Source organism: Coffea arabica, chromosome 2c (assembly GCF_036785885.1).
Source record: "Coffea arabica cultivar ET-39 chromosome 2c, Coffea Arabica ET-39 HiFi, whole genome shotgun sequence".
In the NCBI taxonomy this organism is placed as follows: domain Eukaryota; kingdom Viridiplantae; phylum Streptophyta; class Magnoliopsida; order Gentianales; family Rubiaceae; genus Coffea; species Coffea arabica.
In genome coordinates, this window is record NC_092312.1 from 65,631,000 (window position 1) to 65,775,178 (window position 144,179).

At 36.6% G+C, this 144,179-nt stretch overlaps 3 protein-coding genes, 4 long non-coding RNA genes and 1 pseudogene across 10 annotated transcripts; 4 read left to right on the forward strand and 4 right to left on the reverse strand.

Moving 5' to 3' along the window:
• Window positions 1–13,380: 13,380 nt before the first annotated feature.
• Window positions 13,381–19,535, reverse strand: LOC113727474 (FLUCTUATING-LIGHT-ACCLIMATION protein 1, chloroplastic). Of its 2 annotated transcripts, XM_027251670.2 has the most exons (7): window positions 18,490–19,535; window positions 17,599–17,659; window positions 16,628–16,730; window positions 15,724–15,779; window positions 14,024–14,188; window positions 13,817–13,930; window positions 13,381–13,737 (listed from the first exon to the last, which is right to left on the reverse strand). In XM_027251670.2, the coding sequence occupies exons 1-7, from the start codon at window positions 19,194–19,196 to the stop codon at window positions 13,645–13,647; spliced, it is 1,299 nt and encodes a 432-aa protein (XP_027107471.1). In that variant the 5' UTR covers window positions 19,197–19,535; the 3' UTR covers window positions 13,381–13,644. The 2 variants fall into 2 exon arrangements, with proteins under 2 accessions (XP_027107471.1, XP_027107472.1); XM_027251671.2 differs by lacking the exon at window positions 17,599–17,659 and having other exon boundaries at window positions 18,495–19,534.
• A 3,725-nt stretch (window positions 19,536–23,260) lies between these two features.
• On the forward strand, window positions 23,261–28,516 carry LOC140035379 (uncharacterized). Its single transcript, XR_011839538.1, has 2 exons — window positions 23,261–23,540; window positions 25,444–28,516. It is a non-coding gene; the product is annotated as an uncharacterized lncRNA (long non-coding RNA).
• A 23,949-nt stretch (window positions 28,517–52,465) lies between these two features.
• On the reverse strand, window positions 52,466–54,853 carry LOC113727475 (polyubiquitin). Its single transcript, XM_027251672.2, has 2 exons — window positions 54,698–54,853; window positions 52,466–54,065 (listed from the first exon to the last, which is right to left on the reverse strand). The coding sequence occupies exon 2, from the start codon at window positions 54,063–54,065 to the stop codon at window positions 52,692–52,694; it is 1,374 nt and encodes a 457-aa protein (XP_027107473.2). The 5' UTR covers window positions 54,698–54,853; the 3' UTR covers window positions 52,466–52,691.
• A 3,183-nt stretch (window positions 54,854–58,036) lies between these two features.
• Window positions 58,037–60,658, forward strand: LOC140035380 (uncharacterized). The gene is made up of 2 exons (XR_011839539.1): window positions 58,037–58,175; window positions 60,313–60,658. It is a non-coding gene; the product is annotated as an uncharacterized lncRNA (long non-coding RNA).
• Window positions 60,659–64,493: 3,835 nt separating this feature from the next.
• Window positions 64,494–66,260, forward strand: LOC140035381 (uncharacterized). The gene is made up of 2 exons (XR_011839540.1): window positions 64,494–65,167; window positions 65,901–66,260. It is a non-coding gene; the product is annotated as an uncharacterized lncRNA (long non-coding RNA).
• Window positions 66,261–71,033: 4,773 nt separating this feature from the next.
• LOC113727480 (polyubiquitin) lies at window positions 71,034–72,969 on the reverse strand. The gene is made up of 2 exons (XM_027251675.2): window positions 72,809–72,969; window positions 71,034–72,174 (listed from the first exon to the last, which is right to left on the reverse strand). Exon 2 carries the CDS (start codon window positions 72,172–72,174, stop codon window positions 71,257–71,259), a length of 918 nt encoding a protein of 305 aa, XP_027107476.1. The 5' UTR covers window positions 72,809–72,969; the 3' UTR covers window positions 71,034–71,256.
• A 9,949-nt stretch (window positions 72,970–82,918) lies between these two features.
• Window positions 82,919–87,112, forward strand: LOC113727481 (uncharacterized). 3 transcript variants are annotated; one of them, XR_003457823.2, is made up of 4 exons: window positions 82,922–83,872; window positions 85,769–85,822; window positions 85,892–86,431; window positions 86,536–87,112. It is a non-coding gene; the product is annotated as an uncharacterized lncRNA (long non-coding RNA). The 3 variants fall into 3 exon arrangements; XR_003457824.2 differs by having other exon boundaries at window positions 85,907–86,431; XR_003457822.2 differs by having other exon boundaries at window positions 82,919–83,872; window positions 85,769–86,431.
• A 22,060-nt stretch (window positions 87,113–109,172) lies between these two features.
• On the reverse strand, window positions 109,173–112,434 carry LOC113727478 (polyubiquitin-like; annotated as a pseudogene).
• Between the last annotated feature and the right edge of the window lie 31,745 nt (window positions 112,435–144,179).

Here is a 144,179-nt window from a genome sequence, read left to right on the forward strand (position 1 = left end):
TTGAGTAATGCTCGATATGTTCCTGATATTTACCTTAATCTCATTTCTATAAGAAAACTTGACGATGAGGGCTACCATAACTCACAAGGTAGAGGCAAATGAAAATTCAGCAAAGAAAATCTCATTATTGTCAGAAAAAAGAAACAGAGTACCCTTTACTTGATGCAAGTCAAGTTAGGGAAGGGAGAAACGAATGCAGTTCGTGATTCATCAATTGACCTTTGGCATAGGTGACTTGGGCACATGGGTGAAAAATAAATTCAGACATTTATTCGCAAGCAGCTCCTACTTGAAGTTAGAGGTAATACACTTAAACTTTGTATTGACTGTATTTATGGAAAACAACATAGAGTCGTATTTCAGAATTTTTCTCCATTAGAGTTGGTGCATACTAATGTTTGCTATATGAAAGATAAGTTTCTTGGTGGTGCTGTTTATTTTGTAACTTTTATTGATGATTTTGCTAGAAAGGTTTGCTGTTTTGTTTTGAAATTCAAAGATCAAGTTTTGGATATGTTTAAAAATTTTTATAGCAAAGTGAAAAGAAAAATTGGCAAGTAGTTAAAGTGTGTTCGTGCTGATAATGGTGGTAAATACAGAGGATCATTTGAAATTTATTGCAAGTCCCGTGGGAACAGATTAGAGAAAATTATGCCAAAAACTCCTCAAGAGAATGGAGTAGCAGAGAGAATGAATAGATCCATCACTGAGCGGGTCATATGTATGCTCTCTAATGCTCAGTTGTCAAAATCCTTTTGGAGTGAGACAATGAGGACTGCAGTCGATTTGATTAATCTTTCTCCATCAGTTCCTCTACATGGTGACATTCCAGAGAGTATGGACAGGAAAAGATGTATCTTTTAAGTATTTGAGAGTTTTTGATTGTCGAGCATTTGTTCATATTCTCAAAGATAAAAGGTCAAAACTTGATGTAAAATTAAAACAATGTATTTTCTTAGGTTATGAACATGAAGATTTTGGCTATAGGCTGTATATCCTATTGATAAAAAAGTGATCAGGAGTAGAGATGTTATCTTCTTTGAAGATCAAACCATTGAAGACAATGATAAAGGTGACAATCCAAAATTCTAAGATAACATTCCTTCTAGTTCAAATCTAGATCTAGATCCAGTTTCATTACCTGTTGATTTTAATTAAAGGGGAGTTGAGACAGAACAGAGAGAGGATGTTGATGATGGTGATAATCCTGCTGCTGATGAACCTGAGCATGAGACGCCACTTACTCCACTACCGGCACCACAAGATGAACTTAAGAGATTTACCAAAGAGAGGAGACCTTCTAGCAGATATAATCCCCATGAATATGTGTTGTTGACAGATGGAGGAAAGCCAAAGTCCTATTGTGAGGCTCTAGAGTATGAAAACAAAGAAGATTGGTTGCGAACCATGCAAGAGGAAATGGTATCCCTGCATGAGAATCACACTTATGATTTAGTAAAATTATCTAAGGGTAAGAGAGTTCTGAAGAACAAATGGATCTACAGGTTAAAAACTCAATAGTACAGCTCATAACCAAAATACAAAACAAAATTGGTTGTGAAGGGATTTAGTCAAAAGAAGGATGAAACTTTGAAGAAATTTTCTCTTCTGTTATAAAGATGTCAACAATTCGAGTTGTTCTGGGTATTGCAACTAGCTTAAATTTGGAGATCGAACAACTTAATGTAAAGATAACCTTCTTGTATGGTAACTCAGAAGAAGAGATCTACATGGAGCAACAGGAGGGGTTCAAAGAAAGTGGCAAAGAAAATCTTATATGTCATCTCAAGAAGAGTTTGTATGGGTTAAAACAAGCACCTAGACAATGTTACAAGAAATTTGACTCTTTCATGATAGACCACGAGTACCACAAGACTACATCTGATCACTGTGTTTATGTAAAAAAATTTTCAGATGATGATTTTATTATTCTCTTACTGTATGTTGATGACATGTTGATTGTTAGCCGTGATACTATAAAAATTGATAAGTTGAAAAATGAGTTAAATAAATCATTTGCAATGAAGGCTTTGGATTCGACTAGACAAATTCTTGGGATGAAAATATCTCGGAACAGGCAAAATGAAAAGTTTTGGTTGTCTCAGGAAAAATACATTGAGAAAGTGTTTAACAGATTTAACATGAGTAAAATTAAGGAAGTTTCTACTCCACTTGCAAGTCACTTCAAATTAAGTATTAAACAGTGTCCTACAAGTGAGAAAGATAAGAAAGATATGAAGAAGGTTTCTTATGCCTCAACTGTTGATAGTTTGATAAATGCTATGGTTTGCACACCAGGCCAGATATTGCTCATGCAATTGGAGTAATCAGTCGATATCTCTCTAATCCTGGTAAGGAGCATTAGAATGCTGCTAAATGAATTCTCATGTGTCTCAAGGGAACTCCCAAATTGTATTTGTGTTTCGGTAATGGTAAAACTATACTAGATGGGTACATTGATGCAGATATGGCAGGTGATCTTGATAATAGAAAATTCACATTTGGGTACTTGATGATTTTTTCAGGAGGAGCGGTGTCATGACAAAATAAGTTACAAAAGTGTATGACCCTATCCAGTACAGAGGCAGAGTATATCGCAACCACTGAAACGTGCAAGGAGACTCTTTAGTTGTAGAAATCTCTTTAGGAGTTGGGTATGAAGCAAGAAAAGTATAGTCTTTATTGTGACAATCAGAGTGCCATTTATTTGTATAAAAATTCTATATTTCACTCTCGGTCCAAACACATTGATGTGAGGTATCATTGGATTCGGAAAGTATTGGATTTCAAGTTATTAACGCTTGAGAAAATTCACACTAAAGACAATGGTGCTGATATGCTAACCAAGACATTGCCTAACAAGAAACTCTTGTTTTGCGGATAGGAAGTAGGTTTGACTATACCCCCCAAATGAGTTAGAAGGGGAGATTGTTGGATTTGTGGGTCAGCTCATTTGTGGACCAAGCCATAAAACAAAGTCATAGGTTTTCATTCTTAGGAAGTAGAAAAAGAGTTAGCCATCACTTTTGCTTGTTAAGAGAAAAAAACCGAAGAGAGAGAAAGAGTAAAGAGAGCTAGAGAGAGAAAGTTCTTTGCAACTTTGAAACGTCAATCGGAAGGTGATTTGAAGTTCGATTGAGACGAAATTTTACACACGTGATTCTCTCATCAAACTTTACTTATCTACTGATTTAGATTTTAAATTTTCTTTTCATTTGGTAATATCTTTTCAAACCCACTTGTTTTACAGTTATAGTTTTTTAGGGTGATTTTGTAGCGATTTGATTTGGTTGATATTGGTGATATTATTGTCATCCGAATATTTCAGGTAGGCCTGTGTATTCCCATTATTGTGATAGTGCAGATTTTGCCTGGACTACGTCTCATGATTTTTTCCAAATTGGGCATAAAAATATAGGTGTCCTGTGCCATTTATTTTTCCTGAATTTTATTATTACTGTTGGCATTGCTACTTAGTGATTTGGTTTATTCCTATTTTAACTGGTATCTGGGGAAAGAAAAATTTGTTTTGAACTAACTCTGATATTGTGTGCTTGCACTAGTACCCTTTTTCCCAACAATTTGTCAATACAAAAGCACTATTCTATCAAGGAAAAACTCAAAAATTATTTCTTTAAAGGTAACACTTTTTTTTGGAGATTAAATGTTCTTCCCTTAAGTCAAGAAGAAAATACAAATTGATGCATATTTTGTTTTGGTTAACGACTAAAAAAAAGTGAATTTGGCTGATGCTGGTAAGTGGTATGTATCTAATAAGAGTGTTTCATCAATTATTGAATTTTCAATGCTTACTAGTTGCCAAAATATAAAGTTTATGTATGTGTCTATGTTGCCACAAATTCTGTAGTTTCTTATGGTAATTGCTATTGGCCTAACATTTGGTGTCATTTGCACTTTTTCTCTAATTTTTTTTTCACTTTTTCCCTTTTGTTAAGCCACATCAGTTTTACTGTTAAAAAAACATCAAAAGTTTCAAATTTGCCTTGATCTCCATTTTTCTCTATTCTTTTTTTCGCTACCTAAGCTTCTCATGTCACCCATTTCTATCATTGCTTTTTTTTTTTTTGTTTCTTTGGAAAATCAAGCAGTAAGTTTTCAAAATATTCTCATTCTATTTAAAAAATCTAACTATATTAAGCAAATACGAAATTTTCAATATTTAAAATTAAGGCAAATTATTTGTTTGGCCCTTTAACTTTTAGTTTAGGTAAAACTTAACCCTCCAACTATTGATAGTCAACTTTTAGCCCACTTGTAAAATAGGGAACCCGTGGCCCTTTTGTTTAGTTTATCCGATTTTGCAATCGAAAAAACAAATCACGTGAATGGTAGTATGCTTTATGGAAGGGCCTTTTTGTCCACAGAGAAACAAGCAAAAATCGAACGAAGTACATCATCTTCCCAATCAAATGAAAACCCTAATTCTTCTCAACACACAAATTGCAGAGGGAAGGGAGAGAACTGTTCGTTGAGAGCAAGCAAGAATGCGCAAATATCGTAGCCCTCCCTTTCCTATTTGTCCCGGCGGTAAAGTCACAAAGATGATTATTTCATGGACTGATAGAAACCTGGGAAGAAGTTACACCGTTTGCTAAAAGAAGTTGGTGACTATAGGTATTGGGATTGGATCGATGAGGAGATGTTACGTCATTCTGTTAAGTTGATACCCAGTCTTCTAAGGAGGATCAATGTAACAGAAAAGTAAAGAGAGGAATTTGAAGCCGCAGCATCAAGATCCAAGGCAAAAGCTGCTAAGTTGAAGGCAAAAGTAAGAGAAATAAAGGAGCAGCTATGATAGTAGAAATGGTTGAATAAGTTTCTTTTAGGAGTACTTGTGGTGAGTTGGTTGCTTGCTATAATAATGATGCTTATAAAGAAAAAAAGAAGTGGAGTCTCTATTGGGATGCTACAAATTGGGGGTAAATATAATGGGATAATGCAATTTGGAGATGATATGTGAAGGGTAGTGTGTAACTGTGATTTGCCGCCATCAGTACTACTAGTTTTGAGGAAGATGAATGTGTGGTGTATGATGTAGAGGGTTAGAAAGAAATGTGTTGTATGTATCCTTTTATTATAGTCTTTGTAGCAGGTTGGATTGGTCTAAAAATGTGGAGGAACCCAATCAATGATAACTTATATTTTTCTCCAAGTAATGTGATGAGAATTATTTATCACAATTCCAATTTCATTTGCTTTGTTGGATGTATTTGATTTGAGTAATCAACAAAAACTACTATACCAAATCATACAAATATAAGATAGCAACTGCACAACATTAGAATATAATCAGCAAAAGGAAATAACAATGCACGTTGTCTAAATACATAGAAGAATCATTCATAGGAAACTGACAAAAGCCCAAAAAGTACTACCATTGTTTGTATTCTTACATACCAAGCACACTGAGATGCTTTCATAACCCCACAAAAGATGAACCAAAAAAGTTTGGAATCTAACAAAGTTTCTAGTTACATCCATCAAATGTTTATAGCCAACAAAATCATCACAAAAATAGTAGTAAATGACCACCCCAAGCCTAGTGACTAAGATGATGACATCTATCCAGAACTTGTTTCAAATCCAACAGGTCTTCGCTTTTCCCTTCCTCTTCCCCTTTCCCTTCCTCTTCCTCTTCCTCCGCTTCTTTCCTGCCAATTTCCAACGTTAAAGGGTGGATCTTTATCCACGTAAGCATAGTTGAGATTAATAAAGCCTTTGTTTGCATCAATCAATGGCCTTTTGATGTACTTTTCTTCGGCCTATGAACCGGTGGCCCTGTAATGGATTGTTGGGATTAAGGTTAATGTGTTGGCTGCTGCAAAATAGGCTGCTACTTGAAGGTAGGCTGCTGCTGAGTTTTTTGCTGCTTTTTTTGTCCTTGGTTGTTGTTTGCCTACAGATTAAAGAAAAGATTTCAAATCACAGAAAATTTTCAAAAAATAGGGAAGTTAGAATGAAATGCAAACTTACATGGCATGAAATGCGAACTTACATGTTGTCTTTTTGTTGGAGCTCTCTACTACCAATTAGATGGTTGTTCTGTAGCTGTTGATTGTTGAGGAGCTTGTTATGCACCAGCTGACTTAGAAGGATTTTCACATGTCGTAGCATTATGTCCTACCCTCCCTACTTTCTATAATGGATAACAATCCTCCTTTGCAATCTTTTCCCATGATATTTTTCTTCTGTAACATCTCTCCTCCTAGCTTTCTTTGGTCTGCCAGGTTGAGTGACACTTACCGGTGGGTCCAACTCAAGCATATCTTATTGCGGCCATTGAATGTCATCATAGATGGTAAAGAAAAGATCCCTGCGATAGCAGTTAGCCAACATCTTGTGTAGGTCCTTATTAGCTCTGTGTAGAGCAGCAATAGCATGGAAACATGGAATCCCACTCAATGTCCATAAATTGTATGTGCACTCATTCTTCTCAAGATCAACAGTAAATTGGGCTCCCCGTTGCCCTTTTACCTGATAACCAGTTTTTGCATTCCATGTTATATCCCATTGTGCTGCACGTTTAATCCTTTCTTCCACAATATCCCTGATGAGTGGTCCACCATCTAACTTGTATTTTTTCATTACTGCCTTCCTTTTTTAAAACCTTTCTATCAAGTATTCTCTAATGGCCCCAATTATAGAAATAATGTACTGGTCTCTAGTTTCTAAAATATGGCCATTAAATGATTCGCACAAGTTATTAACCAACATATCACACTGTGTATGTTTGGAAAAGAAGGCATTACACTAATAACTGTGGTGTGGTGCCTTCTTTAGCCATGCATGTGTGCTTCTTTGTCATATTCTTCAAGTTCATCCATGGCTTTGTTGACATGTTCAACTATTTTGCATCTTGCTACATTCCATAATCTGTCCTTCAAGCCTAATCCTGGATGTTTTTTCTTGAAATTTCTACACATGTGTTGAACACAGTATGTATGCTTAGAATTTGGTAGAAGTTGAATAAGCAAGATATATCATAACATTTAGTTGTTTTGTACTTTTACCTTCTATTGGTCAGACATGTAGATGTAATGTCCCTGATTTTCTATCTCCAAGTCACCACTCAAGAAGGTTAAGAACCATCTCCATGGCTCAATAGCCTTCTTCTCAATAGGTGCCCATGTAACTGGACAATAGTCATTGTTGGGGTCTATTGCAATAGCAATTAGTATATGACACCCATCTAAACACAAAATAGGTTTGCATTCATGTTTAAAGACTTTCGTCAATAGGCCAAGAGGGCAGTACATCCTCATGAACCTTGGATTACATCCAGGTTCTACCTAAATGGAGTGAACATAACTTCCATTATAGTGTCAGGATGAGTCATCTTAATCTCTTCACAATACTGCAATATTTTCTTGTATTGTGATTCAATTGACCCTTTAATCTTCTCGATGGCTAGTGTCTTCACTTTAGTTGCAACATTCTTAGAGATTTTTGTCTTGTAATCTTCGTGGACTATTTGCCTTAGTTCTCTGGTTGGCATATTGTTGTTTGATTTTATTCTCTCTACATACCTGTTGGACAGCCACTTGGCAGTAATATTCTTATTTTTCCATGCATGGTTGCACGTTTCGTGGACATCACGCATGGTTTTTACTACCAAATCCTTTGTGCCGAGAGCCTTTTCTATTGCAGCAAATACAAACCATTTACATGGTTCCCTACACTTGGCCTTCACCCTGGTGGGTTCATGTTTACCGGTCCAAATAGGTTTACTCATCCTTATCCCATACTTAGTAACAATAGATTTGAATTGTGCTCTGGAGTCAAACATCATCCCAATCTCGAACTTGGATCTTTGAGGAATTTCTCAAGAACAAGGCCTTTATATCTTCCTATGAATTCATCGTTTTCTTCATCTGATAAGCTATTGTCACTACTTAGGTGATTAGGGATGTAATCTTGCTAGAGTGAATCTGTATGCTCTAGTTCCTAGCCAGATTGGTTTGCTGTTGTGATTTCAGGTCAGTTTCTGTTGGCATGTCTAAAATCTTTGCCTATTGTGAAGACTGGGTCTGGTTTGCTGTGGTGCCATCTTCCTGGTGCTCCTGTGAGGTTTTACCACTGCCATCAACATTAGAAATAAGCATGTCTAGTATTTCCTCATCAACACCATAGTCATTAGCACCACTAAATCTATCATTTTCTTCATCTGATTCTGATTCAACTTCATCTTCAATGTTTTCTATACGTATTGATTCATTAGCCCTAAAATTAGTTACTGCATGACTACGATCTACTCTTTTTGACCCCCTGCTACCCCAAGATTAGTAGCTGCATGACTACATTCTGCACCTTTTTGACCCCTTACAACCCTAGCAATGGAGTTCCTTCTAGTGCTTCTCAAATTAGGGCAAGACTCTCTAGTTATGCATTCTTGCTCAACCCATTCTTCTATGATAACTCCAGATTTATTTTTTCCCTCATTTGGTGACTCCATTGTTAGATTATTATTCAGTTCTTCAATTTTCATTACTGTTAGATGATGACAATACACTTCCATCACCTTGAAACTATATGCCCAATCACAGAAGGCCCTGACACGAGTATCAGTGGACAATTCTCTCAATCTAGTCCTCATATCTACAATTGGTTCAAGGTAATAGTACAAAATGTCTACATTAGGATAACCAACTTTCTCAACCATTTTATTCAACTCATGGATTGACTTACGCTCAGTATCACATGTATCTACGTAGTCCACTTCTCTATTCTTATAACTTACACATTTTCTCCAATTTATTCTTCCCTCGTGGTGTAACCTTGTGCTAAATATTTCAGATTCTGGAGTTGCATACCAATATGTGGGTTTTTTGTTTCAATATAAGTTCAGCTTACAAGAATTGCAGATAAATATGCTATTCAACGTTAAACTATAATTAATTATTTTTCAATTTCTGCTTCACATGTTTTTTAAAACAAATAACCCTAATCTAATACCGAATTCCAAGTTAAACACTAAATAAGTTCCAAATTTTAATCAAATGATGAAAGATTATTTATAAAACCCCAAACTTTTTGAACAACCAAATGAGAAAATTAAGTCCCCACCCCCACCCCCACCAAACCTCACATCTAGGACCACCACCACCTCATCTTGAGTACCCTCACCACCAAAATATCAAACCGTACAACAACTTGCCCGTATATATCACTTGTGGCTAATTCCTTCGATTATTACCCAAAAAAAATCGAAAGAATATTGTTTTGACATCGGTACGGTATGAAACTATGCCTGCTAGGACTAAACCCAGCAAGAAAGAAATTTTTTTTTTTTTAAATGCTAGGCTGCCGGGCTGAGAATTTTTTTTTTTTTTAATGCTGCCTGGTAGCCAAGCTGGAAATTTTTTTAAAAAGTATGATGGCCTTAATGAAACAAAAGCCATATCAACCTCTAAGAATTAGCAAAACAAAAGCTCTCTAACTGAAATATACGTATCAAATTTAGTTAAAAGAAGGACAAACATTCTGGTAAAGAAAACATGCGGAACCTTAACAGAAACTAGAACTTCCCACTTCATATGTACGCATGAGCAATTTCCAAAGCTATCTTAGATTTCTCTACCCCTTCTAGTAGAACTCCTGATGTAGACCAATATTTTGAAAATCGGACCGGACCGTCCGGTTTAGCCGGTTGAACTGCGAATCGGCCATGCCTCCGGTCCGGTTCAATTAAAACCCAAAAAATTAATTGAACCGGTCAAAATCGATCAAGAACCGGTTGAGCTGGTAAAAACTAAGAGGTTTAACCGTTTTTTATTAAGTATTTATTTTCTAAAATAAATATTTTAGTTTTATTCAAAATTTTTAATACTAAAATGAATAAAAAATTATTAAACCTTTGAACAGGGGTCAAATCGATTGAACCGGTCGAACCGTGAATCGGAAGGTTTTTCGATTCACTCTCCGGTCCGGATTTAAAAACATTGATGTGGACATGATATGGCTTCGACAAATTCACTAGCAGCAAATGGGAAAGACATCATTATTTATTAAGCTCGCTTTAACGCTACTGCCAATATAACCATGATAGCCAAGCCCATTAATGAAGGCCCAAGAGCCTTATCCACAAAGCCACTGAACACATTTCTATTAGTATCTGCTACTCCTTTATCGTCAGAATAGCCCCAAACAGTGCCTGAAAGAAATCAGACAAACTGTTCATCATATCAACGATTGTAAGCTTAAACTCTTGCCAGAACTCCATAAAGCCTCCTGTGGAGTTGGATTCTCCGTACTCAGACTCTGCTCGACTGGATGATACGCTCCTTGGAGATCTTGGGGAAAGTGATATCTCCTTGGAGATCTTGGGGAAAGAATATCACTATCAGTAGTAGAACCCTTTTCATATTGATCCATAGTTGAGAAAAGAGCACCTGCCAACAAGAATGAAGTTAAGAATTTTTCCTCAAACTACCAAATAACAGAGTAGAAGCAAAAGAGCCACATACTAATCTTACCAATCTTCTGTGACTAGAGATAATCCTGAAGTGTCAGATTTAGCAGTACAGCATTCCTAACATTCTGATCTGATGCAATTGGTAATTTACTCTAAAAATAGTCAAAGGCCATCATATTTAAAAAAAAAAAAGATTTCCAGCTTGGCTGTTGGGCGGCAGCCCAGCATTAAAAAAAAAAATTCAGCCCGGCAGCCTATCATTTTTGTAAAAAAAAATTTTTTTCTTGCCGGGTTTAGTAGTTTCATACCATGCTCATGTCAAAACAATATTCTTCCGATTTTTTATTTTTTGGGCAATAATCGAAGGAATTAGCCCAGATATTTCTACCTATCCCACTACTGAGTAAGATAGCTCTTTCATAGTTAAAGTTTCCAAAGCTATATACCATAAGCGAGAACCGGATTGAAGGATTTATTTTGTGGCCTGATTTGCCACTCCATTGCTGCTTCAATGTCAATGATACCCAACTATTCTGAAGCCCGAGAGTACTGATCGTCTCTTGTTCTTCTTCCTCAATAAAGATCCTCAAGGGAAGATGAAGAGCGGTGAGAAAGAGGGGTTAGTTTAGCTAGGTTACGGAAGGGAAAGATGATGTACTTCGTTCGATTTTTGCTTGTTTTTGTACGAACAAAAAAGTCTTTCTACAAAAAAAATCCTTTTACAAAGCATATTACCGTTCACATGATTTGTTTTTTCCAATTGCAAAACCGGATAAACTAGTTAAAAGGCCCATGGGTTCCCTATTTTACAAGTTGAAGGGCTAAAAGTTAACTATTAATAGTTGAAGGGTTAAATTTTACTTAAACTAAAAGTTCAAGAGCCAATCGGATAATTTGCTCTTAAAATTATTCCTTCTCAAATTATGAACATCAATAAATGGAGCTAAGTTTCGAATGTGGTAAGATATCTCTCATATGCATATCATGAGAATTTGAATATTTCAACAGCAAAATTTGTTGTTAAAATTACATGGTATTCTTTTTTTCTCATTCTAATTATTTTATGATTTTATTGTAGACGTGATTTTATTTTAAATTCTAGAATAGATTTCAAGGACATGTAATTTTCCTAAATCCTTTAATTCTATTTTTAAGGACATTCCCCCGCAACAAAAAATCGGACCTTCTTTTCAAGTACTGTTGTTACTAATTGTTATTTTGAGGTCATTAATGTCCTTTTTGCCAACGTCAAATCACTAGCTAAAGAGGGGAAGTGCAGTAAAAATAAAATGTTAAGAGGGAAGGTGCACATACTACCAAACCTTAGGGAGCTTAGTGCTTTTAATCCTATATCTTTAGAGGTTAGGATTTACATGCATATTTTAATACTTGATTAAAAAAATCCAAGATCGGTCAACTGATGGTTTGACCGTCCACCGAAATAAAATCCTAGAGAATCATTAGGGCATTTCTCTTTTGTTACCTCCACCAATCCACATCCGATTTTTTTGACTTTCTGCCTATACACCAACCAAAAAAAAAAGGCTGTTGACTTATTTTTCAAAAGCATTTCAATAGTATCAGAGACACTGTAACGCCGAAAGTTGTAAGACATATATAAATTCTTTTAATTGTTATTTATATCATTTGAAATTTTAAATATTCGTAAAAGCGTCTAAAAGTTAAGGGTTAACACAAGAATAAGAAAATAGACTAGTAATAAATTAAAAAAAAAACTAATGGTTAAGAGTAGTTTGTAACTTTCAAAATCATAGCGTCTATAATATTTCTATTCTTTTATTTTTTTTAAAGATTCACATGAAGACTTCAAAATTGAGAACTTAAAAAGTAATAAAAAATTTCACTATCACTTACGCAATATCCGTACTTGGATTTTGGCAACTATTACATTCTTTCTTCCTTCCTCGAAAATCAAAATCCGGACCCATCCAAAGGAGCAGAGCCCAGAACACTAGCTTCAGGTTGGTCCAGTCGAGTTACTTTTCAAGTTCTGGTCCTATCCCACCTAGTTCCTATTTAAGTTCCCAGTGAGGTCCAATTATCAGCCGCATATAACGAATTGAGTTATCCAAAAGTCTAAAAACCTTCTTTTTTTTTTTTTTGGTTTCGAAAAACAATTGATTTTTATTCCTTGAGTAAACAGCAATTCAGGTTTCCTATTTGCAATTTTATACTTTTATAGTCTTTCCAACACACATATATAATGGATTAATATATCATTCCTAAACAGATGAATCATTTTTCACAAGACTTGTGTCTTTTTTTTTTTTTTTATAAGTGAAATGTTTTGAATTCAAAATTTCCTACTCATCCAACCCTCCGCCTCGTAAACTAGGCTACTTTATCTTTTTGCTACATCGATAGCACAAAAATTTACTCAAATCTAACTTAATGGGGCATGTTACTTGAAGTATCTGATCCCTTAATCGATTTTTTTTTTTTTTAAATTAGGACATTGATACACGCTCACAAAGTTATATTACAGACCTAACAGAAATTAGTCTGAACTCTTCAACAGGAAAAAGTCTCCACCAGTTACTTTACGCTGGCACCCAAGAACTTGCTTTGCATGCCATTAGTTAATTCCTCACTATAAGAAAAAGAGGCACAACAACACTCCATAGTGAAAATCCCAGCCATTCCCTGGGTAAGTATTTTGGAAAAAATAAAAAAATAAAAGAAAATCACAAACTGTAGTCAAATTTTTTTTTTTTTTAAAAAAAAAAGACCAAAAAGGTCCAACTTAGTATGATTGATGTTTCAATTACCACTGGATAAGGTCATATTAGAATAGTCCCCTTGGCGTATGCTGCACAGAATGTGGCTAATTTCTGCCATAGCTGTTGTTTTTTGGGTAGTATATACACAACGTAATAATTCAAAGGAAATGAAACTCATGTCAATCAGGAGGAGAGATATAACTCGGATTGATGTGAAACTATCTCAAAATTTAGAAGAGAATTGTTTGTTATTGCACGTGTGATATTATGTACAGCCTTGCTTTGAGATGTACTCTATTTGGGGTGCAGTTCAACAAAACTAGTTTCAGTGAAGGAACCCTTTGCACAACTGCGACTTGCAGTACTGGATACATCACTGAGCTTCTGATTCTGTGATCAACTATACTCTGAATACAAAGAGAGGCCTGTTTGAAGCCTCTGTAGAACTTGAAGGCATGGCAGTCTTTTATTTCAGAGAGGCCGCAACAAGGGGTAATCTTGAAGCAACTCTCGCTCTGATAATGCGTCATCTTCATTTTGGGGAGTCCATAAGACCTCAACGGCCTGCATGGAGAGCATTATCAAAAGGACATCGCATGCAAGAAAATCCAGGGCCTAAATTTGAAAACTTAAATGTTCTTACCAAAGTTTTACTTGAAGGAATTGAGGCAAGCTTTTGTAATGCTTCCTTCAAGTCTGAACTACTATTGATGGTAGGCAGCTTATGCACGCCATCAGCAGCCACCAATATTGTTACCTAAATAGTAGGAATCAAATCCAATCATCTAATCTTCCAATTGCCTAGGGCATTTCAAATAAACAATTCAAAGAAACTGCAAGTCACCCTTACCACAATGTACTCATTACTAAAGCCGCTTGCTCTCTGGCCTGTTGAACTTCGCTTTTTTATGTTGTTTACATTGACAAGGGTCTCCTCGTCGAACTTTCCACGTTCTTCAATGGAAAGCTTATTGAATCGTTTTTCCCCTTCATCCATGCTCCTCTTAACGTCAGCCTGCATTACGTGCACCAGGTACAAAGGTAAGAGCCCAACAACTTCAGATTCATTAAATTATATAATATATATCAGGTGTTTGATCAGATAAGAAAATCATCAGTAATTGAAGACAGTTTGCATGAGACAAATTTTTGGACAAAAACAAAGATAAGGTCTGAGCGTGAAATGTTAAGTGCTCAACAATCAGAAAAAATACAGTTATAAAAAATAAAAAATAAACTGAGCCCAGCATTAAGGATCTGCTCATGGAGGCATGTTAAGATATGGGAAATTGTCATGCCCATGCCCACTTAGCCCACAGTTGTGTCATGGTAATTATAAGCAGAGACACAATTTAAATAGGTATTTGACATTCTTGTTGCAATGAGCATCCCAAATTGAGTACGCATTGCAACTACAACTCGTATTACAACACTATTTCAACTTATCCTTTTATCTCATATGGAACAGCTTAAATCTCACAATCTTTACATACTTGATACCCTTCAGCAGCCTATCATAGACCCAACTGTGACTCATGAAACTGATCAGGTACCATTGTATCACACCTTAAACAATAACCAAGTTGATGAAGAATATATGGATCTCAAGCTAATGAAAGCATAGCCTCTCACTTATAACCAAAACCAAGCAATCCAATAATATTAATTATCCCCTGTTAAAGACTCAATATCCTCACAGTAGCGCATAAGAGGCTGTGGCAATACCACATGGGCCAGCTCGCATCGTACATAGTTGGAAGAAAGGGTGTTCTCATGTAACTCTCACATAAATTTTCAGTTGAAGTACTCTTTCTGCATGTCAGGAGTAATTCTGCAATCTTTAGCAGAATTTAAAAATTCATTTGCCAAAGAGACAGGAAGGAAGTTAAATCTAGTGGAGAATCACCCTTAAGTCGCTTCAAACCACCAAGATAAGTACCTGAGCACTAGAGATTAGGAGGAAGATATCCATAGGTCACAGGACTTGGCTGTAATAGTCAAATTGGTCCATAATGACCTAGAAAGCCTCACAAGTTTGATTTTTAGAATGTCGCCTTACTTGCAATGGTAAGGCTGCAGAAATTTGCCATCTCTAATCCCACATCACAGCAACATCATGCAGTTTGAGAGGGAGAGATCCTTTCCAAAAGTCAGATATTAATCTTCATTTGAGGTGATTCATAGGTATTGATAGGCTATAGAAACAAGTGAAAGAAAACAAAATAAACCTAAAGGTCAAGTTCCAAAGCCAACAGAGTGGAATGCAGCAAAATTATCCATGACAAGTAGCTCAATGCTCTGGGCTTCCGCTTCTTTGTCTTTTACCAATAATAAGTACTTCAGTGTGCATTCATGGCCATCTAGTGAAAGTTACAAATATTAATATTAACACAACCATGATGCATGACTCCCCTAGATCATCAAAATGCAATCCAGCCAAAGGCTGTATTGAGGTCAAAGGTCCAAATTCAGAGTGCATTAAATGGAAATCTGATGTGGATATCCAAATCACAAGGTAGCCAACAGGAAGCAATGATGTAATCAACTTACAGATGAATAAGCCGAGATACAATAATCAGGATGCCGCAGCAAAGCTAGTGTAGTCTCTGCAACAAAAGCAGTAACTAATAAGTGCTTATTTAAGGCATAAAATAACTTAAAAGATATAAATAACAGAGAGAGAGAGAGTTAAATTAAGCACCTGCACTACACATATTAATGAAGAGTTTGACTGGTACACACTAGTCCAACTGATTTCACATGATAGCCTTCAATTTTACCAGTTAAAGTAACATTTCTTTGCATGAAGACTTCTCTAATCCACCTACTATTGTTTTCACTTGGAAAATAAGTCAAACACAGAAACGCAAATCTAAACATCTGTTATTTCTCTTCCTCTCACCCAAAATTCTTGGTATTTTTAATATCAAAGACCAAACTTCATAAATTTCACCCAACAAGATGACATTTCCATTATAAGACTTCAGAAAAACAGTTTTACAAGTATGGATCTCCAAAAAAAAAAGACACAATTTTAACAAGCAAAACCACTATCTACAGGATAGAGCAGAGATAACGTAAACATTAGAAGTTTAAAAACTTAGAAGGCATTTACGGCTTTTAGTTTATGCAAGAGTATTTTACGAGTGAAGCTTCATACGGTCCGCAGGTCAGTAAACAAGGGTACTCACAACCAACATAGATAATCACTTCTCACCATCTAAAGGATACATCAGATGCAACAAGAATCTTACTTGGAAAATGATTTACTTGTACTTCATTCTGTATTTACCTTAAATGTTTTTGCCAATTTTTTAAAGGTACCTTAGTTATACTATCATCCAAAACTTGAAGACCTATTCGCCACAAAGGCTCACAAATGTAATCTGTATTCAGTGCATTTTCTTGCTCTGCTGGAAAAACCATAAAAAGATAACATGGTTGGGAGCCTTACCAGTCAACACATAGCTTAAACCCTCTGGGCTGGATGTATCTGCAGTTTCAGCAATTCGGTCAAGATCTCTTTGGAGAGTTCTCCCCAAACCCAACAAGCCAACCTAAGGAAAATAAAATAAGAGACTATATAATGAGCTGCAAGAAATCACAACAAAGATAAGGAAAATGAATTTGTGAAAAGCCAAATAGCAGTAAAGCTTGCAGCCTAGCAACAGTATCATGAAATTGCAGTCGTTATAATGCCATAATAGTTCAAAAAGTTGCACCTCCTCTCTTTCGTGTTTTGAACATAGTTGCATAACAAGATGATCAAGATTCAAAAAAGCCTAGTAAATGTTGCACCTAAAAAGAACTTTAGTCTATCTCAAAACTTAACAAGAAAGCCTTGTTAAAAGTTATCATCTTCTGATTGCAGCTGCAACAAATGAAAGTTAGAAGCATCCACTTAAGCAACTTCTACGACTATCAATTCTCGTCCACGATTGGTCTTCTTAGCTCAGCATGTCCTCTTAATCTCTTCTTTTCCTCTTGGCTAGGAGATTATTTGGGATAATTTTTTTAAAAAATACTGTAGCACTTTTTTGATGTGATGTAGATGAGATAAAAAGGTGATTGGAAAATATGTTAATGGTGCAAGCAAGTCAGTGTGTAAATAAGGTGCAATCCAAACACACTTAGTTGCCTGTGTCCCTTTAGCTAATTCTTTTTTTATTACATTTTTTTAGCTAAGAAAGGGGTCTACAGAGCGACATCCTGCAAAACTGCAACTTGGCACATGGAAAACTAGTCACGCTTTCTTTTGTGTTCGAGAGAGAGAAAGATAGAGAGGTGGGGGCTGGCATGACCTTTTGAGATGATTTATCAAAACCAGCTGCAAAATATTAGAGATATACCGTGGAGAACCGTTGATAAGAAGATAGAAGTTTAATAGAAGCATGAGTAGCAATATAATGGAAGGAAACATCAGACCGAAGTGGAGGTAAACCCCACGGGCTTATCATTATGTCCTTTCGTTGCACCATAAGACATCCTGATTACAGTTGATAACGAGCAAAACAAGATTAGTAGAAGCAGATGATCAATCTGGCATGGGTAAAGATTGACAAACAAAGTGTCTAAATCTTCTAAAAGTTAAAAATACACTTTAAGTTCCTAATTAAGACATTTTAAAGCTCAAAATTTCAAAGTTCAGCATCTCAAGTCCAATCTAGTCAAGTGAAAAACCAATTGATAACTTTTTAAAGAACAAGGAGTGAATTTCTTTAATTAAGTCCTACATGATGGCAAGCATGGCAGTGACTCAAACACATACCTCTGTGTAAGCACTTAAGTAAACAATATTTTAGGCATAGTTGAACGTGATGAGATTTATAGACTTTAGTGACCTCAAGGCAACTATGTTTCATGCAATCAGAATGGCAAGATTTGCTCCAATTTAATTAAATGCTGTGAACTAAGTAGTCCAAGGCCACAACATTGACATCAGTGCTAACCCCTGTTAGTTACATGCTTCAACCATCATTTAAAATGTCAAACCTAGAGGTAGCCCTGCATTTTACCTTTTAGATTTCCTTTCAGCTATTTGAGGCATCTAATGTTAAAGCATATACTTACTCAGTTGCAAACTTCCAAATAGTATCTAAGATATACTTTTCCAAACCGGAATTTGCTTTCCACCTTCAACATTCCCCCAAACCTCTTCTTCATTCCCACCCCTCCAACTCATAAAATTTTCACCATAACCCATCTAAACCAATTCAAGTAAAGAATTGTCTGCCAGTCACTACTACCAACTATAACCTATACCTAAGTGTATCCAAACTAACAGAAGAAATAACGAATTACAGCCAAGTAAATTACCATACTTGCAGCTTGAGAACACTAGTCTTCCCAGTAGCAGTAAGCACACCACCTTCCGACCTGTCCGACAAGAACCCTGAGACCAATACAAACGCTGCAAATCCCACCATAATCAAGAAAAAACTCGAACCAAAACCAACTGCAGGTCCTACATAGACACCACCACCACCAAATCCAAATGGTGAGGGAGCATAATACGGCGCAGAATATGAAAAACTCGAGCCACCGGACATCCTAGGCACAGAATAACTCCTTGATGATGACGATGAAAACGACCTGGACGAAGAAAATGATTTGCCCCCCACTCTCCCACCTGAGGCAGCCAATGCTGAATTGGGGTCATACATTAACAACAATCCTACAAGAACTGCAGCCACTGCCGGCTTTTGCAGAGCTTTAAAGGCTTTTAAGATAAATTTAGCAAATTTATCAACAGGGTTCTCTTGTATTTCCACTGATGACTCTGTTTTCTTGAAGAAACCAAAATTGCCAGCATCGCCATCAACATTGGATGCAGAATTATTGGAGTAGACACATTTGGGACTGCAAATTCTAGAGCGTTTATGGCTATTAAGCTTGAATGCTGGCGAAATTTTGGGGGAATTAAACAACGGTTTAAAGGGATTTTGAGAGGGCAACAAAGGGTTCCATTTGAGGTTGGATTCAAGCAAGAAAGGGGTTGGTTTTGGTGCGGTAATTGTGGCCATAAAAGATGAACTCAAGAAGTTTTATTCAGAATAATTGAGTTGAACTGGAATTTAATCGAATAAGGGTTTAGGAGAAAATCAAAGATATGTTTTTGGAAAGAGAGAGATGAGAGGGAAGGGAGGCAGAAGAGCTTGAATGGAAACCAGCAGCAGGAAATCTGCGAGTGGGCCCAATGTTGGGGGCGTCCACGAACGAACTGTGGCCGATCATCGAACGTGTGGGGACTTTGAGCAAAAACCTAATCTTAAAATCCGCAGGGGTCGCCTGCTTTTTTTGAGGTTAATCTGGGATTTGGTTTAAATCATTCAACAAAAAGTCATTATTGGAGTTGAAAAAATCCTCAGGGTCAGGGCTACTGTTATTATATATATATATATATATATATATATATATATATATATATTGATCTAAAATTACTTTGCCCCTTAAAGTTTATTTTTGAACATTTTACCTTCCTTCCGTCAGTTCAAAGTTATTTTTGATCGTTACAAATTATTAATATTTCAAAATTATCCGTATTTTTACCTGTCAGAACTTTTAAACAAAATTATTCTTGTCATAATAATTTTCAAAATTACTCGTATTTCTATCGGTTAGAATTTTTAAACAAAATTATTCTTGTCATAATAATTCTCTTGTTCGGAGAAATAAAGACTCTACTTTCTCTTCTTTAACCCAAAAAAAAAAAAAATCCAACTCCTATATGTAGGTTGTTATGTCTTTTGTCTTTTTGACAAATTAGTGGCTAAATACTAGAAAAAAAAAGTCCCACATTTTGGTTTAGCTAAAAATTTGGTACTTTTTATCTAGATCATGGTTACTTTGTTAAATTTTGCCCATTTGAGAAAACAAAACTATTTAATTTAATTTTATTTTTGTCGTCGTTTTGGAAGTGAAAGTGATCTAGTTTTGTTGGTTGTGCTAGGTTCAAGGCACCAAGGACAAGAATTAGGTTTTGGTTGGCTATTTTAAAAAAAAAAAAAAAAAACTTTGAACTTTGAATCAAAAGGAGCCGTTTTTATTAAAGGCACATTTGTCTGTTTCAACACCTGTAATGTGTATTTATTTTGCTTGTTGGTAAAGATGATTTCATGTTGGGTAATAATTTTAGAAAAATATTAAACTGGCAAATAATTTTTGAGAAAGTGTTATTTTGGAAATTAACTCTGACGTGAGGTTTCTTATGCAAAGAGTAAAGACTTGACTAAATTAGAGTAGAATAGAAACACTTAAGAGGATTTAAAGTTAGTTTCATTCAAGCGTTCTTTTTTTTTATTTTTTTTCCATCCCACCCCTTTCTGTATTCCTTCTATTGGAAATAGCCAACTGTTAGGCTCTGAATTGGAATCCTGAACCTGATAACAGGGAGGACACCAAAAACTTTTTCATGGCCACTTTGTATAAGAGTTGTTAAATGTGAAATTGTTTCACTTGGTAATTAATGTCGCTCACACAAGCAACAAAATGAAAGTTACTTTAAAGTTTCTTTTAGAGAGCGTGATTTGACAGTTTATATATATATATATATACACACACACACACACATATTATAATATTGTTGGGAGGGTTTGTTTGGATTGTGAATTATTTGAGATATTTTTACTGTAGCACTTTTTATGATGTGATGCATGTGAGATAAAAAGGTAATTGGGAAGATAAAAAGGTGCGTTGGAAATTGTAATGATGATGTAAGCAGATATAATTTGGCAAATAATTCACAATCCAAACAAAGTCAAGTTGAAGGATAGTACATGAATAATTTCTGATCTTCAAACTAACCACCTTGGTATTGACAGTTACTAAAAAGTTCGGTAGGGCTGAGGCGTATAAAATGCTCTCTTTAAGACGATACGGGCCCTTATGGTACTTTTCAAACTGATGCAGAAGGTCTAGCGTGCCGCCTCCAAGATACAACAGTCCAACTTTATAGTTGTTGCTTCCCTTTGATCTGCACAACCAAGAGAAGTAGAAGCTTTCCAATATCTTTTTTTGCCCAAAGAAAACAGTATGAGGGAGAAAAAAATGAGTGTGAGGAGAATAGTATTTTGAAATGATCTTTTGTTGAGAGAAGTGTGTGTAAATTCTCCAAAGAACTTCACTATTTATAGGCTACAAAACCTTAAGAAAAAGGGTTGAAAGTCCAATGTATAACGGTTTTTTCATATTAAATTGTAGTTAATTGGTAGAATTTGTAACCTAACAATTAATTCACATTTGAATGGGTCATAAAAACTCAATTTGACCAAATAATTCTTTTGTAACTCTTATTCAAATAATCATGCAATAACTCCATTCAAAATGCAATGTAACTCCCACAATTATAATTCCCATAACTCCCAAATAAATTATATTGTAACTCCTTGTAAAGATTTGGCCAAACTAATTAAGATTTTATTAAAATACACCAACATATATATATATATATATATATATATATATATATATATATATATATATATATATATATATATATATATATAGTAATTTTACAGACAGCATATGTAGTTTTGACTGCTCTATCGCAGACACTTCAGTTTTCTGCCCTTCCCATAACCCTCAAAAAAGGAACATAAACTGCTAACAATATCCCTGCATGATGCACTTGGTTATTGTCGTTTTACTGTTTTATGATGTACATGTTAATTCCGTGTGCAGGGAAGAAAGATAGTTGACACATTAGTCATTCTTCGTCTTTAGTCAGCCGGTGACTTGAGACTTGGGCAGTCACTACTACGGACAAGATAGCAGGTGTTAGTGCACTATTGTTGCGAATGTACAAAATCTTGTATGAACTGTGAGAAAATTCTATGCCAAGTTACTGAGGTTATTGAAAATGTACGAACTTGGTTGAAATGTACAAATAGTGAAGGAAAATCCGGATCCTTGATGACCATGAAAGGCTAAGGTATCTAGATTCTATCTGTTGAATTTTTGGCGGACTTCATTTTGCCAAGTTGCAAGACGCCAGCTAGCTGATTTACCCCATCACCTAAGTTCCTGTATTTCAAAATTGAAAGCCAGGACACTGTGTCACTGATCATAAAGGTCTCAAAAAGAGGTACTTTTCAAGCAATTCCTGATCTGATAACACATCATCTTCTTTCTGGGGATTGCATGACACCTCAAACTGCCAGCATGGAGAGCATTTATGAAATGACACGGAGAAGGGTCAGGTAATGATAGAGGCTAGCTTAGGAAAACTCCTCCATTTTCTTCCCAGAGTTTTACTTGAAGGAATAGAGCCAAGCTTGTTCAAGGCTTTTTGCAAGTCGGATTTAGTGATTTACCATTGATGGTGCGCAGTTGATGTTCACCATCAGCAGCCACCAATATTGTAACCTATACATATAGGTAATCGAAAGATGATCATTCACTCCCAAACATGGTTCACCGTCACAGGTCACGGTCGCATTGCGGTCATGATTGTTCTACATTTGTCGCGTCGTATCGATTAGATATTGGGTGATATGCACGTTATAGTATATAAAAATTTTCAAAATATCTGAAAATATTACTAAAAATATAAAATATCATAAAAGACACAATTATCAAATTAAAGTTACTAAACACCTACATTATCATATATGGTTACTAATTATTTAAATAAAATAATGCTGCCATTATCATAAACCTATAGCATTAGCAATAAATGATTTTAGTATCATGTGTGCCTTCTAATCGTATTTTATATGAGATCAAAAATTAAATATAAGACTCTACTGATATTATACAAATATATTAAATATACAATTATCAATTTAATCAAATTAATCATATACCTAATAATATATAAAAATGCCAAAATGCATTACATAAATTTACAAATATCTAAATATCACATTTGAATACTAAACCCAAAAAAATTAAAACTAAGAAACTAATTTGAAAGAAAATGCGAACCTTTTGGCCTCATGTTTGAGCTTAAAATTAGGAGTGCAATCTCCTAATTACTTGGGTCAAACTTGGACTTTAGAAGCTTTTAATTTTTCCTTCTTTTTTTCCTGTCTTGGGCTCTACTAGAAAAGCCTAACTAGTCTAATTTTAGCTTCGTTCTTATCACTCCAAATTTAGTCGTTCATTTCATTCTCTTTCCTCCCTTTCGTTCTTTCTTCTCATTTCTGCTCTTGAAGATGTTCATAGAAGGCAAAAACAATTCTTACTCCAATTTCAGACTACCTCCTACTCAATCACTTCCAACTCCAGCTATAATTTCAGCAATAACTTCTCTATTCTTTCCTATTTTCGATGTAGCAAACTCACTTGGAGAATCATGGGTTTAATCAAGACAACCCGGTGCGCTGCTTGATGCTTTGATTGATGACAAATCAGTGATGAAATTGTCGGTACATTTCTCTGCTACTTGATTCTCTACTATACTCTACTTTCTACACCTTATCTTACCCTACCCCTTCCCCTTTCCCCTGTCTTTGTGGCTGAAAAATAAAATAATAAAGCATGAGGGGAAGGACGTTTGATAACTTTGAGCCTTTTGTTAGTGCTAGGGTTGTAAACGAGTTAAGTCAATTCGAGCTTTGGTTCAATCGAATCAAGTCCCGACTTAGTTTTATCAAACTCAAACTCGAGTTTGAACTCGATGAGCTCTTAATGTAACAGCTGGAGCTCGAGCTCGAGCTTAAAAAAATAAAAAATAATTATTTTATTTTTTAAAATAAAAATAAAATAATTATTTTTCTTAACAAATAATAAAATATTAGGAATATATATGTAATTTTACTATTAAAATAAAAATAATCTATATATACATATATATATATACACACACACACATATATATAATCGAGTTAGCTTGCGAGCTAACGAGCTAAGTATCTTTGAGATTGAGTTCGACTTGGTCAGCTCGAGTTTGACTCGAAATCAATATTGACTGAGCTCAAGTCGAGCTTTGACTTGATCTGCTCGTAAGCGGTTCGATTCGTTTACAACCCTAATTGGTGCTAATTATGAAGGTTTTGAATTCATATGGCAATAATTGAGTTGGATGCAAAAACTTTTTTGTTGTTTTCATTCACTTTTTGGATCACTTTCACTAATCTTTTTGTTCATGTTTTGTTTGGTTTCAATTATTAGGTGTTCAATTTTTTGGTAAAAGTTAAAAAAAGGAGGTGAAACAATAGAGATGTGATAGAAAGCAATTGTCGTTGTAAAGCGTTAAGTAGCTCCAATTTGTTGCATGTACAATGGTGGGCTAATAACTTTCTGTTTCTGCAAATTTTTTGTCTGTCTTTGTTTGATTTTTGAGTCGACTCCGAGTTGACTCGAAAATTTGGGCCGATTTCAAGCATCACAGATTTGACTCGACCAATGTCGATCGAGTCATTACAGATATGAATTTATCCATGATTAGGGGATCGGTATCGTACTGATCCCTTTGTTACAACTCAGCCGAGATGGCTAACCATGCTCCCAAAATGCTGCAAGGAAAGTTTCTATGATATCAAGACAAACCATGAATTTAGTCACAGCTAACACCAAATGAGTTTCTAATAAGAAATCTAAGCACCTCAATTTCCTTAAGATTAAGACTTAAACGCCGCCCTGCATAAGTACATAGCTAAAAAAGTTTAACCATTTGAATTATGTCCAGTAGGATTCATAACTGAGATTTGAGCACCATCTCCAAAGATGACAACTAAAGTTAATGTGTAAATGTCATAAAAATTATAGAAAGAACATATTTTCTATAAGAAATCCTTCATTTCTTCCAATGTAGCAGTCCAACATCAATGTGGAAATAGTGGCTCCGAAGTGACTATCATATTGTTTTAATGCCTAATCAACGATAACCTAGGAAGACCATAGTGTTTGATGTCAGGAAAAAGTCAATTTTGACAATCTCTGGACTATCACGATCAAGTATCCAACGCTCATTAAATAATTAGCAAGAAAATACAACATTCTGAGATTATCAATAAAATAGGTGAAGATAAAGCAAATGAGAAAATTAACTAGCAGAAAATAGTTACAAGAAGATAGGACACAATCAGAAAGTTAATATATTAAGTGCAGAAAACATACATAAGAAATAAGTGTGGAAAAAAAAATTTTCTATATGGAGATTTTAAGTTATTAAACAACTGAAACTATAGGTAATCTTACCACCATGTACTCATTACTAAACCCACTTGATCCCTTAATTTGTAAACCTCTATTCATCAAGTTATTTACATTGACAATTGTCTCCTCATCAAGTTTACCATGTTCATCCAATGCTCCTCTTGATGTCAGCTTGCATCACATGTTGCAGTAGATCAGGAAATGATGGGAAACTACTACTCTTTTTCGCAAAAGGTAGACATTGTATTTCTTTAAGTAAATAATCTATCCGCACAACGTGGATTTACCATTACATAATAGTTCCACGGGCAAAAATCTCGGCGCCCCTAAACTATTAGTCGGGTCAAGTTTTGGCCATCAAATAATTTTTCATTACAAGCTGGCTACTAAACTAATTAATCAGTACATGTATGACCATTGTATTGATTAATGTTCTTAATCTATGAAATAAGCATAACAAGTGGCATAGTTTTGCTCTTAATCGCGCAAATGGTGGACAAAACTACCCCTGCACTTTGCCACATGTTCTACTTATTTCATAGATTAAGAGTATGAATTGATACAATGGTCACAGGTGCACTGATTAGTCAGTTTAGTGGCCAATTTATGACAAAAAATCGTTTAATGGTCAAAACTTGATCCGACCAATAGTTTAGTGGCCGCTCAAGTTTTTTGCCCTAGTTCTACCATTTCTTTAGATGTGCATAAAGCATTACGAAAATGAATACATTAGATGACATCTATTGACTTGTAAACTACCACATAAAACGAATTGTACAAGTAGTGGATCCTGTTTTACACAAACTAGAGTATGTTAAATTTGAAAGTTATACAGACATTGAAAGAAATCTCCAACATGCAAAATATTTGTGACCTCTCCCCTTATTGCAAATTGAAAATCATGAGTAAATACACGCGTCTTCATGATCCACATGGAATAATGTATTTAAGCATATGAGAGGAACGATTTCCATCGAGAAAAATAAGAATGAAAAGGTTGGCTAAAGAAGACTAAGCTGCAAAAACTCAGTGGCTGATAGAATGCTACTAATTTACTTGGAAGAAGAATGCCACTTCCCCATGCACATATTATTCTTGATAGGATGATGTACATTCTGCACAGCAAGACTAAGTCTGCACTGCTAAAGAACCTATTAAACTAACTAGCAGATAAATAGAGCAGGGTTTGTACATTCTGCAAAAACTTTCCCTTAGGTTGCTTCAAACCACCAAAGAGAGGTGAAAAAAAGGTGCCTCAGATGGTGAAAGTGAGATATTTGCGGTCAATCAGCCTTGAGGCAATGGTAAAATTGGTCCGCTGTGACCAGAAAGCTGCAGGTTTGATTTATGACAGTATCCTTGTGTAGTACTAATCGCCATTAGAGGCTTATCAGGGCTTATATCTGTTGTAAAATATAAGTGTATTTCAAAAGTTTTTTCCCACATCAAAAATTGAGAAGGATTGCTTTCTCTATCCCACATCGGGAAGTGAGAAGGATTGCAGTCTTTGTCCCACATCGGAAGTGAGAAGGGTTGCACCTCATTCTAAAATCTATAAATAGGTACTATTTTCCCTTGGAAAAATGCATCACTTCTTCTCCCCCTGACAATTGATACCTTCCTGTCAGCTTTCTTCCCAATTCTCCCACTGACAGTAGATACCTTCCTGTCAGCCCCCTTCTATTTCTTCCTCCTCTTACTTTGTTGGATTTATATTTTATTTGCTAGTTCTGGTTCTTCTAATTTGCAACAAGAAGAAAGCTTGTCTTTCTTGTTCGCAACAAGAAGAAGGCTTGTTTAGTCCTGAGGAGACATTTCAATTTCATGAAATAGTTTCTTAGGACAGTGCTACGCACGACTCAACCAATAGTGTTAGCATTGTTGTGGCTGTTTCGACAACAATCTAAGAAACTATGGCCTCCGACAGTGTTAACACCACACAACCTACATCTGCAGCAGCAGCAGTCGCACTACTATTTGTTAAGCCTTTTCTGGAAGTCTCCAAAATTGAAGTTTTTGCCAATAAAAACTTCAGAAGGTGGGAAGAACGTGTACACTCCCTACTCGACATTCATGGAGCGGCTTATGCACTGACAGAATCCCAACCTGCTGCGACCGTGGATATTAAGATACAAGAATCATGACAATATGCCAATAAGGTATGTCGCCATACTATTTTGCAAACACTCTCAAATGAATTATTTGACGTATATTATAGCTGCAAGCAAGCCAAGACAATTTGGGAAGCTTTGGTAATAAAGTTTACCGCCGAAGATGCAACCAAATAAAAATTCATCGTAGAAAAGTACAATCAGTGGCAGATGACTGACGACAAAGAGATGAAAACCCAAATCACGGAATACCAAATGCTATTCGAGGAATTGAAAAATGAAGACATCAAGCTGCCTGAGAAATTTGCTGCAGGCATGCTAATTGAAAAACTGCCTGAGTCATTGGGCGAGTACAAAAATAACTTGAAGCACAAGGAGAAAAATTATATCATTTATGAGCTCGTGAAACACATCCTGATGGAAGATTCAAACAGGAAGAAGTTAAGAGCTACCAAAGCAAAGGAAATGAGCTTCGGAGCTAATCTAGTTCAAAACAACAACAAAAAGTACACCAATAAGTCCCAGTATGATAGATCAAAAAATTTCAACTACAAGCCCAATATTCCCAACTTTAAGATAAAGAAAGGCAATTGCTACTATTGTGGAAAACCAGGACATTATGTTGCCCATTGTAGATACAATAAATGTGACAAAGCAAATGCTAATCCTCTTAAGGTTAATTTAATCGAAGGAGATGAAATAATTGCTGCAGTCATCTCTCAAGTGAACATTGCAACCAATGTGAAAGAATGGGTGGTAGACTCTGGGACTGCTCGGCACATATGTGCAAATCGAGAAGCGTTTTCCTCCTATACTCCAATAAGGGATGATGAAGAAATAGTCTACCTTGGAGACTCATGAACTACTAAAGTTCTGGGTAAGGAAAAAGTGCTCTTGAAACTCACTTCAGGAAAAACTTTGGCTCTTATTGATGTGCTGCATGTGCCAAACATTCGGGCAAATCTGGTTTCTGTAGCATTGCTAGGAAAAGTTGGGGTAAAAGTGTCATTCGAATCTGATAAGATAGTAATGACAAAAAATAATGTATTTGTGGTGAAAAGCTATTGTAACCAGGGACTCTTTGTACTTAACATTTCAAATGTGCTTAATGAGAATGCTTCTTCTTCTGGTTATATTGTTGATTCAATTTCTTTATGGCATGCTAGATTAGGACATGTTAATGCAAGTTATATAAAGAAAATGCAATCTAGTAGCCTAATTTCTGGTATTAATGATAAAATGGACAAATGTGAAATATGTGCAGAAACTAAAATAACAAAGAAAAGTTAAGTGTCCAAGGAGAAACTGAACTACTAAATCAAATTCACACAGATTTAGGTGATTTAAAACAAACTATGACTAGAGGAGGTAAAAGATATTATGTTACTTTTATAGATGATTACTCTAGATACACTAAACTTTATTAACTTAGAAATAAAGATGATACTCATGATGTCTTTTTATCCTATAAGTCTGAAGTAGAAAATCAATTTAATAAAAGGATAAAAAGAATTAGATCAGATAGAGGAGGTGAATATTTAGCTTTGGATAGCTTTTGTGAACATGAAAGTATAATATATGAAGTAACACCACCTTATTCACCACAATCTAATGGTGTAGCCAAAAGGAAAAATAGAACACTAAAAGAAATCATGAACTTCGTGTTAATTAGTTCTCATACTCCTGATAATTTGTGGGGGGGGAAGCTATTTTATCTGCTTGTCATTTACAAAATAGAACTCCACATAAAAGAACTGGCAAAACACCTTAAGAGTTATGGAAAAATTATAAACCTAATTTGAAATATCTAAAAGTGTGGGGGTGTTTAGTTAAAGTATTATTGCCTGAATCTAAGAAAAGAAAATTAGGTTCTAAAACTTTTGATTGTATATTTATTGGATATGTTGAACATAGTGCTGCACATAGATTTCTTGTTTTAAGAAGTGATGTACTTGATTGTAATACAATCATTGAGACAAAGAATGCTGAATTTTTTGAAACATATTTTTCCACTGTCTAATAAAATTTCTCATGCTCCTGTTGAAATAAATAAAGAAACAACCTCTAATAAGGAGTTGAGACGGAGTAAAAAGCCAAGAAAAGAATTTTCTATGGGAATGATTTTCAAACCTTTCTTGTTGATAATGATCCTTTAACTTATTTTGATGGTATTTCTTCTTCTGATAGCAAATTTTGGAAAGAAGCAATTAAAACTGAAATTGACTCTATTATGAAAAATAAAACTTGGATTTTGGTAGATTTATCACCCAGTGCAAAACCTATTGGTTGCAAATGGATTTTCAAAAGAAAATATAATCCTGATGGCTCTATTGATAAATACAAAACTCGTTTAGTAGCTAAGGGATTTTCTCAAAAACAAAATATTGATTAGTTTGACACATTTGCACCAGTAACAAGAATCGCCTCTATTCATGTTTTATTTGCTCTTGCTTCTATTCATCAAATGGATGTTAAAACAGCTTTTTTAAATGGTGATTTAGAAGAAGAAATTTACATGATCCAACCTGAGGGATGTATCATTTTTGGACGAAAAAAAATAAGATTTGTAAATTAACTAAATCTCTTTATGGTCTAAAACAAGTTCCTAAACAGTGGCATGAGAAATTTGATCAAGTATTGATCAAAGACGGATTTTCGTCTGTAGAAGTGGATAAATGTGTATATGTTAAAATTAAAAATGATCAATATGTGATAATTAATTTGTGTGTGGATGATATGCTTATATTTGGTACTAGTCTAAATATTATCAATAGTACTAAAGAATTTTTGTCTTCCAATTTTGATATGAAAGATATGGCTGAAGTTAAAATGATATTGGGTGTTAAAATCATAAGGAGAGATGATGGTATAATGTTGTCACAAGAACATTATACAGAGAGACTTCTTAAGAAATTTAAAAATTATGATGTGACATCTGTAAGCACTCCCTATGATGCTAACACTCAACTAAAGAAAAATAATGGTGACCCAATTGCTCAGTCGAAATATGCTAAAATTATTGGGAGTCTAATGAATTTAATGAATTTTACAAGACCAGATATAGCCTATGCTGTATGTAAACTGAGTAGATATACTCATAATCCCAATCGTGATTGGTTTGCATTGGTTAGACTAATAAAATATTTGAGAGGTACCATAAATTATGGTATTTTATATAGTGGATTTCTCACTGTACTAGAAGGATACAGTGATGCTAATTGGATCTCTGATTCAAATGATGCAAAATTCACTAGTGGTTATATGTTCACCTTTGGTGGTGATGCAGTAGCATGAAAGTCAGTCAGGCAGACAGTCATTGCTAGGTCAACTATGAAGTCAGAGTTTATAGCTCTGGAGTTGAGTAGTTCTGAGGCTGATTGGTTAAGGAACTTCTTAGCCAATATTCCTTCAAATAAGGATCTGTTGCCTCCCGTGCTTATACATAGTGATTGTCAAGCGGCTATTGCTATCGTTAAAAATAAATCGTATAATTGTAAAAGTCGAACATGAGATTGAGACATGATGTCGTAAAACAGCTACTTAGAGATGGAATTATTTTTATTGGTTATGTGAAGTCAGAGTTGAATTTGGCCGATCCTCTGACTAAATCCGTAGGAAGAAAATTGAATCTTCAAACTTTAAAAGAAATGAGACTTCGACCAACAAGTTGTCAATAGAGATGGTAACCCAACCTATGTAATTGGTGATCCCATGAAATAGGTTCATATGGATAATAACAAGTCAATATTAACCGTAAAGCACTTCAAATTTAAGTCCCTCCGGAGATAAGTGCTTTGAATAATTATGAGGATAAGTAAAAACTCTTAATGAATTCATATCCCATTAGGGAGGTATATTTAAATCAATACACACTTGATGAATTCACTTATATGAGAGTGGAGTGGGGCCGCTCCTATAAGATTCATTGGTCAAATCTTTAGAACTCTCATGAATAACCAGGCAGACGTACGGCCTAAAAGCGCAAAATCACGTTAATAGCATGACGTGCGCAGGGTATACATATCAATTTAACCTCATTCTAATCAAGTTTTACATTTATAAATTCCTAAACACCCCACACGCGATTTATCGCAAGTATACGAATCGTGAGCGAGTATATGGTATTAAGGGTCGATCCCACAAGGAAGATTGCAATTACCGGTACTACTAAAGCTTCTCTATTATTTAGACTATCAATGAATTATAACAAATTTTATCTACTCAAATTATACAAAATAACAAATAAAAGCTCCTTAGGTTGTGGTATCCCTAACTACTCATGCAAGTGCTATATTTGGATCATTGAGTACTACATCTAGGCTAGTTATAGTGTAATTTCCTTAAACATGTGAAACCTACTTTCGTAGTGAATCAACTATACTCATAACTAATCCATACATATTTTCATGGTTATGAAATTAGCTACAAGTTCATTTCTTCAATGAAATTACATGAAATGAATCACTAAAAATCACATAAGTGCACCTCTACTTCCGTGAGTGTACTCCCTATGTTTAGCACTTCTTGAACTAGTGTTAAATCTCAATTTTCATTGCAGAAACAACACCTTAGATAATCACAATTAATGGTACCAGATTAATCATGATTTAAAGAACCCAAGTGCTAAATAACTTGCTCAAATCTTAGCAAACAAATAACCAAATAATAAACACTAACAATCATAGAAAGTTCAACCAAACCCAAGGTATAAACTTTAAAAACACATATTACACACAAAATCTAGAACTTGTATATTAACTAAACTTGGAATCAAGTACAAAAGATAAAGAGTTTGGAAGGAATGTAACCCTTGTCACATGAGTTCATCTCATTGCCTTCTTCATCCTCCATCTTCATCTTTGCCTAGCTAATAAACAAGAATGGATGAACTATCCTACTCTATACTAAGCTAAACTAACACTTAGGAAGATGAAAGAGCTACATTTCTGCAGATTCCAAGCTTCTCCCGTATGTCTCTCTATCTCTTACTCTATCATCTCTTTTTTTCATTTTGTAATGAATTTGGCTATTTAATGATGAAAGGTTGGTCAAGAAATGATGTTTTCAACTCCCTTTTACAGCTGGGAATGTTTCTCACATGTCTAGCATCACATGTGAGTTGGTGGAGGTGAAATTGAGTTTTACGCGTATAAAGCAGCCTTTTCTGACCAGTGATCCGAGCTTCTACAGTGCCTCGGATCCGTATGGATCCGAGCTCGGATCCACTAACCCAGAAACAGCCGAGGGTTCGGATGAATAGTGGATTCGAGTGTGGATCACTTGCTCTGTTTTTTTGCCCAACTTCAACCGATCTTTTCTTGATGTTAGAGGCTGAACCAGCTCATGCCTAAAACACGAAAGTTGTAGCCTTTTAATTTATCTTTCCAATGCATCAAGAATCACCTCATTTGGATCTGTGTAAGCTGAGATATGACTGAAATACCCTTGCCTGCTCCATGCCTTGTTCCAGTTTCAACCAATAGCAATTGACTCTGTACTTCGGCTTTTTTGACCTGGAAAACCTTCAAACTGGATTCGGATGTCTTCACCAAAGTTGTAGATCTATCTCTTATGTTCAAATGGGTTCAAGAATCATCCCAATCCGATCATTGTAGCTCAAGTTATAGCCGAAATACGAAAATGTGTCAAAACTGTCAAAATACACAAAATCCAATTAAAAAGTGATAAAAATCTCATTTAATTGAACAAAAGCATTTTATACCAATTATAGCCAAAATGAATCATTTTCTTCCAATAATATACCCAAAGTGACTAAAAATAATATAAAATATCATACAATTATTACGTAAATTAGTCACTTATCAAACTCCCCCACACTTGAATCATTGCTTGTCCTCAAGCAATCCACACATAATCAAATGCAATGATTCAAGAGGTGAAACAATATATGCACTTTGTCCAATTTAATTCCTCAAGACTTGGGAAAATAATCATTATACAATTATTCAATTTACACTAAATACTCATAATATCAAGTAAAGGAAAGATAATTATTCCCTAAATTCAACAAGTTAAACTTAATCTCTTACCCTAACTTAATTTTACAAATAAGCAAATCACATAGTCAATTTATAACTTTCCTCCTCCTATAATCATCTTTTTCTCAAAATTCTATAACTAAGAGAGATTTATTCACACAAATTTTACTTAAATAGTGAGAATGCCTTTTTACGCGAAAATCGACACTTTTAGGTGAAGATCCCCGGTTACTCAACATTTCACTTATTCAAGTTGCCATGTATACTCTTAATTCAAGTACTTTTTTACGCGAATGTCGACATTTGTTGATGCCAACCCCCGGTTACTCGGTACATGAATCATTGGAGTAGAACAATTTTTATTTACTTTCTTTTTTTTTCTTTTTTTTTCTTTTTTCTTTTTCAGAAATAAAGGACAATAAATAGATATTCCCTCTTAGAAAATATATAAGAATAATCAAAGGAGGAGTATAACCTTTTATCAACTATATCAATCACTTACTTATAAAATTAATTAAAGAGAAGAAATCTCATTCAACATGTAAAATTATATGCATAATTTTCCTCATTTTACCAAATATACTTTCTAAAATGTAAAAATTCTAATTGCGTAATAACCATTTCCAAGTTAAATGAGGACTAAACCTTCCAAAATACACATAAAGTTCAACAATTGGAAGAATTAAACACTTAAGGTTGGAACAAATTGGGCCTTTTTGAATGAAAATGCAAAAATTTGAAGAACTTTTGGGCCATAGTGAAATATTGGAAAAGATTTTAGAAAATTTTTTACAGAGTTTCTCCTTATAAATGGAAGAAAACTCCCTGCCAACAAACCCAATTTCAATCAAATTATCCACATGGCAAATAATTCAAACACAATTCAAACATTTCTAAGCATTTAAATTCACAAAATATCATCACATAACAAGTAAATGCAAGTTCAAATATTTTCCTCCCCCACACTTAAACTTCACATTGTCCTCAATGTGAGAAAGGAAAAATAACGAAAATAAGAGAAAGTAATACTGAACTTGCGCGATCCGAATCCATGGCAACGTGATGAATTTCCAACTTTACTTGAAAGAATGGAGACTTCAATTAATGCACCTTGGGAAAAAAACAAAAATACAATTTTTAAGAATAAAAACTTGCAATCAACAAGAAGAAAAGTGGAGTTGAAAGAGGAAAAAGAGGGAAAAATGAGGAAAAGTGGTCTGAGGCTTCGTTTTGGAAAGGATTCGAGGTCGTTTTTGAAAGGATCCGAGGTCGGATCATGATAAGTGAGCTCGGATCAAGAAGCTCGAATTTTTTCTGATTGCAGAAGTGGATCCGAGGCCTTGGATCCATATGGATCCGAGCTCGGATCAAGAAGCTCGAAGTTTTTCTCTGATTGCAGAAATGGATCCGAGGCCTTGGATCCATATGGATCCGAGCTCGGATCCATTGAATCTGCACTTATTGCAGAATTTTTGCAATTTTCAGTTTGACCTCAATTCTTCAAAATACACCCTAGATCATTTCTATGTCAAAATAAACCATTCACGCACATGTAAAATAATCTAAACATGCATTCTAAACCTCTTTAATGCATCAAAAATCATAATTACTGAATTTGAGGTATTGAGATCTTTGATCAAATTTCGCCCTTTTCACCTCATTTGGTCACTTTTGCATCTTTTTCCAAAACCTACAAATGAAAAATAACAAAATAACTCAAACTCATACTTTAAACATAAAATCACTCAAAATAATATGAATTTAAACAAACATTGGGTTGCCTCCCAATAATCGCTTCTTTAAAGTCAATAGCTTGACTATATCACCTCATTTTTCAAGGAGGCTTAGTTAACGAATAATCCACCATTCTAGGCCTTGGTGGATCATTGTAAGGTGACTTAATAGAAAAAATCACATGATCTAATGATCTGAGAGATGAAAGTGACTTACATATTCCAAGTGTTTCATAAATATTACCTTGAATATACACCACTTGAGAATTTACCAAAGGGAATGCCATGAGAGTATCTTGAGCAGGAATACCTTTAGAACCTATACTTTCAATGCACTCCTCAAGAGGGGTGAAAAATGAGTCATTAAAACTCACCTCTTGAGGTTCAAAGTTAGTTCCAAAGATATTATCATGTGAAATGGACATTTGCTCATTGAAACACAATTGAGATTCATCATTTTCATCAAAATGCAACCCATTTTCACATACAACATTCCCACCATTCATGCTAGGATCATTTTGCACATTATTAGAGGAAATAACTTCACACAATGCACTCAATTGCTCATGTATTCGACCAAAGTGAGAAGCTAATTCATCTATTCTTTCCTCAATCCTATCAAAACGGTCGGAAGTTACATTTGTTAGCTTTTCTAATGCTAAATCAAATTGATTAGAAAAATTTTCTACAGCTAGCTCCCAAGATGCATTAGAATCATTAGTTAATGGTTCACTTTCTAACTCCCAAGGCAGAGGTGCATTAGCTAACTTCTCTATTGCCAACTCCCAAGATGGTTTTGATTCATATTGGACACTTCCAGGTTGGTAATCATAAAAACATGAATAATCACTATAAGTACATTGATCATCCCAATCATAAGCAGGAGAATTGCTCCAATTAGCACTATATTGATCAAAACAAGGATTGTAATGCTCTAATTCATCATAATAATCCACATTTTGTGCTTGCATACATGTATTAGTAGCATGATAACCTCCACACAAGTCACAAATCACATGATAAGAATTAAAAGCATTAACATTCCTCCCTTGCCCAATTTCATGCATAATTGCGTCCATTTGAACTTGTAATATCATAACATCAAATTTATCCTTTAAGCACCTTAAACCATCTTCAAAAGACATACATTCAGTAAATTCTTGGTTACCTCTGTTGAAGGAGTTTTGCACTTGGTAACCATCCATTGCCAATCTTCCACTTCTCAAGCATTGTCCTCCAAATTGACCTACCCTTCTCATTACCTAAAATTGCTTTTAAACAACCTCAAAAGCAAAATTAGTAAGAAAAATAGGTAATGAAACACATACACATAAAATACAAAAATAACAGAAAATAACATTCACATTATAACTAATATTATGTTTAAACTAATAAAGTTGCTCTTCACACCGATATTGCCAAATCTTCCCCGGCAACGGCGCCAAAAACTTGACGTGCGCAGGGTATAAATATCAATTTAACCTCATTCTAATCAAGTTTTACATTTATAAATTCCTAAACACCCCACATGCGATTTATCGCAAGTATACGAATCGTGAGCGAGTATAGGGTATTAAGGGTCGATCCCACAAGGAAGATTGCAATTACCGGTACTACTAAAGTTTCTCTATTATTTAGACTATCAATGAATTATAACAAATTTTACCTACTCAAATTATACAAAATAACAAATAAAAGCTCCTTAGGTTGTGGTATCCCTAACTACTCATGCAAGTGCTATATTTGGATCATTGAGTACTACATCTAGGCTAGTTATAGTGTAATTTCCTTAAACATGTGAAACCTACTTTCGTAGTGAATCAACTATACTCATAACTAATCCATACCTATTTTCATGGTTATGAAATTAGCTACAAGTTCATTTCTTCAATGAAATTACATGAAATGAATCACTAAAAACCACATAAGTGCACCTCTACTTCCGTGAGTGTACTCCCTATGTTTAGCACTTCTTGAACTAGTGTTAAATCTCAATTTTCATTGCAGAAACAACACCTTAGATAATCATAATTAATGGTACCAGATTAATCATAATTTAAAGAGCCCAAGTGCTAAATAACTTGCTCAAATCTTAGCAAACAAATAACCAAATAATAAACACTAACAATCATAGAAAGTTCAATCAAACCCAAGGTATAAACTTTAAAAACACATATTACACACAAAATCCAGAACTTGTATATTAACTAAACTTGGAATCAAGTACAAAAGATAAAGAGTTTGGAAGGAATGTAACCCTTGTCACATGAGTTCATCTCCTTGCCTTCTTCATCCTCCATCTTCATCTTTGCCTAGCTAATAAACAAGAATGGATGAACTATCCTACTCTATACTAAGCTAAACTAACACTTAGGAAGATGAAAGAGCTACATTTCTGCAGACTCCAAGCTTCTCCCGTATGTCTCTCTATCTCTTACTCTATCATCCCCTTTTTTCATTTTGCAATGAATTTGGCTATTTAATGATGAAAGGTTGGTCAAGAAATGATGTTTTCAACTCCCTTTTACAGCTGGGAATGTTTCTCACATGTCTAGCATCACATGTGAGTTGGTGGAGGTGAAATTGAGTTTTACGCGTATAAAGCAGCCTTTTCTGACCAGTGATCCGAGCTTCTACAGTGCCTCGGATCCGTATGGATCCGAGCTCGGATCCACTAACCCAGAAACAGCCGAGGGTTCGGATGAATAGTGGATCCGAGTGTGGATCACTTGCTCTGTTTTTTTTCCCAATTTCAACCGATCTTTTCTTGATGTTAGAGGCTGAACCAGCTCATGCCTAAAACACGAAAGTTGTAGCCTTTTGATTTATCTTTCCAATGCATCAAAAATCACCTCATTTGGATCTGTGTAGGCTGAGATATGACTGAAATACCCTTGCCTGCTCCATGCCTTGCTCCAGTTTCGACCAATAGCAATTGACTCTGTATTTCGGCTTTTTTGACCTGGAAAACCTTCAAACTGGATTCGGATGTCTTCACCAAAGTTGTAGATCTATCTCTTATCTTCAAATGGGTTCAAGAATCATCCCAATTCGATCATTGTAGCTCAAGTTATAGCCGAAATACGAAAATGTGTCAAAACTGTCAAAATACACAAAATCCAATTAAAAAGTGATAAAAACCTCATTTAATTGAACAAAAGCATTTTATACCAATTATAGCCAAAATGAATCATTTTCTTCCAATAATATACCCAAAGTGACTAAAAATAATATAAAATATCATACAATTATTACGTAAATTAGTCACTTATCATAGCAAATTATGGATTGCAATGTGATTGATAAAATTTCTGTCATACATCAAGAGTTATTAGTTCATAAAAATTTATATTTCACCAATAATTCTATAGGTCATGTTTTATCAATCTAAGTTTGGCTCATAGTCTAAAAGACACCAAACGAATTACATTTCACCCAAATAAATTCAGCAGATTATTTTCTTATTTTTTGTCCAAAACCTTTTGAAATAGGAAGGAGATTGTTGTAAAATATAAGTGTATGTCAAAAGTTTTGTCCCAAATCGAAAAATGAGAAGGATTGCTTTCTCTGTCCCACATCGGGAAGTGAGAAGGATTGCAGTCTTTGTCCCACATCGGAAGTGAGAAGGGTTGCACCTCATCCTAAAATCTATAAATACGTGCTATTTTTCCTTGAAAAAATGCACCACTTCTTCTCCCCCGGACAGTTGATACCTTCCTGTTAGCTTTCTTTCCAATTCTCCCACTGAAAGTAGATACCTTCCTGTCAGTCGCCTTCTACTTTTTCCTCTTCTTACTCTGCTGGATTTATATTTTATTTGCTAGTTCTGGTCCTTCTAGTTTGCAACAAGAAGAAAACTTGTCTTTCTTGTTTGCAACAAGAAGAAGGCTTGTTTAATCTTGGGGAGACATTTCAATTTCAGGAAATAGTTTCTTAAGACAGTGCTACGCACGACTCAAGCAATAGTGTTAACATTATTGTGACCGTTTCGACAACAATATCAATTAAAATGTTAATGCAGGCTTTAGAAACCCCTGAAACCAAACTAAAGACTTGGTTCATCGATTGATTTGAAGTGGCAAAAGAAATGTAAAGACCAATCTAAAATCCAACAAATCAAGCAGAGAAGTTATTAGGGGGCGTTTGGTAAAAGGGTATCGGAATGAAGTAATGGAATAAACTCCATAATTAGTGTTTGATTCAATGGTATGGGAATTGAAATTTTGGAATGATTTCTAAAAATTTGGCATCTCTCCATTCCTTAGTAAAAGGGTGGGTTTTGTCCAAAACCCAAGTATGATTCCAAAATCTTATAATTACATAATATTTAGTACAATTAATATTTGTATATATTATATATTTATATTTATATTATAATATATACATATATATAATATATTATAGTTATAATATTTTATTATAATATTAGTATATTATATAAATATATATTATAATTAAATATAATTATATTTATATAATATATATTATAAATTTATTAATATTATACAATAATATATTTATAATATAAATGTATATTATATGTGCATATAATTAAAATATATACACGTATATAATATTAATAAATTATATAATTATAATTATATTTATTATTTTAAATATAATTATATATAATAATAACTATATCTAATATTAAAATGCATTATATTTATATAAAATATTAGTACAATTAATATTTATATATTATATAATTATAATTATATATTTATATTATAACATTTATATAATTATAATTAATTATATATATAATATTTAATTTAATTAGTTACAAACTTATAATAATGATATTATTATATTATATAATTATTTAGTTAAATATAATTATACTTATATAATATATATTATAAATTTATTAATATTATATAATTATATATATATATGTATATTTATAAATGTATAACATTTGTATTTTTATATTTAATTATATATATAATATTTAATTTAATTAGTTACAAACTTATAATAATAATATTATTAGTTATAGGTATTATATAATGTATATTAATTTATGTAATATAATTAATATTATCAATTATATTAATAATTATACATGTTTACTAATATAAATTATTAATTAGTTAGACTAAATTTACTAATACATTTATACTAATATATTTAATTAGTGAAAATTTCTTATATCCCATTTACAAAGAGCCAATAACTATCATTTACGATATGGTTTATAATATATTTATTATATTCTATTTCGAAAGAGTCGATGAACCAAACATCAACTATAGTAGTGATATACATTTCAGGTACTTGAACCTAACAAATATATTGGAATGAATGACCTCATTCCAAACCCAGGATATCCGATTCCGAATTCGAATCCGATTCCGATATGCGAACCAAACACGACCTTAATTTTATTCCCAATAGTCAAGCCCTTGGCCCCATCAGTAGTTGAATATGCGCTTCGGTAGGCATTTAAATTGATCAGAAGAAAGTTACGGGTGTCAAAAATTTAAACAAGATGAATAGCTTCCCTTACCATCTAACGGATTCTAGTCAAAATCAGAATCAAGCAAATTCTTCTACCATAAAATTGAGCATCTAAACAAAGGATTAATATACTTTGCTATCAAGACCAGTTGAAGTTCCGGTTGATCAGAAACATAGATGTACGTCACTTACAGATGAATAGGCAGAGATGCAATAGTCAGGATGATGAAGCAAATCTCCTATGGTCTCTGCAACCAAAATGGAGAGTATTACGTACATTCATTTGACTTAAAACAATACTGTTTGAGAGAAGTGTGCAAAACATGTAGACTAAGCACTTGTGCACAGATTCAGCAGTAAAAATGACTCTTTACTTCATCTCTGACTTTGAAGTAAATTAAATGAGCCACTTATGCTTCTGATGAAAGTCAAATCCTACGCGGAAGGATGTTCCTTCATTTCATCAATCTGTGTTCAGATTCTGTCAATATGGGGAAATTCAAATGCAACAAAACTCAGGTAAAAGAAAAGTGATGTAAACCATATGAACCAAGAGCTTGAAAGAATTTCTTTTTGCAACAAAAAAAAAAGAAAAAGTTTAAGAAAGTATGAGAAACTGTAGAGCTTTCCTACTAACCAGACATACATAAATGACAAATTAACTAAACTACTGGTGTGTTTGGATAGCAATATTGTTAGGAAGAAACACCTCGAGAGAGTCCACTAAAGAGGCCAATATGTAAGTCAGAAACTCAACTCTGACCTAAAAGCTTAAACTGTTAGGTTTTGGCCCCTTACTTACATATTAACCGCTCTGTCTCCATCTCTCGGACTAATGTGGGACACAACCCTTTACTCATGAACCTAACAAATCTTTCCCTTCATGAGTAACCCCCACATTAAACTCAAATTTACAAGCCCTTTTTTCGAGCCCACTTTAATACTCAATGGAATCCCACCTTTATCACCAAGGTCACCTCTTCTCCCAAACATGGACCCACTCTTCTACAACATCCAAATTACATTTTGGACCCTTGCCAACCCTTGACTCCTTAGTCTAACATCAACCGGACCCCCTGCCAAACCCATGGCACACCTGGTCCAACTCCAACCAAATTTCTTAGCACTTCGGTCCACTATCAAGAAGAGAATTTTCACCGATCCAACTCCGAGAAGAGTCCACTTGCCCATGAGTAACCAGTCTCACAACCTGAAGCTTTGATACCAGTTTGTTAGAAAGAAACACCTCGAGAGAGTCCACTAAAGAGCCCAATATGTAAGTCAGAAACCCAATATGTTAGGATCCAAACGCGGAATAAATAATTATTGAGATATCAAATGCACAACAATTTAATGAGGAACAAGCCATAAGCATGAAAGATAAACGACGCACAATATTTAACGTGGTTCGGCTCCACCATTGAGCCTACATCCACGGAGACAAATCTGTTCTTTATTATGAGAGGAAAACCCTACACAAGAATATAACTTGAACCCAAGTCTAACCCTTGTATACCATCTCTCATCTCCCAAGAACCCTCTCTCACACCCCATGTATAAGGCTACATGATGCCCCTTGTGTCTCCTTGTGTGTCCTTTATGTAGTATGCCAACCCACCTATTTATAGATAATATTACTGCCAAAAAAATCAAATAACAATTGGAAACCAATACTATTTCCTAAACTCAAATAGAATAGGAAATAGCATCTAACTAAATAGGGCTTTACTTGACTAATAATCAAGTAACTAAAACCAATTAGGAAACTAGTTACTTCCGCACAAAATAAGAATTCTACCTAAAAGAAATTAAGCCAATTTCCTAACATATTTTCTTAAGTACAATTTTACTTGGTTTGTAAACATGTTTTTTAATCAACATTTTATCTTTCCAACCACTTTTTTTTTTCTCTAATCACCTTTTTGTCTCACATATATTACATCATAAAAAGTGTTTTTGTAATTATTCCAAATAGCATTTCAAATAATCTTCTATCTAAACACATTTCATGGTGAGAAACTAATTAGAAAAGTTGTAATAATATTTGTTTAAAGCCAAAAAGTGTTAGGGTGGATGTATGTAGTTTTACTAGAACTCGGGGATGGGAGTACAATTAGGGTGGATGATATCACATACCCCTAATATTTGTAGAACCCAAAAAATTCACCAAAACATTATATACTATATATATTTCATAAAGTCATTGTATATGGGGAGGCAATTTACACACATAAAAATATGTGTAGAAGAAGAGAAATAATACCAACAATAATCTGTTAATCACAATAGAAGCACAAATCTCTCAATCATTTACTCTTTTCAACTAGACACAATAATATGACTCTCTATTTATCGACTAGATGACTTGATAAACAAGTTTTACAATCATAAAAAATTTTCTAATAAGATATTAATTTCTAAACAATAAAACTACTATAATTTGACTAAAACACTAGTAAATAATAATATGAAAATTTCTAATTTTGAACCTTGATTTAATATGACAATAATAACTGCACCCAGCCATCGTGCAATATCTTGAGATATTTGTGTGGGAAAAGAGTTGTTTAGGTAATGGGAGGAATTGGTCCCGGGCAGAAGATACTTTGGCTGGGAGAAGGATGGGGCTGGGGCGTAGTTGTGACTATCACGATACACGGATTGTAGAATCGTACACTATGCACGCATTCATAGAACATCTATGGAGACGGGGCAGGACGGTCATCAGAAGGATCGTTCCTGAACAGTTCACGGTCAGGATTTGGTTCAAAAAAATTGAACTATTCAAATCACTTCTTGTACCTCAATTTTTTACAATGTGTACAGGGTTCACAAAAATTTGTTATAAAGTTACACGTTATACAAATAAAATTACGCCATGTGTAAACAAAGTTTTGCGGTATGCAAAATGCACAAAACCACTAGGAACGATTACACCTGCAACCGTTCCTGCCCGTGGTCCAGCATCTATCTATTACAACTTGAAACTTTTCGGCTGTGCGTTAATGCCCAATGTGTTGGGCTAAATGTGTGGGAGAAGTCTTTGGTTTTCATGTGTAGATATATGGAGAAGCATATCGTAAAATTTTAACTTAAATGAAAAGTAAACTACTCATTAGGAACCTTCAAAAATACTGATTCGATTAGATGATGATTCGTTTGAGTTGAATAGAACATCTAATGGTGAAATTGTTGTTTGTAGAATATAGTTGACAGGAAGGAAAATATAAACCATCCTTGTTCGTAATTGGAATTTGTACCTGCTCACCTTAAATTGTAGATTTAACTATCGTCGGACCATTTTACTCATTGCAGTGCTTGCACCATTTTATATGTGCTAGCATTTCTGGCTGCAGCTACCAACTTCTATTTTTGCATAAGCACAATAAAAACTTGATTCGTACAATAAATCATTCACTCAACGCATAACCCATTAACATGTTTGAACTGATTCTACCTTCCCAATTTCCAGCAAAAACTAAAATATCTGTCCCCTGGAAATCATTTCACTCTAGCAAGTGAAGGACCTCAGGAGTATCAACAGCAACTTATGATTTCAACCACTCAAAGCATGGGATGAGGACTCAATTCTCATGGTCACCTCAGCATAGTAGTATTCTGAATCATGTTATCTTCAGTTTAAATATGTTGCTTGTGTGAGAAACATGTCTTCGAACCTTGTTGATTCAAAGTTTTTTCTTTCTATCGTTTGTAGATTGCATAGGATGAGGACTTATTATTGTCTGTTCAACTCGAAAAGTAAGTGTGGAGCTGCTACAGTTGCTGATGATGTTTTATGATCAGAGTAAAAAAGTAGCAAGTATTAACATGAATGCAGGTTTTTTTAGAATTGACTGCAGAAAGGGCTCCGGTACCTGATACTGCAAGGGTTATATGTGAGAGACATATCATCTCTGTTGTCCTAGTCACTCGTGTGACTATGGCCCATCATAATCGCTCTTTCAGTTTCTATTATTTGCTTCCTGTTGTAAAGATCTGCAATGGTGAGCAAACAAACCCATTCCTTTATGTTTTAATCTAATTGTGGAAATATGATGAAAGTACAAATAACAATTGATCAATAGCTGGTCTTCATACAAAGTATAATCTAACTTCAATTAAAAAAAAAAAAAAAAAAAGCAAACATCCAATCACATTAGGCAATTGAAGGCAGTGAAATAGTATAGGATGATTTGTATCTCTGGGCTATGTAAAAAGAAAGAGAAAAATCTGCCACAGTGTCTGCAAAGCAAGTGGTCAAAGTTTATAAACTTCGGCAAAATTCACCACAAACTTGTCTAACTGCTCATAAATGAATATCCAAGAGGTAAAAAGTGACAATAACGGAAAATTAATTTAGAAAGCAAAAGAAAAATAAAAAGTGTTCTGTTTCTTTTGTACATTTTTTCCCAACACTAAAATAAAACTTTGGCCGGTACACATTTTGTTGGGCATATGATAATTGTTTATATTTATTTTCTAAATAAATAAAGGTCCATTTACACTCAGACTTTAATGGTTTTTTCTTTTGTTGTAATACTATGAAGTAAATTATCTTTTATGCCTTTTTGGTGCACTCCATCGCAAAAATATATATTTTTGGGTATTTTTCCCCTTAAATAAATAACATTTTATTGACTCCAAAAGTGACTATGCTTTATCCTTAATTTCAATTTAATACTACACGCAAATTCTAAAAAAACCTGCATTCATGTTTTACTCTGATCATAAAAGCATAAAATAAATTTTGACTTATGTGCCTTTTCCTTGCATCGCATAAATATAAAAGTTTCGCTATTTCTTTAACGCTATGTTTATAGTCACCTTAATGTAGAATGTCTCGTGTGATTAAAAGATATGATTTCTCGGTGGTTTTTCTTTCTATAAATGCCAAACGGCAGGAAAATCTAAAAAATAAAATAAAATAAAAATTGATGCTTTTTCCTTCGGTTCTAGTGCAATGAAACAGTCTATGCTTCATGTGTTATCCTTAATTTTAGTTTAATACCATACATAAATTATAGGATGAATTTTATTTTATGCTCCTTTTTCTCCTACCACAAAAATATAAAAATTTTAGCTATTTTTTTAATGCTAAATTGATAGTCACAATTATTAGCCTTTTTCTTGAATTCAATTATATAATACTCAGTGAAAAACTATGGTTCCATGGCACAATCGTTCCACGGTTCAATCATATTCCTTAGAATAGTTGGATTCCTTGGATGGTCTTTACGGTCGCTTTCAAAGTACACTTTCTGGCCTTTTGTCCTCAAAAATCTGCCATATGATATAGTCCATAGGACTTCCTGTTACGTTCTTGTCCTATATCTCATGAAGTCCTATATATATCAATTGGCTTCATCCTCTATCGCAACAAGCATTGATGGGGGACGCCGTTAACGATAATGATCTCGCCGGAAACCCGGCCACGCAGGTTAGTTGGTCGCTCATTTACATATTCTATCGATCCTTCATTTTGTACTTACAGGGCTTCGAATGCTTTTCAATCTTTTGCTTGTCTTGGCTTCTGCACCGTTATATATTTATGTCAAGTACCAGTACAACTAGATAGGTTTAGTCAGTTAGTCGTATATTATGAGAGAGAGAGTTTTATATACATAATGATGGGGCATGAATCTTGGCTACTTAAGAGACTTTGTGCGTTTGAGATTCAGCACACATTTTGCTCAGAGTGTTTGTATATTATATGCTAGTTTCTTTGAATTCGTGTTTGGATGACCTCCTTTTGGCAAGCAAACATATGATATTTTGCGATCTGATAGTTGGAACTTCAGGTGCAATGCATGAGTCTGTTTTTCAAGTACAGCAATTGGTATATATGTCGTGCACCCAAACTTATAGTTTTTGAGGAGGTTGTGAACCCAAATTGATATTTGGGGACGGTGCGAATCCAAAAATAAATTCGGGGGCTGCAGGGCCATACCAAAAATAAATTGATGTCCTTCGGGAATGTGCCAAACTGACGGAGGAACTATGTCTTCCTTGACTCACGTAACCTTGCGGCAAAGTCAAGAGGTTAGCTTTGTTACCGTTAAGTCGTTTGAAACTTGTCTCCCACCCAATTGTTAACGAAGTTGTATAGCTTTGGAATCAGACATTATTCAGTGAAAAGGCCCTTCTTTTCTATATATAAGAACTGGTTCCATCCTGCTATCACAACAAGTATTGATGGGCAGCGCTGTTGTGATCCAACTTGATCCTGTTAACGATAATACCCAATGAAAAAATTAGGGGTGAAAAACTAAAGTAGGAGTTCTCACAATGATACACTCATATTTCTTTTTAAATAGACAGCCTTCCATTTACATTTAGAGCCATTAAGCTCTCTATTTGGCCACTGGCCATTTGGTCCGGGGTGATGCCGGTGGTCAGGGGTTCAACCCCTGCCTCCCTCAAATTTATCACATTATGTGGCTGGTTTTATTTGACCATCTCCCCTTATCCCTTCCTCCTAAATTATACTAGATTAGATTATAGAATATCTACCGTTACTGACAAAAAAAAAAAAAAAACTCTCTATTTAATTTTACATGCACAAACCGGCTCACAAATCGATAGTAAAAATAAGTAAATTAGCCTACAATAAGCAATTCCATTTTCCTTCGTAGCATCCAATTGGGTTGCCTTTTCTCTCGTGATAATTCAGATGGCACAATCGTTCCAGGGTCCACCGTCAAAGCCTTCCAACCCAATCAAATTCCTTCCTTAGAATTGGAGAACCAAATTGTAATGATCTCGCCGGAAACCCGGCCACGCAGGTCAGTTGGTCACTCATTTACATATTCTAACGATCCTTTTTGTACTTACAGAGCTTCGAATGCTTTTCAGTCTTTTGCTTGTCTTGGCTTCTGCACCATTATATATTGATGTCAAGTACTAGTACAACTAGATAGATTTGGTCAGTCAGTCGTATATCATGAGATAGTTTTACATACATAATAATGATGGGGCATGAATCTTGGCTATTTAAGAGACTTTGTGCATTTGAGATTCAGCACACTTTTTGCTCGGAGTGTGATTTGTATATTCTGTAGTTTCTTTGAATTCGTGTTTGGATGACCTCCTTTGGCAAGCAAACATGATATTTTGCAATCTGATAATTGGAACTTCATGGGGAAGTGCATGTCTGTTTTTCAAGTACAAAGTCAAGAGGTTAGCTCTGTTCATATTAGCTCTGTTCTGTACAAAGTCTCGAGGCAATTGGTGCGCTGAGGTTGAACGCACTTTTGCCTGGGGAGACGGCAATGGTGTTTTGTTAACAATGGCAATACTTGTTGGTTTGCCTATGTTAATCTGGTTAAGCTTGAATATTATCAACCTTCGTTATTGGTTTAATTTTGATTAATTTTCTAGAACTCGTTAAGAACATTTTGACCTGTGTTTGAGTTGAGAGTTTCGTTTTCATAAGATTCGGACTTGTGTTTGTGTCAAGAACACTATAATGTGTATCATATGTGCACACATGCTTCTCATTAGGCTTCAAGTTTTGTTTTTGGTGTTTTCAAAAATAACAATAATAATAATTTTCAATGTGAATGAATTCAATTGAGACAACCTGGTTTGCCAGGGCTTCAAGGACGTTATTCAAAGTTAGTATCTGACAAGGAAAGTCAAATGGCATATTTTGTTTTGAGATTTTGAGTTATATGCTAGCAATCATGTCTTTGCTTTTGGAAATGTACTTCTAGGTTTGACTCTGGAGGACACATTAAGAATTCTTAAAGTGTAAATTTTAAGATTCCTAAGGTGTAAATGAGGATCAGGTTGGGTCGTCACACCATCCACTCCGTAGTCCATAGTACTAAACATTAGATTCTATTTTTGAATTCTAGCAAAATAACTAAAATTAAGAACAAAATCCTTTTTCCCTTTTTCTAGCACAAAACCTTGATGCAATTAAGAACTGTCAAAAATAACAAAAATTAAGAACTATCTTCACTATCTTACAGGGATGAAGTGATTGAGGATCAACTGAACTCGACACCTCCCTGTCACAAACTCTTAAACTATTTGATTCTCTCTTTATCTGGGGTTGTTGCAATGAAGTATCAGGCCAAGTCTGAGGACCCATTTGAAACACATCCTCCGCAAACCTGGAGTTTCGTTGCTGCTATACTTTCCTACCCCCTATTATTTCTGGCTATCAAGCAACTGCAGAATCGCTGCTATAAATATGCGGATATGTTGAATGGTGCTGCTTTCGCTAGCGGAGTCCTCTCCAGTTTCTCATTACTATCCTTGCTCCTCCCGTACCACCCTGGGCTAGTGCTCCTTAAGGCTTCTTGGGCACTATCTGCTGCTATAGCGGCATGGCCGCTGCTTCAGTGCACCTGCTATTGGCTTTTCAGCGGCATCCAAATGCTGCTCAATGGGCTTACATCCCATGCAAGAAGTCTGTTGACAGCATGGAACTTGCGTCAGCAAGCACCACCACGTATGCCCGTCTGAATTTCTCTGCTTCGAATGTTGGCAAAATAAACCAAACCTTGAAGTTTCTATTCATATATTTACTAGTTTTATTGGGATCCGGTTTTTAATAACTCTCTGAGAGTTATTTAGAAGTACGTGTTTTATTTGGTAATTATTCATGTAAGTGGTTTTTTAACCTACAAGATCACGTGCTAGTATAGGATTGCGAATGAAATCTAGAAGTAAAAGATGGATCTTTTGGTTAATTTGTCGGAGTAGCGTAACTGTACTCTACCTTGGTAAAATAATTTAATAAAAACTTTAATATTTATAACTTTTATTAAAATAGAGTTGTTTGAAACTTTAAAAGGGTGACTTTACACATCTAAACAAGCAAATGAACCATCTAATTTCTAAATTCTTATATGAAATGCAAATATAAATGAAATTGCTCAAACACATACAGGATAGGGGCATATTACAGGAAAAAACAACATCCAAATGAGAAAAAAAGAGTCTAAAAATATAAAAAATATGTACAAAAATGGAATGAATAACATACAATACGTGGATATAATGTGCAAAAAATCTAAGATTCTAACATTGAATTAGCCTATTTTTACAAATCTTCACTAGAATTGGTTTAGCAAATAAACAGGGAAGGTGCCACAACTAGCACAAGTGTGATGGCGCTGAGCAGGCATTGTACACCAGAGCATGATATAAAAGGAGTAAACATGGAAAGCACACTCAGCACGTAACCAATAAGCATGATATCTAGATGTCAAATCCTTATGAAAGCATGCAAATACGTAACTACAATCTGACAGGGAAATAATGAAAAATAAACCTATCTGATCTATGTGAGGTCCTAACTGCAATCTAACAAAGGGAGAACGAAAAACATGAACCCAACTATTTTATTTAATTAAATGAAAACAACCAGAAAAAATTAGAGTAAAATGAACAAGCATTTTAAAAATCAAATTGCAACTAAGAAGGTAATATAATAGCAAACTAAGAAATTAAAACAACTTAGAGCATATAAACACATAATAGAACATAATTGGATGTAAAACCAAGAAGGGTACCTCCCTTCAAAGTGTTGGATCAAGGTTTTCCTATTTAGGACTCACAACATGAACAAAAGGAGCAAAGATACCACTATCAGGTCATAGTAATGAAAGACCAAAGCTAATTAAAGTCATTTAGTTGTAATAGTCATACAAAAACACATAAAAATGCATAATTGAGGAATAAAATAGTAATTAAAGAAATCAAACTGCTCTAATTGATAAGTTATCATTCTAGTGGGACCTAATTGTAAAATTAGAGAGTTTTAAAGGTCAAAGTCATATTATTAAAAAGATTAGGGATCAAAATTAAATATAGATAAAGTCCATGGACCAAAATGCATTAAAAAATGGACCTAGACGCAATAGAATCAAAGTTGTGGGCCTATAGTGAGGTTCAAGAAATTCATGGACCAAATTACGAGCGGCTTAGTTTAGAGAGAGAGAGTGTGTTAATTGTGTTGGTGAGCGTCACACGACAGAGAGAGCCCAGAGGGAGTTTTGTTTCCTGTTCATGGAAACTGAGGGATCAGAAAAAGTTAAATGGAGAGTCAGCCAGTGCGGTTGGCGGGGCATTGTGTAATTGACTAATTGTATGCGATTGACGGATAAGGTGTTACCTTTTGAGAATGTTAGGAATAATAAAAAAGAGCAAGGGAGGTTTCTGATAATTTCAACAGCTCTCCTGAGGTTTAAAAAATTATACTTATTTTTCTTAATTTGATAGTTTTAATAATAAAATTTTAAAATAATATTGATTTGATCAAATTTTTAAATAAATATTCAAAAATGCCTTCTGTAATGAATTTTAATTTATTTTTTTATATAATTATAAGATTATCTAGTATAATTATAAGGAAAATGTGCCAAATTTTTCATGTTCATATCTACTATTTGATAACCAACTATAATAATAATTTTATCACTATAATAGGATATTTTAATGGTATTTTATTATGAATTTTAATTTATAAGACAGAAAACAAAATGTTGAAATAATTCATTTAGAGTTTATTAATTTTTTGAGTACTGGGCTAATCATAATTTAGCTGTGATTTTGGACCATTTCTTTTAATTTATTGTCAATTTTAATACCAAAAAAATTTAAAACAGAGATCAGCAAAAACATTGGATTACAAATAAAATTAACTCGTAAAAAAAATCACTAGCTCAACATTTGGTTACAATAGAAATTAGAGGCAATAGTGGTAGTTCTATAGTTTTATTGATGAGAATTTAAAAAAAAAAGGAAAAAATGAAAAAATAATTTTAGAATTTATTCTAAGTATAATCATACCAAATAAGGATATTTTATTAAAATATTTAAAGATAAAATTGTCATTTTAAATTGTTATTTTTATACAGTAGTTGAATTTTTTTTTTTTTTGGCTTTGATTTTCTATTCAACAAATACATAGTTATATTAGTTGCTATTTTAAAGTTATAGCATTTCAAAAATCTAAGAGTTAGTCTGTTATAAGAAATTTGTTTGAAATATAGTACCAATTACCCTGTATAATCTTTGATTTTCTATATAACAAATACATTGTTATATTAGTTGCTGTTTTAGTAATTGTTGTTCAAAAATAGTACTAATCGTAAGGTAGTGTAGATACTAATGGTATATTTTTATTTATAAAAAAAAAACTAATTGCTAGTTTGATATAAGATACTTTATCTAAAGAAATTAATCAAAATAACAAAAACAACTATTGATAATTATATTTAAGGGGTCAGAGTTTTTAGTTGACAGGGAGAATTTTAAAACTTTTTGGGGTGGCTGCCACTGTCCGCCCCTTCCGTGTTTGCCCCTATTTATACAATCACTGGGGTTGTGCTCTACTTCAAAAAAAAAAAAAAAATTACAAATGATGACAAAATAAAATTTGTAGATTACTATTGACTAGGTACGTGTGTGTCTCTGTATATCGATCCGTCTCACTGGCGTTCATAAGACACTCATTAAAATATATTTTACATGTAATATGTTTAAAAATATAAAATTAATTAGAAAAATTAAATAAACATAAAAGAGAGTAGACAAGATTAAATAAGAAGATAATAATTTGTTAATATATGTGTGTGTGTAATATTTTAGATAAATACTAAGTGCGTTAACGATAAGCTAAAACGGGAAAAGTATATGATTGGAAAATTTTAGGACAAAAAAACCTCAATGTGCTTCGTCCCGACATTGACCACAAAGAAAGCCATATTGACATTGTAGTTCCAGACACATCTGTTGAAACATGATAATAATGCTTTTAGCACCCATAAGAACCAAGAAACGGCCCAATTTACCACTGAGCGAGCTACGCATGCTCTCAAGCCCAGCAAAAACTGAAAACAAGAAGAAATCAAGTAAACATAATAACGCAAACTTTAACAAAAGCTTTTAGAAGTCCTCGATTTTATTTCGCAACAGATAACACCACCATAAAATCCCATCACAACAAACAATATAACACCACCATCCAATCCCACAAAACGAAAATTACAAAGGCTTTAAAATGCCAGTTCACCATGACTTGGGCAGCAAAGAGACACAAGCAAAGCAAATTATTAACAGGATTATGTAACTTCCAATAGCAAGACAGCCTTCAACATTCAGAAGCCACCACGAAGACGCAGGACAAGGTGGAGTGTGGACTCTTTCTGGATGTTATAATCAGCCAAAGTCCTTCCATCCTCCAATTGCTTACCAGCAAAGATCAACCTCTGCTGGTCAGGTGGGATACCTTCCTTATCCTGTATTTTAGCTTTCACATTGTCAATGGTATCTGAGCTCTCCACCTCCAAAGTGATGGTCTTTCCAGTCAAAGTCTTTACAAATATCTGCATTCCACCTCTCAACCTAAGCACCAGGTGAAGAGTTGACTCCTTCTGAATGTTGTAATCCGCAAGAGTACGGCCATCTTCAAGCTGCTTACCAGCAAAAATCAACCTCTGCTGATCCGGTGGTATTCCCTCCTTATCCTGTATTTTAGCTTTCACATTGTCAATGGTGTCTGAGCTCTCCACCTCCAAAGTGATGGTCTTTCCTGTCAATGTCTTTACAAATATCTGCATTCCTCCTCTCAACCTCAGTACCAAGTGAAGGGTGGATTCCTTCTGGATGTTATAATCCGCAAGAGTCCGGCCATCCTCGAGCTGCTTACCAGCAAAAATCAACCTCTGCTGATCCGGTGGGATTCCTTCCTTGTCTTGAATTTTGGCCTTCACATTGTCAATTGTATCAGAACTCTCCACCTCCAGGGTGATGGTCTTTCCAGTAAGAGTCTTAACGAAAATTTGCATTCCCCCACGAAGCCTGAGCACCAGATGAAGGGTGGATTCCTTTTGAATGTTGTAGTCAGCCAAGGTACGACCATCCTCGAGTTGTTTTCCGGCAAAGATCAGCCTTTGCTGGTCCGGAGGGATGCCCTCCTTGTCTTGAATCTTGGCCTTGACATTGTCAATGGTGTCAGAGCTTTCAACCTCAAGGGTAATTGTCTTCCCAGTGAGAGTCTTAACAAAAATTTGCATCCCTCCCCTCAAACGCAGAACCAAATGAAGGGTGGATTCCTTCTGAATGTTGTAGTCAGCCAAGGTACGACCGTCCTCGAGTTGTTTTCCGGCAAAGATCAGCCTTTGCTGGTCCGGAGGGATGCCCTCCTTGTCTTGGATCTTGGCCTTGACATTGTCAATAGTATCAGAGCTTTCAACTTCAAGGGTTATGGTCTTCCCAGTGAGAGTCTTAACAAAAATTTGCATCCCTCCCCTCAAACGCAGAACCAAATGAAGGGTGGATTCCTTCTGAATGTTGTAGTCGGCCAGGGTACGACCATCCTCGAGTTGTTTTCCAGCAAAGATCAGCCTTTGCTGGTCCGGAGGGATGCCCTCCTTGTCTTGGATCTTGGCCTTGACATTGTCAATAGTATCAGAGCTTTCAACTTCAAGGGTTATGGTCTTTCCAGTGAGGGTTTTCACGAAGATCTGCATCTGTTGAGAAAGAAAAATCCAAAACACCAAATCAGATCCAATTAATAGAAATTCCTCAACCCAAAATTGAAATTGCTAGCAGAAAATACACCCTAGCAAGAGAAAACTCACTGCCAAGGAAGGACCTGAATAACAGAATAATAGGAGCACCAAATTTCTTAATGTAGGGGTTCAACCCAAGAATTATACAAAAAAACCTAGATCAAAATCGGACCACCATAATTAAAAGCATTAAAAAAGGCAAAAATCTTCTCGTTCAACCAAATTAATCCACATAGGTTCATCGGTTATCAAATGGCTAAGAAGCTACAGTGTCGATTAAGGCATCAACGAACAAAAAACCTAAATTGATAGATCATACACAAGACACGAATAGCAGGAAAAGGGGCAACCAATTTCCAAAATTAGGGTACTATTGCAGAAATTATAGAAAACCTAGCATCAAAATCGGACTAATTGAAAATAATAAAAACGCAACCAATATAATCACTATCAGATCCGTCTATGATCGGGAGATCAAGAAACCAGAACCATATCAGAATCAATTAAAGCAGCAAACAAACAACGAATCTTTATGATTCTGAAAACAAACAGAAAAGGATAAATCGTCAGAGAAAGAAGGAATTGATTACCTTTGTGAGCGGAGAAACAGAATAGCAGAGAAGGCTTCTGATTGAAGAATTTTAGAGAGGACTTGAAGAAGGATCGATAAATGAGCGAGAGAGGAGATGAAGATGAGAGGGTATTATATAATATTCCCTCCCTTTTTTTATAATTGACGTTTAAGGTTTTGCACACCAATTAAGAAAAAAATTTCATTGGATTTGTTTGGATTGTTTCATATTTTCTCAATTTTATTTGCTTACATCATCTTTATAATTTTCAATACACCTTTTTATCTTCCCAATATCTTTTTATCTCACATACATCACATCACAAAAAATGCTACAGTAAAAATATCTCAAATAATCCCAAATAACTTACAATCCAAACAGACCCATTGCTTAAATCTGTACACTACTTTCTTTTTGTATCCTCATTAATTGTCCAATTTACCCATATTTTCTCTCACTAGAGTATTAAATGGTATTATTTTACTAGGTCAAAAGCAATAATTACTAGGAGTAGATAATTAAGAACCTTGTATTGGAAAAGAGAGATAAAAGGATAAAATTATGAAAAAATAATTAATACTGTATGGGGATAATAAAACGACAGATAAAAGCACACTAGAGTAAATTTCTTAAACGTCAGTAATAAAAAAAGGGAGGGAGTACTAGTTTTGAGGAGTCTGGAGCTGGTCAGCATTGACGTCTGTGAAAACTCAAATCGTAACCGACACGCAATTGCACGTCGGTCGATTCACTTTGGATCCGGGGCACCTAAGATTGGCCATTGACGGGTCGGATTACGTCAGTTCGACTCGATTTGGACCGTTAATTGAACGGAGCGACTCATATGCTAATTGCACGGATACTTTGGATTAATATCACTTTGTCCCTCCAAACTTTGGACGATTACCCACTTCAATCCCTAAATTTCAAAATAGGACACTTAAGTCTCTTAACTTATAAATAGTTCCCACTTAAGGAAAATTATTAACAAATTCTGAATGTCGTTGATGGTCGAAATGTCCCATTTTATAAGGATTTAAGGATTTAAGTGTCTCATTTTATAAGTTTAGAGACTTAAGTTGGAGGTATTTATAAGTTCAGAAATTTAAGTACCTCATTTTAAAGTTTAGGGGTTGAAGTGAATAATCGTCTAAAGTTTGGAGGGACAAAGTAGAATTAACTCGGATGACTCAATTTTGTGGTTTCCCAATTTCCCCCTTCATGGTGAGGAAAATTTTCAGGTCTTCCATTACACGATAAAGTGTAACCTGTAACGTCCATAATATGTCGACACCTATCTTTTTTGAATTATTATGATTATACTTCTAATTAAGTTGAATTCTTAAGAAAGATAAATTTTAATACGTGAGGGTGTTGGACATTAATATATATGAAAGAAGACCCGTAGCCAAATTTTTTTTTTTTTTTTTTTTTTTGGTAAACAATACGTACGTGTCAAATTATCTAGGGTAGAGCTATAAACATGCATACTAGTGAGAAAAGCTACACAAACTGCACGTGCATGTGCGAAACTAGTGAGAAAAGCAAAATATATATATGTATACATACACGTGTTTGTGCAAATTAAGTAAACAAATTGGTAAGAGAAAATGTAATGGTTAATGGTAGCTATTAATTTGAAAAAAATGGTGCGTGATGCCCGCACAGTCTGTGATCCCGTACATAACTTCTAAATACTTTTAATAAACATGCTATAATGGGCAAAATACATATTGCTTTAGGGATAAGAACTCAGTCTAGTTGTGTCTTATGTGGTTCTGTCCAGTTATTATACATGTTCAAATTTTTTATGTATAAATATACATTATAATATTGTACAGAATATATATTAAATATTTTATTTATATACGTCATTTTTACTATAATTACAATAATATAATGTATTTATAAATATAAAAATATAGAACATGACCAAACCACACGAACTCCACCCAAACTGACTCCTTTCCCTAGCTTTGGTATGCAAAAAAAAAGTCTTTTATATGAATTTTCAAAATGATTCCACTCGTGGCACGGTATCTTCTACCTACACTTTCCATGATAAGAACAAAGTTGTACTTGTAAAAACAAAACATCCAGCAAGGAACTTTAATTGGAATGAATCATATAATTTCTATTGTATGATCGATAGGTATAAACATAAAAAAAATCTCTATACTAGATCAGTTGCTCCTCAACCTCAACTTCTGTTTGAGCCTTTTTATACTGTAGAAGTTAACGTACTTGAAAATTCTTAAAGCATTAAAAGGGCATATTTGAAAATAAAAATGAATTGTGTCTTGAAAAGTAAATATTTAGCTAGCATTCATTAACCTCAGAAAGGGTGTGGAAAGAGTTAACAGTGCACCATTGACTCCCATAACCTACTTGTGTTACGTTGTGGCGTAAAATAGTACATTTTCTTTTAGGGATAATTTCAGAAACCTTCCCTGAGATTTCTAATAATTTCATTGAGTTCTCTCAAGATTTAAAAAATTATACATATCTCCCTTATTATTTAAAATGATAATTTTATCCTTAAATATTTTAATAAAATTTCCTTATACTTAGAATAGTTTTTAAAATTATTTTTTCCATTTTTACATTTTTTCCTTTTTTTAAAAAAAAAATTTCATCAATAAAACTATAGAACTACCACTATTACCTCTAATTTCTATTGTAACCAAATGTTGAACTAGTGATTTTTTTACTAGTTAATTTTATTTGTAATCCAATATTTTTGCTGATCTCTGTTTTATATTTTTTGGTATTAAAATTGACAATAAATTAAAAAGAAATGGTCCAAAATCACTGCTAAATTATGATTAGCCCATTACTCAAAAAATTGGTAAACTCTAAATGAATTATTTCAACATTTTCTTTTCTATCTTATAAATTTAACTTCATAATAAAATACTATCAAAATATCATATCATAGTGATAAAATTATTATTATAGTTGTTTATCAAATAGTAGATATGAACATGAAAAATTTGGCACATTTTCCTTATAATTATACTAGATAATCTTATAATTGTATAAAAAAATAAATTAAAACTCATTACACAAGGACATTTTTGGATATTTATTTAAAAATTTGATCAAATCAATATTATTTTAAAATTTTATTATTAAAACTATCAAATTAAGAAAAATAAGTGTAATTTTTTAAACCTCAAGGGACCTCAGTGAAATTATCAAAACCTCCCTTGCTCTTTTTTATTATTTCTAACATTCTCGAGGCCAATTGATCAAAATGTTGTTAGATGATAAAAAAGTTAATCAAATACAGTGGCTTGGCTGCTTGCTTTTAAAAAAGGCACGACGGGCAATTTCTTTGGAAAAAAAAAAGTCAGGATGAAAAGACGCGCACACACACACCTGTAAACACTTGAAATAAAAAAAAGTCAGGATGAAGACGTTGGGTTCCTCCAAAGTTTCTAGAGTTTGAGAGCGGCACTGCCATTATCATAGCAAAGCTAAAGCCGTTGCCAAGGTCCCTTCATTTTATCTTTAAGTTCTAGTTCATGAGATGGGTTTCGTAAAATTTCAAATTGTTATTTTTGACGTTGTATGGCTGATTCTGTGGGCTTATTTATGTTATACGTCTCATGAGGAGCATATTTATGTTATACGCTTGGTGAAGTATGTGCTAGTTTTGAATGAGTTTATGAAATAGAGATCGGACTGTAAATAGTCATTTTTGCTACTTTTTCACTCAATTTCTCTAAAAACTGAGGGCGAAAATGGAATCTATGCGAAAGACTTAGTGAAAGGTGACACTTTGGGGTAAATCCATCACCGAAAGGCTCTATGACTGGTGGTGGTTGGTGGCGGCAAAGGCCGGCAGCACTACCGTCGCCACTGCTCATTTCTGCCATGACTAGGTTGAGGAAGAAGAAGAGGGAAAAGGAAAAACAAAAAAAAAAAGGAAAATTAAGTTTTAGTAAAACTACATAGCATTGGCCCACATCTAAACTAAGCCGCTCGTAATTTGGTCCATGAATTTCTTGAACCTCACTATAGGCCCACAACTTTGATTCTATTGCATCTAGGTCCATTTTTTAATGCATTTTGGTCCATGGACTTTATCTATATTTAATTTTGATCCCTAATCTTTTTAATAATATGACTTTGACCTTTAAAACTCTCTAATTTTACAATTAGGTCCCACTAGAATGATAACTTTTCAATTAGAGCAGTTTGATTTCTTTAATTACTATTTTATTCCTCAATTATGCATTTTTATGTGTTTTTGTATGACTATTACAACTAAATGACTTTAATTAGCTTTGGTCTTTCATTACTATGACCTGATAGTGGTATCTTTGCTCCTTTTGTTCATGTTGTGAGTCCTAAATAGGAAAACCTTGATCCAACACTTTAAACGGAGCGCAACGGATCTTCTGTCCTATACCCTGTGCCACTCTCTGTCCCACTTTTTATTATATTGCTATTTCTCCTAAAAAATCTCATTTTTTATGCATTTTGATTTTTTGAGTTTGTTAAATTTTGTGTATAACTTAATTAATAGTTATTGAATCTTAAGGAAACAAAAAAAAAAAAACTAAAACATGATGTTTATGTAGGAGAAATAGCAATATAATAAAAAGTGGGACAAGGAGTGACACAGGGTGTGGGACAGAAGATCCGTTGCGTTAAAGGGAGGTACCCTTCTTGGTTTTACATCCAATTATGTTCTATTATGTGTTTATATGCTCTAAGTTGTTTTAATTTCTTAGTTTGCTATTATATTACCTTCTTAGTTGCAATTTGCTTTTTAAAATGCTTGTTCATTTTACTCTAATTTTTTCAAGTTGTTTTCATTTAATTAAATAAAATAGTTGGGTTCATGTTTTTCGTTCTCCCTTTGTTAGATTGCAATTAGGACCTCACATATATCAGATAGGTTTATTTTTCATTGTTTCCGTGTCAGATTGTAGCCGTGTTCTCTAACGTAATAGATAAGGCTTCTATGTGTTATGTGCTCTTATGTGCTTACGTATTTGCATGCTTTCATAAGGATTGGCATCTAGATATCATGCTTATTGGTTACGTGCTGAGTGTGCTTTCCATGTTTACTCCTTTTATATCATGCTCTGGTGTACAATGCCTGCTCAGCGCCATCACACTTGTGCTAGTTGTGGCACCTTCCATGTTTATTTGCTAAACCAATACTAGTGAAGATTTGTAAAAATAGGTTAATTCAATGCTAGAATCTTAGATTTTTTGCACATTAAATCCACGTATTGTATGTTATTCATTTCATTTTTGTACATATTTTTTTATATTTTTAGACATTTTTTTTCTCATTTGTATGTTGTTTTTTCCTGTAATATGCCCCTATCCTGTATGTGTTTGAGCAATTTCATTTATATTTGCATTTCGTATAAGAATTTAGAAATTAGATAGTTCATTTGCTTGTTTAGATGTGTAAAGTCACCCTTTTAAGTATGAAAATGGGCAATTATTGCAATTGTGAAATGGTTAAGAGGAAGTAACACTCCTAATCTTAAACTCTTCAATGGACTATCTACGCACAAGTGCTTAGTCTGCATGTTTTGCATACTTCCCTCAAACAATGTTGTTTTAAGTTAAATGAATATGTGTAATACTCTCCATTTTGGTTGCAGAGACTATTAGCTTTGCTTCGTCATCCTGACTATTGCATCTCTGCCTATTCATCTGTAAGTTACATACATTTATGTTCACTTTTTTGGGATTTCAAACTGGTCTTGACAGCAAAGTATATTAGTCGTCCCTTGATAAGATGCTCACTTTTATGGAAGAAGAATTTGCTTGATTCAGACTTTGATTAGAATCCATTAGATCGTAAGGTAAGTTATTCATCTTGTTTAGATTTTAGACATCTGTAGCTTTATTGTGATCATTTTAAATGCCTACTGAAGCGTGTAATCAACTTCTGATAGGACTAGGCGCTTGAATATTGGGAATAAAGTTAACAACTTCTCTGCTTGATTTGCTGGCTTTTAGATTGGATTTTACATTTGTTTTGCCACTTCTAATCATTGAATGAACTGAGTCTTTAGTTTGCTATCCATGGTTTCTACAGCCTGCATTAACATTTTAATTGACGTAAGCCCTGATAAGCCTCCAATGGAGATGTGTACTACACAAGAGCACTGTCCCCATAAATCAAACCTGCAGCTTTTCTGGTCATGCTGGACCAAATTTAACATTGCCCTAAGGCTGATTCACCTGTAAATGGCTCACTTTCATCACCATCTAAGACACTTTTTTTCACCTATCTTTGGTGGTTTGAAGCAACCTAACGGTAAGTTTCTGCAGAATGTACACCTAATTATCTGCTAGCTAGTTTAATATGTCCTTCAGCAGTGCAAACTTAGTTTTGCTGTGCAGAATGTACGTTCTGTCAAGAATTATAGTACATGCACGACGAAGTGGCATTCTTCTTCCAATTAAAAGACTGTAGCTAATTAGTAACATGCTCCTGGCCACTGAGTTTTTGCGGCTTAATCTTCTTTAGCCAACTCTTCATTCTTATTTTTCTCGATGGATTCGTTTCTCTTGTATCCTCAAAATACAATGCTCCATAGGATAATGAAAACGCATGTATGTAATTACGATTTTCAATTTGCAAAAAGAGGAGAATAAATGCTTTGTATGTTGGAGTTTTCTTTCAGTGTCTGTATAGCTTTTCAATGTCTGAATCTCGGTTTAAAGAAAAATTTTCTATATTAACTTGAGTTCAGCTCATTTAAAACTCTTCAATGAGTTAGGTTTTAATCGATTTAACTCTAATTTAGTCAAAACTCAGCCTATTATATAATTGTACTTCAAATAGACTCAAAAACTTGATCAAAATCTATTTTTAAGGGCCAAGATGGGCTGTTTGAGTGAATGCAAATTTTTATTTATCAAAACCCTTGATTTACTTTATAATTTTAAAATTTCAAACAACTCTATTTTAATAAAAGTTATAAATATTAAAGTTTTTATTAAATTATTTTACCAAGGTAGAGTACAGTTACGCTACTCCGACAAATTAACCAAAAGATCCATCTTTTACTTCTAGATTTCATTCGCAATACTAGACTAGCATAGTCTTAAACAACAAGGATGAAATAAAATAAAATTTATAAGCATGGACCAAATCAAGAATTGAGATACTCTAGATTTTCAATTTCCAAATTTTCAAATCAAGTCTTTTAGTGTATTTGAATTCAACCTTAGACACGTCACTCTCTAAATTTGCAAACAAATTTTTTTTTTTTTTTTAACTTTCTCAGCTTTTCATTTCTCTAGTGATATCTTCATCATCATGCTCACTATAATCTTCATAGATTTTACTTTTCATTAGCGAAATTTTATTTTATATTAGGATGTGGATAAACTTCTTAAAAGGAAATCCATACAAAATCAAGTGACTTGGTTATTATATTGAAAAATACATCTTTAACCAAGTTGATAACAAATTGATTTTGCAACCTTTTAGAAGACTGATAGTCCTAGAAGACAAATGTAATGCATAAGGAATACAATAGTTTTTTACTTTATAATAATTTATAGGAAAATTTTGTGGTCCGTTTATAGAAACGTTCCCTCAATGTATATCCCACTATAATAGGGATTTATATTTTAAATATTTAGTACCGTTACAATCCAAAGTTAGGGTACTCTGTTCTTATAATGGAGGAAAGTTATAAAGAGCTAGTCTTTTATGGGAAAGTGATACTTTACAGAAAGTGACCGCGATTTGGTTTATGAAATTACCCCAAACCAAAATTTAGAATGAATTTGTTTGTTTTGAAACCTCAAGGGAGTGTCAGTGCAAGTGTATTCCTTTGTTTTATAAGAATTGTTATAAAAATCTCGGATAAATTTGAAATTTAATTGCATTTAATTCCGAAACACTCATCAAACCAAGCATCAGGAATAGGAATGATGCTAATTCCAATGTGTGAACTAAGCTAGATATTGGAATGAAAAGTTTAATTCCAAAATCCAGAGTCTATGATTCCATTTCCATTTCCGGTTCCAATATGTGAAACAAGCACCCCTAAGTTATATTGTATTCAAATTTGACCCACTTAGACTTAGTGCATGTCTTGGCTCCGCTTCTACGTGATATTAATTGTAGAATCCAAATTTTAGGGTTCTAATAATAATTAGTATATACAGGATTACAGTATTAAAGAAATAAAATAATCAGCCATATGTGAGTGAGAGAAAAGAAAATAAATAATTCAGATTATTATTGACATCTCAGAAGAAAGCCACACCACAATTTATTGAAATCTCAAATTTCAAAGCAATAGAAGAAAGCCATATCACAATAAAACTTAATAAACTCTTTAAGACTTTTTTTGAGAAAACACTCATGTTTTTAACCTACAAGGCTTGTTGGGTGAAATAGAAACTTACCAATAAAACACATAGAGTTATTAAAAACCGGATCCCAATAAAACTAGTAAATATATGAATAGAAACTTCAGACGGGGATACGTGGTGCTTGCTGACGCAAGTTCCATGCTGTCAACAGACTTCTTGCATGGGATCTAAGCCCATTGAGCAGCATTTGGATGCCGCTGAAAAGCCAATAGCAGGTGCACTGAAGCAGCGGCCATGCCGCTATAGCAGCAGATAGTGCCCAAGAAGCCTTAAGCAGCACTAGCCCAGGGTGGTACGGGAGGAGCAAGGATAGTAATGAGAAACTGGAGAGGACTCCGCTAGCGAAAGCAGCACCATTCAACATATCCGCATATTTATAGCAGCGATTCTGCAGTTGCTTGATAGCCAGAAATAATAGGGGGTAGGAAAGTATAGCAGCAACGAAACTCCAGGTTTGCGGAGGATGTGTTTCAAATGGGTCCTCAGACTTGGCCTGATACTTCATTGCAACAACCCCAGATAAAGAGAGAATCAAATAGTTTAAGAGTTTGTGACAGGGAGGTGTCGAGTTCAGTTGATCCTCAATCACTTCATCCCTGTAAGATAGTGAAGATAGTTCTTAATTTTTGTTATTTTTGACAGTTCTTAATTGCATCAAGGTTTTGTGCTAGAAAAAGGGAAAAAGGATTTTGTTCTTAATTTTAGTTATTTTGCTAGAATTCAAAAATAGAATCTAATGTTTAGTACTATGGACTACGGAGTGGATGGTGTGACGACCCAACCTGATCCTCATTTACACCTTAGGAATCTTAAAATTTACACTTTAAGAATTCTTAATGTGTCCTCCAGAGTCAAACCTAGAAGTACATTTCCAAAAGCAAAGACATGATTGCTAGCATATAACTCAAAATCTCAAAACAAAATATGCCATTTGACTTTCCTTGTCAGATACTAACTTTGAATAACGTCCTTGAAGCCCTGGCAAACCAGGTTGTCTCAATTGAATTCATTCACATTGAAAATTATTATTATTATTATTATTTTTGAAAACACCAAAAACAAAACTTGTAACCTAACAAGCCTAATGAGAAGCATGTGTGCACGAATGATCATGGTTCGCGGTCGTGGGTCGCGTTCGCGTCGGCGTCGCGGTTCCGGTTGTTCCACATCCGTCACGGCATATCGATTAAATATCGGGTGATACGCAAGTTAAAGTATATAAAACTTTCAAAAATTCTAAAAAAATTATTAAAAATAAAAAATAATATAAGCAATACAACTATCAAATTAAATTTGATAAAAAAAACCTAAGTTAACATAGACACCATGTAAGTCTTAAAAAAAAAATGATGCAGTTCTAATTAATAAACAAAAGATGTTGAAAAAAATCCAGTTCATTTGTTGTTAACTAATCCAATTTAATATTTGTTGGACTATTCTAATATTGTTCCTTTGGTGTCAGGGGGGTTGAAATGTTGAATGAATGGAAACGCGAATTCATTCAAAAAACAGAGGAATAAAGTTTTAGGTATCCCCCTTTGATCAAGAAATGTTTGCTCGGGTTACAGAGAAAGTTGGCAGGAAGTGAGATAGAATCCGGTGGCCATTGACCTGTGATTTAGCTGTAATTTTTTCTTTTTCTTTTTTTTTGTTGTTGGGTGTTTCTCTCTCTCTCTCTCCTCACTCCATTCTATCCCCTCACATTCCCACATACACAACCCACACTGCCTCCCATAATCCCTAGAAAACGTCCTTCCATTCCACCGCCTTCCCCCCTTATTTCTCTCTGTCTCTCTCTTCTCAAGCTCCACCACCATTACCAGTTTACCACCACCCACAAGAATCTCCAAAACCCCTCATCCCACAAAATTTTTACAGATTCATCTTACTACCAAATTTGCTCCAATTCTTCTTGTTCGTACTCCCAATATGAAGATTGGGATCAATCCCAACGAAATTACGAGTCTTACAATCACAACCCTCAAGAAACCTCAACTAATCATGATGGGTTGCACTAGCAGAAGTGATGGAATGAGGATGGCAACCGGTGGGAGAAAGAGAAAATCATGTGGGTGATTTTGTTGTCTGACTCGCGAGTTGACTCAGCCAAACTCGGTAAGTTTTACTGATTTCTTATTGATTTGAGTTGACTCGGTAAATATCAACCGAGTCAATTCGGATTCCGGTGAAACGGCAATTCGAGTGTCGGCCGCGTACTGGTGAGTTCAGTTCCGGTTATGACTCGGCCGAGTCAACTCGGACTCGGCCGATTTGGCGAACCATGCATTTGATGCACATTATTCTTGACACACACACAAGTCCGAATCTTATGAAAACGAAACTCTCAACTCAAACACAGGTCAAAATGTTCTTAACGAGTTCTAGAAAATTAATCAAAATTAAACCTATAACGAAGGTTGATAATATTCAAGCTTAACCAGATAAACATAGGCAAACCAACAAGTATTGCCATTGTTAACAAAACACCATCGCCGACTCCCCAGGCAAAAGTGCGTTCAACCTCAGCGCACCAATTGCCTCAAGACTTTGTACAGAACAGAGCTAACCTCTTGACTTTGTACTTGAAAAACGGACATGAACTTGCCCATGAAGTTCCAACTATCAGATTGCAAAATATCATGTTTGCTTGCCAAAAGGAGGTCATCCAAACACGAATTCAAAGAAACTACAGAATATGCCAAGATTGCACAAAGTCTCTTAAATAGCCAAGATTCATGCCCCATCATTATTATGTATATAAAACTCTCTCATGATATACGACTGACTGTCCAAATCTATCTAGTTGTACACTTGTACTAGTACTTGACATCAATATATAATGGTGCAGAAGCCAAGACATGCTAAAGATTGAACAGCATTCGAAGCTCTGTAAGTACAAAAAGGATCATTAGAATATGTAAATGAGTGACCAGCTGACCTGCGTGGGTTTCCGGCGAGATCATTATCGTTAGCAGGATCAAGTTGGATCACAACAGCGTCCCCCATCAGTACTTGTTGCGATGGAAGGATGGAACCAGTCGATATTATATAGGACTTCATGTATGGAACTCGTCCCCCCTCAACACTTGTTCCGTAATTACGTTTTACGGATGATGACGTGTGTGTCGTCGAATGACGTGTATTTTGTCACCTAACCACCTTGACGTTTCATGCAATATCACCTAACTACCTTGAGGTTTTCAAAATATCACTTAGCACCCCTCGAATTGACATTTTAGTAACATTGTCACTCTTCTAACCAAAAGTAATGTTAAAAAATTCATGTTGGAGGAGAGAGATTATTTTAGCTCCTTTAATACCCTTAACCTATAGAAAAATGAATATTTTACAAACCAAGGAAAAAAAGTACTAAATTGGAACCATCTTAAAAGTGAGGAAATGAAAAGTGATAAGATTTTATATTACAGCCAATAGTTATTTCTATAGTAGAGAGAGACAGTAAAAGCAAATATTTTTAAAACCATTTCTATAAATAAAACCCTCCGTAGCATTGAAGGCAATTAGCATATAAAAATCATACATTTGAGCCAAAAACACTCAGCAATAGATGAAATTCAACTTCAATATTATACAGAGAATTTACTCAAAATAGACGGACTTTTTTATGGGTGTGAAATATGAAAATTTTATTATAAAAAACTCAAATTTTGAAAAACTACAGTTCGGAATTTTAGTTACTTTATTTCTCTTGCATTCTGCATGAATAGGAACAAATAACTAAATAAATAAATAAAGCTGTGAAACACAAAAAAAAAAAAAGAGCCTGCAGCTATTTTTTTGCAAATGCACTGAATATTTCATTGATTAAATCCTATATTTCATTGACATTTAGAAAAAGAAAAACAAGTTTAGAAAATTTAAATATGAGGGTATTATTGAAAATTCATCACCTTTGATATTAGCATATGGCTCTACTATCACTTCAAGGGTGCTAAGTGATATTTTGAAAAATTTAGGGGAGCTAGGTGATATTTCATGAAACCTCAGCGGAGGTTTCTGAAATTATCCCTTGTGGTGGACTTCATTTTGCACAAGCGGCAAGTGGGTAAAGTGTAATTTGCACCTAAGGACGTCTTAGGACTGAAGGAGTTGCCTAAACGCGTTCTACATGGCAGCTTTGAGAGCTCTAGTTTGCATTCTTTTGCTGACCTGACCTTGGTTCTCCAATTCTAAGGAAGGAATTTGATTGGGTTGGAAGGCTTTGACGGTGGACCCTGGAACGATTGTGCCATCTGAATTATCACGACAGAAAAGGCAACCCAATTGGATGCTACGAAGGAAAATGGAATTGCTTATTGTAGGCTAATTTACTTATTTTTACTATCGATTTGTGAGCCGGTTTGTGCATGTAAAAATTAAATAGAGAGCTCCTTTTTTCTTTTTTTTTTTTTGTGTTAACAACGTTAGATGCCATATAATCTAATCTAGTCTAATTTAGCAGGAAGGGGTAAGGGGAGATGGTCAAGTAAGACCAGCCACATAATGTGGCAAATTTGAGGAAGGCAGGATTGAACCCCTGACCTCCAACATCACCCTGGACCAAATGGCCAGTGGCCAAATAGAGAGCTTAATAGCTCTAAATGTAAATGGAAGGCTGTCTATTTAAAAAGAAATATGAGTGTATCATTGTGAGAACTCCTACTTTAGTTTTTCACCCCTAATTTTTTCATTGGGTATTGTCGTTAACAGGATCAAGTTGGATCACTACAGCGTAGGGCTGCAAACGAGCCGAGCCGAGTCGAGTTTTAATCTAATCGAGCCGAGTCTCGACTAAATTTTACCAAGCTCGAACTCGAGCTCGAGCTCGACGAGCTGGCAATTTTCGAGCTCGAAAAAAATAAAAAAATTTATTTTATTTTTTAAAAAAATAAATAAAATAATATTTTTTTCTGAATAAATAATAAAATATTAAGGATATATACGTAATTTCACTATGAAAATAAAAAATAAAAAAAAATATATATAATATACGTAATTTTATTATTAAATAAAAATAAAAATAAAAAAAATATATATATATACTCAAACTCGCGAGTCGGCTCGCGAGCTAACGAGCTTAATATTCTGAGCTCGACTTCGAGTTTGACTCGAGCTTGACTCGAGCTGCTCGCGAGCGGCTCGATTCGTTTGCAACCCTATTACAGCGTCGCCCATCAATACTTGTTGTGATAGCAGGATGGAACCAATTCTTATATATAGAAAGAAATGGCCTTTTCACTGAATAATGTCTGATTCCAAAGCTATACATACAACTTCGTTAACCTGGACTAATATTAGCCACCCACCAGTCATTGAGGATTTCAATTACCATGCCTTCTTTTATTTTTCCAACTTATTCCTAAAAAAAGCATTATTCTTCGTATGCGTTGGCTGGCCACTTTATCTTTAATAAGTGCGTGTGATAATTTAGATAATGTAAAGACCAATCTAAAATCCAGCAAATCAAGCAGAGAAGTTACGTGTTTACTAATAGAAATTATTAATTAGTTAGACTAAATTTACTAATACATTTATATTAATATATTTAATTAGTAAAAATTTCTTATATCCCATTTACAAAGAGCCAATAACTATCATTTACGATGTGGTTTATAATATATTTATTATGTTCTATTCCGAAAGAGTCGACGAACCAAACATCAACTATAGTAATGATACGCATTTCAGGTACTTGAACCAAACAAATGTATTGGAACCAAAAAATTTAAACAAGATGAATAGCTTCCCTTACCATCTAACGGATTCTAGTCAAAATCAGAATCAAGCAAATTCTTCTACCATAAAATTGAGCATCTAAACAAGGGATTAATATACTTTGCTATCAAGACCAGTTGAAGTTCCGGTGAGCAGAAACATAGGTGTACGTCACATACAGATGAATAGGCAGAGATGCAATAGTCAGGATGATGAAGCAAATCTCCTATGCTCTCAGCAACCAAAATGGAGGGTATTGCATGTATTCATTTGACTTAAAACATGTAGACTACGCACTTGTGCACAGATTCAGCAGTAAAAATGACTCTTTACTTCATCTCTGACTTTGAAGTAAATTAAATGAGCCGCTTATGCTTCTGATGAAAGACAAATCCTACGCGGCAGGATGAAAAATTTTATCTTGGTCCGAACTCATTACTATTTAGTAAGCTTAACGGTTGAACTTGAAAAAATAAATAATATCATCAGGGCGTGGAAAAAAGCAAGAATTGGAATGCAGAATCTACGCACGTAGAGAAATGGCTGCCTGCGCGCCGTACTTTCCCGTCAAGAAAATTTTTTTTTACGTTCTTTGTATATATACCTTTCAATTATCTTTTTATTTTATATATATTAAATTATTACCATATATATATTTTTTTTAAAAAAAATAGCAATCCAAAGGGCAGCAGTTTGGTAAGGGCAGCCGACAGGCCCTTTATTGGTACGTTCGGCATGTGGTAAATCAAAATCGTGTCACTTATGCACTTACCACCATTAGTGTAAGATATTGGGATGAAATTATTCTTATTATATAAAATAAGGGAAAAATTAGAATTCTTATATATTGTACCTAAGGACAAATTCGTTCAGCGGCTTTATATTCTATTATTTATTTGAAAACTTAACTTGTGGTGGATCTTCTGCACATGCAAATTGTGCTTTTATACACAGTGACGAATTCATGATTTTAGTTTGGGGGATAAAAATTCTATATCAAATAAAGCACACTAAATGTAAACACAAAAGTTCAATAGACTATAATCAGGAATAAGAAATTTTTAAAAACAAAAGATAAAGTATAAAGAAAAAAATGTGAAAATTATATTATATATCGTTTCTATTCACTATCACCAAGAAGTGTTTAAAATCGTGGTTGAAGATTCTCCAATTTGTACAATAGTTGATTTTTTTTTTTTTTTTTTGCTTTGATTTTCTATACAACAAATACAGTGTTATATTAGTTGCTATTTTAAAGTTATAGCGTTTCAAAAATCTAAGAGTTAGTCTGTTATAAGAAATTTGTTTGAAAAATAGTACTAATTACCCTATATAATCTTGGATTTTCTATATAACAAATACAATGTTATATTAGTTGCTGTTCTAGTAATTGTTGTTCAAAAATAGTACTAATCGTAAGGTAATGTAGATACTAATGGTATATTTTTATATATATAAAAAAAACTAATTCTAGTTTGATATAAGATACTTTATCTAAAGAAATTAATCAAAATAACAAAAACAGCTATTGATAATTATATTTAAGGGGTCAGAGTTTTTAGTTGACAACTAAAATTACAGGGAGAATCTTAAAATTTTAAAAACTTTTTGGGGGTTGCTGCCACTGTCCGTCCCTTCCGTGTTTGCCCCTATTTATACAAGCACTGGGGTTGTGCTCTACTTCAAAAAAAAATTACAAATGATGACAAAATAAAATTTGTAGATTACTATTTACTAGGTATGTGTGACTGTGTATATCAATCTGAAGACATTCATTAAAATATACTTTACGTGTTATATGTTTAAAAATATAAAATTAATTAGAGAAACTAAATAAACATAAAGAAGAGTAGGCAAGATTAAATAAGTCAAATAATAATTTGTTGCTATATGTGTGTGTGTGTGTGTGTAATATTATAGTAGATAAATACTAGGTGTGTTAACGATAAACTTAAAAGGGAAAGGTATATGATTGGAAAATTTTAGGACAAAAAAACCTCAATGTGCTTCGTACGGACATTGACCACAAAAAAACCCTAATGTGTAATTTCAGACTAAAATCTGTTGAAACAAGAAACAGCCCAATTTACCAAGAAACAGCCCAATTTACCACTCCCACCAAGAAGGCGAGCACAAGCACATAGAACATGCGGAAAATGATTATCAGGGAAGAACTGGACAACTGAACGAGCTACGCATGCTCTCAAGCCCAGCAAATATACAAACTGAAAACAAGAAGAAATCAAGTAAACATAATAACGCAAACTTTAACAAAAGCTTTTAGAAGTCCTCGATTTTATTTGGCAACAGATAACACCACTATAAAATCCCATCACAGCAAACAATATAACACCACCATCCAATCCCACAACGAAAATTACAAAGGCTTTAAAAAGCCAGTCACCATGACTTGGGCAGCAAAGAGACACAAGCAAAGCAAATTATTAACAGGATTATGTAACTTCCAATAGCAAGACAGCCTTCAACATTCAGAAGCCACCACGAAGACGCAGGACAAGGTGGAGTGTGGACTCTTTCTGGATGTTATAATCAGCCAAAGTCCTTCCATCCTCCAATTGCTTACCAGCAAAGATCAACCTCTGCTGGTCAGGTGGGATACCTTCCTTATCCTGTATTTTAGCTTTCACATTGTCAATGGTATCTGAGCTCTCCACCTCCAAAGTGATGGTCTTTCCAGTCAAAGTCTTTACAAATATCTGCATTCCACCTCTCAACCTCAGCACCAGGTGAAGAGTTGACTCCTTCTGAATGTTGTAATCCGCAAGAGTACGGCCATCTTCAAGCTGCTTACCAGCAAAAATCAACCTCTGCTGATCCGGTGGGATTCCTTCCTTGTCTTGAATTTTGGCCTTCACATTGTCAATTGTATCAGAACTCTCCACCTCCAAAGTGATGGTCTTTCCTGTCAATGTCTTTACAAATATCTGCATTCCCCCACGAAGCCTGAGCACCAGATGAAGGGTGGATTCCTTCTGAATGTTGTAGTCAGCCAAGGTACGACCATCCTCGAGTTGTTTTCCGGCAAAGATCAGCCTTTGCTGGTCCGGAGGGATGCCCTCCTTGTCTTGGATCTTGGCCTTGACATTGTCAATGGTGTCAGAGCTTTCGACCTCAAGGGTAATTGTCTTCCCAGTGAGAGTCTTAACGAAAATTTGCATCCCTCCCCTCAAACGCAGAACCAAATGAAGGGTGGATTCCTTCTGAATGTTGTAGTCAGCCAAGGTACGACCATCCTCGAGTTGTTTTCCGGCAAAGATCAGCCTTTGCTGGTCCGGAGGGATGCCCTCCTTGTCTTGGATCTTGGCCTTGACATTGTCAATAGTATCAGAGCTTTCAACTTCAAGGGTTATGGTCTTTCCAGTTAGGGTTTTCACGAAGATCTGCATCTGTTGAGAAAGAAAAAACCAAAACACCAAATCAGATCCAATTAATATAAATTCCTCACCCCAAAATTGAAATTGCTAGCAGAAAATATACCCTAGCAAAAGAAAACTCACTCCCAAGGAAAGACCTGAATAACAGAAGAATAGGAGCACCAAATTTCTTAATTTAGGGGTTCAACCCAAAAATTATATAAAAAAAAACCCAGATCAAAATCGGACCACCACAATTAAAAGCATTAAAATGGCAAAAATCTTCTCGTTCAACCAAATTAATCCACATGGGTTCATCGGTTATCAAAAGGCTAAGAAGCTACAGCGTCGATTAAGGCATCAAGGAACAAAAAGCCTAAATTGATAGATCATACACAAGACCCGAATATCAGGAAAAGGGGCAACCAATTTCCAAAATTAGGATTGTATTGCAGAAATTATAGAAAACCTAGCATCAAAATCCGACTAATTAAAAATAATAAAAACGCAACCAATATAATCACTATCAGATCCGTCTATGATTGGGAGATTAAGAAACTAGAACCATATCAGAATCAATTAAAGCAGCAAACAAACAACAAATCTTTATGTATTCTGAAAACAAACAGAAAAGGATAAATCGTCGGAGAAGGAAGGAATTGATTACCTTGTGAGAGAAGAAACAGAATAGCAGTGAAGGCTTTTGATTGACGAATTTGAGAGAGGATTTGAACAAGGATCGATGAATGAGTGGGAGAAGGGAGGAAGATGAGGGTATTATATACAAGTTTTGAGGAGTCCAGAGCTGGTCAGCATTGACGTCTGGGAAAACCCAAAACCGTAAGCGACACGCAATTGCAAGTCGGTAGATTCGCTTTGGATCCGGGGCACCTAAGATTGGCTATTGACGGATCGGACTACGTTTGCTCGAGTCGTTGGAGAATTGACCCTACGTCTCAAAATCAACCACTGCATTGAGCCGAGGCCAAGTGGCTCGATTTGGACCATTAATTGAATGGAGTTGACTACTTGACTCACGTGCTCTAATTGCACGGATCCTTTTTCCGATTCAGTTTTGTGGTTTCCTAATTTCCCCCTTTATGGTGAGGAAAATTTTCAGGTCTTCTGTTACACAATAAAGTGTGGCGCGTAACATTCATATTACACATTTTTTAACATCGACACCTATTTTTTTTTTTAATCATTATGATTATACTTCTAATTAAGTTGAATTATTAAGATAAACACATGTTAATACATGAGGATACAAAACCGTCTGTCGAACTTATAAACACAAAGCAACTACTCCCTCCGTCCCGTTTTGTTAGTCTTGATTTTTTTTTCACACAGATTAAGAAAGTGTAATTAATTTGGTTGGAAACATAAATTTAGATTAATAATTTCCTAAAATACCCTTATGCTAATCACGAAGAGTACCAATTAATATCAATCATGGGTTAGTATTGAAAAAGCTCAATGTATTCAATGTAGTGGGTTAGTATTTAATAACAATGTATTAATAACAAGATATTTAATAAGGGTATTTTAGACAATTTAAAAGATTACTACATTTCTTAATGGGAAAGTGGACTACAATTTGGGACAGACAAAAAAGGAAAACAAGACTATCAAAGTGGGACGGAGGGAGTATCACATAAACCTTCAAATGAATTTACAAAAGTTTCAAACATAGAAAATCGCTCATATAATGCTTCATGCTAAACTCTTGACATATATACATTACTAGGGTACAAAAACCAGATAGGCTACAATTTTGCAAAATTCAACTCTAGAAACATAGCCTGATCAAAATTAATCTTCCAACCATTCTAGACCTGCTTCTCATCTGCAAAAGGAAATTAATTAGGGTGAGCATCCTCTTGCTTAGTAAGTAGCCTAGTCACATCACCATTGGATCGAGCATATTAATATTACATAGAACGTTTTGTAAAATCATTTCACAAAATTCAATCACAATTAGAAAATTACATGCATATTACATATACGATGCATAACTATGCATGAATTCATGTTTTATTAATTTTTAATTACAATATGTGGATCTTTTTCTCTTTTCACTTTGCATTCAGTTAACGAGTATTCCACGGTTATTATTATATCTCGTGACAAGACTCTTATATATTATTATTCTTTCCCGTGATAAGGCCATTTATAAGTTAAAAACGTAGTTCCGAATAATTACTACGATCACTACTTTTTCGTGTGATAGGGCCATTTGTCTACTATTATAACTCGTGGAAGGGCTGTACCGGCATTTAAATGTAGCAATTCTAGATTCTTTTCCTGTCCCTTATTTATTCAAGCAAGTCTAATGATATTCGAAATATTGCATAACAATCGCATTTGAAACATATAGTACAATTATTCATAAGCACATAGTCATCGAACAATTACATATGCTCAATCCAATTTAATATAACAAAATATATTCTTGCATAACAAGTAGCAAGTAAAGCCTTTTATGAATACATTTAAAAACCATAGAGATATGAAAGAACCACTTACTCCATAGTCAAGATAAATTGGAATTTGTCTATAGTGTCACCCAAAATTCTTCTTTATCCTTCCCCTAAAATAGTAAAATAAAAATATTAATTATCTGTTTGAAACTCCTAGTAGTAATCTAGAACGTAAATCATCTCAACTGTTATGCCAATATACTTGAGTCGACTATAGAGTTGCACTGCTATCTATCATTTTCAGCATGGACAAAGTTCCATTAAACATGCATAACATGGTTTGTATACTTCGGAAAATTCAAAATTTCAAGCCGTTAAAAACTAGAATCAAGGCTCTAACTATTTTTAGAAGGAACCACCGAGAGATTCAGATCATAAACTTATCTAAATTCAGTCACAATTCGGTACACTTTCAAGTTCCTATGTTATGCAAGTGGAAATTTCAACAAATGCAGTCATTAGTTAAACACATATAACTCAGGTTATATATGTCAAATTACTGTAAAATTGGTGGCCTTAGAACCGACACTAGAAATGCTAAACAAATCCAGAAGGAATCATTTAGTGAATCAATCAATAGAGGGCCCTAAGTTGGACCACAAGTCAGCGCAAATTCCAGTCTCTAGCTGCGCGGGTCTTGATTTTCAGCAAATTTTGCAAATTTTCTGGTATTAATAGACAACGAATCAGAGCTTGGATTTTATATTGTTGAACTATCTCTGAATCTAGTTTCTAACAGAATTGTACTTCATCCAATTTCAATATTTTCATATCAAGTTATGGCCAACTTACTAAAGCTGCGCAAAGGTGACTGTTAACCTTGAGGTTAGTTAGAACCCAAGGTTTCTTGGCCATTAACATTTAAATTCTCTTCAGTTTCATGCATATACCCACATCAAATGCTTGGTTACAAGTTAATAACAACATATGCAAAAAATCATAGCCATAAAATTGGTTTATAGCTGTCCAGCTTCAATTTTCCCAACTAGTAGTTACCAACTCAACTTTGGTTCATAAAGATCACCAAATCCTATTAAGTTCCACTAATAAAATTCAATTCTACACATTAGTTACCTCAAATCAAGTGAACTCTGGTGGATTTGGACCCCTAGTTGCTCCCCCAGAGTTGTTATGTTCTTCCCTCCATTTCTTTCTACAAAATGAGAGCACAAAGTCGATACATAGGAGCTCCAAGTGGTAGAGAAGATATATATCAAGGCAATTTGTACTTTGGTTCTCAAACTCTTGATACAATTGTAAAAAATACCTCCCCCACTTATACTAATTCCAGCAGCACAAAGTTATTATGTTTTTTTTTTTTTTTATTTTTTCAAGGCAAGAAGGGGGATTTTGTTTATGCTGTTAGAGCTCAGCAGATAAAAGTTAATACTATTTTTTCTATGAAAAATGTTTTCATCTCTCGAATGTTAGGTCTCGTGCCCTTATTTGCATATTAAGTATTATTTTTTCATCTCTCGAATAACTGTGAGACATAATCCTCTACTCATGAATCTAACAAGAAATTTTCAGCTTTTTTTATGCACGGGATGATGTTGAAATTGATCTTCTGTAGCATTCTATGTGAAAATTGATCTTCTGTATAATTCTATTCTATTATGTTTGTTAAATTAGAGATCAAAACTAAGTATCTTCTAAGATTACTGTTAACATAAACTAAGGAGAAACATTAATTTCAACATAAAATTTTCATTAACCAATAAGCTGTAGCAGGTCAGAGTTTGGATAAAGAGAGAGAACTTGATTTGCATAATAGTAAAGTATAACTGTATAAAGGCTTGCTAGATCAGTGCAATAATTGCAAACATTTATACTGTAGCAGGTCAATATATGTTTTAATTGGATTAATTTCACTTTATACTCTCGAATTATATGCGGTATCCCATTTTGATCCTTAAATTTCAAAATCGGATACTTTATTCCCTAAACTTTCAAAATCATACCACCCAAGCAAAAATATTGATGGAATCCAAAAAACTAATGGTGGATCGAGATGTGGGCCACATGTGCCCTTGTGCAAGGGCATTATAGGAAATTCAAGGAAAATGTCTCAAAAAGAAAATGAAAATGGGAAGGAAATTAGGGGTATCATCAAGGAGGGAAACTTTCCCTCTACTTAACCTATACATGTGGGACATTGATTTAAGAGTTACCCGATCAAAGTCATAAACCCGATCCAAGACATAAGAAATCTAGGATCGTCTTCCTCAAACAGAACATTTTTCACTCTTGCATTGTTGCAGCAGAAGAATGAAGAGGAAAAAGGCCTATGAACTTCGTTCAGCAAAAACCCCAAGGGATGGGAAAAAAGGAATTGCAATTGTGAAAAAAAAGCACTACTGATAACATCATGGACAAGCATAAACCCTGCCAGAAGATTTTATCGATGTGCTAATTAAGTAGGCGTTACGGTCAATTAGGGTTAACCTTGTACTATCCTTTGAGTTTTTTTTAATAGGTTTGGTGTTTCAAATATTTTCTAGTGTTTGATTAGGAAATTGGAGGCTGTTGATATTAGGATTGGGTTGATCCTGAAATGAGTCAAAGGGTAAAGCAGATAATACCTAGCCTATTGAGATCGATGAAGAAGATGGAAGCTAAGATAGCCGGCTTGAAAGAGAACTCAAGGTGGCCGCAAGGAAAAGCTAGGGAGGCTGAAGATGTACATCATCTTCCAGTGGGTATACATTGAAGTGTGGTTTCTACTGGCAAAACTTGAGGTAAAAAATGACCAGAGACATTGAGAAGAAGAAGCATTATGATATATGAAGTAGTTTGTTTAGGATAAATCTAAGGTTAGTTGCAACTTTTCTGTAGGTAATGTAGTAGACTATGTATTAACATATTTTAAAAGAATGAAATCAGGTAGTGTTGCTGTAGAAAGCTGTTTACTCGGATGAAATGTAATTTTGCTAGCACATATAAGATTATGAGGTTAGTTTCTAAGTGGGCTGTTTTCTAAGTGGGCTTTGATTGACTGGAATCTTGTGTGAAATAGCCAAAAAATGTGATAGTAGTAATGATGAGCAACTGATATTTGAACTGGATTAAGCCAACTGTGATTACATATCATTCTGAGAAGAAAAAGACATGTTCAACCTTCGCCCAAGCTATAACAGCAAACAAAACAAATACTAGTAGGCTAGCTCATCCAAAAACAAAAATAGCAGATAGAACCTTTTTTTGACCACAAAACTAATTCAACACCAGACATTTAGTGGTCCTAAATGAACAAAAAGACCCACCACATGACTATTTGGCACCAGAACTTCGATTTCACAACTTAGCAAATGCATTCCCTTCTCCATGGAGCTGCACATTCCCAATTCCACCTAAATGCATGTTATGGCCCGCAGCAGCTTGGAGAGTAGATACGTTAAAACAGATATTGCCATTCGACATGAAAGGTGCTGGTTGAATTACTGGTTCCACTTTATGAGCTCTTTCTTTATCAGCCTTTTTTTTTTTTTTGGTCCCAACTCTACATCTTTGTCTTTTCCACTTCAGCAGAACTTCTGTTATCAAAATTTTCTGGTTCCATTGCATGATCATTTTTGCTGTCAGTTTCGTCTGCCTTGTTTAATACCAAATCTGGTGGAAATTCCCCTAATACCTCAATGTCACTTGTGGTATCAGCCGAAACATCTATTTGTTCAGCCTCTTCCTTAGCCTGATTTTCATGAAAGTTATCTCCTTGCTGATTGGCTCCATCATTAGGACCTCGGGAATGGAAATTCATCACATTTCCTGCCCCTCCAACCCTTAAATACATTTCTGCAACCCTATTTGGAGGTAATTTATTCACTATTACCTCACAATCTCTGTCACACATGCAAAATAATAGTCCTGTGTCCAATGGCATGACTGGAAGTTTACAGTACTACCCAAAACCTGCATTTTTAGGGTACCCCAGTCTCTTTGTGCACTTATCTAGCACTTGTAATGAACATTTGTACTTTGCTGCCAAAAGTTACTTTTTCCTCATTTTATCCCTTAAACCGTCAGTTGACTCTAATGTTGTGTAATGGTAATGTCAAAAAGACATTTATATCCTTAATAGTTAAATGCAGTAATTCCCCAAACTTGTTTTGCACTTTATCCTCTAACATAATTTTTTTTTTCCAATTTGTTTGTTTGTCACTAAAATCATTGGTCAACTTCAATATTTTATAACACTTAGGATAAATAATATCTAAAAAATCAATATTCCTAATACGATAATAAAAAATAATATATTTATAGATATGGCCCTAATTGAATTTCATCCCATAATTATACTTTTTTAAGATTGAGGGAAATATCTTGTTGATTTCATGTAATAATGGAAAAAATAATAAACATTGTTATTGAAAAATGTATATGCAAAATTATTATTAAAAGACTAAAAATGCTCGAATATTGCCCGTTTCTCTTTATAAATCTGCATATTGTTGTGCTTTTCTTTTAATAGCTAGATATTTTCTTTATATTGGAGAATACATTTTTTTTTTCATTTATAATACTTAGAAAAGAGAGAAACACAGTTGATTTGGGGTTCAAAATTTTTGGGTTCATTTCTTTTAGTACATCATGATTAGATGCTATTAAAAATTGTTTGGATTGCTAAATTTTTCTAAGAATCTTTTTTGTTGCATCATAGACACGTTTCTCATTCATCTATTTATTTTTTAACCACTTTTTTAGTTTACAAATATCAAATCACAAAAAAGTATTACAATATTATTTCTAAAAAAATTTCCAAATAATCTTCAATACAAACAAATCTATAGAACTTTAATAATATTTTTATTGTTTATTTTTCACTAAATAATTTTGTTTTTTCTCCATATCAAATAAAATGAGCAGGATATTTTCCTCTATCCAAAAATCTGAAACTATGGAGATAAAATTTAACAAGAGTTGGCTTCTCACATAGGTAGAATTCAAAACCAATTGTGTAATTTGTGTGAAGTTATTTCTTCTAATCATATGCAAATCGATCCTATTATGAATGGTGAGAATGTTGTATGTGAAAGTGGATTACATTTTGATCAAAATGATGGATCTAATTTATGTTTCAACGAGAAAATACCTATATCACATGATAATGCCTTTAGAATAAAGTTTGAATCTCAAGAGATAAGCATGAATGATGTATATGTAATCCCTCTTCAAGCGTGTGTTGCAAATGAAGATTCCAAAGTCATAATCGCTCAAAAAGGCTACGCAGACGTTTCTTTGGACAAATTTTAAGTGGTGTGCCCGCAAAGTAATAACCCATGCAACACTTGAAATATTCTTTTTTCTTTGGACAATTCTCAAGTGCGTTGAAGCATATATTCTTCTTTCTTATTTCTAACATTCTCGAAAGGAATTATGATGTTAAAATTTTCTTGAGTGACAGCATGGTTGTATCTTATCCGTCAATCGCATACGATAACACAAGGACCCCCCAACCGCACTGGCTCTCCATTTAACTCTCCCTCCTTCTCCATTTAACTCTCTCTGATCCCTCAGTTTTCATGAACATGGTACATTTTGGCATCTCTTGCAACAGGAAACAAAACTCCCTCTCGGCTCTCTCTATCATGAGACGCTCACCAACACAATTAACACTCTTCACTCCCTCTCTCTCTTTTCCTCTCTCCAACTCTCTCTCTGTCTCTCGGCCACTCTTCCCCTAACAGCATACACTACACACAGAAACACACAATTGCACACACACACAAGTAAACACTTGAAATAAAAAGTCAGGATGAAGACGTTGGGTTCCTCCAAAGTTTCTAGAGATTGAGAGCAGCACTGCCATTATCATAGCAAAGCTAAAGCCGTTGCCAAGGTCCCTTTTAATAATCTTTAAGTTCTAGTTCAAGAAATGGGTTTTTGTAAAGTTTCAAATTATTATTTTTAGTTTGTTATTTTTGACGCTGTATGACTGTATCTGTGGGCTTATTTATGTTACACGTCTAATGAGGAGCAATTTGGAACAAGTTTGGTAAAGTATGTGCTTGTTTTGAATGAGTTTATGAAATTGAGATCTGGTTGTAAATAGTCATTTTTGCTACTTTTCACTTCTTTTTTTTTTTTTTTTAAATACCGAGGACGGAAATGGAATCTATGCAAAAGACTCAGTGGAAGATGATAGTTTGGGGTAAATCTATCACTGGAAGGCTATGACTGGCGGTGGTTGGTGGCGGCAAAGGCCCGCAGCACTACCGTTGCTGGTGCTCATTTCTGCGGTGGCTAGGGTTGAGGAAGAAGAAGAGGGAAAAGGAAAACATAGCGAAAAAAAAAAGGGGGAAAATCAAGTTTAGTAAAACTACATAGCATTGCCCAAGATCTAAACTACACTGCTCCACTAAAAGGTTGAAAATGGGTTTCAAAATCAGAAACTAGATTTGCAATTTGGTCCATCAATTTCTTGAAACCTCACTATAGGCCTACAACTTTGATTCTATTGCATCTAGGTCCATTTTAATGCATTTAGGTCCATGAACTTTAATGTTGATCTCTAATCTTTTTAATAATATGATTTTGACCAGTAAAACTCTCTAATGCTACGATTAGGTCCCACTAGAATGATAATTTTTCAATTAAAGTAGTTTGATTTCTTTAATTACTATTTTATTCCTCAATTGTGCATTTTTATGTGTTTTTGTATGACTATTACAACTAAATGACTTAGCTTTGGTCTTTTATTACTATGATATGATAGTGGTATCTTTATTCTTTTTGTTCGTGTTGTGAGTTCTAAATAGGGAAACCTTAAACCAACACTTTAAAGGGGGTACCCTTATTGGTTTTACATTCAATTATGTGCTATTATGTGTTTATATGTTCTAAGTTGTTTTAATTCTTAGTTTGCCATTACGATACCTTATTAGTTGTAATTTTATTCTTAAAATGCTTGTTTATTTTACTCTAATTTTATCATGTTCTATTCATTTAAATAAACAAAATAGTTCGTTTATTTTTTTCATTTTCCCTTTGTTAGATTGCAGTTAAGACCTTACATATAATAGATAGGTTTATTTTTCATCATTTCCCTTTCAGATTGTAATTATGTTCTCTAATGTAATAGTTAAGGCTTGTGTGTGTTACGTGCACTTATGTGCTTACATATTTGCATGCTTTCATAAGGATTGACACATCTAGATATCATGCTTATTTGTTATGTGCTGAGTGTACTTTCTATGTTTACTCCTTTTATATCATGCTATAGTATACAATGCCTGCTTAGCTCCAGCACACTAGTACAATCCTAACTGTGACACCTTCCCCCCTTTATTTGCTAATCCAATGCTAGTGAAGATTTGTAAAAATAGTATAGTTCAATGCTAAAATCTTAGACTTTTTGCACATTAAATCCATGTATTGTATGTTATTCATTCTATTTTCGCACATATTTTTTTATTTTTGTAGACTCTTTTTTTTCTCATTTGTATGTTGTTTTTTCCTGCCATATGCCCCTATCCCATATGTGTTTGAGCAATTTCATTTATATTTGCATTTCGTATAGGAATTTAGAAATTAGATAGTTCATTTACTTGTTTAGATTAGTAAAGTCACCCTTTAAGTATGAAATGGGCAATTATTGCAATTGTGAAATGGTTAAGAGGTAGTAACACTCCCAATCTTAAACTCTTCAATGGTTAAGAGGTAATTTATTCACTATTACCTCACAATCTCTGTCACACATGCAAAATAATAGTCCTGTGTCCAATGGCACGACTAGAAGTTTACAGTATCTAATACGATAATAAAAAATAATATATTTATAGATATGGCCCTAATTGAATTTCATCCCATAATTATACTTTTTTAAGATTGAGAGAAATATCTTGTTGATTTCATGTAATAATGGAAAAAATAATAAACATTGTTATTGAAAAATGTATATGCAAAATTATTATTAAAGACTAAAAATGCTCGAATATTATCAATTTCTCTTTATAAATCTGCATATGGTTGCGCTTTTCTTTTAATAGCTAGATATTTTCTTTATATGGGAGAATACATATTTTTTTTTCATTCATAATAGTTAGAAAAGAGAGAAACATAGTTGATTTGGGGTTCAAAATTTTTGGGTTCATTTCTTTTAGTACAGCATGATTAGATGCTACTAAAAATTGTTTGTATTGCTAAATTTTTCTAAGAATCTTTTTTGTTGCATCATAGGCACGTTTCTCAATCATATTTTTATTTTTTTTTAACCATTTTTTAGTTTACAAACATCAAATCAGAAAAAGTATTACAATATTATTTCTAAAAAAATTTCCAAATAATCTTCAATACAAACAAATCTATAGAACTTTAATAATATTTTTATTGTTTATTTTTCACTAAATAATTTTGTTTTTTCTCCTTATCAAATAAAATGAGCAGGATATTTTCCTCTATCCAAAAATCTGAAACTATGGAGATAAAATTTAACAAGAGTTAGCTTCTCACTTAGGTAGAATTCAAAACCAATTGTGTAATTTGTGTGAAGTTATTTCTTCTAATCATATGCAAATCGATCCTATTATGAATGGTGAGAATGTTGTATGTGAAAGTGGATTACATTTTGATCAAAATGATGGATCTAATTTATGTTTCAACGAGTTGCAAATGAAGATTCCAAAGTCATAATCGCTCAAAAAGGCTACGCAGACGTTTCTTTGGACAATTTTTATGTGGTGTGCCCACAAAGTGATAACCCATGCAACACTTGAAATATTCTTTTTTCTTTGGACAATTCTCAAGTGCGTTGAAGCATATATTCTTCTTTCTTATTTCTAACATTCTCGAAAGGAATTATGATGTTAATCGTGAGTGACAGCATGGTTATATCTTATCCGTCAATCGCATACAATAACACAAGGACCGCCCAAGCGCACTGGGTCTCCATTTAACTCTCCCTCCTTCTCCATTTAACTCTCTCTGATCCCTCAGTTTTCATGAACATGGTACATTTTGGCATCTCTTGCAACAGGAAACAAAACTCCCTCTCGGCTCTCTCTATCATGTGACACTTACCAACACAATTAACGCTCTCCACTCCCTCTCTCTCTTTTCCTCTCTCCAACTCTCTCTCTGTCTCTCTCGGCCACTCCTTCCCTAACAGCACACACTACACACAGAAACACACAATTGCACACACAAGTAAACACTTGAAATAAAAAGTCAGGATGAAGACGTTGGGTTCCTCCAAAGTTTCTAGAGTTTGAGAGCAGCACTGCCATTATCATAGCAAAGCTAAAGCCGTTGCCAAGGTATCTTTTAATAATCTTTAAGTTGTAGTTCAAGGAATGGGTTTTTTGTAAAGTTTCAAATTATTATTTTTAGTTTATTATTTTTGACGCTGTATCTGTGGGCTTATTTATGTTTTACATCTAACGAGGAGCATTTTGGAACAAGTTTGGTAAAGTATGTGCTTATTTTGAATGGGATAATGAAATAGAGATCTAGTTGTAAATAGTCATTTTTGCTACTTTTCACTTCTTTTTTTTTTTTTTTTTAAATATCGAGGACGGAAGTGGAAGATGATAGTTTGGGGTAAATCTATCACTGGAAGGCTATGACTGGCGGTGGTTGGTGGCGGCAAAGGCCGGCAGCACTACTGTTGCTACTGCTCATTTCTGCCGTGACTAGGGTTGAGGAAGAAGAAGAGAGAAAAGGAAAAAACAGAAAAAAAAAGGAAAATTGTTTTAGTAAAACTACATAGCATTGCCCTGCATCTAAACCACACTGCTCCACTAAAAGGTTGAAAATGAGTTTTAAAATCAGAAACTAGATTTGCAATTTGGTCCATCAAATTCTTGAAACCTCACTATTGGCCTACAACTTTGATTCTATTGCATCTAGGTCCATTTTTTGCAGTTTGGTCCATGAACTTTATCTACATTTAATTTTGATCCCTTAATTATCTTTTTAATAATATGATTTTGACCTTTAAAACTCTCTAATTTTACAATTAGGTCCCACTAGAATGATAATTTTTCAATTAGAGCAGTTTGATTTCTTTAATTACTATTTTATTCCTCAATTATGCATTTTTTTGTGTTTTTGTATGAGTATTACAACTAAATGACTTTAATTAGCTTTGGTCTTTTATTACTATGATATGATAGTGGTATCTTTATTCCTTTTGTTCGTGTTGTGAGTTCTAAATAGGGAAACCTTAAAACAACACTTTAAAGGGGGGTACCCTTCTTGGTTTTACATTCAATTATGTGCTATTTTGTGCTTATATGTTCTAAGTTGTTTTAATTTCTTAGTTTGCCATTACGGTACCTTATTAGTCGTAATGTTATTCTTAAAATGCTTGTTTATTTTACTCTAATTTTATCATGTTCTATTCATTTAAATAAATAAAATAGTTCGTTTATTTTTTCACTTTCCCTTTGTTAGATTGCAGTTAAGACCTCACATATAACAGATGAGTTTATTTTTCATCATTTCCCTATCAGATTGTAGTTATGTTCTCTAATGTAATAGATAAGGCTCGTGTGTGTTACGTGCTCTTATGTGCTTACATATTTGCATACTTTCATAAGGATTGACATCTATATATCATGCTTATTTGTTACGTGCTGAATGTGCTTTCTATGTTTACTCCTTTTATATCATGCTCTAGTATACAATGCCTGCTTAGCTCCAGCACACTATTACAATCCTAGTTGTGACACCTTCCCTCGTTTATTTGCTAATCCAATGCTAGTGAAGATTTGTAAAAATGGGCTAGTTCAATACTAAAATCTTAGACTTTTTGCACATTAAATCCATGTATTGTATGTTATTCATTCCATTTTCGTACATATTTTTTATATTTTTAGCCTCATTTTTTCTCATTTGTACGTTTTTTTTCCTGCAATATGCCCCTATCCCGTATGTGTTTGAGCAATTTCATTTATATTTGCATTTCGTATAAGAATTTAGAAATTAGATAGTTCATTTACTTGTTTAGATTAGTAAAGTCACCCTTTAAGTATGAAATGGGCAATTATTGCAATTGTGAAATGGTTAAGAGGTAGTAACACTCCCAATCTTAAACTCTTCAATGGACTATCTACGCACAAGTGCTTAGTCTGCATGTTTTGCATACTTCCCTCAAACGGTGTTGTTTTAAGTTAAATGAATATATGTAATACTCTCCATTTTGGTTGCAGAGACTATCAGCTTTGCTTCGTCATCCTAACTATTGCATCTCTGCCTATTCATGTGTAAGTTACATACATCTATGTTCACTTTTATGGAATTTCAAACTGGTCCTGCTTAGCAAAATATATTAGTCATCCCTTGATTAGATGCTCACTTTTATGGAAGAAGAATTTGCTTGATTCAGACTTTGACTGGAATCCGTTAGATGGTAAGGTAAGTTATTCATCTTGTTTAGATTTTAGACATCTGTAGCTTTCTTGTGATCATTTTAAATGCCTATTGAAGCGTGTAGTCAACTTCTGATAGGACTAAGTGCTTGAATATTGGGAATAAAGTTAACAACTTCTCTGCATGATTTGTTGGCTTTCAGATTGGATTTTACAGTTGTTTTGCCGCTTCTAATCATTGAATGAACTAAGTCTTTAGTTTGCTATCCATTGTTTCTACAGCCTGCATTAACATTTTAATTGATGTAAGCCCTGATAAGCCTCCAATGGAGATGTGTACTACACAAGAGTACTGTCCCTATGTATCAAACCTGCGGCTTTTCTGGTCACGCTGGACCAAATTTACCATTGCCTTAAGGCTGATTGACCTGTAAATGGCTCACTTTCATCACCATCTAAGACTCTTTTTTACACCTATCTTTGGTGGTTTGAAGCAACCTAACGGTAAGTTTCTGCAGAGTTATTAAAAACCGGATCCTAATAAAACTAGTAAAAATATAAAAATAGAAACTTCAAGGTTTGATTTATTTTGCCAACATTCTTTGCAGTGAAATTCAGACGGGCGAACGTGATTCTTGCTGATGCAAGTTCCATGCTGTCAGCATACTTCTTGCAAGGCATACAAGTCCATTAAGCAGCATTTGGATGCCGCTGAAGAGCCAATGGTAGGTGCACTGAAGCAGCGGCCATGCCGCTATAGCAGCAGATGGTGCCCAAGAAGCCTTAAGGAGCACTAGTCCAGGGTGGGATGGGAGGAGCAGGGATAGTAGTGAGAAACTGGAGAGGACTCCACTAGCGAAAGCAACACCATTCAATATATCCACATATTTATGGCAGCGATTCTGCGATTGCTTCATAGCCAAAAATAATAGGGTGTAGGAAAGTATAGCAGCAACGAAACTCCAGGTTTGCAGAGGATGTGTTTCAAATGGGTCCTCAGATTTGGCCTGATACTTCACCGAAACAACCCCAGATAAAGAGGGAATCGAATATTTTAAGACTGTATGACAAGTAGGTGTCGAGTTCAATTGATCCTCATTCACTTCATCCCTGTAAAACAAGATGTTTTACCAAACACGAATTCAAAGAAACTAGTATATAATATACAAACACTCTAAGCAAAAAGTGTGCTGAATCTCAAGCGCACTAATATACAAACACTCTGAGCAAAAAGTGTGCTGAATCTCAAATGCACAAAGTCTCTTAAATAGCCAAGATTCATGCCCCGTCATTATGTATATAAAACTCTCTCATAATATACGACTAACTGACAAAATCTATCTAGTTGTGCTGGTACTTGACATAAATATATAACGGTGCAGAAGCCAAGACAAGCAAAAGATTGAAAAGCATTTGAAGCCCTGTAAGTACAAAAGGGATCGATAGAATATGTAAATGAGTGACCAACTGACCTGCGTGGGTTTCCGGCGAGATCATTATCGTTAACAGGATCGAGTTGGATCAGGACAGCGTCCCCCATCAATACTTGTTGCGATAGAGGATGGAACCAGCTCATATATATAGCGTACGTACCTAAGGTCTGAGAGTAGTGCGCGATGCGTACCTAACGTCTGATGGTAAGTATAGGCGTACGTTGTTTCTCGGAAGTATCCTCCGACTCCTAGCCCTCGACCGCAACCGTCAACACGGTGGATATTTTCCAGAAGCAAATTATCCCTATCTTCTACTTTCTCAAGGGGTGTCATTTGCCCTATTTTAAATTTGCTACAGACATTCAACGTTCTCAAGCACACAAGCGACTTGAAAGCAAATGTCCATACTAGTGTCGGTTGTATAAAATCATATCCTCAGTCCTTTTCGTATCCGAGTCATTTCACGAGAAAAAAAAAATTCCGTTAAAGATAGGTTTGAGGATACAAAAAGAAATGGAAGAGTAAACATCGCATGAATAGTACAAAATATAAGAACAGTGCTTATACAATAAGAAAGGTATAAAATATATGAACATTGCTTATATCAAACTTTGCATGAATATTTAATTATTCTACTTTATATATTTCCAGTTTAACTTTTCAATTTTTTTATGAATTTTAATCGAATAATGTGAGGTGCGCTGTTGAATTTGGATTATTTACATTTTTTCTAAGTGTTATTGAGGTTAATAAAGAATGTAAATGATTTGTACTGCTCAATTATATTAGATTGGTTATATAGTTGTCAATCAAAATTCAATTGATAGAAATAGTTGGATTTTTTTATTTTTTCTTTGTATTTCTTCATATTGATAAAAGCACATAATTATGCATCTATCTTGTGATTTTCATATAAAGTTCTCCAAATGAATATGAACTCTTTTCTCTTATTATATATTTCTCTTTTGTTCTAAGAACATCTATTTTTTATACTAATATTTTTTACAATCTTAAAATTGTGGCTAGTGCAATTGGTCACACTATTTCGAGTAAGAAATTGTTTCGGATAAAAAACTTTTATGCATATAAGAATTGGAGATTGAGTGCAAGGGTTGCTAAATAATTTTAATAGGGATCTTTTGAGATTTAATCATTTACAATGTTTCATATTTTTTATTACCACTATAATTGAAATGCAATAACTCTAATGGAAAGACAGGAAGGTAATATAAGCAAAATAAAAACTAAGATCAAAAAATTCTTACTCTCTACAATGTCAAGACTTATCATATTTTTAATATTATAATTATAAATATATAATATATCTTACATCTAATCGAACTATATAAAAGTGGGTGTTGCTTGAATGAACACTAAGGAGTATGTCGGTTGGTTATTTGGGCATTGGTGGATTTGTTTGCCCTATTTTGGTCCATTTGCTCGGTGTCATAGATTTGGAGGTATTACTTTAGCCTTAGTTGTTTTTCTGTTTTCCATTCATTTTTGCCTTGATCCAAGATCTATGTTGCCAGTTGTTTGGCTGCTTTGTAATTTACTTCTTCTTTGGCCCTATTTTTGATTGACCCATTGTTCTCTTTTGTTGACCACATACCTCATTTTTTGTTTCTAAGCTTTTTTTCAATTGAAAGATGAAAGACTGCTTCATTCGTTGGAAGTTCACTATTTGACTCTGACTTCCTTTTACACTAGGATATTGGAGCTATGCCCGGGTTTATACGAGAAATATGGTCAAACACAACATTATTATCCTTTTCTTTTATGTTCTCTTTCTTCGTGTCATTTTTTTTACCTCTCAAACTCCTCTTTCCTTAATATTCCCTCTACTCCTCTTTTCACTTTCTAAATCTAACTTTTTCGCATTGCTGTAAATTTTTCTCGTTCCTTCAAATCCTACTCAATTTTCTTGTATCCCTACAACCCTTTCTCATTTCATCAAATCCTACTTTCTCTTTACTCTATGTCGCTCCCACTCAATTATCCTACCTCTTATCCAATTTTATAACCCACTTGTTTCTTATCCTACTATTATTTTCATCTATTTATAAATGTAAATGATAATCTATTTACTTGGCTCACCTATTAACAAATGAGTTTGCGTGTGTAATTTAATTGAATTCAAATGGATGACCAAATTAACCCATTAATTAGTGGGTATGAAATTGACAGATCTGAATCACTTATTTTGACTTAATTAAATTAGATTAATCATTAGTGGGTAAATCTAAATTACTCTGATAATTATATTCTAATTTTTTCAAAGATATATTCATCGTGTTTCCTCTTCTTTAATTTCTATTATTTTATTTTTTAAAATTTATCCGACTTCCTCCATTCCTTTCATAAAAGTTTAATAAATTTCATGAATGCTAATTGATTGTTTGCATTAATACCTAAATTATTTTTAGATTGCCATAAAGTGACAAAATTTGAAACTCACTGTGATGACCATTTTAGGCTCCTCTAAGCAATTTTTTATGTTTTTTTCTCTTTCTTTAGGTAAAAATTGATTTATTAACTTGATATGTTGATATGATTTACTATTTTGTTGCTAAACAAAATATGGATGAAAAAGTAAATAAAATTTAGTAGCGGGCTGTGAATGGGTGATTGGATAATCCAAACCCATATAAAACTGTATTTATTAAAATATAATTGCAATTCTAATAATTATATAAGTAGGAATATATAAGTTAACCTAATTATAACTTTTCCAGACTCATATGAATCATCTAATTTGATAACTGTCCTCTAATCTTTAACTTCCCTAACACTATAGTCCTATTTTTCTAATCCTTTCACTATTTAGAATTCATTATCTCACTTTTTAAGTTTTTTGGACATATAAAAAAGTTAGTATTATTTTTCCAAGTTGCTGCTTCATTTTTAAGTGTTTTTAATCAAATAAAAAGCTAGAATTGCAATCATCGAGAAAAAGTAAACTTTCGGATGTAAATTTGGTGAAATACAACCTTTTTATCAAACTTTCCCTAAAATACCACCAAAAGCAATCTTCTAAATACACCTTTATTAATTTAAAATTCATACATAAAATTTTCTTTACCTGCACTTTTTGGTGTACATGTGCTAAATGAAAAGTCATTTAGATGCTTGCACGATACTAATATTGAGTTTATTCTAAGTGCAAATAAAATGTCATAGTTGTTATTTACATACTCCAATGTAATGTTAGAGTATAATTTCAGCATTCAAATTTTAAAACTTAAAAAAAAACCTACTAAATAAAATCCAGCATAAAAATTATAAAAATTATAAAAAGCAAACCTATTAAAGTGCCCTAAGCTTGTTGAATACAAAAAAAAAAAGAGGGTAAGTTTAAGACCACAAGAAAATTGATTTAGTAATTGTAACATAAATTATTAAAAAAATAAGAGTAATAGAGTATGTCATTAGAAGATTTTGACAAATAATTATTGTACCCAGAAGGAAAGCAATAAAGAAATAATTGGGTGAATAAATAAAAAAATTAATCACATTATCTCGAGGATTTGGCTAGATAAATTAATCCTCTTTAATGAAGGAATAAAAGGGGCTAAGGTGATAAAAATATAATAGCGTGAATAATTTTAAAATGAGACTAATCAATTATCCCTGAGAATTTTGGCTTGACCAATGTATTTTATTTAATTAAGAAGTAAACAGGACTTAAAGTATAAATAACAAACTATAAACGGTTTGCAAAGGAGATAGTAGGAAAGTTTCAAATTTTAAATTTGACTAGTGATAGGATTAGTTATAACCCACTATTTTAAAGTTTTTAATTAGATTTTACGTATTAAAATAAATACAAAAATCTAGAAAAAAGAATGAAAAATTTGAAAGCCATTGAGAGAGTCTCTTCTAAAACCCTTTCTGCAGTACATATAGATATAGATTTGCAATGCTATATTTCATGCGTGCCTTTTTTGCCTTATATTGTATTGTGTTATTTCCTATTTTTGTGGTACTTTTTTGCCCCTTTCTTTGCCCTTTTACTAATTGTTTCTACTTCCCCTGGCCAATCGGTAATTTTGTTACCTGCTGCTGTGCTACATTTTCTGTGGCGCGTGGAGCAGGTAAAATTTTCTATCTTTTTGTTTGCCACTAAAATTGTTGCTTTTGCCCTTGCATTAAATTCTCATGGTACTTTTAAAAAAAAACACATCTGTCTAAACTGCCTGCTTCTTGATTTTTTGATTTGTTTTTGTCATTTGCAAACTCATATGAAAGACTAGGTAAGCTATCCCGCGCGATGTGCGAGCGCCAGGTTGCTGTGTTTAAAAATCGGTGTATTATTTTATGTGTTAGTATGTTTTGGAGATTTTTGAAAGAGTTTGGTCATGGGATTTTTTATTACTATAGGATTTATTTTTATTTTTTAAATTTTTTAATAAATTTTTTAAAGTTTTTTGTGTATTTTTTATTTTCAGTTTTTTGGTATTTTTTTATTTGTTGTTATGGTTCTTTTAGCATTATTTTATTTTTTAATCTATTTATATATGGTTTTTTTATTTTTGAATTTTTAATCTATTTATATTTTGAATTTTTTGGTATTTTGATTTTGTTGTTTGTTCAACGTTTGCATAGTATCTGTATTTGATATTATATGATGGTAGGATTTGGTTTTTGGTATTCACATGTGTATAGTTGGTGATTGTTTGAAAGGCAAATATTCTTTATGTTATATATATATCATTTTTCCTTTATACATATAAGAAGCACGTGTGGGTTTTACTGTTGAGGAAACGTGTGGTTGCATGGTTTTGGTTGTATGGGTTGTAGCTGGCAATGCGAGGCAGTATGCAGTCGTGAAGAGTGGATATATTCGAAGGGTGAAAATCCATTAATAACCTTCAGCATGTGATCATTGTGAGAGTTATTTGGTATATAAGTGTGGGCTAGTTAGTTTAATTTGATTTGGTGAGTGAGTCTTGGTTGATTTGCAAGTGGGTGAATGGCACATAATGATCGAGTATTTTCAACAGTTCAGGATCTATGTCCAGAGTTGGAGGAGGAGCTCAGTAGGCTAAGTATTGGTTCTGCTAGTGCTTACCTTATGCGAAACTCTTTTCGGAATCGTCCTGCTGAGCCTATAGCTCGGTCTCAAGTTACTCATATGATTCTGAAGAACGAGATTTGTGATTTGTTTAGGGTTTTATATAGGGAGCGAGAGTGGGGACTTGTGCTGGACAGCGGATTAGTTGGTGGGAGGAGGTTGCCGATGCCAGAACTTATAGCTTCGAGAATCAAGTTCGATGTAGCTGAGGAACTACTGTTCTTGCCCTGTTTGCCCTCTTTTGACAGTACTGGTAGTAACAATGAGTGAGAGAGTGTTGTCTAGTTTATGGGAAGTGTTGTGTTTAGTAAGGTATTTAGTGAGTTGAGCGTTGGTTTATGTGTTTGTTGACCTTGTGTTGTGTAATTTCAGTTGTTTTGTGTTTGTTTTTAGTCTGAGTAAATAAAGCAGTAGTGCTTTGTTTTTATGTATTATTAAATTGAGTAATAAAGCAAATAGGTGGGAATGAATTGTTTCTTTATAATTAATTGTTTTATGATGATATTTTAATTTAGTTATTTTTTGTGTTCAATTTTTTCGGTTGTCCGTATTCGCGTTTGAAAGTTTTCGGCACAATATGAATAATGTTTGTTTTCGCGTGATGTCTGTGTAATGTGCAGTGAATTGGTTTGTTTTTCCTTTGTGGAATCTTTGTGATCCTGTGTGCATGTGATTTTGCACAGGAGTTTGGGAGATTTGTGGTATTATATAGGTGATATTGTGTTTTATTGTCTGTAAGTATAGTGTGTAGCTGGTTTTTTTTCTTATACTGTAGCATTAACGTGTAGAAATGGATTATAGCCATAATCGTTTTGGAGTATTATGGGATTTGCATCTAGATGTTGAAGTCATGTTTAATAGATTGTCATTAGCTGGTGTTGCGGGGAGTTTGCCCGGACGTGATGGACAAAACGCTTCTTTGTCTGGTTCTGATAGAGCTCTGGCAAATAATATTTTGCTACGGAACAAGATATATGATTTGTTTAAGAAGTTTTATCGTAAATCTGGTAGGGTTGCTGTGTTGGATGAAGTTTTGGGAGATGTTGGGGAGTTTCCGTTTCTTCAAATAATTGCTCAATGGAGGTTGAGGCCGAAGAGCAAAAGAAAACTGTTAGAAGTGCTATGGTGTGTTTATGTTTTTTTTTTTGTGTATTTGTTGTGTTGCCTTTAGTTATTATTGTCTATAGATGTTGGGAATGTATTCTGTTCAAGTATTTGGGTTTCTGTACTGTGTTGCTTAATCCACGTATTTTTCAAGAACAATGAACGGAGATTTTCCACCAGATTCGATCGTGATGATCCCAAGGTTGAGGCATGTCAAGTAAATAAACTACATGAAATAGAGAGAATAGGGAAAAGGAAAAACAAAAGCAATTGACATCAAATATTCGTGCTGTTGACATATGTTGTTACTCCTGCGAGAATCCTGTCTTGCAACCCAGTATTCAGACTAAAGTTTGAATCTTTTCATTTGTTTTTATTCAACTTTTTCTCCAGTAACCCAATGCCAAAAGCCAAGAACAAACAGTTATTGTTTCCTACACTCAAATGCTTCTATGGATAAATTTAGAACGTGAAAAAAGAAGAGAAGAAAAATACAGAACACACACCTGGGAATTTAAACGTTGGAGATAAGACGAAAAAGATAGAAGTCTGCAGAGAAGGGGATTCCCCGGAGTTGTGCTACTATGTTTGAGGCTACCCCCCCAAAAAGACAGAAAAACCTGCTTTCCACCGGCCACAGTCATCCCTGATTAGCCATCCCATACCAGCTCTTCCCGGATTTCCTGCTGAGGCTCCGCCCACATTGATTTTGGTCCAAGCATCTGGTGGTTTTTCCCACGCAATGAAACATTCTTGGATGTTATCTCGCCCCTTAGTTCTAGTGGTGTTGTCATTTGTTTGTTCCACCGGTAGCATGAGGCTTTCTGGAGTAGCATGTAATAGGGAATCATCTCCTTGACAGAGGAACAGATTACTTGCTCTCTATGCGAAGTAATTCACTAACTGAAAAGCTGTCTACCAACTGGTTAAAATTTGATATTCAGGACGTATTCATTCAGGAGAAATTGTGTCTGATAAATACAAATGATGAAAGAATTCTCTGGTGAAATAGAATTCATATATGAAATCCTTTACATGTTGAATCGATTTTATTCCCATCGAGCTTTCAGAGCTGGTTAACACGTATAAAGCTCAGGAAATTATGGCAGTACATAATTTCTAGATTCGATTGCTTAGACATAATACCTAGTCCTGGTCAAAATCCAAAGTTAATCAGCAGCAAGGGACTAGTTATATTTGCTGTCAAGACTAGTTTGAAGTTTCAGTTTAGCAGAACAAAGATTCTACGTCACTTACAGATGAATAGGCAGAGATGCAACAATAATCAGGATGCCAAAGCAAAGCTTATATGGTCCCCATAACCAAAATGGAGAGCACTTGCTCTAGAAGAGTCCATTAGAGAGTTTTAAGATTAGGAATACTAGGCTTTCTTAACTGTTGCTGCTTTTTCTACATTTAGATAAATGCATTAGCTGAATGTTTCTCAAAAAACCTTAGGCATACAGAACACGAAGACCTTTTTTCTAATATACCTTTGTCCGTGTTGAGTGCACTTTTGGCTCCAATTTCGTGCAATCAAAGAGGGATTGATGACACTGAGGAATTGGGAATCCTTAGCAGTCAATATGTGATTTAAATCCTTTCATGTGGATGTATCTGCAGTTCCAGCAATTCAATTAAGATCGCCTTGTAGTGATCTTGCAGAACCCAACAAGCCAACCTTCAGATAAAAAAGCAAGATACAGTATAAGAAGCTGAAATATACTAAACAAAGATTGTCAAACTGAATTTATGATGAGTTCAATTGCACTACAGTGTTCAATTTGTGCTGCATCTACTCAAAATTCTTCATCTTTTCTCTTACAAGTACGGGAAGTTGGATAAACAAGAGCATGAAGAAAACCTATCTGTGCTTGCTGCTAGAAAAGACTAAAGAAAGTCCAGACATTGAGCACAAAGAAAGCTATACGCTGATATAGTATATTTACATTAAAATCACTTAAAATAATATAACGCCTTTGGCAACCATAAGGATCCAGAAATGAAAGATTGCCAGTCTTCTAAAAGAGTAATAGAACAAGGCATTTGCAGGTTATAACAATCAAGCTTATAGCATCCTAACACCACAGTAGTCACACAGAAACTAATTGACAACTTTTAATAAAATCTTGAATCGAAGTAACACTAAGCAATAATATTGACAGCAACCACTGAAGCCTGTTTCAATACATTTTTCTATCATCAGAACAGGTAAAAACTAGTTTCTCAAAAATATCACCTGCCCTTTAATTTCCCATTTCAATTAATTTCGTATTAGCTCTTTCTGCCATGTACCTTAAGTAATCAATCTCACACATTACTTCAAAATAACTGTTACGTCTCAAAGGATTCAAGGACCTTCTTCCCTTCTAAGAATTAGATTTGATTCTCACCATCTCGATTACCTTTCGAGCTCTGTTCCTCACTGCAGAGGCCCCGTTCTGTGCCTAGACACGTGGCAGTCCGGGAAGGTCGGAGTTGGGCCTGGACCCCAAGCCCCTGACAACCGTCCTGGAGTGCACCGCCATTAGGGTTCCGAAAGGCTCCAGGGAACAATCCCGCAGAGGGCGGGGAGAATCCCCCTTAGCGCGAGATTAAGGCTATACTGAGTAAGTCACGAAACGTACGGAGGTCGGACTCTCGAGCAGGTATAAATGGTAACGCACACCAACTACACAATGTACGCTCACTATTGGCAAATTATTCCCGATCGCTTTACTTCCCGTGAACTTCACTCACCGGAAAACTAACTTGACCGTCGGAGTGCTCTCGGGGACCACTTCGGGGCTCCCCTGTCAGTCACCCTATAGCCTACTCCTTGTTTGTTTTGCAGGGCTGGGATACGTTCTTCTCATCAGCACGCCGAACTCATCAGGTCAGCTCGGTCCGGGGAAGCTCAACGCTTCTTCAGTTGGCGCCGTCTGTGGGAACGAAAGGCAAGTGCAGTTGTGTTGATGGCGAGAACTCGTTCTAAGCGAACCATGGAAACTACTGATCCCGGGGCTGGCGAGAGGTCCCAGCGAAAGGAGATCGAGGCGGCTCGGAGCGCCGGAGACTCAGCCCTCTCAGGAGAGCGGAGACAGTAGATCCTCAAATTTGTGACGGAGAACCTCCCCATGCTGAAGGATATGATCCGTCAGGCGAAGGAGGGGGGCGAATCCGAGGGCGCGCAGACCTCCAAGACGAAGGGGAAGGAGAAGGCATCACCTCCCGACCCCTCGGAGGATGAGTCACGGGACCAGCTCCCCGGAAGGAAACGGCCACGGACTCCCCCTCGACCACGGGCCTCGGTGGTCGGGGATAGCGAGAGGTACTCCTGCGACCGGTCTGCGGGAAGTAGACCGAGAAACCCCTCACCGCAGAACCCTGCACGGGGCGGGCCTGGGCACTCCCCCGACCGCTCTATCAAAAGCCGACAGCGCAACCTTCCCCAGTGGAAGCCTGTTCGAGACGAACTCGAGCAGATCTTGCGGTCACAGTTGTACGAGAACAACTACACCACCTCACCCTTTACCCAGGAGGTAGAGGATTACCCACTACCCCGAAGGTTCAAGATCCCGAACATCGAACTGTATGACGCTTCAACCGACCCGGAAGACCACCTCTCGGTCTTCCGGACGCACATGCGTCTGCAAACAGCCGCGGATGAAATCCGCTGCAAGACCTTCCCTATGTTCCTGAAGGGGAAGGCTCGGCTCTGGTTCCAGGGCTTGGCACCGGGGTCCATCCGAAATTTCCCCGAACTGGCTAGGCAGTTCGTTGCCCAGTTTATCTCTTCGAAGACTTATTCGAAGAACGCGACTCACCTGATGGCGATCCGGCAGAAGCCGGACGAGTCACTGAGGAATTTTATGACCCGCTTCAATACGGAGAGTTTGCAGATCAGGGACAATGATGAAAAGGTGGTCATGGCCGCCTTCATGAACGGGATCAGGGCAAATGAGCTCTTCTACAAGCTGGCCGAGAAGCCTCCCGGAGACCTAGAAAAGCTCTTGACCAGGGCACATGCGGCAGCTAATGCAGAGGAGGCGGCCCGTCTGAAGAGAGAGTCAGATCGGGAGTTCGGAGATCGGAGAGGACGGGAAAACTCCCCCGAGAATAAGGATGTCCCAGCCAAGAAGAACATTTTTGACCGACTCTCAAAGGAAAAAATCCCTGCTCAGCCGCCGCTTCCGGAGAAAGGCTACACCCCCTAACTCGGCCTAGAACCCAGATCCTGGCCGTCATGGAGGCTGAGGGCCTAGGGGAACGGCCGTCCAGGATGGGGACCCCCCTGAACAAAAGGAACCAGGATCGATACTGTGCCTTTCACCGTGACGTCGGGCACGATACGGAGGGATGCTGGGCCCTGCGGAAGGAGATCGAGGATCTGATCTAGCGCGGCTTCTTGGGACGATTTGTGCGGCAGGGTCAACCAGGCCAAGAGCGGGGACGCAACTACGGCGGAGACAGGGGCGAGGGCCAGCGTCGCGACCGCCCTGAGCGGCGTGACATATCTAGGGGCCACTCCCCTGACCTGGACATCCAGAACCTGGCAGGGGTGATTAACACCATTGCCGGGGGTCCCACGGGGGGGGACAGCCATGCAGTTCCGAAGAACAGGCGACCTCCCCCCGAGAGGGACGATTCCCTGAAGCGCCTGCGCATGGACGAAAAGATCACCTTCGGACCAAGGGATGCGGTTCCCATGGCGTTCGGAAACCACGAAGCCATCATGATAGATGTCGTGACCAATAACTTCCGGGTGAAAAAAGTATACGTTGACCAAGGAAGCGCGGTGGACATCCTGTTCTTCCGAGTGTTCAAGGAGCTCGGCTTGGAGGATGGACAGTTAACCCCAGTTCGGACACCACTGGTGGGCTTCACCGGACCGCCTATCAACCCGGAGGGGATGATCACCTTGATGGTCACGATAGGGCAGGCGCCCAAATGCCGGACCATCCCTGTCAACTTCGTGGTGGTCAAACAACCATCCCCGTACAATGTGTTCTTGGGTCGGCCCGCCTTGAATGCCCTCCGGGTTATTCACTCTTCGCTCCACCTCAGCGTCAAATTTCCCATCTCGGGAGAGATAGCCGAGGTGCATGGAAATCCGAAAGTGGTCAGGGCTTGCTACTTGACCATGCTCCGGGGACAGGAGAAGTTGGTCCCCCAAACAACCAATTTGGAGCCCTACATCCCGGGGGACGAGGCCTCGCAGTTGGGCACCCAGGACAAGATTTAGGAGTTCCACTTGAGAGAGGATAGGCCTGACCGGGTCCTCCGTATCGGTACGTCATTGCCCCCTGAGGAGAAAGAGGATATGAAGGCCCTGCTAAGTGAGTACTCCCGGGTCTTCGCGTGGACAGTTGAGGATATGCCTGGGATTCCGACCGACCTGGCCGTCCATCACCTCAACGTAGATCCCCGCTTCAAGCCGGTGAAACAGAAAAAGAGGAGTTTCACCCCAGAGAGGAATGAGGTGATCAAGGAGGAGGTCGGCAAGCTGCTGGACTCCAAGATCATCCTGGAGGTATACTACCCGACCTGGTTAGCCAACTCCGTCCTGGTGAAAAAGGAGGATCAGTCGTGGAGGATGTGCGTGGACTTAACAGATCTCAATAAAGCCTGACCAAAGGACTGCTTCCCCTTGCCGAGGATCGACAAGTTATTAGACTCTACTGTGGGTTTTGACGTCTTGTGTTTTCTGGATGCTTTCAAGGGATATCACCAGATCGAGATGGCAGAGGCGGACCGGAAAAAGACTTCCTTCATTACTAAGGAAGGAACTTACTGCTATCGGACGATGCCGTTTAGGCTAAAGAACGCCGGAGCTATCTACCAGCGCTTGGTCAACAAATTATTCCAAAATCAGATCGGTAGAAGTATGGAAGTCTACGTAAACGACATGATCGTCAAGAGCCGAAGTGACTAGCGGCTCGTTCCCGACCTGAGGGAGATCTTGAACATCTTGTCAGAGAGTCGGATGAACCTGAACCCGAAAAAATGCACCTTCGAGGTCAGGTCGGGAAGGTTCCTGGATTTCTTGATATCCCGAGAGGGGATTTGGGCCAACCCGGATAAGCTCCGGGCTATCATGGATATGGCCCCTTCGAGAAACGTAAATGAGGTCCAGCGGCTCACTAGGAGGATGGCCGCCCTGAACAGAATCCTCTCACGTTCCGCGGTCAGGGGGCTGCCCTTCTTTCGAATTCTAAAAGCGCCTAAGGACTTTCAATGAACCGAGGAGTGCCAGAAAGCCCTCGCTGGCCTAAAAGCATATCTGGCCGAACTGCCCACTCTGACTGCCCCGAAGTAGGGAGAGACCTTGTTCCTATACTTGTCTGCTTCCAGCGAAACTGTTAGCGCGGTTCTGTTGCGGGAAGACAGGGGGGCCCAAAAGTCAATATACTATGTTAGCCGAGTTTTACAGGGACAGGAGACGCGGTACACACCGGCAAAAAAATTGGTCATCGCCCTGGTGCACGCCGCCCGGAAACTCCGACCTTACTTCCTGACCCACAGCATTGTTGTCATGACCAATCAGCCCTTACGCCAGATACTCACTAAACCCGAGGTCTCGCACAGAATGACCAAATGGGCCGTCGAACTGGCCTAGCATGACATCGGCTATCAGCCTCGCACTGCTATCAAAGCTCAGGTCTTGGCAGACTTCCTAGCCGAGGGAGCAAGTCTGTCCATGGCTGAGCCAAGCTCTTCGCCCACGGAGGTACGGCCGGAAGAGTCGTTGCTTCTATTCGTAGACGGGGCCTCGAGTAAGGAAGGGAGCGGCGCCGGCCTGCTGCTCACCTCGCCCACCGGGGAAGAGCTGACCTACGCACTCAGATTCGACTTCCCGGCATCCAATAATGAGGCTGAGTACGAGGCCCTATTGACAGGATTGCGGATAACCCACCAGATGGGTATAACCGCGATCAAAGTCCGGAGCGACTTCCAACTCGTAGTCCAACAAGTTCGTGGGGAGTACGAAACCAAGGAGGAGGTCATGAAAAAATACCTGGCAAAGATACGAGAGACAATAACCTTGTTCGATACTTTCGAAATCAAGCGGGTGCCGAGATCCCAGAACAAGCGCGCAGATGCCCTGTCGAAACTGACGTCCTCCTCGTTTGCCCACCTAAGCAAGGAGGTCCTGGCAGAGGTAGTCAAGCAGAAGAGCATTGACCAGGTCCAGGTCTTGGCCGTAGACAGTTCGGTCACCTGGATGACTCCCCTTGTGAACTTCCCCAGCTCGGGTGTCTCCCCGAAGACAAAATCGAGACTCGCCGACTCCAGCTCAGAACTACCAAGTACGCCTACTCTGGGGGGACCCTCTACCGGAGGTCGTATCTATTTCCCTGGCTAAAGTGCGTAACTCCTGATGAGTTTCATGAAGGCATAAGCCTAAGAGTAGGCACTTTTTGGCCAGAACTCGGGATCCCACATGTGCCGCGCATAAGCCTTCATGAACCTCTCGGAGTTTCATGAAACTCTCAGCATTTCATGTCCTCCGAGAGGATCATGAAGGCTTATGCGCGGCACATGTGGGATCCCGAGTTCTGGCCAAAAAGTGCCTACTCTTAGGCTACTATTGGCCCTCAGTGTTTCGGGATGCCGCACCTCTTGTTCAGAAATGCTGAGATTGTCAGGTGCACGCCCCGCTGCGTCACCAACCCACTCGGGAGATGGTCCCCATCCATAGTCCTTGGCCCTTTACCCAGTGGAGAATAGACCTCTTGGGTCCCTTTCCCCGAGCTCCCGGAAGGCACGAACACCTCATGGTGGCCATCGACTATTTCACAAAGTGGATGGAGGTCGAACCCCTGACCACTATCTCTGGAAAGGCAATTCAGAAGTTCTTCTGGAAGAACATAGTCTGCTGCTTCGGGATCCCGCATGTCTTGATATCCGATAATGGGCGACAGTTCGCCGAAAACCCCTTCAGGAGATGATGCGCTGAGCTCGGGATCAGCCAACATTTCACCTCGGTCGGCCACCCCCAGGCCAACGGCCAAGTGGAGAACGTCAACCGAACCATTCTGCAAGGACTAAAGACTAGGTTGGAACTGGCCCAGTCTAACTGGCTAGATGAACTCCCTAGTGTCCTCTGAGCCTACCGCACTACGCCGAGAACGGCCACGAGACCCCGTTCTCCCTGACTTATGGGGCAGAAGCGGTGGTACCAGTAGAGATCGGCCTTCCGTCACCTCGGACACAGAACTTCGTTGCGTTAGCCAACGAAGAAGAGCTGATGTGCAACTTGGACATACTGGAGGCCAAGCATGAGGAAACGGCGATACGGATGGCTAGGTATAAAAGTCAACTCGCCGGCTATCATAACGCGAGGTGAGGAATACGCAGTACCAACCAGGAGATCTCGTCCTAAGAAAGAACTCAGTTAGTCGAGCTCATAGTTCCAACAAACTCGATCCGAACTGGGAGGGTCCATACAAGATCCTGGAGGCAAGCCGAGTCGGCTACTGCAAGCTTGCGAAATTAGATGGAGTGAAAATACCCCGCACTTGGCACTTCTCGAACTTGCGATTGTTCGTAGGTTAGATTGGGTCAGGGTATCTTACTGTCTATTCTTTGAAATTCGTGTACAAATTCGTCATTGAATAAATGTCAGACTTTTAACCTTCCTTTTACCAACACCGTTTAGTTTTAAAGTTTAGGTCCTACACTAGTACACTCAGACGATGCTAAGTGTCCTAGTGAGGGGTTGGCAATGGTAATGGTAATGGATTGGAATGCCTTTAAAGTTCGGGAGTGGATGCTCGACCCAGGAGGTCGGCATGGCTTAAAGTTTGGAATGCCTTTAAAGTTCGAGAGTGGATGCTCGACCTAGGAGGTCGGCATGGCTTAAAACTTTAAAGTCTGGCGTTCGGCCCCAGAGGCCAGCACGTCATAAACTATTTTGATACAGTTTGTTAAAATCCGGGAGTTCGACGTTCGACCCAGGAGGTCGGCACGGTTGCCCTGGAAGTTGGAGAGTGGATGCTCGACCCAGGAGGTCGGCATGGCTTAAAGCTTTAAAGTCTGGTGTTCGGCCCCAGAGGCCGGCACGTCATGAACTATTTGATGCAGTTTGTTAAAATCCGGGAGTTCGACGTTCGACCCAGGAGGTCGGCATGGTTGCCTTGGAAGTGTGGTGCTCGACCCGGGAGGTCGGCACATCGCGAACTGATTTCACACAATTTGTTAATGCCCTAGTTCGTCGTCCATGGCAATTTAGCTATTAGTCTAAAGGGGGGAGAGCTTGACGTTCGACCCAGGAGGCCGGCAGAGCTCAAAACTTGGAAGTCTGATGTTCAGCCCCAGAGGTCGGCACGTCGCTTTGGTAAGTTGGTTTGAATTAGTCTGTTATCCTTGACGATTTAGTTGTCAGCTTAAAGTTTAATAGATACTCGACCCAAGAGGCCGGCACATCGCCTCGGTGGATCGGTTCGATGTTCGACCCAAGAGGTCAGTAGACCACTTCGATTATTAAGGTTCGACGCAAGCAAAAATTGCAAGTCAGAATTAGGCAGTTTTCATTGAATGCTACTTCATATGTACATTCAAAACCTATCTATTACAAAACCTACCGAGGTATAAAAAAAAAGAGAGAAAAGCCTAGCTAACGCCCAGCCTAGCCCACGGGCTCCTTCCCGAGAGCCCTGCCGGGAGTGTCATCCTCCTCCAAAGGAATCTCCGCTAACTCGGCCCCCACGTCGCTTCTGCCCACCAGATCTTTCAGGGCATGCCCCTTGCAGTACCCGTCGAAGAACCAGTCTAGCTTCTCCTCGGCGGCAGGGTTGTAATCCATAAACGCGGCCAAGTCGAAGCTAGGCAAGTTGAGACCCTTCACCTGGTCAAGGGCTCACATAAAGCCGAACTGGAGGATGGGCTAGTTGACGAGGACCACGTCCTCAGCAAACCGTTTGGAAGAGATGAACTCCCGAACGGCCTTCTTGCGCTCCCGGCTGACGGTACTGGAGAGCTCAATGGCGTGGTCTTCCCTCATATTCGCCACGCCCTTCTTCTCCTGGTCCAGCTAGAACATGGTGGAGGCGATCTGGACTTGGGCCGCTTCCAACTCCTTCTCGGTCTTGCCCAACTTGACCTTAAGAGAGCCTGCCTCCTTTAGGGCCTGGGCAAGCCTCTGCTCGGTCTCCCGATTCACCTTCTGCAACTTTTCCAGATCAGGACACAGCTCGGAGAAGCGGATCGCGAGGGCAGCTCCAGCGGCATTGGCCTGAGGAGAAGAAAAAAGAAGTCAGCATATTTCGTAACCGAGCTGAAAAGCGGAGGCACAAGTGGCCTAAAGGGAGGAGAACTCACTTGGGCTTGGGCGGTGAAGTACGCGTCCTGGAGCTCGGACGGGCTCGCCAGCTCCATCCACCTCCTGTCACACGGGAGGACCGAGCCTGTGACTAACTCGCGAGCCACCTCGAAAAACTGGGCTCGGTCATTGATGGACAGCCCCCATGATGGACAGAAGCGACGGGGGTCGTGCATGGAGGGGGATAGGCCGGGTTTCAAGGGGGCGATGTGACGGAAGTGTCACAGACTGGGGGGCGGCATCTCTCGCGCGTGCTCCTCCGCGGAGCCGACCCCCAAATGGACCGGACCTGCGTGGGGGCCGTCCCCCAACGTAAGCAGGAGTAGGGGCTATGTCGAAGCTGGCGCGAGCTTCTTCCCGGATTGGGAGGGCTTGTCCCCTCAACCCCTCTTCTGCCCGTTCGCCTTCTTTTTGCTGGCGACCTGGTTGGAGGGGGACGACGAGTGGGACATTTCCTTCGGGGGGGCCGAGCTGCCCCCGGGAGTCGGAGCGACCTCAGAGGCCTTCTTGGCGGCATCCGGCTACGGAGTCGGGGCGGCCGGCTCGGAAAGCGTGCCCAGCAGCTTTGAAAGCCTCCTCACTACAACAAACGTCGCCAGGTTAGTACAAACAGACTGGTAAAAAAAGAAATAAAACAGGACAACAGGCAACAGGAGCACAGTGGCGGCTTTACAGTCGTCGTAGTTGAGGGGGGAGAGCTCCACTTTCCCAGGGGACCCGGACAACGTCCCCATCAGCCCGGCCGCAGAAATCTGCTCGGTGGAGAACCTGGCGACATAGAGCTTCACCTTGGAGCTCACCAGTTGGCCGAGGGCTTCGGAGTCCAGATCCTCCGGATAGGGGTTGGAGTCGACCTCCCCGACCTTCCATACATTATGGGGAAAGCTCGTGGATTTAACAAAAAAGAAGTCATCTTTCCAGTTCTTTACGGAAGAGGGGACCCCGAAGAGTAGGTCCTGGGAGCCCTTCCCACCCCGAACTTTGCTAGCAGTTCGGGAGGAGAATTAGTACCACCCAAGAAGGGAAAGCTTGAGGGTGTAGGAAGCTCGAAAGAGAGAAAGAGAGTAGGGGATGGAGCAGATCTGACAGTAGATCAGGAATCCAATGATGATCCTGATCGAGTTGGGATGGACTTGGGTGATCCTGAACCCCCAATAGCTCAAGATCTCAGCCAGAGTTGGTGGAATGGGGAGCCGGAGCCCCGCGACCAGCTGCTCCCTGTAAATGGCTATAAAACCAGGAGGAGGTCGGCTGGCTCGGTCGTTGGGTCCGGCCGCCCTCGACTCGAAGGTCGGAGGAATGAAAAAAGACCCGACCAGATCGGCCACATCCCCGGGGGAGAGAGTGACTTCTTGCTGGTCAGGATGACCATAGTCAAATCCAGGATCATCCCCCTGTTCGGAGGCAGGGGTTCCCTCAGAGGAGTCCCTGTCTTCACCAACCCCTCCCTGGGTTTCGCCAGGGGAGTCATGTGGAGACTTGGGGGAGGGAACGGAAGTGGCCTGCTGCTCAATGAAGGCATCGAGCTCGGCCGCCTCCTCCAGGATTCGGGCAGAAGGAGAGTGGGCAGATGAAGAGCTCATGATGACTATGAACTCGAGCAGGTCGAGATTAGAAACTGAAAAAGAAGAAGGAGGAGGGGGTGAAGATGAAGATGAAAGCGAAGGTGAAGATGTAGAAGAAATGAGAATCCTAAGGGCTCTACGGTGGATCGGAATCTGGGATGCGGTGGAGGTAACGTCGGAACGATCCGACATAAAAAACAGAAGATGGCAAAGGAAAAAGAGAGTGAAGGAGGAAGGAAAAAGACTTACTGGTAAGTGGGGTGGAAAAATGGGTGAAGGAGTCACCGGAATCTGGGCACGAAGAGCCGGAAGTCTTGTTGCTGGAAATTAAAAATGCACGGAGAAAGGAAAATGTCAAATAGAGTCGGATGAAATCTGGCAACCCCTATTTATAGGGGATGAAATGGGGGGAAAACGGTTTGCTCGAATTTGAACCGTCCCATGTGAACGCATTTAAGAGCGGTACGGAGACTGAAGAGACGCGACAACTGAAAGGACGCGGGCGCAGCTTTTCAGTGACAGCACTGTACCGGAGGTGACCACGGCAGAGCTGTGTGACGCTGGGTTCCCACGTGGCAAGGGTATAGATTAGGTATGTCTGAATTCCCTACCTAATCTAGGGGGCTAGTGCAGAGGCTCCGTCCTGGGCCTAGACACGTGGCAACCCGGGAAGGTCGGAGCTGGGTCTGGAACCCAGGCCCCTGACAACCGTTCTGGAGTGCACCGCCACTAGGGCTCCGAAAAGCTCCAGGGAACAATTCTGCAGAGGGCGGGGAGAATCCCCCTTAGTACGGGATTGAGGCTATACTGAGTAAGTCCCGAAACGTACGGAGGTCGGACTCTCGAGCAGGTATAAATGGTAACGCACACCAGCTACACAAGGTACGTTCACTATTGGCAAATTACTCCCGACCGCTTTACTTCCCGTGAACTTTACTTACCGGAAAACTAACTTGACCGTCAGAGTGTCCTCGGGGACCACCTCGGGGCTCCCCTGTCAGTCACCCTATAGCCTACTCCTTGTTTGTTTTGCAGTGGTGGAATACGTTCTTCTCATCAGCACGCCGAGCTCATCAGGTCAGCTCGGTCCGGGGAACCTCAGCGCTTCTTCACCCACCTTTACCTAGTCTTTGCCTCCTTAAAAAACTGCATACAGAGAACAATTCAAACTAATCCAAGGAAGATTTATTTGTGAATTACATTGAAAACAAACCTCAGCCTCTTCCTTCCTTCCCATACCTAGCCTTCTAAACAATACCAATTTCTTCCCCTCCCAACCATTCCCTTTCTGCTTCAGAAGCATATTAAGAAAGATAATACTGTAACACTGTCTGGAGGTAAGCATGTGAAATGAAAGACTGATCTGGAAGCTCAAAATAAAAAATGTTCCAAAACGTGTTTAAAGAATATCCCTTAAAATTGCTCAAAAAATAACAACTGTAGCTTAAGGAATGTAATCCTCCAAGTAGCAACGGTTGTAGCAGTTCTCTCAGCAGCATCGGGCACATACAACAAGTATACGGCTCTCCAAAACCATATGCACTATATACTTACAATATATAGATGGCCGAAATCCAAGTAACGTTATCGCCAAATTGTGATTCTGAGGGGTATGACACCAACGATAACAAGAAGAAGTACACTTTTTGTGACAAACTGCTCGGTACCACAGTGCAGCTTATCTTCGAAGTCACTACATATCTATCCAAACTCAGTATAGGAAAACTCCTCCCTCTCAGCTAGGGGTGCAAACGAGCCGAACTCGAGTCGAGTTTTGGCTAATCGAGCCGAGCTCGAGTTAATTTTGTGAAGCTCGAGCTCGAGCTCGACGAGATCAAAATATCAAGCTCAAGCTCGAGCTCAAAAAATAAAAAAATAATTATTATTATTTTATTTTTAAAAAATAAATATTTATTTTAAAAAATGAATAAAATAATAATTTTTTTAATAAATAATAAAATATTAGGAATATATATGTAATTTTACTATTAAAATAAAAAATATATATAATTGAGCTTGTAAGCCGCTCGCGAGCCAACGAGCTTAATGTTTTTGAGCTCGAGATCGACTTAATTAGCTCGAATTCGATTCGAACTCGATATTGGCGAGATCGAGTCGAGCTCGTATTCGAGCCGCTCGCGATCGGCTCCCGAGCGGCTCGATTCGCGAAACACCCCTACTCTCTGCATAGTCACTATATATCTATCCAAACAGGGTATAGGAAATCTCCTCTCTCTGCGTAGCTTTTCTTTAAAGATGCTTGAAAGAACTTGCATTGCTAGGATGGACGTGAATATGAATCTGACTCGTGGTCTAACTCTCATTCATTATCATAACCATCATCATCGCAGTTGGAGTCGAGAAACAGTCACCACCCATTAGTCCACCGGAGAAAGCCAATGCTGATTTAGGCTCACTGAATAGCATCAATGACACTACGGCTGCTGCCGCCGCTGTCAAATGTTTCTATGGATTTTTCAACTGGGCTTATGTTTTATTGGATTTCCATTGATGATGATGATGGCATCGACATCTTCTGCTTTAACTTGGGATTATTGTACTGATTATTGGCACATCTGGGAATTGTTTTGATGACCAAGTATTTGGGAGGAATTACTATTATGGATTAGAAGGCAGAAACGGGGTGGGATTTTGTAGGAATGAAGAAACAAGACTTGGAAATGGCCGACAAGATAGTGTAAAGGGTCTGGTTTGAGCAAGAAAAAGGCTGGTTTTGCCTGCTACTATTGCTGTTGGTGGCGCCATAGAAGGAAATTTATGTGATTTTGCTATTGTGGTAACTCAAGTCATTTGGGGTTTAGGCCGAAAGACAAGGGGCAGAGACTGAAGAGTTTCAACTTTGTTGATGTACAACACAGAAGGCAGTGGAATCCTTACTGGATATTGAAATACAATTGATTCTTCATGTCACAAATTTGAAGCAGATACCTAACCGATCAGCCTTCACATACCCTCTAATGAGCAATACAGGCGATCTGAACCTGTTAAGAGGGTACTCAATTCTATAATTTGCCTCTTAAATAAGCCTATTTGATCTTTATTCATCTTAATGAGTTTGAAATGTGCTGAAGTTTGATTTTTTTTTCTATGGGTTTACCAGAGTTCAAATCGAGTGAACTTCCTGAGCTTGATTTGTTTAGGGGGTCTACCGAGTTCAGATCGAGTAAAGTTCCAATCCCATGGCAATTGGCAGTCAAATGCTGACTGTGAATCGACGCAAGATCAAGCTTGTTTTGTAAGGCCATCAAACACCGTCCAAATGGTCTCTTATAGCCATGCTCTATCCACTAGCAATATTCTGTTGCATAGAGAAACCAGATCAAACACTGAAGGTAGCTAGTCCTTTGGCGATTGGCAGTCAAATGCTGAGGACTAGGAACCGATCAAGCTTGATTTGTAGGGCCATCAAATACCGTCAATTGGTCTCTTATAGCTGTGCTCTATCCACTTGCAATATTCTGTTGAATACAGAAACCAGATCAAAAGTTGAAGGTAGCCAAATAAGAAGCATTGAATGTTCCAATTCAACACCTGCTGTTGTACGATTGAGAAACCATCAAAAACCACAAAACAACTTAATTTACAACTTCTATACAGGAAATAAGGTTATCAAGGAAGAACTGAACAAGCTATTATGTATGTTCTCAAGCTAAGCAAATAGAATATACTTACTGAGAACAAACAATAATCAGAAACAAGTATTTACAGGCAGTTTAATCAGCGACTCTATATTTACACAAAAGCATTTAGAAATTCCAACTTTTATTTAGAAACAAGTGACACCACCATAAATTCCCATGACAATATAACACCACCATTCAATCCTACAAAACGAAAACTACAGAAGGCTTTAACAAGCCAATCCCCATGACTTGGGCAGCAAAGATACACAGGGTAAAGCAAACTATAACAGGGTCCATTTAAATTCCAACAGCCTTCAACAAATTATCAGCAACATTCACAAGCCACCTCGAAGACGCAGGACAAAGTGAAGAGTGGACTCTTTCTGGATGTTATAATCAGCCAAAGTCCTTCCATCCTCCAATTGCTTACCAGCAAAGATCAGCCTCTGCTGGTCAGGTGGGATACCTTCCTTATCCTGGATTTTGGCCTTAACATTGTCAATGGTATCTGAGCTCTCCACCTCCAAAGTGATTGTCATTCCAGTCAAAGTCTTCACAAATATCTGCATTCCTCCCCTCAACCTAAGCACCAAGTGAAGTGTTGACTCCTTCTGAATGTTATAATCAGCAAAAGTGCGGCCATCTTCAAGCTGCTTACCAGCAAAAATCAACCTTTGCTGATCCGGTGGGATTCCCTCCTTATCCTAAATTTTTGCCTTAACATTGTCAATAGTATCAAAACTCTCAACCTCCACGGCAATGGTCTTCCCTGTCAATGTCTTTACAAATATCTGCATTCCTCCTCTCAACCTCAGGACCAAGTGAAAGGTTGACTCCTTCTGGATGTTATAATCTATAAGAGTCCGGCCATCCTCAAGCTATTTACCAGCAAACATCAACCTCTGCTGATCTGGTGGGATCCCTTCCTTGTCTTGAATTTTAGCCTTCATATTGTCAATTGTATCAGAACTCTCCACCTCTAGGGTTATGGTCTTTCCAGTTAGAGTCTTAATGAAAATTTGCATTCCACCACGAAGCCTGAGCACCAGATGAAGTGTAGATTCCTTCTGAATATTGTAATCAGCCAGTGTACGACCATCCTCGAGTTGTTTTCCAGTAAAGATCAGCTTTTGCTGGTCAAGAGGAATACCTTCCTTGTCTTGGATCTTAGCCTTGACATTGTCAATAGTATCAGAGCTTTCAACCTCCAGGGTAATTGTCTTCCCTGTAAGAGTTTTAACGAAAATTTGCATTCCTCCCCTCAAATGCAGAACCAAATGAAGGGTGGATTCCTTCTGAATGTTGTAGTCGGCCAGGGTACGACCATCCTGAAGTTGTTTCCCAACAAAGATCAGCCTTTGCTGGTCCGGAGGGATGCCCTCCTTGTCTTGGATCTTGGCCTTGACATTGTCAATAGTATCAGAGCTTTCAACTTCAAGGGTTATGGTCTTCCCAGTAAGGGTTTTCACGAAGATCTGCATCTGTTGAGAAAGAAAAATCCAAAACACCAAATCAGATCCAATTAATATAAATTCCTCAACCCAAAATTTCAATTGCTAGCAGAAAATACACCCTAGTAAAAGAAAACTCACTGCCAAGGACGGACCTGAATAACAGAATAATAGGAGCACCAAATTTCTTAATTTAGGGGTTCAACCCAAAAATTATACAAAAAAAACCTAGATCAAAATCGGACCACCATAATTAAAAGCATTAAAAAAGGCAAAAATCTTCTCGTTCAACCAAATTAATCCACATAGGTTCATCGGTTATCAAATGGCTAAGAAGCTACAGTATCCATTAAGGCATCAACGAACAAAAAACCTACATTGATAGATCATACACAAGACACGAATAGCAGGAAAGGGGCAACTGATTTCCAAAATTAGGGTATTATTGCAGAAATTATAGAAAACCTAGCATCAAAATCCGACTAATTAAAAATAATAAAAACGCAACCAATATAATCACTATCAGATCCGTCTATGATCGGGAGATTAAGAAACCAGAACCATATCAGAATCAATTAAAGCAGTAAACAAATAACGAATCTTTATGTATTCTGAAAACAAACAGAAAAGGATAAATCGTCGGAGAAAGAAGGGACTGATTACCTTGTGAGAGGATAAACAGAATAGCAGAGAAGGCTTCTGATTGAAGAATTTTAGAGAGGACTTGAAGAAGGATCGATAAATGAGCGAGAGAGGAGATGAAGATGAGAGGGTAGCATGGGAGGAGCAGGGATAGTAGCGAGAAACTGGAGAGGACTCCACTAGCGAAAGCAACACCATTCAATATATCCACATATTTATGGCAGCGATTCTGCAATTGCTTCGTAGCCAAAAATAATAGGGTGTAGGAAAGTATAGCAGCAACGAAACTCCAGGTTTGCAGAGGATGTGTTTCAAATGGGTCCTCAGATTTGGCCTGATACTTCACCGAAACAAACCCAGATAATGAGGGAATCAAATATTTTAAGACTGTATGACAAGTAGGTGTCAAGTTCAATTGATCCTCATTCACTTCATCCCTGAAAAACAAGATGTTTTACCAAACACGAATTCAAAGAAACTAGTATATAATATACAAACACTCTAAGCAAAAAGTGTGCTGAATCTCAAACGCACTAATATACAAACACTCTGACCAAAAAGTGTGCTGAATCTCAAATGCACAAAGTCTCTTAAATAGCCAAGATTCATTCATGCCCCATCATTAGGTATACAAAACTCTCTCATAATATACGACTAACTGACAAAATCTATGTAGTTGTACTGGTACTTGACATAAATATATAATGGTGCAGAAGCCAAGATAAGCAAAAGACTGAAAAGCATTCAAAGCCCTGTAAGTACAAAAAGGATCGTTAGAATATGTAAATGAGTGACCATCTGACCTGTGTGGGTTGTAAGCCAGATCATTATCGTTAACAGGATCAAGTTGGATCACGACAGCATCCCCCATCAATTCTTGTTGCGATAACAGGATGGAACCAGTTCATATATATAGTCCTTTTTGGAAGGACTGATGACGTGTGAATGGTCCAATTCTAGATGTCCCATTGTTTCTCGGAAGTATCCTTAGCGCTCTAACGCATCACGGTGCATATTTGCCATGAAGCAAATTATCCCCCGCTTCAACGTTGTCATGGGTTGCGGTGGATATTTTCCATGAAGTAAATTATACCCCATTTTCCACTTTCACAAGGGGTAAAGTGTCATTTGCCCTATCCTCGAGTTGTTTCCCGGCAAAGATAAGCCTTTGCTGGTCCGGAGGGATGCCCTCCTTGTCTTGGATCTTGGCCTTCACATTGTCAATAGTATCAGAGCTTTCAACTTCAAGGGTTATGGTCTTTCTAGTACGGGTTTTCACGAAGATCTGCATTTGTTGAGAAAAAAAATCCAAAACACCGAATCCAATCTGATCTAATCAGATGTAATCAATTCAAATCCCCAGCCCAGAACTGAAATTGCTGGCACAAAATCAACCGTAATAAATAAGCAAAATCCTGAATAACAGAACAACAGGAGCACCAAATTACCGAGTTTAGGGATGAAACCCAAAAAGATTATAGAAAACCATAGATCAAATTCAGACTACTATAATTAAAATATTAAAACGCAAAAGATGTTCAACTAAAATAATCCCAAGACCCACTTAAAGATATACATCGATTATCAAAAGGCTAGAAGCTACAGTAGTACACAAGAATCAATTAAAGCTTGCATCAAGCAACAAAAACCTAAATTGATAGAACAGATACACAACCCCAATAGTAGAGAAAGAGGCACCCAATTTCTATAATTAGGGTTGGCTCGCAGAAATCACAGAAAACCCTAGATCAAAATCGGGCTGATTAAAAAGACTAAAAAGACAACCGATATAATCACCAAAAGATCCGTCAATCATTCCAAGATTAAGAAACTACGACGATACCAGAATCAATTAAAGGATCAAACAACAATCAACGATGGACTTCGAAAACAAACGAAAAAAATGATAACAAATCATCGAAGAAAGGAGGAATTAATTACCTTGTGAGAGTAAAGGAGGAATTAATTACCTTGTGAGAGTAGAAACAGAATACTAGAGAAGGCTTTTTTGATTTAAAAAAAAAAGGAATTTGATGAAAAATTTTAGGAAGGATCAATGAATAAGTGAGAAGAAAGGGGAAGAGATAGAGGGTATTATAGAGAGGAGTGATGACTGCCTTGAAAACGAGACGTCTATGAAAATCCGAACCGAACCCGACACGGAATTGCTAGTGGGTCAATTCACTCGGATCGGATTGCATTAGCTCGGTCGTTGGAAAGTTGACCAAATTTTGAAATCGACGACCAGCTCGAGTCGAGCTGATATGGTTTGGCCTGAGCCATAAATTGAATACTGCCACTAATGTATACTAATCAAATTTGTGAATTCTTAAATCCACTCGATGGTGAGAGAATTTTTCTTTTTTTTTTTATAATATATGCACCTATCAAGATTATTTAGGGTGTAGCTGCAAATTATAAGTAGTTTTGCATACTAGTACGATAGGCAAAATATATGTGTATGTGCAAATTAAGTAAAAAAATGTAATAGTTATTGGTAGTTATTAATTTTAAAAAAATGATATGTGATATTCACATAGCTTATGATTTTTCACACATCTTATACGTAAATGTGTTATGTAGGCAAAATACTTATCTTTGGTAGGCAAAATGATTCCATTGGGTGTGCAAATTGTGCTACACTGTCTCACCAAGTAATATGACACAATTTAGATCATTGAATTTTTAAAAATCGAGTCTATCCAAGTTTTGACGATCTACTTATGGCTACTACCACTTCTTTCCATGATAAGCAAAAAAATTTGCCGTACTTGTAAAAACAAGCACACTCGTAAAGTTATTTGCATTGGAATGAATTACAATTTCCATTGTATGGTCAATTGGGTATAAACATCAACAAACTCAATACTGAATCAGTTTCTACTCAACCATTGGAACTTAATTCAATGGCCAAAGAGTGCTTTTTAAAGCTCTCTTGCGTGTTAGATCAGGTATCACATAAGAAGTATAATACTTCTTGTTCTTAAAATATTTAGAGAGTTCAACTATTGGCTCTTGATCCAATGGCTAGATAGAGTTCTTTTAAAGCTCTTCTGTGCACTAGATAGGTATCACATAAGAAGTATAGTACTTTTTGTTCTTAAAAATTCCAGAGGGTACAATAATATACTTACTGGTCTGGTGATTCACCCCCAACCTTTACATATACGTTTGGCTCCCCCAAATAGATCAATTTCTTGCAAAAGTTAAACGTACTCACTTGAACAATATGTACGTTTTACATGTATAAGTGAATACAAAGGCCTTTGTAATACATATCTTTGCTCTATTTATGATTCATTTTTTCTAGCATGCCTTTTACACAAATCTTCCCAATTGTTTATTAAGGAACAAGTCCACCTTTTCTCCTTTCCTCCTCATCAATTAAATATAAAAAAAAGTCTCAAGTCTTCCCCTTTCTGGCATTCCTCCTTTTTTACAAGGTTTGGAGTTTCCCTTGGACGAAAAAAAATAAAAAAAAAGCAGAAGAGAAGCTACAAATCTTAGAGCATTAAAAGGGTATCTTTGAAAATAAAATTAAAATGTGCCTTGAAAAGTAACATTAAGCTAGCATTTAATAACTTCACCAAAGGTGTGTGGAAAAAGTTAACAGTGTGCCATTGATTCCTATAACCTCATTGTGTTAGTTTGTGGTGTAAAATTATACATGTTTGTCCTTTTTCTTCTCTCCTACTGCAACATTGGCTTAAGAGTCGCTAATTCATACAGTACCAGAAAACATAGTGGTGTGCACAAGTCTTAAGAATCTACAAAGCACTGAATGGATTATCAAAAAGTTCAATGGCAACTTGTAGAACTTGTGGTGGATGTATAAACTAATGAAGCAAAGTTGAGATGTACAAACTAAACAAATTCTTAAGTATCCAATTTTTTTCAAACTGCCAACTAGTACTGAAAAATGATAATCCAAAGTATGAAATGTATACTCCCCAAGGATATAATCCGTCCTCTATATTGGTGAGTTGCTCATTTAAAAATTGCATATTGGTTCTCCATCTTGTGAATTTGACACTATAGGAGGACACTTACAAACTAATTAATGAAGGAATCTTGGACCTTTGATGAACATTAAAAGCTGAGGCTTTGTTAGTGAATTTGCAAGACACCAATTAGCTCATTTATAGCATTTACATTTTTGTATTTCAAAGTCATCAAAGAGCCCTTCTAAAAACTGAAAGGCAGGACACTCTTTGTCATCCATAGAGGCCGCAATGAGAAGTAGTTTTCTAGCAATTCTTGCTCTGATAATACATCATCCTCTTTCTGTGGAGTCCATAACACTTGAACTGCCTGCATGGACAACCATTATGATCACTGTAATGGGGCCAATCAATCGGAGCCACGTGTCAGTTCGGACATAGTGATCTGTCAGTTCGGCCAGATCAGCTCAGACAGGATGGATGCCAGGTCGCGCATAGCTGTCGCCTCTCCGTTGGATGGGCCTGATGGGCCGCGGCCCCCGAACTTGTCGGAGCTCGCAAACGAAGCCCTAGGAGGAATCCCTCCTTGAATAAGACCTCATCTCCTATAAGGAAACTACTCTAAAAAAACTCTATAAATACCGCACCATCGGACAACACAAGGTACGCCATCTACAGTACTCTATACTGTTGCCCTATTCATAAGCTCTACTGATTTGACCGTCGGAGTTACTCTGGGGAACTAGCCCCCTCCGTTTATTTCTCTCTCTGCAGGACAGATCGTTCGTTCTCTCCCTGTCAGTTCGGCCCATCAGCTCGGTCACTCTCTGTTCGTCCCGCCGTTTATCCCTTCGCAGGTCGGTTTGCTCACCTCACCTGCGCATCAGCTCGCTCCCTCTCAATAACACAGCTCGGATTGCGTTCCAGGACTGAGCTCGGTTCGCTCGCTTTCCTCCCATCAGCTCGTCCCTGACCAGCTCGCAGCAGCTGGGATCGCGTTTTTGACTGTCGCATCAATTGGCGCCATCTGTGGAAAGCACGTTTCTTCCTTTCGCGAGTCATGCCGAGAACAATATCTCAGAGAAACGCCGATGGGTCTAAGGGGAACGAGCAAAGTGACCCCCAAAATTTTCGTCAGGATCCCACTACGGGGAATGAAGGATCGGAGCTCTCGCGAATCCTGCCTGAGCAACTAGTGCAAGCGGTAGCCGAAAAGGCTATTGTGAACTACCTAAAGGGACAGTCCGGAGGCTATCATGACCAGGAACCCAAGACACGAAGGACGAATGGAACCGGGCTGTCAGAGTCTAAAACGGGAAGCCCTAACTCCTGATCGAAGCGGGCACGGAAGGAGCTCACACGTGAACAGATCGAAATTATGGAGCCCTCTAATAAGAACTCCGAACTGAGAACTCGGAGCCCTTCCAAGGGTTCCCGGAGAGGGAGCTCTCTCCGAGGAAAGAAGTGTACTAAATACAGGATAAGTTGGACCTGTTATTAGATCCTGAGGCGAACAGGTATACCGCCTCCCCTTTTATGCCCGATATTGAGAACTATCCGCTGCCCGCGAAATTCAAGATATCCAACATGAAATCCCATGATGCTACCACGGATCTTGAGGACCATTTGTTGGCATTTTTGACGCAAATGCGCCTACAAACGGCCGCTGATGCTATTAGATGTAAAATCTTCCCAATGTTCTTGGAGGGAAAGGCGCGCCAGTGGTTTCAGGGATTACCCCACAGGCCAGTTCAATCCTTTAGCCGGCTCGTACGACTATTCGCAACTCAGTTCGTTTCATCGTGAGCCTTTTCCAAGAGTACTGCTCACCTGATGACAGTTCAGCAAAGGCCCGAGGAATCGTTGCATGAGTACATGGTCCGATTCAACAACGAGTCCCTCCAGATCCGGGATCGGGACGATAAGGTCGTCATGGCCGCCTTCATCAACGGACTACGCAAGCAGAAACTATATACCGAGTTCGTGAAGAAATCTTCCAAGTCAGTTCTGGAGATATTGGACCGAGCTCACGAAAAGGCTAATGCAATGGAAGCTAATCGCCTGAAGGGTGAACAGGAGAAACTATGAGGCCAGAGATGGTAGAACTTCTCTGTTCGGCCTCAAAACAGAAAGGGTAGAACTTCTTCTGCTCGACTTCTAAGCAAAAAGAGTAGAATTCCTCTGTTCGGCATCTAGCTGAGTAATGACCTGCCGACTGTTCAGTTTGGCCTCCAGCTGAGTAATGATCTGCCGACTCTTTAGTTCGGTCTCCAGTCGCAGAGGGGCCAATTCGCCAACGCCATGTGTCAGTCCGGACATAGGCAGTTCGTACTAGTTAGCTTGGGCCTTTACAAGGGCCAGTTCGGACAAAGCCACCGCCTCCCAACTGAATGGGCTTAGTGGGCCAAAACTCCCAAGCCTTTCGGGGCCAGCAGACATAATCCAAGGAGGAGTCCATCTCTAGCAGGGTTCATAATCCTATAAAGAAACTACTACCAAGAGCCCTATAAATATAGTTTAACCAGACAATACAAGCCCCGCAGTTCGTTCCTTTTGCAGGTCAGTTCGCTCACCTCACTGGTACTAGTTCACTTATAACTAGTTTGCGCAGTTCGAGACTGCTCAGTTCGGATCGTGCTCTCGGCAGTTACATCACCGAACATGTCCGGGAGAATGGTCAAGGGGGCTGTAGAGCTGTCTAAGTATGACCTGGGTTACCAGTCTCGGACAGCCATCAGGGCCCAGGTACTGGCTGATTTCATAGCAAAAGGTATTCTCTCTGGGCAGCAGAAGACCGAACAGGCCGGAGAGGCTGGCACTGACCTAGTAGAGGCCGAACAAGCCGGAGAGGCCGGTGCAAAACCAATTGAGGCTGACCTAGCCAAAGAAGCCGTCACCAAGCTGGCCGAGGCCAAACGCGAGCTGAGGCCAACAAGGCAGGAGAGGTTGGCGTTGAGCTAGCTGAGGCCAAAGAAGTCGGAGAGGCTAGCGATGAACTAGCTGATGCCAAACAAGCCAAAAAGCCTCCTGCGCGAGCTGAGGCCAACAAGGCCGAAGAGGCTGGCGTTGAGCTAGCTGAGGCCAAAGAGGTCGGAGAGGCTAGCGATGAACTAGCTGAGGCCAAACAAGTCAAAGAGACTCCTGTGCGAGCTGAGGCCAACCAGGCAGAGAGGCTGGCGTTGAGCTAGCTGAGGCCAAATATGTCGGAGAGGCTGGCATTAAACCGATCGAGGCCAAACAGGTCGAAGAGGCTGTACAGGCCGAAGAGACCAAGGAGGTTGCCGAACAGGCCATCCCAACCTGGACATCGTATATTGATAGAGCATCAAGCAAGGGTGTGGAGTCGGACTCTTAATCAGCCCTACGGGGGAAGAATTGGCTTGCGCCTTGAGGTTCAACTTCAGTGCTTCCAATAACAAGTCCGAGTATAAGGCTCTTTCATTAAAGCTCACTCACTCTATCCGTACATGACCTGAGTTGTTTGGTATAGCTCTGAACAATTTAGAATCTAATTCGCACAAATGTATTTAGTTGAGGTTGAACAATTTTTCACAAGTTAGAAGTCAGCTCGTGCATGTCAGGTCGAGCATGGGCCTATCTTTTCACACAAATGTATGAACTATTTTGCATTAGTTGGAAGTCAGATCGCGTGCTAGCTCGGGGTCTGTTCGCACAAGTGTATTTACACAGTATGATAAGAAAGACATGAATGAAAAATTTTGCTAAGTATGGAAGAAACAAAAATCTATTCATCCCACAAAATTCCATTTACAATGGAGGAGTTCATACAAAAAACGAACCAGTCCTACTCAGTTCGGTCTTACAAGTTACTCGAGCAAAGGCAGCAATTGTGGAATCGTGGGTCCCACACCGAACTAACTCGTCGCCTCGAAATTTGGTCCAGACTCATGCGACTTTTCGATGACTCTAGACATGAAGGGGGGCTAGTGTAGTGGGGCCAATCAACCGGAGCCACGTGTCAATTCGGACATAGTGATCTGTCAATTCGGCCAGATCAGCTCGGACAGGATGGATGTCAGGTCGCGCATAGCCGCCGCCTCTCCGTTGGATGGGCCTATTGGGCCACGGCCCCCGAACTTGTCGGAGCTCACAAATGGAGCCCTAGGAGGAATCCCTCCTTGAATAAGACCCCTGTCGCGGTTTAGTCAAAATTTTTCTAATCTAACCCTTAATTTTATCATATTTGGATGTTTCCTACATGGATGCAAATCTAAATTTATAAAATATCGAAAGGGTCAAAATATCCGTTCAAGGGTTTAATCGAACCAATCGCATTAATTGCGAAGGTCAAAATGATTCCTTGAAAGTGTCACGAGTATGCGAATGATTAAAATAAAAGAAAAGACATTAAATTATATACATATATATATATATATATATATATATATATATATATAAGTGATCAAAGAAAAAGGGAATGCAACATAAAAGGTACGGGAGGCAAAAACTAGTGACATAATTTTCTTATACATGGATTAATAGGGTATTTAAACTAAAAAGTTATAATCACCCATTTTCCATGTTTGAAAAATAATTCTCCTAATATGAACAAGCAAATGAACTAATTTAAATGAGATGCAATTCTAAATGACATGATTAACACATATAGAAGATAGGGGATAATATAATAGGGAATATCATGCAAATGAAAAAAGATCCTAAAAATGAAAATATGCATGAAAAATGTAGTGAATTATCACACAAAGATGAATCTAGCGCAGGACGGCCTAAAGGGTCTAGCGTTGGACTAACCCATTTCTAAAAATCCTTACTAGCGTTAGAGTAGCAAGTAAGCGGAGGGAGAAGCCACGACTAGCGTTGGACTAGTGTGGTGACGTCATGCATTAGCAATTCATAGTGAAACAAATAAAGTATAAATTAAAACAAATAAACACATAAGAACACGTAGCACGTAACACATAAGTATAATATCTAGATACATAAAATCCTAAGAAAAGCGGGTAAGGCACATAACACATAAGCCACATAAACACGCAGCCTATCTATTACATCGGGGAATCTAACTACAATCTAAAATGGGAAAGATATGATAAAATAAAACTAGTTATCCTATCTATTACATTCTTGAGGTATTTAAATGCCTCTCGAATAATTATAAAAATTAACTAAACAAATATAATATAAGAAAATTTAAATAAACATTTAAATGCAATAAATAAAGCATATAAAAATATATAAACACATAGGAGCACATAAGAGCACGTAATTAACATTGAAATAATAAAAATAGGAGTACCTCCCGTTTGAAGTGGTGACTAAATGGAGTCAAATTGTCCTATTTATACTCACAATGAACAAAAGAATCATGGCACCAATTTAATTAAAAAAAATAATAAAAGTATTAAATTCACACTAATATGTCACACGTAAAGAAATTTAAGCAAATCTAAAAATTACAAGTTAAGTATATTCAAAAGTAGCATAATTAGCTATTAAAGAAAAGAAACAATCATAATAAAGAGAGTCAAAATTCATCAGGGACTGAATTGCAAAAATTGAAAAATTTTTGGGGAAAAAATTATATTTTTCCAAAGTTTAGGGGTCAAAATTAAATGAAAGACAAAATTCAGGGACCAAAATGCAATTAATTTAAGGATCTAGGTGAAAGGAACTTAATATGTTCTGAACCACAGTAAAACCACTCCAAAGATCAGGGGCTAAGGTGCAAATTTTGGTTTCTGATTTTGGAGAAAAAGGCCATCGGGCCGTCATTTTTATTTATTTGGGCCGGATGCTACCTAAGCCCAGCCGAAATCCAAAAAAAACGAGCAGCCCAGCCCGTCTTTTTGTCTCTCAAGCCCAACGGAAATCCAAAAGAAAGAAACCAAAACCCATTTTCAAAACCCAACCAAAACTAACTCTTGGCCCAACCGAAATAAAACATTAGCCCAAAACAGTTGTTTTTCTCCTTTTCTTTCCTTTCTTTTCTTCTTTTTTTTTTTTCTTTCTTTCTTCCTCATCCACCTTCAACCGTTTCTTTTTCCTTCTTCTTCGGCCAGCTGAGGAAGCTTCAGCTGGCGGCCATGGCGGACGTCGGCGGCGGCGGTCGCCGGCGACCTCTCCGATCACCAAAATTTCTCAAAATACACCCCCTCACTCGATTTTTCGCGTAGGTTCCATTTTTGGACTTAATTTTTACAGAAAATGACCCAAAAGTGGCCAAAAAACAAAAAGTCAGTCCAATTTTTTATTTTTTTAAAACACTATAATCTTCACTAAAAATCATAAAAATTATGCCAAAACCCTCCTGATAACTTCTACAATACAACTATAATATTAGTTTGACAAGTAAACAACAACAAAATGATGCATTAAGTCAAAACAACCCCAAAAATAAAGAAAATATTTCAATGCCTTTAAAGGCTCAAAACTTCAAAATACTTAAATAATTCAACACTTTTTCAAACCACATACTAACTACAACCGTCTATTTCACCAGAAACAAGCACAAAATGTTCACTAGTTTAATTCATTTTCGTTTTGTCATTTTCACAAACATTTAACATGCATTCACAGGCCCATTTCTTTTTCCCTTAATTGCATGCATGGCTCACCCCAAAACTTTAACAACATTAGGAGCCACAACAACAAACGAAAGCAAAGGACAAATAAGCATCAAAACATGCATTTAATCTAATTAATTAAGGAAAAGAAAAACTGGAAAAAAGAAAACAAAATGTACCTCAATGAAGGTTGTAGTCCTTTGCCTAGGAATTTGTTGAAATCGGCAAACTCCAATAGCTTAACCCACCACTGCCTTTCCTTCTGTGTTTGAGGTTGTGGAAGAAAAATGGGTAGAAGGAGCCGTGAGCAGCGTGAGGGAATGGGGAGTTAGTTTTTTTTTCTTTCTTTGCTTGTCTAATTTCCAAAGAGAGCCGAGTGAGGAAATTTTTTAGCCCAAAGTAGCTTTTTGTGTGTGTTTTCTCCTCTGCAAAATGTTGAGTGTTGGCAGAGCCAAAAACTCATGGCCAGAAGGAGTCAAATGGGTTTGGTTTCCTTCAAAATGATGGCTCCTGCCAAATGAAAAGAAAAGCCCGTGGGAGTTGAGTGTAGAATGGGTTAAATGTATTTTGGTGGAAAAAAATGATTAGAATGATTTTTTTTTATTTTCATAATTTTTCCTTTTTTTTGTTTTATTTATTTTTTCTTTTCCTAAAACAAACCTACAAAAATGAGAAAAATGCTCATTAAAATGCAAGAAAATAAATAATTTATTAAATAGAAAAAATCTTGAGAAAATATTAAAAATTGACAAAATTTTGGTGTCTACAGTTTGCCCCTCTTTGTCTAGAGTTTCAAAGAAACTCAAGACAAAGACGTAGACACCAAATTGCTTACCTGTTTCTTTTAACTGCACCTGAGCTAAAATAAACAAGCCAACACTTGGCTGAAATTATTGGACAAAATGATGCAATAACATTGCAGCAAATGTGACCGAACCCATGTAGAGTTGCCTACGTATCCCACCATGGGAATCAGGTCAAACGTAGTTCGAATGCAAGTGAACCCCAATGAAACAAGTACATTGACCATCCGTGATCTTTACAAAAATTGAAAAATTCTGAACTTTCTAATCTTCTAAACATGAAATATAAAATGAATGATAAGGCACAATTATTAATCAAATAATCAAGAAAAACAGTCAGTGGGATAAAACCCGAGCCTGCCGAGATTGGAGGGATAAAATCCATACCCAACGAAATAAAAACGGTCAGTGGGATAAAACCCGAGCCTGCCGGGGTTGAAGGGATAAAACCCATGCCCAATAAAAATGGTCAGTGGGTTAAAACCCGAGCCTGCCGGGGTTGGAGGGATAAAACCCATGCCCAACGAAATAAAACGGTCAGTGGGATAAAACCCGAGCCTGCCGGGGTTGGAGGGATAAAACCCATGCCCAATAAAAACGGTCAGTGGGATAAAACTCGAGCCTGCCGAGGTTGGAGGGATAAAACCCATGCCCAACGAAAATAAAAACGGTCAGTGGGATAAAACCCCGAGCCTACCGAGGTTGGAGGGATAAAATCCATGCCCAATGAAATAAAACGGTCAGTGGGATAAAACCCGAGCCTGCCGGGGTTGGAGGGATAAAACCCATGCCCAATAAAAACGGTCAGTGGGATAAAACCCGAGCCTGCCGAGGTCGGAGGGATAAAACCCATGCCCAACGAAAATAAAAACGGTCAGTGGGATAAAACCCGAGCCTGCCGAGGTTGGAGGGATACAACCTATGCCCAACGAAAATAAAAACGGCCGTGAAATAACTTTTGAAATTGCAATTTTTTCAAAATTTTTCCCAGCGTAAGGGCCCCTCTTTTTTTTTTTATACTTATTGTTTGTCAAAAGGGATGAACTTTGAAATTTGAAGAATACCATTGACAATTGTCTCTTTAAGGAATTTGAGAGGTACATACATATGTCACTATCCTCTCGATTTTAAAAGACTCTTTTTTTTTCTTTTCACAAACCCGATCTAGAATAAATTACCAAAATTGGAGCTCACTCCTTTTGATATTTGCCCAGTGTAAATCATGTTTAACAAAGGCCACATTTTTTATACTTTCGAGAAAACAGAAAGAGTGATCACATAATACCACCACCCATGTGATCCCTTGTGATCCCTTCGACCTTGAGAACCATGCAAGAATGACCTTTCGATGTCAAAACTGCTCCCCAAGAGTTGTGCTGCAACTTGTCTTGAATCTTCTCAATTTTCTAGCATCAGTTAGCCATACTCCACCGTGCATCACAAAACATCTATTTCTATTGACCAGATTTGAATGAATGGCTCTTGGAAAAGAACGATGTCGCATTTGATCCCTTCGGATGTCGTCCATCTTGATGACCTTAACCCTTCGAATTTTCACTAAGGTCACCTCTCTTTTCTCTTTTTTTTTTTTTTTTTGAGAAGACGCCTTTTCGGGCTTTCACCTAATGAACAAATCTTGTCGACAACCTTTATCAATTCAGAAATGTGTTCTAAGAAAAGATGGCATCAGTGCGACAACCCTTCCCATGCAAAAATAGTGAAGGTGTATTGACATCATTTGCCATTTGATTAAGTGATTTTTATTAGAAATACCACTAAGGCGGAAGTCGGGATTTTATGATTTTTATGATGGGGTCTGGTGGAGTGTAGAAGAAATGTTAAGGCTTGAAAGCAAAATCTTCAAAGAGGTTTCAAAAACCCTAAGATCACGTCCTATCAATATTTGCTCCCGTATGAGGGTACTAAAATTGAAAAATTGCCCCAGTTTGGCTTTTGAATCTTTTCCTTTTCTTTTTTTGTTTCCCTTTTTTTTATAACAAACAGGAGATAAAATTTGCATCAGTGTGGGGGTTTGCGATCTTTAGGGGGCTATCAAATGAAGGATTAAATTATTCTGGAGGTTCAAAGGGGAAAACCAGGGGTAAGATGTTCAAAGAGAAAAGAAGAAGACCCGTCTTTAATCCACCCTAGATGGTATCTCAAAAAGAAAAATCATATAATCAGATAAAAAATTTCTTATACCTATCTGAATTGATTGGCAGAGGAAAAAACCTGCCCATCCAGTTCTGTGAGAATGGGCGTTCCTCCGGATAGCACTCTTTGAACAATGAATGGCCCTTGCCAAGTTGGAGCAAACTTTTCTTTAACCTCCTCTTGAATCGGAAGAATTTACTTCAAAACCTTATCCGTCACTTCAAATAAGCGAGATTTGTCTTTCTAACGAACCATCATTTGATGATAGCATTGTCCATGACAAACATTCAACCTCTTTTTCATCAATTAGAGACAACAACTCATTGTGCTCCTTAATCCATTTGATTTCTTCTGCCTGAGCCTTTGTCAAAATGTGCAAGGACGGGATCTCGGTTTTGGCATGTATTACCACTTCCATTTCAGCATAAGAGGGCAAGGTGTTGCCCTAATTTAGAAATGTAATCTCCAATGAAATGCTCCCAGAGTTCAATTGCAAAATCGAAGGAACAACTCTCTTTTCTTTTTCTCTCTCTTTTTTCTTTTTTTTTTCTTAATCCTTTTTTTTCCTTTCTCTCTTCTCTTTCATTTTTTTTTATTATTCTCTTCTTCCGTTTTTTATTCTTCTCTTCTTTTTTTTCATTCCCCCTTTCTTTTCTTTTCTCTCTTGTTTTATTCCCCCCTCGTTTTCTCTTTTATTTATTTATTTTTTTTTAATTTTTAATTTTCTCTTTTCATTCCCCTTTTTCTTTTCTCTTTTCTTTTCAAGTTGGCTGCTGAAGTATGTACTCCTTTTGAACAAATTGCCGATTCTCCACTTTGCAATGTAGCATTATTGCTCCATTTTTATTCGTGATTAATCTCCAAATTTGCAAGTTTTGAATTGCACTTTTTCCTCGATCTCACCCATAAACACCTGCATAAGGGGAATTTTTCAAAGCACTCGAATTTTCAATTTTTTTATTTTTTTTTATTTTTTTTTTGTTTTTTGAGCAATGATGTAACAATTAAGATTCATGCAAAGTATTGACTTATCAAGATTTTAAAAAATATATACTTGATCTTGGACATACCTCACAAGTGTATTATAAAATTTTTGCCTCAATTTGAACTTATTTGGTGAAATCTCACAATATATTACAAAAAATTTGCCCCGTTTTGAGCTTATTTTAGTTACAAAATAATCACATACAATGTGAATAGAAACTACATTTTTCAAATGAAGAATTTAAATATCATATCCAAACTCATGTAGAAGATTCCATGATAAATCCCTCAAAATAAGATCAAATTGTAAAAGATCTCTTCCTCATATTGGGATCAGGTGTTGAGGGAAAAGGATCACTTTTCTTATGAGCTCATCTTGTAGGACCAACCAAATGGGTATTATTCATGATTTTGAGGTTGTTCAGGGAGATGGTAAGTTAGGATCTGTCTTGCTTGTGCCCAAATTGTGTCTAACCCATTCAATATCACATTTTTTGGAAAGCAAATAGTTTATTACTTTTATTTCTTGAGAAAACTTAGTCAACATATAAGCTCTATGGGCTTATAATGAATGGGTAGAAACGATAGCCAAACATATGGAAACAAGTTATGGCCTTATGATCATGAGTGAATGGTAGGTTCCTTAGAGGCAAGATTTTCACTTCAAAGTGTCATGAAAGATAAGTCAGCAATGGACTTTATGAGCTTGTAATGTGGCTTGACAACGATAGCTAAAAGAAATAGAATTTTAAAGGACAACGCACTTATGATCGCATTCCTTCCCAAAATTGCCCCAGTTTTGGACTCAGATCCTGGGACCCCATTTTGACTTTTTTTTTTGTTTTTTCACTAGAGGGGAATTCAGCATTGGATGTCTTTGCATTTTTCTGTTCTTTTCATTTCATCATCATTTTTCACATTTTTTGTTTCTTTCTTTTTTTTTTAAACTAATACTGAGATCTCAAATACCAATGATAGAATCGAAAACTCCCAAATTTTGGAGTATATATGACCCCTCTTTCTTTTCGATATTGAAGATCAAAATATCAATGGTAGAGTCAAATTCCCCCAACTTGTAATTTTTCTCTTGCAAAAATTTTGAGCATCTTTGCCATTTTTTCAATTCTCAAATCTCCTTCTCCAGTGTGGAGATGCAATTATAAGTGCTTTTGAAACGAACCACCAATTTAGGCTCAAATGAGGATGCAAAGGATAAAAGTGTTTAGATGGTAGAAACGATGGCCAAAGCATCATTCTTATTTCTCATGACAACCAAAGTAAAGAATAACCCGTTGGAAAAATCCATTTCCATTTGACATTCGAACATTTTTCCATGGAGGGTCATGATCATTGAGGCTTTTATTTGAAACGAAATTCTATTTTTTGAAGTTTCAAATGGGAAAATAAATGATAAAATCTATATAGATAGAGAAACGAAAGCCTAAAGTATCATTCCAAATTTCCAAAACAAATAAGAAGTAATGTACATTTTTGCTTTCACTCAGATGTTGATTGAATCTGGTTAGACACACTGGACATTTTCATGGTAAAAATTGTCTCATTTTGAAGCTAGTCAATCAATGCGACTGATCTTAGAGGTTCAATAGAAGTGGACAAAAAATGAAAAAGAAATGTATCTGGGTTGATCTTTTATGAGAAACTATCAAATTTGTGTGATCCCTTTTATTTTGACTACTCACATTGAATAGTTTAGGCCACAAATCTAGTGTATGCAAAGAATTTTGGGAATTGGACATACACTCATGAATTTTCAAACAAGAGGTCGAAAATTTTCAATTTAGTCTTATTTTTTAAAATCTATCATGAAATCTCCTAATGAGCAAATAAAGAATGAATATATACAAAACTACAATTGTCTAAATAAAAAATTTTTTATTCAAATGTTTGAAAATTTTTTTCTCAAATATAATACATGTGAGAAAATAAAAATCTCTAAAAAACACACTTTCAAATATATACACACTTTCTCTTTCTATCTTTTGAGACAAAATATATTAGAAACAATGAATCAAAAGATTTTTGAGATACTTTACACTAGCGTTTTCAAATGGATTTTTCATTCATTTTTTCATTTTTTTTTTCACATTGTAGGATCTGTCCAAGAATCAAGTAACACTTGTAATTTTTCAAAATTTATTAGACCCAAAAATATTATCAGATATAAGAAAAATATTTTTACCTTGTTGAAATAACTTTTATAAATGCAGGGGAGGGGGAAAAAATAAAAGCAAAATACCCAGAGTTAGTAAGCAAAACTACAAAATCGGTATGCATGTCCTATGGGTGAGCCCTTTTATGCCAAGGGTTGGCCTAGCATGAAAAATGCAATCCTTAGGGATAGGCATCATACAATACCTGATGGATCCGATCGACTTATTGAAATTCGAATAAAAGACAATTTTGAAAATTTTGGTTAATTGGAGTGACAAGAGACAATTTGTTCTAACAAAATGAGGACAAAATCCGAATGGATTGATTGCTTTGATTGACACATAAAGTGATATTAAAAATCAATTTAGTGTGAAAAGCTTATTTTTTGAAAGAATTGAAATGTCTCGACTAGTTTCTTCGATGAACCATAGATCGAAACTTTAAAAGAGAATAAAGGGGTTAAATAAATTGAATGAAATTGATAGTTAGTTCAAAAATTGACTGGATTATCCTGAAAGTGAATAAAACTGATCCAATGAATTGAATGAAATTGAGAATTTATTCAAAAAAAAATAAAATTGATTAAATGAATAATGAATTGAATGGAATTGATGATTTATTCAAAATTGATTGTATTGTCCTAAAAATGAATAAATTGGTCAAATGGATTGGATAGAATTGACAGTTCAAAAATCGATTGGATCACTGGCCAAATGAACAAACTGAAATTGATGATTTATCCAAAATGAAATTGAATGAAATTAAAAATGAGCAAAATTGTATGGATCGAATGATCTATAAAAAAATCGACTCAATCATCTTTAGATGTAAAAATGGAATGAATGAAATTGATAATTTATCAAAATCGATGGAATTGCCTGCCCATTGGTAGTTTCAAAAAATTCATTGTGATTCATTAGTCTATGAGCCTTCGAAAATCAAGATTTGGCCTTGACATACTTATCATCTCAACAATGAGGAATTTGTGAATTACTTCGAGATAATGTCCTTTACGCAAGGGATGTTTACCAATTATGTTAAAATGGCCAAAGGATGATTGTTAAATGCTCATATTCCAAAAATTGCTCTATGAAAATGATCGGATCCTATCTTATCTCGTGCACTACCCCTTCGGACAGTACATGAAATATAAACTTGTAAGTCTCATTGGTTTATATATCCGAGACATAGGGCGTTTATTCCTAACGCGGGATTCTCTAAACGGCGTTCCCTTCTAAGGTGAATGCATGATGTCATTTTATCAAAGCGGATAAATATGAAATGTAACCTAAAAGGATCCCCTTTTAATTGTTGGAATAAGCCTAAAATGATATGTTATTATGCTACAAATGCAATGCATTGAAATTTAAACGTGTCATAACAGGGTAGCCTCCTAGAGAGTGCCATGCCAGGACTCTTATTTTCTAGGGCTTATGAATGCAATGGAGACAAAAATCAAGAAAAGTTAGTTCAATCAAATAAATACACATAACACATTGTAGCAAAGCAATACACATAAATAAAACAATAAAAGGAAAAGAGGGGTTGGATCCCTCGTCTCGTGAATGGTGTCCCTAATAGGGTAAGGCAGACTCTACCATAGGTAAACTACCATGGATGCATGAGGTATTGGCTTACTAATGCATCTAGACTCGATAGGTTTTAGGTCCCCGAGCCTTCAGACTTGGAAACCAAGGGTCATCAATCCCAAGATTCTTTATCGGTGGCTAGAGCGATTCCCCAAACACCGCTATGCACACATCGTGTCACGGCTACGTGTTTGAGTGAATCTATAAAACATTCTCAACCTTCGACTAAAAGTTAAAGGCTATCAACCCAAAGCTTAAAGCGGAAGATTGAGTGACCCCTCAGATCATGCTACGCACACATCGTGTCACGATCACACGTCCAAGTGGGTCGCCTAATCCTAATAGGGTGGAGTGGCGTGACAAGCCACTAAAAGAAAAATAAATGAGGGATAAAAAATAATAAAAGCGTATGCACATATGCAAGTGCTTCATTTGGAGGGAAGGGATCGAGAACCAACACAAGGCTCTAGGGTAATATCCCCCACCCAAATGCAATGCAAAGCGCGGTACGAACAAGTAAATGAATAAACCATTCATCAGATACACGAAAGACGAGGAACGAATACGAGTGTGAAACGCAAAATATCCTAAAAAGGAAAAAAAAGCAATCTAAAATATCCAAATATGATAAATAAAAAGGATTAAAAAAAAGAAAAGACAACTAAACCAAATGCATGGACTCTCTAGGTCCCCAGTGGAGTCGCCAAGTTGTCGCGGTTTAGTCAAAATTTTTCTAATCTAACCCTTAATTTTATCATATTTGGATGTTTCCTACATGGATGCAAATCTAAATTTATAAAATATCGAAAGGGTCAAAATATCCGTTCAAGGGTTTAATCGAACCAATCGCATTAATTGCGAAGGCTAAAATGATTTCTTGAAAGTGTCACGAGTATGCGAATGATTAAAATAAAAGAAAAGACATTAAATTATATACATATATATATATATATATATATATAAGTGATCAAAGAAAAAGGGAATGCAACATAAAAGGTACGGGAAGCAAAAACTCGTGACATAATTTTCTTATACATGGATTAATAGGGTATTTAAACTAAAAAGTTATAATCACCCATTTCCCATGTTTGAAAAATAATTCTCCTAATATGAACAAGCAAATGAACTAATTTAAATGAGATGCAATTCTAAATGACATGATTAACACATATAGAAGATAGGGGATAATATAATAGGGAATATCATGCAAATGAAAAAAGATCCTAAAAATGAAAATATGCATGAAAATGTAGTGAATTATCACACAAAGATGAATCTAGCGCAGGACGGCCTAAAGGGTCTAGCGTTGGACTAGCCCATTTCTAAAAATCCTTACTAGCGTTAGACTAGCAAGTAAGCGGAGGGAGAAGCATGACTAGCGTTGGACTAGTGTGGTGACGTCATGCATTAGCAATTCATAGTGAAACAAATAAAGTATAAATTAAAACAAATAAACACATAAGAACACGTAGCACGTAACACATAAGCATAATATCTAGATGCAAAAAATCCTAAGAAAAGCGGGTAAGGCACATAACACATAAGCCACATAAACACGCAACCTATCTATTACATCAGGGAATCTAACTACAATCTAAAATGGGAAAGATATGATAAAATAAAACTAGTTATCCTATCTATTACATTCTTGAGGTATTTAAATGCCTCTCGAATAATTATAAAAATTAACTAAACAAATATAATATAAGAAAATTTAAATAAACATTTAAATGCAATAAATAAAGCATATAAAAATATATAAACACATAGGAGCACATAAGAGCACGTAATTGACATTGAAATAATAAAAATAGGAGTACCTCCCGTTTGAAGTGGTGATTAAATGGAGTCAAATTGTCCTATTTATACTCACAATGAACAAAAGAATCATGGCACCAATTTAATTAAAAAAAATAATAAAAGTATTAAATTCACACTAATATGTCAGACGTAAAGAAATTTAAGCAAATCTAAAAATTACAAGTTAAGTATATTCAAAAGTAGCATAATTAGCTATTAAAGAAAAGAAACAATCATAATAAAGAGAGTCAAAATTCATCAGGGACTGAATTGTAAAAATTAAAAAACTTTTGGGAACAAAAATTATATTTTTCCAAAGTTTAGGGGTCAAAATTAAATGAAAGACAAAATTCAGGGACCAAAATGTAATTAATTTAAGGACCTAGGTGAAAGGAACTTAATATGTTCTGGGCCACAGTAAAACCACTCCAAAGATCAGGGGCTAAGGTGCAAATTTCGGTTTCTGATTTGGGAGAAAAAGGCCATCGGGTCGTCATTTTTATTTATTTGGGCAGGATGCTACCTAAGCCCAGCCGAAATCCAAAAGAAACGAGCAGGCCAGCCCGTCTTTTTATCTCTAAAGCCCAACGGAAATCCAAAAGAAAGAAACCAAAACCCATTTTCAAAACCCAACCAAAACTAACTCTTGGCCCAACCGAAATAAAACATTAGCCCAAAACATTTGTTTTTCTCCTTTTCTTTCCTTTCTTTTCTTCTTTTTTTTTTTCTTTTCTTTCTTTCTTCCTCATCCACCTTCAGCCGTTTCTTTTTCCTTCTTCTTCGGCCAGCTGAGGAAGCTTCAGCTGGCGGCCATGGCGGACGCCGGTGGCGCCACCGCCGGCGGCGGCGGTCGCTGGCGACCTCTCCGATCACCAAAATTTCTCAAAATACACCCCCTCACTCGATTTTTCGCGTAGGTTCCATTTTTGGACTTAGTTTTTACAGAAAATCATCCAAAAGTGGCCAAAAAGCAAAAAGTCAGTCCAGTTTTTTATTTTTTTAAAACACTATAATCTTCACTAAAAATCATAAAAATTATGCCAAAACCCTCCTGATAACTTCTACAATACAACTATAATCTTAGTTTGACAAATAAACAACAACAAAATGATGCATTAAGTCAAAACAGCCCCAAAAATAAAGAAAATATTTCAATGCCTTTAAAGGCTCAAAACTTCAAAATACTTAAATAATTCAACACTTTTTCAAACCACATACTAACTACAACCGTCTATTTCACCAGAAACAAGCACAAAATGTTCACTAGTTTAATTCATTTTCGTTTTGTCATTTTCACAAACATTTAACATGCATTCACCGGCCCATTTCTTTTTCCCTTAATTGCATGCATGGCTGACCCCAAAACTTTAACAACATCAGGAGCCACAACAACAAACGAAAGCAAAGGACAAATAAGCATCAAAACATACATTTAATCTAATTAATTAAGGAAAAGAAAAACTGGCAAAAAGAAAACAAAATGTACCTCAATGAAGGTTGTAGTCCTTTGCCTAGGAATTTGATGAAATCGGCAAACTCCAATAGCTTAACCCACCACTGCCTTTCCTTCTGTGTTTGAGGTTGTGGAAGAAAAATGGGTAGAAGGAGCCGTGAGCAGCGTGAGGGAATGGGGAGTTAGTTTTTTTTTCTTTCTTTGCTTGTCTGATTTCCAGAGAGAGCCGAGTGAGGAAATTTTTTAGCCCAATGTAGCTTTTTGTGTGTGTTTTCTCCTCTGCAAAATGTTGAGTGTTGGCAAAGCCAAAAACTCATGGCCAAGAAGGAGTCAAATGGGTTTGGTTTCCTTCAAAATGATGGCTTCTGCCAAATGAAAAGAAAAGCCTGTGGGAGTTGAGTGTAGAATGGGTTAAATGTATTTTGGTGGAAAAAAATGATTAGAATGATTTTTTTTTATTTTCTTAATTTTCCCTTTTTTTGTTTTATTTATTTTTTCTTTTCCTAAAACAAACCTACAAAAATGAGAAAAATGCTCATTAAAATGCAAGAAAATAAATAATTCATTAAATAGAAAAAATCTTGAGAAAATATTAAAAATTGACAAAATTTTGGTATCTACAACCCCATCTCCTATAAGGAAACTACCCTAAAAAAACTCTATAAATACCGCACCATCGGACAACACAAGGTACGCCATCTACAGTACTCTATACTGTTGCCCTCTTCATAAGTTCTATTGACTTGACCGTCGGAGCTACTCCGGAGAACTAGCCTTCTCCGTTTATTTCTCTCTCTACAGGACAGATCGTTCGTTCTCTCCCCGTCAGTTCGGCCCATCAGCTCAGCCACTCTCTGTTTGTCCCGCCATTTATCCCTTTGCAGGTCGGTTCGCTCACCTCACCTACGCATCAGCTCGCAGCAGCACAACTTGGATTGCGTTCCAGGACTGAGCTCGGTTCGCTCGCTTTCCTCCCATCAGCTCGTCTCTGACCAGCTCGCAGCAGCTCAACTCGGATCGTGTTTTTGGCTGTCGTATCAATCACGATATGGGGGGAAGAAGCAGATAATGATGTATAGGCTTGCTTTGGAAACTGAACCATTTCCTTACCAAAGTTGTACTAGAAGGAATAGAGCCAAGCTTGTTCAAGGCTTTTTTCAAGTCAGATTCACCATTGATTGTAGGCAACTCATGTTCACCATTAGCAGCCACCAATATTGTGACCTGCATATAGGGATCAACATGATGATCATTCTCAAAAGCATTATGAATGGAACCATATCTAACACCAATCATTAAATGCTGCTTAATTTATTTTGTGATGAACATCTTTCAACAAAAACGTATATAAAGTAAAGGAAGAGAAATCTAAACACCTCGATTATTTTATCTTTTCATATGAACAATTAAATGCCCTCAAGTATGGCTATCCACATGTTGAAAAACCACAATGGATTATGTTTCCAATTAAGGATTTACGACATGGACCAAGTTGTGTGGCTACAGCAATCATATAAATTAACGCACATCAGTCATGAATGACGAAACTAATGCAAGGGTAAAAGAAATTAGAACTGATATTTGAACACACTCTCTCTAGTTGACAGCTAAAGCTAATGCCTAAATTTCACGAAATATAAATCCTTTACTTCATTTAGGAAAGCACTTTGCCATGCAGTTGGCAGTACTGTGATTCAGAAGTGACTCCATTATTCTTTTCACTTCTGACCAACAAGAATCTAGGTGTTGGCATGTTAGGGAAAAAAGTCAATCCTGACACTCTTTGGACTCTCTATCAAATATCCAAAACTCCCTGTCAGACACTTAAAAAGGAAATAGAATATATATTATTACTTGGCAATAAGACTTAGGGTATAACATTCTCAGGTTATCAAGAAAATTATGTGAAAATGATGCAAATGACAAAAGTAACTACCAGAATTAGTAGTTGTAAAAAATGACATAATCAAAAATTGACTTTTTCTAAGTGCATAAAGCATGTGTTCTATGCTTCTAAAACAGTGACTCACAAAAGATCATTATTTGACCTAGAAGCTACTGAAAAGATTTTTCAGAAGCTCTTTTAAACATGAAAGGGCCAGGGCAGTGAACAGATTAATGTTAGGAAATTGGCTTAATTTCTTTTAGGTAGAATTCTTATTTTGTGTGGAAGTAACTAGTTTCCTAATTGGTTTTAGTTACTTGAAGTAGTAGTCAAGTAAAGCCCTATTTAGTTAGATGCTATTTCCTACTCTATATGAGTTTAGGAAATAATATTGGTTTCCAATTGTTATTTGATTTTTTGGTAGTAATGTTATCTATAAATAGGTGGGTTGACATACTACATAAAGGAGACACAAGGGGCATCATGTAGCCTTATACATGGGGTGTGAGAGAGGGTTCTTGAGAGATGAGAGATGGTATACAAGGGTTGGGTTTGGGTTCAAGTTGTATTCTTGTATAGGATTTTCCTCTCATAATAAAGAACAGGTTTCTCTCCGTGGACGTAGGCTCAATGGTGGAGTCGAATCACGTTAAATTGTTATACACTTGATATCTCAATAATTATTTATTCCACGCCTGGATCCTAACAATTGATGATGCTCAAATTTCTTGGTGATGAAGGGTGAGAGAATATCTGTCACTACCAGAATTCATGAAATACTTCCAAACTTAGAGAAAATGCAATTGAACTTATTTCACCCAACAGCTTTGCTAAGGTACTTTAACCATATTACTAGGATATTTAGTTTTTTTAGGTTTCAGAAGCAATTAATAAGCAACCAAAAAGAAACTATATGTCATCTTACCACCATGTAAGCATTAGTAACACCAGTTGATCTCTTGATTTTTAAGCTTCACTTTTTCATGTTATTTAGGTTGACAAGTGTCTCCTCATCAAGTTTACTGCGTTCTTCAATTGAAAGCTCATTGAATCTTGTTTCCCCTTCATATGTGCTGCTCTTGATATCAGCCTGCATTTCATGTAGTACTAGATGTGAAAAGCTCATTACCAAACTACCTTTTTTCCACATAAAATAGATCTATGTTTGTTTGAGGTAAGCGTTTCATCCACACCATAAAGATTCACCTTAACAGTATAAATCCTTGATTCCTTAAATTGAGTATGAAGTATCAAACAAATGATTACAGTTATTGAAGTGTAGACTAATACATGTAGCCCATTAGAGCTATATAGCTATATAGACCAAACATTAGAGCTATATAGACAAGATCTTTAACCAAATCCCAATAAGTAAAAAGATTCACAACCTCTCCTCTTATAGCAAATTGAAATGAAAAGAACATTTACTGTCTTCATGATCCATACATTACATAGTCTATAGAACAACAAGTGGAGTAATTCCTGTAGACATAAATGAAGATGTTGCCCAGAGAAAATTAAGTTCCAAAAAGATCAATGCCTATAGGAAAACTAAGTTGCAAAAACTTGGATATCTATGGAATAAGGGATGCCCTTTTTTTTGTGCATATATAATTGTTAACAAGAACTACATTCTGCATAGCAGAAGCAAGTCTGCACTCTTGAGAAGCTATAATAAATAATTAGCGATTAGATAGAGCAAGGTTATCGTGTTCTGCAGAAACTTACCCTTGAGTTGCTTCTAACCACCAAAGACAGGTAATAAATGCCTTAGAAAATGAAAGTGAGAAATTTACAGGTCAATCAGCTACAATGCAATGGAAAAGTTGGTCCAATGTGACCAAAGTGGCTGCAGGTTTGATTTATACAGACAGCTTCCCTCTTATTTGGAAGATATTCAATCAACCCAGCGGCCCTAGCCTTAAAGACTAATCTGAAAACACAAATCATGAGTTGAAGTTATTAGTAATTTGATGGCAAAACTTTCATTGATCAAGCAAACATTTTAGGCATGCTATTAGCAACTATATTCCCAACAGACAAGGCCATGACCATGTCATTTTTTGTTGCTCATTTTTTCTTCCATATACATAGGGATTGGGAGGCATTTAAAACCATATAGAGTAAAGCTACAGGGACCAATAATTATAGAAACAAGACATATAACTTCCCTTACATTTCAAATGAATTCTTTTCAAAGTCCGTATCAAGCAAATTGCTCTACCATCAGAGGGTAAAATCAGAGTACTTAATCAAGAAGCTAATCTAAATTCAAATCCCAGAGTATCTAATCAACATACTGATCTAAATTTCAAAATCACAGGCTAGTCAGCAAGAAGGGTCTAGCTACATTTTGCGTCAAGACCAATCTGGCACCATTTACATGTATGTTTGAGATGTACCATGCATCATTGGAATGCGATATATTGTGATCCATTTGTTCAAAATTATTCATCTTCTCTCTCATAGTGCAGGAAATTGCATAAAGAAGAGCATCGGATAAACCTATTCATGTTTGCTCCGACTACAAAAAAGCCTTATACAAGTTTTACTTGTCGTATTTTGAACTTATCAGAACATTATACGAGTTTAACTGTCCTATTTTGAACTCAACTTATCTGAACACCCTCATATAGTAAGGTCTTCATCTATATAATGCAGCAGTATATCACTGTATGTAACCAAGAAGAATCTGCATAAGAAACTTTCCCAAGGATGGATTATTCATTGTTGTCCCTGGATACCTTCTCAGTCGAGCTGACCATCTGTGATTCTTTTTTCTTGTTTATTGATTTAGGTAGTATCTTTTTTTATCTTTCCTTTCTCTATTTTTTGGTCCTAGGGTACTGGGAATGGCTGTTCTGCTGAGTCACTTTATGAATGGTTTGAATTTGGTGAATGGCAAATTACCATGCTTTCTATAAAGAGACAAAGAAAGAGTTAGATAGGGGTTGGCCTCAAAGTCTTCCCTGTTTTATTAGAACTGTAAGAAACATATTCTACAAATCTCTATGAGATGACTGGATGTTGCTCTACTAAGAGGTGTATAGGTAAAAGTTTAAAGGAAACCAGGCCAGAAACGGAGATAAATCCAACAGGATTGTCATTATACTATTTCCTTGCACCAATTAAATCCAACAGGATTGTAACACAGTTTATTCATATTAAAAGCAGTTGCAATAATATCAGACTTTTAATATCCATAAGGATTCAGGATCAAAAGAATACCAGTCTTCTTGGAAGATTAAAAACTCAAATTTATTCTTACTGAACAAGGCATTTGCAGGGTTAAAACAACCAAAGTTAAAGCATCCTAACGCCATTGTTGTCTTAGAGAAACTCATTGATAACTTTAATCAGAAAAAGTGAATTTCTTTAAGTTCCACATGATAGCAAGCACAAATTGTACCTAAAAAGGATAAAGCAGCACCAATTTTCAAACATATACATTGTACATATAGCAATTAGCGACTGAGAGATGACCACATAGTTTCTTAGGTAATTCTCAAGGCATTAAAATTTACTCCCTCAGAAAGACAAAAGTTGATCTAGTGTGTTGGTATGTATTTTATATTATAAGTTGATCGGATGTCAGTATATATTTTGAATTGAAGCAACACTAGCAACATTATATTGAAAACCACGGTCAAGCCTATTTCGTTTTATCTTTCTATAGTCATCTAGCATATGTCAAACTAGTTCCTCGAGACATCACCTGTCCTCTGTTTAATTTCCTACCATGTACTTCAACTAATTACTCAAATTAATCAGTCTCATACAATTGCTTCATAATAACCATTATACCTCATTGATTAAGGGCCTTTCTTCAATTTCTTCATTTCCCGTTTTTTCTTCTTAAAAAACTACACAGACAGAGCTATTCAAACCAATCAAAGAATAATTTATTTGTCAATTACCATGTAACAAACAACAGCTTCTCCCTTTTTCGGCCCATGCCTTCTAAAAGAAATCCCAATTTCTTCCCTCACAACTCTTCCCTTTCTGCTCTGTCAGGACTCAGGACTCTGCTTTTTGAAAGCGTTTTCAGAAAAATTATACTGTAGGGCTTCTTTGGGATATAATCTCTGTCATATAAATGGATGATTTCAAAACTAAAAAAGAAAAAGTGTTGGAACACATGTTTAGAGAATATTCCACAAGTTTTTCCAGATATCCAAACAACAACATTGTACTTGCAACTTGAGAATAGTAATCCTCTGAGTAGCAACAGTGTACGTGCACTTCTTTTCAGCAGTACTCACCATATGCCGTGTAGAGTTATAGAATGCAAAGGCCAAAATAGACATGACCAACAACAAGACCAGAAGGATCACCCAAGCAACAACGGTTGGTCCTTTATTACCCCCAACTTGTGCTTGTGACACCGAAGATGGCAACGAGTACGCTTCTTGTTCTGACAAGCTACTCGACAATGCAGTGTAGCTTCTCTTCAAGGTCACTGCATATCTATCCAAATTGGTTCGCCTAGGGTAGCTTTTCTTTTCTCACTGCATAGCTTTTCTTTAAAGAAGCTTGAAGCAACTAGGCTGGACTTGGATTTGAATTTGAATCTGAAATGTAGCTGTATGACTCCGATCACCTGTAGGATGAAGAGTATGATGATTCGGAGAATGAAGAGAAAGATGATTCAGAGCTGTAGGACCCTGATGAGCTGTAGGACGAAGAGGATGGTAATTCCGAGCTAAATAAAGATCATGAATTTTTTTCTCTAAGAGGTCTAATAGGTTAGTGGCATTTTTAACTTTTGGTTCTTTGGGCATTTACTTGCAATTAATCACCAAGTGCTCCTGCATTACTGAAGGATTGCAAGACAGCATTATTGATACACTTGTCTCTTTATTAAGGTGCTCTGGTTGTTCATTAACGCAAACACGCGAGTTCTGTGTAGTGTATAGTTGTACAAGCAATCAAGTGGAGAATTTAAATGGCGTAAATTAACTTTATCCGATCGATAAGGAAGCAGAGAAATTTAAACGGGAAGACGTGTCACGCTCAGCATAGTTGATTCCTGCTGACTGTAGCTCCATCGTGTCAACAGATTTCTTGCAAGGCATACAAGTCCATTAAGCAGCATTTTGATTCTGTTAAGAAGCCAACAGTAGGTGCATTGAAGCAGCGGCCATGCTGCTATAGTAGCAGATAATGCCCAAGAAGCCTTAAGGAGCACTAGTCCAGGGTGGTATGGGAGGAGCAACAATAGTAGTGAGAAACTGGAGAGGACTCCACTAGCGAAAGCAACACCATCCAATAACTCCACACAGTTATGGCGGCGATTCTGCAATTGCTTCACAGCCAAAAATAATAGGGAGTAGAAAAGAATAGCAACAACGAAACTCCAGGTTTGCAGAGGATGTGTTTCAAATAGGTCCTCAGATCTGGCCTGATACTTCACCAAAACAACCCCAAATGAAGAGGGAATCAAATATTTTAAGACTGCATGACAAGAAGATCTCAAGTTCAATTGATCCTCAATCACTCCATCCCTGTAAACCAAGATGTTTTAAATTTTTTAGTCCTGGATGGAAAAAAAAGATGAAAAGTAATGACAGTGAAGACAGTTCTTGATTGTATTAAGGTTTTCTGGTAGAAAAAGGGAAAAGGGTTGCCATAATTGGAGAACAGAATCTAATGTTTATTATGGTATGGGTGGAGTATTAGAAGAGATCGAAGTGTTTACTTTCAATTGCATCATCCAATGCAAATTCATTTAAATCTGTTCTTCTTAGCTTCTGGTTATATTGGAGAAGTTTCTTCATTCTTACCAAGGCTATGCTGAGGAAGGCTCAGAGCATTTTGCTACCTCCTATACAGTCTAGACTGATGGTAGGAATACTAATGCCAAGGTGGCACCTTCCTACTTTTAGCATCCTACTGTTCGTTGCAAACTTGGTATCAGATTCTGTGTTTTCTTGGTTTCATCCCTACTGATTTGCCTTTGTTCTATGGCTGGTGTGTTAAGGCAGACAGAATAGTTCGGCTAAACTCGGCCTCGCAGAGTAGTTGCTGTAGTTGTCTGTCTATTGTGTAACGCAGCTATAGAAACTATTAAGAACCTGCGTTTCTATTGTCATTCCCTTGTTCAGTTATGGAACCGAATTCAAGCTATTAACTCTCTGGTGCGAAATTTATCATTGGTCTTACGAGCTATTATTCTGGTGGTGTAATCATTCTTTGTATTCATAGTTTCTCACCAGAGCAGCAACGCTGTAAGCTGTCTCTCACTGCCACTGTCTAGTAACTGCGTTTAGTTGGAGAAGAGTGAAGAAGCACAGGAAACAATGGGAACTGAGCTCAGTTTGGGTCATTTATTAGAAAATCATTTTATTTCAGTGGTCCTGCTGTTATGTTTCTTGGATAATTTGGGTTAACTACATTTATCTCCCCTGAGATTTGACCAAATTAAGAACCAAACCTCAGGGTTAATTACAGTTAGCCCCTTGTTTGTAACACCATCCATGAAAGATATGGAATGACAAACTCACCCTTTTACTGAAAAAAGGGTTTAATTAAGCCTGAAACATTAAACATAGAGACTGATACCAAAAAAATTTCAATAAAGAAGAAAATTTGTACTAAAAAATCCAAAAAAGAAAACAAGGGTAAAAAAAAAACCTAAATGTCCAAAGTTGTATAAAAATAAAATAACATAAATGTAATACTAAAAAGTGCCATGAGATAAAGAAAACATCACCCTTGAGGGGAAAAAATGTAACGAGTCAATTTAGGGGAATGTAAATAAGGAATTCCTTCCACCAAAAAAAAAAGGAAAAGGAAAATCCTAAGTATATGGTGATAAGAAAGAAGTTAGAAGTTGGAAAAAAAAAGAAGAAGGAAAATAGAAAATCATCAAAGCAGTAAATAATTATTAAAAAAAAACTTATCTTAAGTCCATCATCTTCCTCCTAGATGCATACTCTTTTTTTTTTTGTTGGCAACGGTAGATGTCCTATAACCTAAACTAGCCTAATCTAAGGGGAAGGGGTAAGGGGAGATGGTCAACTAAGACCAGCCACATATTGTGGTGTCAGGGAATTAATATTTTCGCCTAAATTGTACCAAACGATACCGTTTTCTTTCAATTGTGCAAATTAGGTTGGATAGGGCAGAATAAGTGTGACGACGTCGCATAGCTATGCATTAAAAGGAATGCCGCCGTAGGAAGCATTAACAGAATTCAGTTACACAAATTGTTTAGTCAGTTGGCTGTCCTATTTGTAGGCTCTTGATTGGCCAGAAGAGTATCGAACAGATTTAACAGAATTTTCATTACCTTCCCCCTACTTTCTCTCTCTATTTTCCCTCGCTCTCTCCTTCCTCTGTCTCTCTGTAATCTTCTTCCCCAAATTTCTGAATCGATACCAAAGCCAGTACAGAAATGGAGTCCGAAGCCTGACAATTGGTATTAGAGCAGGCAGGATTCTTGGACAGCATCAAAGGACTATGACGGAAAGCACCAGGTTCAAGACACTGGAGGAGCAAATCAGAAGGCAAGAAATCAGAATCCAAGAAGTAGTAGAAAGTCTGCAGTCGTCGTAGTCGCAGCAGCAGCAATTACAGACTGAGTTCTGTACGGAGCTAGAAGAAAACAACAAGAGGATGGAAGGCCTGCTAGCGGAAATGAAGCAAGAGTTCAGTGCCTTCATGAGAGCAATAATCAGCAAGGATAAGGCTATTTCTGAGGAGGACAGAACAAGAATGGAGCAGGCTCCGCTGTTACCAACGCCTCCACTCAATCAGAGGCTACCAGTAGGATCTGACTTCAACAAGACCGCCAGAAAGGAAACAAGTAAGATCTTAATACCAAATCCTCCTAGAATTGATTTACCCATGTTTGCTGGTGAGAACCTTAGGGAATGGATTCGAAAATGTAATAAATACTTCCTGAGTTACCAGATCCCTAAGGATCAGAAAGTAGAAGTGATAGAAATGTATCTGGAAGGGAGGGCTGATAACTGGTTTCAGGGAGTTAAATTGGAACGACCAGGGATAACTTGGGGAACTTTTGAGGATTTGCTGTATAGGAGGTTTGATAGTAGAAATGGGAAGGATGTAGTGGAGGAATTCAATAAGCTGAGGCAATCTGGCAAAGTGGAAGAGTACCAGGAAAAGTTTGAGGAACTTAAGACTCTCATGATAATTAGGAATCAGCACTTAGATGAGGCATATTTTGTGTCTAGCTTCATCAGCGGGCTTAAGGAAGAAATCAGAGCTATGATACGGATGTTGAAACCTGCTACTCTGTCGGAAGCCTTTGAATTGGCTGTCCTTCAAGAAGAAGCATTAAGATTACAAACAAGGACCTTCAAAGAGGGAGGAAAGAATATACACGAAGACAGGTTTGGCATTACCAGGAATTCTTCTCAGCACCAAAACCACAATTCTCACTACAGAGTACCCTCTACCAGTACCTTCAGGAACACTCCTTTCAAAGGAAGCACAGTTCCCACTCCTGGATCTGAATCTAGGAGGATCTCACCGCAAGAGTTACAATACATGAGGGATAAAGGACTTTGTTTCAAGTGTGGAGAGAAGTTCGGACAAGGGCATCAATGTAAATCTGGTCATTTAAACCTTCTGGTTACTGAGGATGAAGAAGAACCTGAGTTTGAAGATGCTGTAGGGGAGCAAGATGAATCCACTGGTAATCCAGGACAAACCATGGAAATGTCCTTGTATGCATTGTCAGAAGCCATGAAGAGAAAGACAATAACATTGGTAGGAAAGATGGATGGAGAGGAAATGCTCATTCTAGTAGATACTGGTAGTTCTGACAGTTATATCAGCAGCGAGAAGGTGATTGCATTTGACATACCATATCAGTTGGTGGAACTATTTTCTGTGATTGTAGGCAATGGAGCCTGTGTGACCAGCAAGGCCATCTGCCCCAAAGCTTCCTGGGAAGTTGGCCAGCATAAGTTCTGCTTTAATCTCAAAGTTATGGACCTGAGTGGGTGGGACATTATACTAGGGGTAGACTGAATGACTTACTTCAGCCCCATTACCTTTGACTTTCATCAGTTGACTATCTCCCTGCATAACCAATGGGAAATAGTGCAACTGAGAGGACAGGTAGAAGATTGTGACTTGGATCTGATCAGAGGTAGTGACCTGAGACATTTCATTGAATATAAGAAACAGATGTGCTTAACTTTGAGGATGGGACAGCATAAGCTGTCTGAGGAAATTGCTATGCTTGCTAAGGTACATCAGATCATTGAAGAATTTGATGACGTATTCTAGACTCCCACTGAGTTACCTCCCACAAGAACAGGAGACCATGAGATTCCCTTGAAGCCTAACTCCCAAGCTTTTAAAATGAAACCATACAGATATCCTCACTCCCAAAAAGGTGAAATAGAGAAACAAGTTAATGAGATGCTGCAGCATGGGATCATTGTCCATAGCAATAGTCCCTTTGCCTCACCAGTATTATTGGTTAAAAAGAAAGAAGGAACATGGCGTTTCTGTGTGGATTATAGGTGCTTGAATGAGATGACTATTAAGGACAGATATCCTATACCAAATGTAGACGAGCTGATCAATGAATTGGCAGGGTCAAAGTACAAAACCAAACTGGATCTCACTTCTGGTTATCACCAGATTAGGGTCAAACCCAAGGATGTTCATAAGACTGCCTTTCAAACTCACTGTGGTCATTATGAGTTCTTAGTGATGCCATTCGGCCTCAC

What these genes read in the sequence shown, in the direction of transcription:
- LOC113727480 (XM_027251675.2), bottom strand. Translation starts at nt 72,174, where the DNA reads ATGCAGATCTTCGTGAAAACCCTAACTGGAAAGACCATAACCCTTGAA.
- LOC113727475 (XM_027251672.2), bottom strand. Translation starts at nt 54,065, where the DNA reads ATGCAGATCTTCGTGAAAACCCTCACTGGAAAGACCATAACCCTTGAA.
- LOC113727474 (XM_027251670.2), bottom strand. Translation starts at nt 19,196, where the DNA reads ATGGCCACAATTACCGCACCAAAACCAACCCCTTTCTTGCTTGAATCC. An exon ending in TTTAAGCTATGTGTTGACTG is followed by an intron (nt 15,780 to 16,627) that starts GTAAGGCTCCCA and finishes CTTTTGTTGCAG; the next exon opens with AGACTACACTAGCTTTGCTG. An exon ending in TTAGTAATGAGTACATTGTG is followed by an intron (nt 13,931 to 14,023) that starts GTAAGGGTGACT and finishes CCTACTATTTAG; the next exon opens with GTAACAATATTGGTGGCTGC.